The sequence below is a fragment of the Danio aesculapii genome, chromosome 22 (genome assembly GCF_903798145.1).
Source record: "Danio aesculapii chromosome 22, fDanAes4.1, whole genome shotgun sequence".
NCBI classification, from domain to species: Eukaryota; Metazoa; Chordata; class Actinopteri; order Cypriniformes; family Danionidae; genus Danio; species Danio aesculapii.
Window position 1 is genome coordinate 19,383,343 of NC_079456.1, and position 139,389 is coordinate 19,522,731.

Consider the following 139,389-nt stretch of genomic DNA (forward strand, 5'->3'; position numbering starts at 1 on the left):
TGCAACTTGTAAAAAATACAACATAAGAGCTTAAGATTTCCTTCATTCTACTGGTATAAACTTTCTATGTGCATTTAAAAAATAGCACAGATTTTCTCTATTACGTGTGCTCTTATAATTCATTAATTTACCTTCAGCTTAGGTTTTCTTTATTCATCAGTGGTCGCTACAGCGGAATGAACCGCCAACTTATCCAGCATATGTTTTACACAGCGGATGCCCTTCCAGCTGCAACCCAGTACTGGGAAAGCATTCTCTTATTTGCCTTACATTTAGGTCCCTAGATGTGGCTCAGATATCTTCGACATGACATTAATTCACCCATTTTGTCACATGCCAGCTGAAATTCTGAAAAAGAAAAAATGCTCGTTAGCAAGGTAACGCACACCTCTCCCCAAGAAGCCATACAATTTGAGGTATCATTCACGTTCACAAGCACCACTAATAACTGGCGCTTTTTGTGCGGCTCGCAGCCCACTTTCATTAGACGTGACACTTCTTGCACATCTCAGACACTTGTACCCTTCAAGCACAGTGCAAGGGACGGCACCTTCTGCACAATACAGGTCAACCCTGATATCTATTATGCAGATGAAGAAAGCACCAAAGGGAGCTGCTCTTTATGACAGCCGACGGTGCTCTTTTAATCAACACCTGCACGCGTCGCATTTGGAACTTCGTTCTCCCCAGGCCATGGGATCCAGCTGCACAGACAAAGGTTTACGTTACAATTGCAGTCGTTGTGGATTTGCACTTCTCCGCACAAGCGGAGTAGATATGTCTCTTTCGGGTATGCGTGGGTTGGCTGTATTTTCCACTCAGTCAAACCTCAAGGATGTTGAAGTCTCACCGTGAAGCACGAGACAGAAACCACAGGCTTCGTTTTAAGGTAGTTGCACGAGGTCTCCTGGATTTGCACAGTTGGAAAGTCTTTCACAGGGGTGTTCCTGAGGTGTCGGAAAGGGCTCCATGCCAAACTTTAAATGCCAAGTGTCTTTAAATGGCAGATCTAACAAGGTCGCCGGCTGTTCTTCATAAAGTAATGATATCCTGCAAGTTAGGCATCCAAAAGTTGCTCCTAACCAATGATCTGACATTTAACCGGGGGAAGGTTCTTGGAGCCGATGATCTGTAGAGCCTTCAGAACCACCTGTTTGGGACTGAAAGGATGCCTTGGCCTTCCTCGAAGCGTGTAACACAATAAATCATGTCATTTGCAGAGCCTTGAGGAGCAACACGTAACACAATTAGCTTCGAAAGCCCGTAATTAGACCGCAGATCATTTGGCAGGGTTCTGTCTATAGTCGAAAACAGGTTAGGTCATGACCGGTAAATGAGAGGCAGTGATTATTAATTTCTAGGGTAATGTTTATGCTGTTCAGCATGCACACCGAAGCGAGGTGGTTTTGGCCTGCTGAAGCATGTGTCATGACATCAACCTTGTTAAAGGTCACTCGTGAGGGGGCTCGAGAAGCGCTGTACTAGAAAGATGAGGACAGACCACACTTAACGCGTCCCACATAGGTGTGACACCAAAAAAAATGTCCCAGCGCTAATTATACAAACCACATACTGTTCACTTAATGTCATGAGATCTGGGCTAACAACGACAAAGCATGCATGATCAGTGATGAATAGTCGCCATCTGAAATCTCTATTACCGCACTAGAAGGTCTGGTTCCATGCTACAGTTGATTCGCCATGGTGGTGGACCAGGGTCAAAGGTGAACCCTGATGTTGTGAATGGACAGCTGGAAAAGCATGAGAACCATCCAGAACAGCTTGGCGTAGTCCAAAAGCAGAAGAGAGGAACAGAAAGGAAAAACTAGGATGGTATTATTATAGGTCCATTCAGCCTCAACAGCTGCATAAATAAGATGAAATTTTAAACAGAACACCATTCTTCTCTTGCAACGACACAGGAAACTAAGAGACGTGGATGGAGAGCAACAGATTGCCTTTTAAGAAATCACATTAGGGTGTTCACTGTGTACTCACAAAGTAAAACTACAGTAAATATACAGCAATGCATTTTTAGTTTTGTTTTTTCACAAATTAAGTAACAACACGAACATGTATTGTTTGTATGTGCAAAGCATAAACAAAAGAGTACAAAAATTATGTTAAAGGGGTGGTCCAGAGTGTTTTTGTAAGGCTTGGTTGTGTTTATAAGATGGAAAGCAATGTGTGCTCATGCTTCATATGTAGAAAATCATTTCATTTCGTTTAATTTCATACAGCTACTCAGCTAACATGAAAACGACTGTCATATTTCCTAGTTCCTCCGAAAGGCCCACCCTCAAGAGGCGCTGATTGGTCAGCTAACATAATGTGCTGTGAATCGCAGACCTGCTCCACGTTACCAAGAAAAGCGTCACGCCCCTACAAGCACGCTTTGCCTCTGCTGTGTAAATAGTCAGTCTAGCCGCAGCAGTTTGAGCCTGAATCAGACAGAAAATGAAGAGCACACAGCTGAACCTTGTGTTTGATCTCCAAAATAAAACCTGACAAGTGTCTTTCACGTATATTCAGAATAAGCAAGTGTAAGTAATATTAAACGTTCACATATCTTTTGTGTGTTTGTAATTCAAGATGTACAACACACGGAAAGCAGCTGCATGGAGAGACACTGCAAGAGCTGCTGAAAATTGTAGTTGATTACAGCGGTTTGACAGATAAATACGAATTTGTAGCTAAATTGTTAACGGTGCCAAACAGCATTACCCATATTTACATCATTGTTTATGTCCTCGTTACAACATACCATTATCGCTAGAAACTGTGCATTTAATAGATCAATTTTAACAAATTAAAATATTTACCGGTTGTGGCACACAATCCACAGCTTCGTCTATTATGGTTGGAGGAGTTTTTAGCCGAATCCAGCACTGAACTGGCAGGGATTCTGGAAGCTGTCCTTTGTCAAATGCTAGCTATATATTTTTTACAATTTTCTGGACAATAATTAAAATTCAATTGTAAGCACTTCTGTCTTTGTGTTGTGTCCTTTGGAAGTCCAAATACAGAATCAGAACAAGCTCTGTGAAAATAGCAACATTTGGACGCATTTTAACTTTGTCTACTATAGCATTACAGTGCCTCTGGCCATGCCCCTTTGCTGCACAGGCTGTATGTGCGTAACCTGAAATGTTTGTGATCTCACTAGCATGGATGTATTTTTTTCTAGTTCCCAAACTATGTTCGCTGTAGGCTTTGCATTGAACTTCTTGCATACAGAGATATGGTTTATGTTTACACAGCTACATTACACTAGGCATGGAACGAAAACCGTTTTCAAGGTATACCACGGTTTGGAAAATGAAAGGTTTTAAAACCGTCAAATTTTTCTGTTATTCCATTCCTATGGTATGTGTGTGATTTTTTTATTTCTTTTTTTTTAGGACAAAAGTATCTCCAGCAGAATAGATCACCAAAGATGCCTTTTTTCAATTGTAAAAAAAATCTGTTTTTGAATCTAATGAAGAGAGCAGAAGTCAATGATTCATTTAAATTATTTAGTCTGACATGTTTACTGCTCCAAAATATTACAAATGTTTCTCAAAATAAAATACATTGTGTTCAAAGGGAAAAAAACATTTCAAAAAATATATTTTAGAGCAGCAAAGACAGATATTTTTATCCAATGTTATCATACGCTCAGAATCTTATACCGGCCCATGCCTACATTACACAAAAACAAAAATGTAAAATATTGGACCACCCCTTTAAAAGTGGGTAAGAAAAATGTAAAACATGGTAAATTGCTCTTGATTATTAATTATGACACATCTTTTCAAGCAATAGCTACAAAAATGGTTACTTTCATTTTGAGTTGGGACAACATGAAGGTATTAAGTTAATGCATTATTTTTTTACAAATTTAAGTTGATTGAACATAAAACTTTTAAGTTGACCATCCAAAAAAAATCTCAAGAATTGTGTTGTTTCAGCTAATTTTAAATAAGTATTTTGAACAAACAGAAAACGCAATTTTTTACTGTAATCCTACAGGTCTAAAAGTTATTTTTACTCACTTCTTTTAGATTTACACATAAATAAATACAAAATGCTATGCTCATATCACAAAATGCAGGTAAATGCACTCAAAGCACAATTTGTCCCAAAAGTGTCAATGTCACATGACCCTTCTCAGCTGTGCCCAGTCGAACCATGGAAACGTATTCATAACTCAACCTCAAGATCTTCAGTTTGTGGTGCAAGGCCGTGGCCACAGGCTCATCTCTGTTCCTCATTGCTAAGTTTCGTTTTAAATGCGCAACGCTAACATGCACTAACTGCAGTTTTCTTCTCACCAGCTGGGTGTGGAGGCAGATGCAAAGCTAAGGCAGTGCATAAAAGGGTTGTCTGCTTCTGGGAAACTTGTCTGACAGAAGAGTTTTAGCGTTACTGGAAACTTGAAAGGTTAGCCTTCCAGCTTTGCTTGGGCAGCAGTTCTTACTATTATAGAAGTAGGATGTACAAAGTTCCTGTGCTTGCATGCACTTGGTTTTAAAGTTAAGCTTTTGTTTTTGCATGTACTAATAACCGCATTGATGTAATTTTGTAAATATGTTGCATATGTGGAGAAAAGGCAGCATGCTAACGACATGCTAAAAAGGCTGTAAAACCCCCATGCTATGCTAATTGGCTACTGGTTATAGCTATGTCAAGAATTAACTGTGGGATAATTTTCTCTTAATTATTATTATTATTATTATTATTATTATTATTATTAGAAAAGTGCTTTCAGAGTAGATTAACCACTTTAGTTTTGCTAAATGAGGAATTATAAAGTTAAAGATATATTTAAATGAAGCAATGTAGTGAAATGGGACTTGTGGAGCTGTGCATTAATGGATTTTGACTTTCACAAGTGAAAATTAAACCACACTGAACTAAACTGAACATCAACTCTGAAAACTGGACTGACATAGTTTCAATTTACTAGAACTTCTATGTTAAGCTGCTTTGACACAATCAACATTGTAAAGCGCTATAAAAATAAAGATGAATTGAAATGTTAGCTACTAATCAAAAACTGTATTTTAGGAATGGTCTATGAAAGGACTGAATGTATGCTACTGCTACATAAGTTTACTAGTCTACCTGTAAATATCATTACTGGGGGAATATTATATGGAACTTGGCCATAAGGGGAATTGGTGGATTTTCCTTTTTTGCCAAGAAAAACTACACAAGCTTCTTCTGGCAAACCACATTAGTAAATAGCCATAACTCAGTCACAAAGAGTAAGAAAAAAAGATAAACAGACATGTATTCATTTAGCAGATGGGTTGTTGACATGTCAAGCGGTGTATCCTGCAGTGACATTTGCTATACTTCATCTTCATCAAATATATCCCTTAGAAAATTAACCATGGTTTTATGAAAACTTAATCACTGTTGTTAAACCAGATTTTGCCACACCATATTTAAACCAGTATTTGGGTTAAAATTGGTTACAAATGCTAATATTAATAAATATGCCCAAACTATGCCAATGGATTCTACAATTTAACTGTAATAAAACCATGGTTAATTATCATAATCTATCTATCTATCTATCTATCTATCTATCTATCTATCTATCTATCTATCTATCTATCTATCTATCTATCTATCTATCTATCTATCCCTTGTTGACATCAAAATTATTAGCCCCGCTGTTTATTTTATTATTTTCTCAATTTCTGTTTAACGGAGAGAAGATTTTTTTTCAAAACATTTCTAACCTCATTTCTAATAACTGATTTATTTTATCTTTGCCATGATGAAAATAAATAATATTTTACTAGATTTTTTAAGACACTTCTATGCAGCTTAAAGTGACATTTAAAGGCTTAACTAGGGTAATTAGGCAAGTTATTGATAACGATGGTTTGTTCTGTAGACTATGGAAAAAAAAAATATGGCTTAAATGGGCTAATAATTTTGACCTTAAAATGTTTTTTAACAATTTTTTTAAACTGTTTTATTTCAGCTAGAAAAACAGCAAATAAGACTTTCTCCAGAAAAAAAAATACATTATCAGACATACTGAAAATTTCCTTGCTCTGTTAAACATCATTTGGGAAATATTTACAAAAGAAGAAAAAAAATTTAAAGGGGGCCAAATAATTCGGACTTCAACTCTATCTATCATCTATCTATCTATCTATCTATCTATCTATCTATCTATCTATCTATCTATCTATCTATCTATCTATCTATCTATCTATCTATCTGTCTGTCTGTCTGTCTGTCTGTCTGTCTGTCTGTCTATCTATCTATCTATCTGTCTGTCTGTCTGTCTGTCTGTCTGTCTGTCTATCTATCTATCATATAAATAGCACAGTAATCATGGACACACTCAAAGCACAAACTAAAACAGAGGCAAATAAGACACACTTTGGCAGGTACAAATGTAAATACATGCCCATTTTCCTACCTTATTTGAAGATGGCCTACTTCCATTACGACTTCGTTTGCTACGATTTTAAACACACGTTGCCATATAATTTGTGCTTTGTTTACACAAGAAATGTAGGGAATGTTTTCTGACGATGTTTGAATGCGACAACGGTTTGCTTAACTATCGTTACACGCGATCCGTTCAGGTGCAGCTTTTGGTGTACGCGCTAGTCGCCCGCAAGCTAACCAATGAACTCGGAAATGGACAATGACGTCGATTTGTTGCTATGGTGCTCAGACGCGCCAAACTCTTCATGACTGCACTTTGTGAGGGAAGCTACCGTTTGACAATGCAGGTATTTGTAACATTTTAATAATTTCTATGATAAAACTGTTAGCTTCAAATGACATGTAAATGTACAATATTTATATTATTAAATCAGCATTAGATTTATATTTAGAGACTACATTCACGTATTTAGAGGCTCAATGTTTTTTTTTCTCTCACAGCATGACTACTACATCAAGTTATTATGATGAAAAACAAAGGGTGGTGTACATTTAAAATATAGCTGAATGTTTTTATTGACCTTAAATATTGCAAAAGGTATTTCCCAGCATGTTCTAGAATGTAAAACATATGATTGGGTATATGCTAGTGTTGTTCCCATACTGATAAACTACCGGTGAACGGTTAATGTGACTTTTTTCCATTTTATATGGTTCCTTTTAAAGCATCTGTGTTGTAATGTAATTAAAATACAATCAGTTAAATAGACTTTGGCATTCATTTAGTTGCTCAAGCATAAAACGAGACAAAAAGCCATTTACTCGCACGTGCCGGTCACAATTGGCAGGCTAGCGCAGAAGCTCCATTGATTATACTGGGGTAAAATAAATGTTCATATTTTAAAGACATGTCAATGAAAAATGTAATTTAATGCAGTGCTTCTAGTACAATCTGAGACTCATGTTATATTGGATATCACTCAGCCAGTGGAGATTTTTAAAGAAAACAGACGTTAAATGTGCCGATTTTGCTATGGCATACAATTCACCAGAAGCGCTTAACCCAGGTTACTGACAAATTAAAAGTCCTTTAGCATACTTCGGCATATACCCTCTAATAGTAGTACATAAGAGTAGTTGGTGGTTCATTCCACTGATAAATCAGGCACTACGCCTTAATAAAATGAGTGACTGAATGAGTATTGCAAAAGATTGTTGAAAGAATTTATTTTTAATATTTAGGACACAAGTATTAAATCTGTTTTTTAAAATGTTTGATTCAAGGGTGTAGATTTGCTCTTGACATTGGTGGGACCATACATCCTTAGAGCTGCACTAAATAATTATGTTCCGCGCTTTTAAAAATATGAATAAAGTACTTTATAATATAAAATAAACACTTAATAATACAAATAATGATAACGTCCCATGCTGCAAAAGTCAATTTACATGATTTTACTGCAGTCAGGCTTTGAGGATGTATGAAGGGAGAGAAATTTAGAGAGGTGTGTGACGCAATTTAACTGTTTTATCCCGATTATAGTTTCTCATAATCATGGAGGCCAAAATTGAAAGCGAATTTCGATTAATTGCACAGCCTTGGTTAATAGTATTACGGTGAACCCGTAGCGAACTTGACTTTTTACACACGTAGGTTACTAAGGGTTGATGGAACATTATTTTATTATTTTGAAGTCAATTTCAGTAATTGGTGGATATTAGTGGGGACGTGTCCCTTCCATCCATGCCAATTCTACGCACTTGGTTTAATTATATTTTAAGTGTGAATTTTTAAAGAATGTTTAAATGACAATGTTTTTAAAACATATTTCCATACAGATTACATGCTACTTTAAAAAAAATGATCCCAGTTCTCACAGATACATAAAAACAACTGAAATGCTGCATTATACATAATTATATATGCCAGGTTTTGGTATTGTCACTTTAAGTAACACTACATACAGTAGGTGCACACATACATTACATCAAGCCTACATTTGGTTGCCAGTTTTGCGTTTTTTGGAGTTTACACAAAAATGATAACCATTTAAAAAGCTCACTTTACAAAATAAATAAAAATGTAACATTTTTAGTCCCAAAGAATGCCATCATTGTGCAAATTAACAAGCAAAACACATCAAATGTTTTATAGGTGAAGTGTTAACCATATATTTATGGTCACATTGACTACCATTTGTATAACCACAGCTTTACCAAAAATACTATGGTTATTGGTTAAACTATAGCCAGTATAGCAACCGTATTTCTGGTTATCTTAATCTAACAACAAAACTTTTTTTTATTTTAGTTAAACCATGGTTAATTTTCCTAAAAGTAGCTGCATTGGTCCACTTGCATTGTTCAGTTTACTAGCACCAGTGAAAGCAGAGCTAAATCCCCACCTTGAGACTTATAAAAAAAGATGTTTTATAATTGTGTTTAGCATTGCAGATTGAAGGGACCCAGAGGGAAGTCACCCACATACTATTTCCGAGATGACCCTTCTCACTGGCAGGGCTTTTAAATAGAGTAGTTGGAATTAGCGTGTGTGGTGTGTGCTGGTAATCTTCATGATTTGAAAACCAATTTGATCTCCAGTGTTCCTGTCTGTTGTCTTTATTCTCTACAGATGGCTTCCTCTTATGTTCTGAGATATTTTATTCTCAGTTTTTTGGGAGAGAGTGGGAGCTTTGAGCTGAAGACTTCTCCTTAAAACAGCATGTGTCTGCACACCACTTGCCTACTGTATCAGCCAGTCCTGCGCTCACCCTCAATCTGTCATCTCGTCTCAGCTCTCGGGAGAAGGACGGACTGGCTGACAGATGGGGGGAGCATTGGAGTCTCATTCGCCGTCACTTCGCCCGATCCGGCTCTGATCTGGCACCCCTGTGGTTGAGCGAACAGCAGACACAGATAAATCTGTACACTTTAAAGCTAGCTTTCATCATGAAACCTGCGCAGCTGCCCTGAGACTCCATCATACAGTACGTAGATGCAGTACACCACCCTGATTATAAGTAAAACGAAGAACAAAATGAACTATGAGGTTAAAAATTCAACTGTTTTCAAATGTAGGGAGCTACCATTAGCATTTTAGCACATTTAGTAGCATTTTAAGTGAGCGCTCATTTAATTCGTAGTATTTTAGCTACTTAGTTTTTTTCAAATAGTTTTTTTTTGTTGCCAAATTAGCATCTACCCCAAGACAAATGTGTAAATAACTAGCTAAACGGTAATTGAATGAAATCCAAAATGGAGACATTTGTTTATAAATCGTTGTGTATGCTACACATTTAGTTCTTTTTAAAGAGCGAGCCTATCTAGCCTATTTAGCTTAGTAACATGCTTAAATCAAAGCAAAATATATTTATAATGCCTATATTACAAATGAAGTTGGTTTAGCGAACAGTAGACACAGATAAATCCGTACACTTTACGGCTAGCTTTCATCACGAACCTGCGCAGCTGTCCTGAGACTCCATCTTACAGTAGCCTACATAGATGCAGTACACCTCTGTGATTATAAGCTGAAAGGAAGTGTTAATAGTATAACTGAGAAAACAAAGAACTATAAGTTTAATAATTCAACTGTTTTCAAATGTCCCTCCTGAAAAAAACTGCTTAAACCAGCCTAGGCTGGTTAGCTGGTTTTAACTTGTTTTAGCTGGTTTTATAGGGGTTTTGGCCACTTCCAGGCTGGTTTCCAGCCATTTCCAGCCTGGTCTTAGCTGGTCAGGCTGGGAGATGAACAGCTAAAACCAGCTTGACCAGCCTAACCCGGCTGGGAGCCCAGCCAAAACCAGTCAGGTCAAGCTGGTTTTAGCTGGTCATCTTCCAGCCTGACCAACTAAGAGCAGGCTGGAAATGGCTGGAAACCAGCCTGGAAGTGGCCAAAACCCCTCTAAAATCAGCCTGGTTAACCAGCTAAAACCAGCCAACCAGCTTAGGCTGGTTTAAGTTGTTTTTTTCAGTAGGGGTAGCAGCTAACATTAGCATTGTAGCACATTTAGTAGCATTTTAAGTGAGCACTCAAATAATTTGTAGTATTAAAGCTAATTTGTTTCTTCAGATTTGGCCAAATTAGCATGTACCCTAAGTTAAATGTGTAAATAACTAGCTAAATGAAAACTGAATGACATCCAAAATTGAGACATATGACCTTGAGTAGCATATGACCCTGAGCCTTGAGTAGGCTAATGTTGATAATATATAAACTTCATGCAATCCTGAATGCTATTGCTAAAAATGGTTATTGAAAATTGTTAATAAATCTGCTACATGTTTAGTTCTTTTTAAAGAGCGAGCATATCTGACTATTAGCTTAGCAACATGCTAACATCAAAGCAAAATACCCTATGATAATGTCAATATTACAAATCTAAAAGTCTCATTCAATTCAACATTACTTTGCTTGATCCTGCTCTGATCTGAAACCACTGTGGTTCAGCAAACAACAGACAGAAAAATCTGTAAACTTTAAGGCTAGCTTTCAGCACAAACCTACTTAGCCATCCTGATACTCCTTGATACACCCTTATCATAAGCTAAGTGGATGTGCTAAATATAATAATGCTGAAAATTAGTGGAAAGGTTTAAAATTCCTTTCTTCTTAAACCCTACTTCTGAAAAAACAAACAAACAAAAAAAAAAAAACAATAGAAACCATCATAGAATTTGTAATGGTTAATGGACAACTGTGTTATCTTTGTAGGTCTCGATATAAGCTAGCAACTCTTTGCCCTCTGTTGCTGGCATGTTAAAACAAATAAATCCTAATGAAAGATGTCCGAAAATACACTAGAGATCATTCAAATTTACTGTTTTTAATGATAAAAAATTGATGTTTTGTAGTGTTTAATGGTATTGATACTGGAAACCATTAATAATTTTAAAATGTTTTTAAGCAGGGATAGTGGGCTACTATTAGCATTTAACTGACATAGCATTTAAGTGTTCTCTCAATACATAGTTTGTTCCAAAAGAATTTGAGCTATTTTGTTTTGCCAAATTAGCATGTATTCCTTAGACAAAATTATAGCAAAGTTAATGAAAGCTGAATGAAATCCACAATGGCAGCTGATGTATGAGTAGGCTAATGTTGATTATATCAGACTTGCATTTGATTCAGGACTGAAATGTATTGATTTTAAAATAGTTACTGAAAACTGTTTTACCAAACATTTATGTACAGTATGCATTTAGAAAAATATAAATATTTTTACAAATCTGTCAACAGCTCTGGAGGAAAAATGATAGAACTCCAGTTATTTTCAGATCCCCAGATTTGCCATTTATTTAAGTGTTTTGAGGAAAAATTTTAGTTGTTTTTACTACTATGTGTCTACACTTTTTAAATAAGAATATTTTATATATTTTTACACTTGTAAAAAATGGATCCATGTTTTAAGACATTTACATTCATTTTAAAACAGCTCAAAATCAAGTTTTAACTTCAGAATAATTAAGAAATCAATATTTGGTTGAATAAGCCTTAAATATTGTAACATTTTACCATTTGTTTTTAAGTTCTATATGCATGTGTGTGAATATATACAAATACCTATCAAGGGAAAGTATATACATAATATGCTATTTGACCTGAGGTCCGATCTTCGTACGTGGATTACTCGATTAGCTGGATTTGGTTATTGACGATTTGACACGATCCAGGATCGTTTAGTTCTTCAATACTCATCTGAGAGTTGTTGTCATAGCAACAGGTCTGGTAGTTCATACCTGCTCGGGAGCAGGCTTATTTTCATATAAACAGGATTAGATTGGGTCATTTCAACCAAAGGTGATACTGAAAGTGTACCGAATGCTGATATTTTTTACAGTAGTAACCTATAGGTTATATACACTTGGGAAAATAGTAAAATAATAATAAAAATTTATATATATATATATATATATATATATATATATATATATATATATATATATATATATATATATATATATATATAATTTATAATAATTAGTAACATTTAATATTGGATAATAATAATATTTATATACATATAAGTTTAAAAATATATATATATAAATAAAACTTATGCAATCTGCACTCCGAAATAAAAGTACAAAATGGGGTGGTTCTTCCGTAGGGAATCAAAAAACAACATTTTTTAAAATGGACTTTTTAGACACAAATGCCTACTATTTTAAGGTACCAGCTTTACAATTTGTGTATGATAAAGATGTGCACAATGTTTGACTGTTTTTGTTTATTTGCTTTTTAAAGGAATAATAATTTATGCAGTCATACATGTTTTGAAAGCTAATATGACGGTGATTTGATGCTTTGCAGAAGTTGCAGATACCTTTACCGATATCAAAATGCTTTTTTGATGCAAACTTAATTTAAATTTGCTGATTAAGAAACTTGAATATACCTAGGCTACTATAATAAAGAATATTTGCTCTGAATGTAAAACTAAATAAATCGCTAAATATTCTTGGCACATGAAAGTGTAAAGCCTGCAGCTCACAACAAAAGTGGTAAGTTATTGCGCATCATATTTAACAAACCATTTACTGCGAATTTTATTAAATTTTGCTCACATGAATGATTGAATATTAATCAGATGATGTCATTACACTGCTGTGCCATCAGTCAATTGTAGCATTTCTGGTCATGATTTTGAGGATTGATAGATCTGTCCTTCATAACACGCAGCAATCTCAGATCAATTCATCCAGACATTTTAATCTGATTCGTGAACTTGTTTGAAGAACCAAATTAGCCAGAGATCAGTTATCAAGATTAAAAGATCCAGGATCTGTCAAATAATCTTAGATCATTTAAGCAAGGTACGAAGAACGGACCACAGAAGTAAATGAGTCACACAAACGCACACAACAAAATATTTTTTCTTTCAATTTATTACCTAAAAAAAGAAAATGTCCTATCACAAGTCACACTGAAATGTATTGCTTAAGAAAAAAATATATTTAGATATTTTCCTTTTTTTTTTACTTGATTATTTCCATTATATTCCACAAAAACAAAACAGGGTACAGCAACACCCCTTTTTTCCACCTTTCGCCCACTTTAAAAAAAGCACAAAGAAATACATAATTCACAGTTACCATTTTGGTTTCATAAATTAATACAGTCACACATGTGCTACACCGGTCTATAGCTAGAACATTGTAAATTGTTTTTTTTCTCGACTCTTGTAATCAGTTTTCATTGGCTACAAGAAAGAACAGGCAACTTAAATGATGTGATCAGAACTCCAACAAACTATTGAAAATGCCCCCCGTTCCCTCCCTCCACCCTCATCAATTACCCCATCCTAAAACTCAGATCATCTCCTATGCTTTTTTTCAGTTTTAACTTTTTTTTTTTTACCGTTTTACATATAGGTGAGGCACACACAGAGTATATTTCATACATATATAAAAATTAAATAATGATTTTCTTGGGGAAAAAGGGAGAAAGTCCATTGAAGTCCTTAATCTGAGAAAGAAGGGAAGTGCATGTTGTCAACGTGTCCTTAAAGGACGTCTCAATTGAGAGTTTAGGGCACTTTGTTGTTATAGCACTGCAGCTTAAACTTCCATTACTCAATTCAATTTGTAAATTTGTTGCTTCTTTGTAGGACAGGGTTCAAGGGACGTAATTAAACAAACAACAGAACACACTGATGGAACCTGTTTGACCTCCAGGTCACGACTTGTAACAATTAAACCATAAAACAGACAATATTTTACCAGAGCTTCTAGAAATTGATAAAAACCTGCATAAACGCGAATAATTTGTTCAGTTGTTTTTTCCATACACACCGAAGGGGCAAAACTTTAAGGCACTGAAGCCTTGAGATAATAGAGCCTCCACCTCCTAAACACAAAAAACGCCCCCGAAAACGTGATGATTTAACAAAACCACAGGACAAAAAAAAAAAAAAATTTCAACAGAAACATCCCTATGTTGTCCTCCACTCTGCAAGTGTTTTGATAATCAACGTTAAGGCCACTTGAACAGAAAAAAAAGGAAAAGACAATGTTCCCCTTCAGGTAGGTAATCTCATTGCAAACTCAGCGAGTGCAACATCGATGTGGTTTAGGACATTTTCACGTTTACTTCCAAGCAGTCATTAGAGGTGAACGGTGGTTGCTAACATCCCTGTTAGTCCACATCTGAGCAGGTCGATGGAAACGTTGCTCTGAGGATCCCTCGGATGTCAGGAGTAGAAAATGTTCCATTGTTCCTTAGTTAGTCCAGGAATGATCCATGTACAGTAGAATTCCAGTCCCGTTTTGGTTTGCGACTGATATGTAACATCCTGTTCCTAATTCGAAAATCCCAAGTATCTGGGGCAAATGTCTGTATTTTTTAATTCGTTTTTTCAATCTTCTTCTTCACAAATTCATGCTTTTTATATCTTTTCGCTCAGCACCAGTTTCTCAGTATTGTTGTTGATATTATTATTATTCTCTACAAAAAAAAGGATCAGGATAATTCACACGTTTGCATGCAAAGAGAAGTCCCATATAGCAGCAGAACCGTCTGTCTGTGGAACGCCTGATTGAATATGTCAGTGCGTCTACATATGAGGCACTATCGAGAGTGTGAAGGTTGGAGATGTGCTCCGTTCTGGATGTTTACGTGGGAAAGAAGTCTGAACGGACACAATTTAAAAGCGTTAGTGGGAATAACACCCTTTTTTTTTTGAGTCGAATGCATAAATGAGAGATTCCACTTTGGCAGAGCGAGCCATTATAATGCACATTTGTAAACTATTCCTCTGGCACCCCACCACTCTCTCTTATTATACACATTTAGACAGTAACAGGAGAGATACAGTGTGTTTTTAAAAGATTATATAACATCAGATTCATTTCACAGCTTGACTCGAGCCTTGCTGAGCAACTGCTGTTTAACGTTTGGTTGGTTTGTTTGTTTTTGTGGCGTTAAAAAAAGAAAAGCCGTTCATTCTGAGTACTAAAAAACAACCGACTTCACAAGCCTCGTGTCTTCGATCACATCAGCAGATTTTTGAGTCATTTCATGTCTTAGTTTCCTACTTGAACCTCTGACTCTACACAGAGCTGTTGTTGAGAAAGCATTTTTTTTTTTAAATATTCATATATTAAACATGCACTGTGCCATCTCTTGGTTATGATATCATTTTGTATTTCAAATCACAGGTGTGTGTGTGCAAATGAATCCTCCTCATCTACAAGATAAAAAACCTGAATGCTTTGTGGGTAATGCTACATATTTTGTTTCAGAAATCATCATGATTCAAGAAAAACAGGACTTAAAAAACAAAGATAACCCCCTTCAAATGATTCTTGAACTCTGAATGCCCATTTGTAACGCAAAAAAAAAGAGGAAGTAGGATCAGTATCTGAATTTTGTCAGTTCGTCGTGCCTGTATAGATCTTCCCTATGGGAAAGTAAAGAAACCAAAAAAGGAAAGAGAAAAACAAATCCCAACACCGATGACGTCTGCTATGCTCACTTGTGTTTACTTCTTGGATGGTCAGAATCTGTCTATTCATCAGTTCAAATCCATATCCAAACATCATTTGAAAATTCAGTCTATTCCAAGATCGTAGTCTATCAAGGATGTAAGGTAAGTAAAAGTCTGTGAATCTTCCTTTATGTAAAGTCTCTGTGGTCACAGGACAAACGAGGAGTGAAGCCTTGGGAGATTCTGAATGTGCGTCTGTGGACACAGTTCTTCGGAAATTCACCCCTCTAAAGTGTAATCCCCAATCTTCCTCGGTGAAGATGGCGCAACCACCTTCAGGCCATGATGAACTCTGATTTCATGTCAGCTTTGACGTCTGGCTTCCACACAGAGTCCTCAAAGTCCAGGTCCAGGGAGCCTTCGCTCGACATACTGCTATTACTGTTGCTGCGCCCGGCCTTGCGGTTGGGGAGCCAGTGGTACGGGGCACGAGAGTCTCGCCGAGCCTTCCTGCGCAGGCGCTTCTGCTGCATGAGTAGCTGTAGTCGCTCCACCTTGCAGCGTGTGGCTCGGTTCTCAGTCTGACGGAGTCGGTCACCTAAAGTACCAAAAAGAAACGGCAAAATCAGAGTTAAAATTTTTCATATTTCTTAACTTGAGCACAATGATCTATAAAACTGGGTTCGCACCAAGCACAGAATTAACATGTAAAGCAAATAACATGTAAAATCTGATTTATACTTCTGCGTCATGCGTATGGTCCGGCGCAGCCTACGTGCGGTTGCATACCCCTCGCTGTGGTTGATGCAGACGCTGACGCACACCTCTCAAAAAAATCTACTTAGACGTTGCAACGATGCGTAGCGCAAGCTCTTTGATTGGTTGGCTTGGTATCGCTGATGAGTGTAGGCGGGGGTGAGAGCCACATGAACCCATTGGAGCGAGTGTTTACAAGTGTCGAGTCCAATAAAGGTGCTCCATATGGAAACTTTTGTTTTGGGTTTACTTTATGATTAAATTTTCACAATGAGTGAGTTTGAGCTACTTGTACATTAAGGTAGCATTCAGAAAAAAACAACACCAGCAAAGGAACTTGACAAAGATGAAAATAAAAACCTACTGCCAGCTAAGGTTACGCGCAAGGCAGGCACTGTGGGTCACGTCGATCACTCGACGCAGAAGTATACACCAGCCTAATGTGAGATGTGTTTGATCTAAATGCATGGATTTTACTCCAATCTCGTTTACCATGCAAGTTCAAATAATTGAACTCTAAATTTGCATCAGAGAAAAACATCCTGCAAGTAAACTCGAGTTACGTGGTGCTTCATGTGTGAATCCAGCTTCATCGTGCTTCGTCGTGTGAACCCAGCATAACAAAATGCAGGTGTGTTGGTATGGACGGATCATATTCCATCATAACATTCTTTACAATAGAAGAGGACTCAAACAGGTCTGGAGGCCTGTGACAAGTAAAGGGTAAGTGAATGATGACAGAATTTTCATTTTTGGGTAATGTATCCCTTTAAGATGTCTTGGGTGGACACCGTCTGCATTTGAGAATCTATGCTAATTACTAGCATCCAAAATACAACATATGGTGGTAACGATCTATGCTAGTCTCTTCAGCAGGGGGAATTTGTGGTGCAATACACATATTTGGTCTAGGACAGAATGACTCAATGCTTTGGATCCTGACTGCTGATCCTGCTGAATGTTATCAAAGGCTGGGTGCTGGATAAATAAACTCAAGTCTGAGTGGTGACGTTGATGTTCTTTAAAAGGCATGCTGTGATTACCCCTACCCCACTGCTCTCTCTCTCTCACTCTCTTTGAGTCAGTACAGAAATAAGCACTCTTAGCTGCTGTCTCATTTCTGGAGAGAACATCCCAGTATGTGACAACAAGTCCTCGATTCCCTTATCAGAAATGGTTCAAAATGTCCTGGCAGGCGTGCCCTTGAGATACCAAAAAAAGGAGAAGTGCGTTCTTACAAAGGAACTCACACGCCCGCAAGGAGAGCAACACCCACGCGTGCATGCGCACACACATTCCCAAGCGATACTATCTTGACTGTTGTTTCTTTAACAGGAAGCAAATACCTTGCACTTTCTAATCTCACAAACAATCCTAGGGTTTTAGCAGCTAATGCGCCAATTAAGGGAAGAAAAACATGAGGCTTTTTTCCCACTCCAAGACTGAACCCTAAACCATTTATTTATAAATATATTCAAAAGAATGGAAGAGAAAAAAAAACACAATCTATTAGCCAGCTCCATTAGGAACTATCCCAAAATTAAATAATGAAATAGCCTGCTAGAATGTCAATAATCCTGGGCATAGACTATCTTTCATCGCGTGTGCTCCGCCACACATACACACACAACAGCAGCAGCAGTAGCTTTTAACATGGATCGATGGCAAATTAAAAAGACCTATTGATTAAACCTTAGCTCTAGCGCAGCAATCCATCTCCAGGCGAGGACACTGCTATTGGCTTTCAATAGAAAATGCAAGCGAATGGAAATTGTAAGCGAAGTGAGCCGGGCCTTTTTCCCCCTTTCTTTTCCTGGCCTGAGCTCATTGAACGAGTAATCACCCACCCAACCCCCCAATACCAAGACCCCCACCCCCATATGCACGCACAGTTCACCCCTCCTCAATGCCTCTGGAGAGAAAGACAGACAAGGAGGTAGAGAGAGTAAGACATGCTCTGGAATTCCACCCAGCATGCAATAAAAAAAGAAGACCAGATGCATTTTCTCATTCGCTAATCAATTTTATCCAGGCCTCCATATCAAAATGAAATCAGGATTTTGTGTGGGTTCAATTTCCCCCTTTACTTAATACCTTTCCATGGTGGGCGGGTTTGCACAATCTATGAAGGATTTGAGCTATAAATGTAAGTGGTAGTTTTAATCATTTGGATATTCAAAAAGAACAGGCTGTTCAAACGACAACAACAACAAGAGATTTGCCAAACTGTTCCTTCTTAACCTGGTTAGACAAATCAGATTTGAGGCTTGCTCTGGCATTTTAGCATGATTAGAGAGGTTCTGGTCTTATAGGACTTTGTGGGATATGAAGATCTTTGTTCAACTGCAAAAGCTCAAAAGATTACAGTTAAACCGTTAAAAAGGGTTTCTATCTGTACACTCATGCTTTTCTCCTTCATCTGCCCTTTTTAAAGCGTCTCTAGGCTTCGAAACTAGGGCACCCACCTCACCTTGCAGCCTGTCAGCCTCTCTCTGCATACCAACTGGGGCTGGTGAGAGAAAAAAAAAAACTCACAGCATGAGGCTGTGGTGCCCCAAGGGACCAAACTACAAAAAAATCTAAGAGAAAAAAGTAGAGGAGCTCATTAACCGCACTGGGCACGACATGCCCCTGTCAAGGTATTGTATAAAGCTCACAATGCTCTCAAAGACATTAGGGCAGACCCTTAGCTACTAAGCCAATTTCTTTTTTGTTCTTTGTGAGAATCCTAGGCCCCTGCCAATGTCCTTTCCCACACAGATCCAAACAGATCAACAGATGCTGTAAAAAATACATCATCACTAGTTTGGCATGGCTTGGGGACTCTGCTGCAAGGAAAAACGTACTTAACCTGAATGTTTCAAACAACCCCCGCGTCATTATCAGGATGAACGTGACTGCCCGAGGGGAGACTCACTGCACCCGTTTAGAGGGTTATTATTAGGCCATGGCGTGGCTGGCTGGCCTAAAGCCGTCCCAACAGATCCGCCTGGGCTGTCGTGAGTGCAAAAAGAGTGAATGGCTGTGGTGGGGGGCTGGGATATACCAGGAACAAAGGCAGAACAAGCAGTGCAAATGCCCTCCCATGCCTGTCCCTTCATGCTTCTAAGATCCTTCCCTGTGCTAAGGTTTGGACACATACACATATGGGGGGTGGGTGGACAAGAACAGAGAGTTATTTTGCTGCCAGCGATAATTGCAAGTGAACATCATGGACAGAAAAAGCCCCTCCCCCCCATGTTCACCCTCTCTACCCTTCCCATCCTCCCCTCATCCTCATTCGTTCCTACGCCAACGGTGCATTGTCTCAGAGCGAGCCGTTTGTGCTGCAGTGTCCTCACTACGCACTCAACATTCTCAGGCCTGCGGCTCAAATTAAAGGGGGGAGACTGGCAAAAAAAGGCTTGTGACAAGCTGCCCGAGCCTCAAGGGAAAGGAGCAAGGGGGAGGAAAAGACAAAACAACACCGCCCCGCCTCCTGCCACAGAGCTGTTTGGGCCCGCACATGAGATATACACCTGGCCTTCCTTTTCTAACCCCCTCCTTCAGCAGCCGCATCCACCCACGACCCTCCTACTCAATACAACCTCCTGACGGAGACCAAGAGGCAAATGAGAACCAGCCACGGAGGGTGGAGGAGATTACACAAAAAAATAACTCTGGAATCTAAAAAGAAGTGCAGCATGCTGGCAAGCAAAAGCTGGGATGCTTTTTGAAGGAAATGAGTTGATGTATGAGAATGTATCGATCTCTGCACGGAGAGAAAAAGATCCAGACCAAGTGCTGATGGCCACGTGAGGGGAAAATGGAAAGGAGGAGGATTAAGAATGAGGAGAGAGAGAGAGAGAGAGAGAGAGAGGAGAGAGAGAGAAAGAGAGAGAGAGCGCAATGGAAGGAGGATTTTTACTGAATCGATGAGGCTGTTGGCCTGTCTGCAGGTATTAGGTCAGTTGAACAGGGTTTTAGGTAAACATTAAGCCCAACCCAATGTGTCGGCCCACACTACAGTGATCTGGCAGTCTCTGCAAGCTTCCTATTTGCCATTGATCCATTAAAGATCAGCTTAATTAACACTTGTCTTTGACTTGCTTGTTTGTTTGTCTTGATAAGTCCTGTGATCTTTTAGAGTCTGAGTGCTGCAATCACTCTGCATCAAGAGGAGATGATTTGGCTGTGGAGGAGGGAGTCACACAAAAGTATAGCACACTACTTTGGGTATCTAAATAAGCAAAAAAAAAATGCTTATTCATTGATTTTATAAATAAAAAGTTTGAAAATAATGTAACAATCAATTCAATATAATATTTGAAAAACTTTTGCCCACAAAAAATAATGTCACATTGTAACAAAATAAAAACTAAAACTCGAAATGGCCATTGTATTAAACAAAATAATAAAAAGTATTAAAACAATATAAAATCAAAATAGATGCCAAGAGAACATAAAAAGGACATTAAAAAAAGTATATATATATATATATATATATATATATATATATATATATATATATATATATATATATATATATATATATATATATATATATATATATATATATATATATATATATATATATAGGTCACGTTTATGAAGTATTTTCTTTATTATGAACACTCTGATATGTGACCAATCTTTAGCCATTTAGACCACATGCACTCATTAACAGAGAAATCCCTGAAGATGTTAAACCTTTGCATTGCACCGGTTAAGATGTACTCTGAGATCAGTAGGCCCTCCTGTTCAATAAGCCAGCTGTAGCAAACTCCCAAAGAGCTGCGATGGAGGCAGTGTAGTCTCTGGGTTGGGAGGAGCTTGGAGTTGTTGCACAGCACAGGACAGGCATTGTATTCAGCCATCTGCACCCTTACCAAGAACTAAACCAAGGGAGCGGTCAAAGCCTGACATCTCCATTGCTTCACTGATGCAATGGCATCAATGACCCTGCAGGGAGCCGTGGTCTCAAATGACCACAATTTGCATACTAGGTGCAATAAAGGGCATTGGATATGGCTGGCCATAGCCCCCACCTGATGAGAAGCTAAGCATAGTCGGCCTGGGGGTTACTTACATGCTTTTTGGCAGCAAGCAAGGAGGGGGAATAAATAATTTAACCCCCAGTTGAGCTGGGCAGGTCTGAGCAACTTAGTGACATGGTCAAAGCCCCGAGCGATTTGATCAAGCACTCTGTATACAGGCAAAATTCTCTTTTTGGTTAGAAAAATAACTTGGCAGTGTTTAAGCATCAGGGAGTTCAGGACAAAAAGGACTAAGATCTTGACATTTCAAGTCGCTGCAGTATGTACACAGCAGCCAGAGTCATTTGCTTTCAGTCAGATTAAATGAACGAAGGGAGGAATTTGAGCACCCTTCCTTGTTCTTACTCTCTTACACTGCTAAAAAACAGCTCCACCCTGACGCTCCTGCACAGCCCAAACTAAACTAACCTGAGCTGACAGATAGTGCAGAAGATTGAGAGTGAAAGCATTCCTGCTCTATCCTCCCCCTACCCAGTTTGAGACGCATTTCACCCCTCTTCAATTCCTCTTTTCAGAGTTATGGTCAGGCGATACCAAATCTAAAGTCCAGATCCAAGTCTCAAACTTAGCTTCATTCTTAAAGGGTGAGGCTGGTGCATTACTGCCATTCAAAACAAAGGGTTGTCTGCAGTGGGCAAAGGGGGTGAGAGACCCCAGCAAGCACAGGATTTTGAAACAAGAAAGACCAACTCTCTTGGCAACCCAAGGTTTTCATCCCCTTTTTTCCTCAATCTCTACACAGACTAGTGTCAAAACCAAATATCTATAAGACTCCAAGACGAGTGTGCAGAGATGGATGTCTAAACAAGTAGGATGGGGATATCAGGTTCGTTTGGTCTGCAATCACATCAAGAAGACAGTACAGTGAGAATGCCCTGCTAATGATACCTTGTTAAAGTATGTGACATTTCAAAGGGGTCATTCAAGACACTGTGGTGCCTGTCCCATGCAGACAAGTTAGTTACCAGGAGGTCTTAAAGTTCTAAACACAACCATCTAGTGATCTTAACAGTAAGCTTGCACTACACCATGGATTCACAAACATGCAGACAAACAAGGCAGTTTTCTCCAGAAAATAGCCTCAGCGCCCTTCCCTTTTTCTCTCTTGCCCAAGAGGAAGCGCCAACTAATCAGTGGGCAGTCGCTGGCCGGATATAAACAACAATTTTATGAATGGACTCTTGGTATGTTCCCCCACCCCGTCTTACTGACTTTCAAACACAATGAGCATTCTCTTCAAGCTCTTTTTTGCATAAATCTCTATTTAAAGGCTTCTAGGAAAACAACCATCCTTTGACTAGCACTAGCCTCAATTGATAAGATTTTGTAGATGACAGAGTGGAAACAGTAGGATGGCCCATTGACTTTAAATGTGGAAGCATTATAAAAGAGAGAACCAACCCAATGATGAAGTAATATGTAAGCAGAAGAAAAATTAGCACACAGGAAGTGTATAGTCTCACAAAAAAAAGTGTAGGATTCCCTACCCATCGAGTGACCGATGTTGTTCCATCCCAGTAGTTGATGATGTTTTCATATTGTAGACCGTTAGCTTGGTATGCTTTTAATCTAGTCTAGATTGATAACAGGCCTGTGCTTTGAACAGTACTAGGATGATATTTCTTCATTATCTCTGTACTCTCCAACAGTGGTGTTTCATGACAGAGCAGTTCAATTTCCTCCTCAGCACTGAAGCGAGCTGCCCCAGATAATCAGTTTTTACCAGACAGAGCGGGGTACCTGCCACACGTCTGTGAGTGCTATCTTGCTTCGTTATCTCTCTCGCACTGGCTCTCTGCCTCCTTCCTCTTGGTAACAGAGTAGTCCACCCCCATCCTTTGCCTCTCAGAGGAAAGAGGACACCGTCAGCACAGAGACAAAGCCAGACATGCTGTGGCTGCTGAAGCATGACTACCAGGGCCTGAAAGAACAAGCCCAGATCTTCCTCCCCCTCTCTAACATCTTCACTTTTCTTATCCTTACACCCCTGTCTTGGACATTATGAAACCACAAAAACACTGCCTTGGATATGAATTCTGAATCTCTTGGTAACATTCAAAATACTTTAGCAACAGTCAGTGCTTCAGGAAATGCATCACTGCAAGTGCAAAATCTGGCAAATATAATAAAACTTACCCGGAGGTTTGCACATTCTGATCTGGCTCTGGCACTGCACAAGCGGATGAAGAGTTGGTTGGGTCTCCGAGGGCACTGTGGTAGGCAGGCCGGTTAGTCCAGTGGTATGGGGAGGTGAAGGTGGTGGCGATGGTGCTGGTGAGTTGGGGCTGTTGCACTGGGTCTGATAGCGCAGCTGTGTAAGCGATGGGGGCATGCCTTGATAATGCCGGGTGGCACTCAAAAGGTCATTTAAAATTTGAAGGATGGTGCCTATATCTCGTCTGGGACGTCCGGTGCTGTCCTGACAGTTGGGATGCAAAGTGCCTAAAGAAAGAAGTTTAATTATCAATTCACATAGATTATACATGTAGAATAAATAGATATAGATTACATGGAAACATAGTCAATCAACAAATAATCCAACTTGTAAAATTTACCAGAAAACGTCCCAGAGAAGACTCCAGGAGCATGATTCACAAAACTTTCGATGATAGCGCCAGGTTTGCGAGATCGCAAAGGAGTATTACAGTTGCCGGAAGTCTTTGCTGAGCAACTGGCCTGTGAAAAATATAAATGAGTGATCAAACACTAATCTTAGTTTGTACATCTTTCAAATCTAATTAGGAATTTATTATGAAACAAAACATACTGCATCAAATCTTGTAGGACAAACAGTGGCTTACCTCTGGACAGGAAGCTGCAGGGCTGGGGCTGCTTGGAGAGGGGGCACAGGCCGAAGACGGCTGCTGAGAGTGAAGAAAACTTCCAGGGAGTTGAGAGGGTTGTGGTGGAGGGCTACAGTGCCCTGAGGCTGAGGTGGAGTACAAGGGAGGAATGGATGGGACAGAGGGGGAAGGTGGGAAGGCTGCTGGATTAGATGGAAGCGTTGTGTTTGGATGGTGAGGATGTTGGTGTGGGTGATGTGGGTGGGGGTTGTGTGAAACTCTTGCCATCCCAGAGGCAGAGCCTGAAGCTCCATGAGACAGTCCTGTTGTGCCCTCTGAACTCCCACGTGATATGAGATGCCGATGCTGTAACTGTGGGCCGCCTGAGGGCTGTGCTGCCAACTGCAGTTGGACAAACATCATATGATCGCCTACTCGCAGAGCCAGGGTTAAAGGAGACCGGCCAGACAGGAAGTCACTGACCTGTGAACAGGAAATGAAGAGGGGGTGGCTTTAGTAATGCTGCTCTAAACTGGATAAGAATTTGGCAACATGACTGAATGCCTTTTTATGAATAAGCAGAAGTATACAAAAGACACACACACACACACACACACACACACACACACACACACACACACACACACACACACAAAACACTCCATTCAGCACCAGCACACCCACAAAACACTAACTTCTGTCTGGCCCCATGCCTGAAAATTCAGCCATTGAAACAGGATGCAGACCCACTCGCCACACAGTCACATAATAGCTAATTGTTTGCAAGACTGGACCGGAAAGGCTTGCCCATTTTAGGAGTACCCAGAATGTAAGCTGGGCCAAGAGGCTCTCTGACCCCTAGAAAATTAGGTGAGAAATACAGAGAGCTTGTCTTGCTCTAAACAACCTCCTCCTTATTCAAACTCTCAGACTGTCTTTGTGTCTGCCACATTCTGGAGATGTTCTAACATCAGCTATGTGTGACAATTGTGTACAAATGCAGAATGACTAATGCGCAAGGAAAATAGTACAAATGATTCAGAAAAAGACAATGAAAGCCATGAAGATTCTTACAGCAGATCTATTCAGCATCCGAGTGTGCTTATGCTGGCTGACCTATTGTTAAGCTTTTGAATCACTGGGGTATACCCTCCATTTTTTTTTCTCTAGTTGTTTTGCTGGTCCATTTTTTTCCATTGACTAGCCACTCTTGCAGTTGAGTGACCTTTACCACTCTGTGCATTTCACTGACAGACACAGAGACCCTTACTGCAACTGTAGGATGAAGTAAAAAAAAATCTGTTTTGACGGATACGTATGCCTATAAACAAGGAAAAGCGAAGAGAACACGATGAAGAACCATGTCTAAAATGTCAATTATTAAATGAGTAGCTTCCCCTGAGAGAAGGTGGGTCCCAACCCTGACTGACATATGTCTAGAGTGTTGATCATTGCACAAGCTCCAACAAAAGGTCTCTGTAATTTCTTTGATATTAGCATAAAGCGGAGCAGCTCTGTAATAGGATAAAGGCCTTAAATATCTGAAGCAAAGAGGGGACTGACTATAATTAAAAGTATTTGGGCCCGCAAATCATCAAGTAAATCATTCCAGACCCCACATTAGCCTTGCAGATCAGTCATCATCAGGCCCAAGCATCTCACTGAGTCACTCGAAGCACAGACTCATCCCACATAATGAGAGAGTGCGTGAACCCCCACAAACCAGTAAAAGTGCCTCTGAAAGGCGAGGACGTGGTCTGCAAAGACATTCCCCACAGCAGCCGTCAGTTTGAGTCACACGGACCTTTGTCAATACATCAGCCAGCCCACGCGCTTCTGGTGCAATAACCGAATGACCACAAAGACAAAGAAGTGCGTTTACGTATCTGTAGTCTTCACTTACATAATATCTTGAAGTATGTGTGTTCAAGTATACATTATACCAAGCTGCTGATGTGGTTAAATATTCTTGGATATAACTAGAATATGACTAGAAAAACTAAGATATATTAACAAACCATTTTGGAAAGTCTTGGCGCTTGTGGAAGAACGCCCATATTTAGTTACCCTCAGAAATCTGCCCATCTTGAAATGAGCTTCAGACGCCTTGTGGCCTGAAATTCCAGACTTTAGGTAGATCTGTAGCATGGCTATAGATAATATGTCAGTGTATGAAGCCCTAAGTGTCAACATGTAGTCCTAACCCAAGCCTAAAATGAAGGTACTTAAAAGTAAGCTACAAGAGTACGTTTGCACAGGTCTCTTTGTTCTAAAGGCCACTGACTCTCTCTCACTCATCAAGACACACAGATCAAATTCTATGAAAATGCTTTTGAAGCCAGAGGCCTGCCTAGATCCCACTCTGCCTGAAAAAGGAACAAACCTGGGACTTGTTTTAAAGACTACAAATGTAATTTTTAAAGATTGTTTAAGAAATGAAGAATAAATTCTTACTACAAAAACAAGTCTACCACTACAGTGAGGCAAAACACTTTAAATAATAATCAATCCACAATAAATTCAGTGCAATTCTATGCAGTCTTTTTTGCTTTTTTCTTTGCAAAAAAAATGTCTGCAGACACAGGGCTAATTTAAAGGCACCAACAGCCATACATCTATGGCAACAAGTTTTCACACTAAGGAAGTGTATACTTGGACAAACCAACATTGCTTCACCTGTGATAGACTAGCACTACTTTTTCTTTATACTTCGTCCATTTTGAATTGTTGGGGAGGCATTTTGCTCTGCAGTGGGCTGTGGTTGCTATGCAGTGAAGAGCGAGTGAAGGAGAGAGAAAGAAAACATGATAAGGGGAGACAGGGGAGGAGGGCTGGGGGAGAAACCTTGTAGCGAGAGAGAGAGAGAGAGAGAGAGAGAGAGAGAGAGAGAGAGAGGGTGGATGGGTGTGAGGATGCCAGTAGATGCTGATGAAATATTCAGTGAGAGTACGCCTCTGGCTCCTTCCGTTTTTTTTTTCTCCCTCCCAACTCTATAGCTGACAGTTTTATTTATTGGGGTCCCTGCGGTTCAAGGAACTCATTTGCAGGCGGTTTCTTCTGTAGCACAGGAGATGCGGGGCAGAAGCTCTGAACAGAACCAGGCTGACGTTCACCCACAGCCTGAAGACACCCATCAACAAGGGGTCAAATCAGAATACAGGTTCTTTTGATACCAAGCATGACTAAAACAATACTGGTCACCTATCAAAGGCCTCAGTGAACACAGAAAGTTCAATACCAGCTTATTAAACCTCACCATCTACTGGCAGGATTTGATCGCAACAGGGGGCCTTCAATATAGTTCTAAGGAGGAACCAAGGGAGTGGATGCAATAACAAGCTAATTTACAATAATCAATCACTTGCAACTTCAAACTCAGAAGACTAACTTCAGATCTCACTCGAGAGGATTGACCTACTCAAGGTCTACATGTGATTAAAAAAAGCCAGGCTAAATTCAATTGTTCTGAACTTGCTCTTTCCGTTATGTCTGTAGACCATAACCCAACACTTTTGAGGCACAGTCATAAAATATTTACCCAAAAATGAAGATGCTGCCATATTCACCCTTTTGTCATTCTAAATCTACATTCTTACTTATCATTATTATTCTTACTTATTGATGCTCTTTTATGGTGTAATACAAGGGCGCCCATTCCTGTTCCTGGAGATCTACCTTCCAACAAAGTTCAGCTGCAACCTTGATCAAATGCACCTGTCTTTAATTACCAAGTGCACCTTCAGATCCTACTTAGTTGGTTTAGTTGTTTTTGGTCAGGGTTGGAGCTGAACTCTGCAGGAAGGTAGATCTCCAGTAACAGGATTGCTGGGCACCCCTGGAGTAATCAACAAAAAGTTAAGATCCAAAATTAAACATTTGGTACAAAGTAAAAAAACAAAACAAAAAAACAGCAAAACAAATCCCCCAAAGAATAAAGAAAGGTAATAAGGGTTTAGAAAAAAGGTCTCAAACTCAATTCCTGGAGGGCCGTAGCTCTGCATTTGCACCAACCCTAATCAAACCCAGGTGATCCAACTAATCAAGGTGAACAAGAGTACTGGATACTATTAAGCAGGTTTGGGTTGGAGCTACACTGTGCAGAGCTTCAGCCCTCCCAGAATTGAGTTTGAGACCATTGGTTTAGAAGGACATGATGTCATTTAAAATTTTTGCTCATGCCATGTCCACTCTTCCTCATTCTCTGAACTCCGGGTGACCATCAAAGATATGTGCAGTAAAAACGCAACACCTCTTTTCGTTGGATGACTGAACAGATTAGTCTTGGTAGGCGAGAGACTGAGTCAAAACAGACGTGTCACACTTGCAGCCAACAGAATTCAAAATATCCACAATCATGGGACTCAGCATTAATTAATGACTTAAAAAACATGTAGAGAAATGTTAGAATAAAGAAGGACAAATATAAGGAGCAGGGCTAAAAAAAGAACTAATTCAGTACAGAAGAGGAGTTTGACCCTAATTAAAAATCTGGTGGCTTGGTTATCGGCTAATGAGAAGTTCTCAATAGCACCCCCTCCCTCGTCTCTTTTCAGTTCAGTCACGAAACCAAGCACTTCAATCACAAAGGCGGATGGGAAACAAGAACAGTCACGAATCTGAGTGATTGCCCATGTCAACTCAGTCCCTCTTGGATCGGGAGTGCTCTCCATGCAAACACACATAGGCATGGTCCTGATCACTGATCAGAGAAGCGCAAACAATTCTCTGGTCCCATGTGCCAGCTGTTCACACAACATGGTAACACCCGCCTTTTTCCATCTCAAATATTTGCAAAATCAAAAAAAGAAAAAAAAAATCATTGTGGATATGACACAAAAGCCATTGGCATCCTGTGGAGCCTTGCCACTCAGCATGACGTGCAATCCCACCGCTTCTATTTTTGTACTCAATCTATACCTAGGATTCTGACTCATCACTGTCCTTCCTGGCAATCACATACAATCTAGACTCACCTCAAGAGTGACGTCTCTACAGCAATCTCTTATATTCAGTTACTTTCCCTCTGCGAAGGGGGTTGGGTGGGTGGAAATGACAAGGGGTGACTGAGAGGTGACTGGCTGTATATTGTTGGATCCCATTATTTGCATCTGTCCATTTTCAGACACAATGACAGGCACCCCGGCCCCATTCTAAAGCAAGTGGGTGGGTGTCTGGAGGGTGGAGAGTTATGACAAGAAAACATCTCTAGTGTGTGGCACTGAGACCCAGGGAAAGGTTCCTGCTTGTGGAAACAAACCGCTATGTTATCCCCCAAGGACAAACTGAGCGATCTACCTGCCTTTAGAGGCGGGTTAGCACAGAAACCGCTAATTAACGAACTCTGTTGCCGGAAGAATCAGACACCAGTCATTATTTCTTGTTGATGGGCAGAGCTACTTTCAACAAAGTGGCATTCGAATGCAAAAGGGGTGTTTTAATGTTCAAGAGGACAGCTTATTTATCAAGCGGAGTACAGAAACTGGGCTGTATTTTCCCTTGGAGTTCAGCAACTCCTTGATGTCATTCCGTTCTTCCTCTTTAATGGCAAAGAGGGTAAAATTGGAGACTATGGAGAGACACGCGAAACCACAGCAGCTTTAAATTATAGGCCAGAAAAAGCTGTTAGGCCAGAGTTACAAGGGGAAAATGCCATTGCAATAATTGCAAGTCTTCCCTTTCCATAAAACAGTCTGGTTACAAGGAAGTCTGAGATAGATCTTTCCCTGGAAACAAGCAATGTAGCTCTTGGAATTCTGCTATGTATATGTGGTCATCCACTGTAACGACAAATCCAACTATGTCTAGTCCCACATGTCGAGATGGATAGGTTTCGTGCGGATTGCTTTTGCAGTCACTGTGCCTGCATGCTTGTGTCGACTAATTTCAGTTCTGAAAGAGTGATATGTCTCACATTTTGTCAATGTTACTGACTCAGTTCAAGTCTATAACCATGAAGCTACAAAAAGGACACAAGCGATGACTAAAACTGATGAATTCTAAAACAGGGCCGTTTCATAAGCAGCCAGATGACACAGTTTGCTGCCTACAAATATAGAACGTTAGATCAGAGAAAAGCACAGCTAACATTTGCACAAAACTGCAAAAGGTTGTTTGATGAGAAATGCCAAACACAAGCCACATCTAACAGGTTAAAACGCTTTTCTACAGAAACAGGAGGCACTGCAGCTGCTGGGAGAGGGCATATTGAACGATAAGAGCAGTGCACTCCCCTGTCTACCCTTCCCCCTCGTACGCAAACAATCACACTCCTCTGTCGTCATTACAGAACGCTGATTTCCTCTCCTACACAAATGCACACCAATATTGCTCACAGTAACTCAGGACTTCCCAAAATACCAGTAAAAAGGTGCAGTTGAGGCATTGGATGACCAATCTAACCAATAAGCTTCAGTCGTGAGGTTTACCTGTTAGCTAAAAATTGAAATGTACACAGGAAAACACCACAATCTTACTTTGACACATGAAGTTGCAGGGTTTATTTCATGTTAAAGGTGGCATCTCAATGAATTGACCTCTAGGTGGGATTTGACACAGCCCACAGATGTTGCCTGGAAACTGGAAGGTGCTTCTTAAAATATGCGTAGTGAGTGTGTGAAGGTCTTCAAGTTAAAAGCTTAGGAGGGCATCATCTGTATCCCATTACCCTATGTGTCAGTGCAACATCTTGCCAATGCGGAGAGTTCAAAAACATACAAATAATCCTTTTAAAAAATCGTGGATGGTCGTGGCTGCCCTAGCAATTAGGTTAAGTGTACGCACAACTGTCCAATGTAATGGGCCACTGTGTAATTCAAACATCTACTGGGATGACCTTATTAGAGTGAAACATTACCTGTGTTTCTGTCAAACTCTCCAGTGCCTGCATTACTGACTGCTCAGGTCTTGATGCTTGAGACTTTGGAAAGAGAAATTAGACAGGGTTAATACATGTGACATTAAATGGAGCGAAATAAAACCAATGTAAGGCTTCTTGCAATATTTTTACCATTAGGCCTGCTTCAACTGTTGGAACCAGTGTTAACTTGCTCCCATCCGTTATTCCCAAATCTTGAAGTTTTCCTGAACTCAGGCGTCTAGAATGGACAGGGAAATCTTAGACTTAAGATATATCTAGATGCAAAAAACAAACTCCAACCATGTCAATAGGGACCAAGACAATAGTCAAATTCATTCAGCTTTGGAAAGACATAACCATCCCTAGGACATATTCGTTTTGTCTGGACGTGATGTACATCTGTTTTTTAAACCTATACACATTTATACAAGTATAACTTTTAAAAAGATAATAAATTAAAATAAAAAAGTCTGTTTTTATAGCACTGTTAATTATATTTAATCCAAAAACACCACTGCATGAATCCAAATATTTCAAACATGTTGTCGGAATGTATTTTGAACCCACAAGATCCCTTAAAAATATCTGTCCTAGTGACAAAAATATATACACATGTGCTCAGGCTAAATGTCACCACCTCCTGCCGAACAAAGGGACTGAGCACTTGGCCTGGAGGCAGCTAAACCAAACAGAAGAGATTAAGCGACTCTCTTGGTTTTAAAAGGATGATGTAATTTGGTGGTGATTACTTGTGAGGGCTTTTCAACTGGCCCAATTCAAAGCACAAACAATGCAACTGTTAGGGTCATTTGCAAGTGACAAAAGAGCTTCTCACTCACCTCCCAGCTTCACCACCCAAGTGCAATTGTTAGGCAATGTGCAAACTGCACTGAAACTAACATCGCCTCTTTTTCTCTTAACATTCACTCAGAATATTCTAACACAGTGGCGCTAGGAATGCTTTATTCTCTAGCACCCAGTTTAAAATGACAATTACTAAAGCCGTGCACATTATAATCAAGCAAAGACAACCAGTTTAATCAAGAGATTAGGAAAACCTATTTATATGCATGCTCTACTGACAGCTGGGCACACCTCAGGCCCTTTTAGAAGCCATCAAACTGATTCTGCTTGCTTGTTTATTTTGAAATAGTAGTTTAGTTTCAGGTGTAACGCAGGTTTCCACTGCACCTTGCACATGGCCTATATTTAACTGACTTCCACAGCACACTGTCAACAACACAGATCACTTTCATTTCTGCATTCAAAAGGTTGTGGATTGCCACAGCGGAAAATATAGATAGGTAACATGGGCTGCAATGCAAGGACTGCAGGTGTTTATGGCAAGCCATTTAAACGTGTATTCCTTAAAATTAAGTCATATTTTTTCAAGCAGGTGACTGATTTCTTAGTCTACATACTAGTAGTTGTTTCAGTAGTGACTACAATGCATCCAGCTTATTCCTTGCAAACTAGAGATTATTTCATTGGTAGTCAACACCCTAACGGTAAAACACTGGAATTGATAACTATGTCAGTAGTCAAAATGCAAATAGCATCAAATTAAGAGTTGCTAGTGAAACCGGATATCAGCAACTACTAGTCAGAAGTGAACAGCTCTCATTAGAATGGCTATCAGTAACAATAGTTAAAGGGATAATTCATCTAAAATTGATAATGTACTCACCCTCAAGTGGTTTCTGAAGAAAGCTGAAAACCTGTAACCAACCGTTGACTTCCAAAGTAGGAAAAACAATTACTACAGGTTTTCAGCTTTCTTCGAAACATCTTATTCTGTGATCAAACGGAAGAAAGAAAGTCAAACAGGTTTGGAACATGTCAGTAAATAACGACAGAATTTTCAGTCATGAGAGAACTATCCCTTTAAATGGTGTAATGTTTAATAGATAAGAACTAGATACCAGTGAATAAGCACTGCTATCTTGTGAATATTTTCCAGCGAGTTGGAAAGGCAACCTATAACCACTGCTGGAGTAAACAAATCCACACAAAATATACTAGTTGAAATGAATAAATGTTCAAACGGCTTGCCAATAGGCATGGCTAAAAAATCTCCTTTCGGAAACCCAGCCAAAAGCCACCTTATGACCTGCTCATTGTTAAAACAGCTAACCGTGCATTCTAACAGGAACACATCAGACCACTACTCACGTTTCTTTGTGTAGCAGAGCGAGTCTTTCTTTGGGTACTTTCAGTCTTTGAGAGAGTCTTCGCTTTAGCCCTTCCACGGTCTCTTCTGCGGGAAGGGAGAGCTCGAAGCGTGTGCCGGTGGTGGAGTGGATGTACAAATTCATGGGGGGCTCGCCGGAGACGCTCTCGCAGGACGGCGCAGCTCCGCGACTGCTGCAGCTCCGGGCGCTCGGATGCTGGTCCATTCGATAGCCTACGATAGAGGAGACAGGGTCGATGGAAGCGGGCGGATGGGGCTGGATGTCTCAATTGAAAGCTATTGGAAAAATATTCCCAATGATTATTCCCGTTTGGTGATCGATCCTGCGGCGATCCTCCCAATTAATATCTTCGATTACAGCAGTTTTTAATTCTATTTTTCCGATAGTGCATTCAAATGCATATTCTGCAAGTGTAGTCCTTTGTCGTTGACAGTGTACTGCAAAAACCAGCGCGACCCTTCCTTCTTTTCTTTGTATATGCGTATATATTTCTTTATATCTGTTCCTATGTTTTAAAGCGCAGCTCTCACCGCGAAGAGAAACTCCAGTGAAACACGCATAATAATGCCCGTTGTTTCACCGTATCTCACTTCCACTGTGCCGCTATGATTACACCCACAAAAGCTCTGCCCAATCAGAGGAGGGGCCTGTGCTGACGTCTTACAGACAGCCAATGGGAGGACGGCCTGCTCACCCACGTGGAGCGCAAACGCCACCTTCTTTCTCTCCCCCACATCGCTTTCCTCATTGAGGACAAATCCAATCTGAGTGGGCGACGAGCTCCAGTCCTGGAGTTCCAGCCCACTGTTACCAATTCCACACCATTCATGAGGCAAACTGTCAAAGTAACAAAAGTCACCCAATATAACCTTGAATGTTTAAATAGCAACACTGCGCGGTCTATTTTCAAAACACAGCAAAAATACTTTGTGTCACCTTGCGTTTCGTGAGCATTGTTGCATAATTGTTGACATTTGGTGGTCAACATTTTTATGCTGAAGCTAAAGATTTTATGGATTATTGGTATTTATATACAGCAATGGAAACATATTTAAAAAAAACACTTGACAACTGTTTCCTCTGGACTTTGGATTTAGTGATTTGGGGCCCCCAATTCCAGCCACGAGGCCCAAAAGTTCTAAAATGCACCTTTTGTACTTTAATTTACTTTTAATTGATATATTTTGCTGTTTTTTTCTTCTTACATCACCCAGTCACTCCTTTTCTACATTTTGTCTTAATGCAAAATAATACTAACAACATGTAAAGCATCTTGTAAGCATTTTAAATGATTTGTTTTCTTAAAACTAAATGTTTACCTAATTTGACTGCTGAACTTCTCCATGATTGAGGGTGGGGGGTACATTTGTGCAGATGTAATTTTTTAGACACCCATCATACAAAATATGATAGAAAATTATGTTATATATAATTCATACCAATAATTGATACTTCTAGGTATTTATTTGGGGGCCCTTAGATTTCCTGGGGTCCCAAGCAGCCGCTTATCTTGCTTATTGGTTAAATCCACCCCTGTCTGGACTTGTATAGCTATGGCTTTATTGATGTTTATTTTAACAGGCTGTAACTGAAAATCAGGAATACATCACTGAAATATTAATTTATCAAAGAAATGAATGTTAAAACATGTTTATGTTGTTGTTGTCTTAACCCTTTAACTGCCTGGCCAAATTTTGCATTGCATTTCTTAACTCTTAATGGTCGCTAGTTAACACACTCAATGCATTTTTTACAAATTTCTAAAATATCAACCTCTACCATTTGATTGATATGCCGGTTTATGGTAAAGGTACCAGAATTAATAGATATACTATGAAAAATCTGAAAATATGAAGTGTATGACCAATTTATTAAATAAATATATTCAAAATAAAACCTTTTTGAATACTAAATCATCTTTATTTTTTAAAGTCTGCCATCAAATATTTCAGATTCTCAGGTTGTTTTTGTTTTTTTTACATTCATTCATTCATTTTCTTTTCGGCTTAGTCCCTTTATTAATCAGGGGTCACCACAGCGGCATGAACCGCCAACTTATCCAGCATGTTTTTACGCAGCGGATGCCCTTCCAGCTGCAACCCATCTCTGGGAAATGTTTTTTTTTTTTTTTATACAATAAAACCCAAATCAAGTGTAGTAGTGCAACAGGATCATATTTGTTAGTATTTTTTTTTGTAAACCAACAATTCTGCATAATGTAAACCATTATTTAAAACAGTAAAAATATGATCAACCATTTGATAGAGCAGGCAGTTAAAGGATTCAAATTAAAATAGACATGCCTGAAAACATGGCATCATTTTATTCTATACAAATTAAAAATGCATATTTGTAAAATATTTAAGTATAAATCTATATTTTAATTTTATAAAACATTTCTAAAGGACAGCACAGTTCCCTTAATTGAAGAATCATTCATATGCAAAATATCATTATGCACGCATGTCCTAACAGTCTGTAAGATTTCTACTTGTGTAGCTTGCCATTAAAAGCCGGCATTATGATTATCATTATCTCTATTCAAATAGTCCCCTATAAAAGACAGTATGCTCTTAAGGAAACGCTGCGTCCCAGTCATACGGTATAATAAGCATCGCTTGGGGCGATACACAAATTGACACTTACGTCACTCACTATCATGATCTCGTGCCAAATGTGCTGTAAGCTACAGTCTGCAAACGTCTGCAGATGGGAGCTAGCTATCATATAGCACCTTATCTGTACAAGACTGAAACTACTGATAAAAAAGGGGTTTATAGCCGATACGCTTTGCGAAATGATTGTCTCGTGGGGAACAAAATAAAATAAAATAAAAAATCGCTGATATGTTTTTGCCAGACTTTACAACTCCTTCACGGAGAGCACGAAAACCATCACTGACTTCCGAGAACCTGTCTTTATATAAAAAAAACCCTGACCATCCACCCATCTGTGTAGTTTTAGGAAACCAACAAAATACACGAGCGCCCACCAGTGGTGTATAGAGGTATAGCAACACTATTTCCAAGCAAATATGAAGCATATATACATAATTTAACATTTCTTTTTCATTAAGTAACCTTAAAAGCGGGATATTTAAAGGAAATAATTCTCACATTTCACATTTGCTTAACCCTCATATTATTTTAAACACTTTTGAGTGTAAAAATAGATACTTTAATTGCAACGACAACCTTAAACGAATGCAGTTGCAAGGAAGTTACGTCTCTGTTCCTATATATCTTGTTTAACGAGCTATAAAATATAGTGACATTGTGAATTTGAGCAAAATATGATTTTTGGTGAACTATCCTTTTAAAGTCCCAAGTTCAAAACATGTAAGAATTAAAATTCTAGTCTCATAAAGGTTTCGCTTATAAACTTCACCTTCATTATTTAAAATATATATACACACATGTGTATATATACAGCTGACACTTACCAATTATTGTGGCGAACACCTCAAAGTTTCGCGACAATGTCTCAGAATCCTCCACAAGGTTGCCTAGTTTTGGCATGTATAGAGAAAATGTTACTGTACTTCAGCTTTGTCCGCAAAGAATGTCCACTCAGGTGTGGCTACAGCAGCCGGTATGTTGGGGTTAAACGACTCGGTCGTTCCTCTGCAGACACCGGCTTAAATCCCAAAGCTATTCCAGTGCTCCTGCTATCCGAAACTACACCGTGTGACAGCAGTCGAGCGTTGGAGTTGAACACCTCTTTACAAAGCTGCTCACAGAATGGGTGGAGACTTTGCTTCTTGCTATGTCAGCGTGCGATTTAAGGAGGCCCTATATTGTATAAGTTATTCGATTTTTACGGTGTGTTATTTTACGGTGTGTTTTATAAGTTTGTGTCAATTTCTGACAGTAGTTTTGTCCTATCAGATTTAAGAATGTGAATAATGTTCATCTGTTTAGTAAAAACAGCGATTCAGAGACTTTACACGACGCGAGCCACCTTAAAAATGTTAACGCGGAAAAGCCTTTGATTTAGGAGGGACGTAACTATGTCCTGACGTCATAAAGAAGTAACTGGGCAACCAGTCAAGGAAAACACATTGCCTGGATACGAGAGAAGTCTACAGTAAACAACAAAACTTACGTGGAATTCTAATCTCAGGAAGTTTGTGACGCCATCAAAACATGGCAGTAGAAATGATAAAGATTATAAATGATAATAAAACGCTTCTGTGTATAAAGACAGATATGTGAACATGTCATGAAAGCAAATTATTTGGGCATTTTGTAAAAATCATTGCTGAACCTGGGAAGCTCCACCCTAGAGCAAAACTAAACAAATATGAGACGATTGTACTCCACTTTAGATTACAGAGGAACATTTTGTATTTTAATGTAATATTAGGGACATTCTACCTGAAACGTACATTATCTGTCCATGTAATAAAAACAGAAATACAGTGAATAAAAAGTATTTCATCCCAAAAAATCATAAAATGCACCTATGGTTGATTTCTGTAGATTGTTCTGTAAAGGAATGTGTCATTCAGATTTGTTTTCTTTATTAAAAACACTTTACAAATGTACAAACCCTGTCATTGTCCTTATCCTCAGCCAGGGGCGTAGCAGACATTTTAAAAGTGGGCGGGACGGCTGTATGAGATCATATGTTCATATAATTATTAATCACCTGTTTCTAAATGGTCTGTCTCTAAAAGTGAGGGGGACGGATCCCCCCGTCCGCCCCGGTTGCTACGCCCCTGTCCTCAGCCCAACTGAACTCACAGCTTTAATAGTTTTGTTATGCTAAAAAGTTATTTGGAAAAAAAAAACTTCAGAAATAGCAAGTTTAAGTTGTTATCATTCACATCAATTGATTAGAAACACGAAACTATAAATAAATTCTACAAATAAATATATAATACAAATACATTTACAATCGTCCCCATGTTTCAGTCAGTCCTGTCACATTTGCATTAAATGTAACATAAAATACATGTTTAAGACTATGATTCGGAAGTGACATCATTTGACGGAGAAGAAGCTGACAGTGATCAAGGATGCTTTCCATTAGAATGAACATACAAATGTTTTTTATTTCTTTAATCTTGTTATATTGTTGACTAAATCTTTTATACACAAGTGTAAACTTTGTAAGCGTAAACCTTTTTCAGATATTTCTTGAAGATCTAAATCTTTGTGTCTTTGATTTCTGAATCTATTAACAAGAAAGCTGTAAAAACTGTGAATCTGTTTAAAAGATACATTTTTGTTTTGCTCTCTGGTATGTAATATCATATAATGTAATGTAAATGTTTCATTTTGTTATAATAAAAAAATAAATTAAAATTAAGAATGCGTTCTGTCATTGAATTGTATGATTTTATGCTTTTTTGTGAGATTGTTTTGAGGACGACAAGCTTAAGTCAGGCCAAGTCACATTTCATAAGTGAAAATGTACGTTTCTGGTAGAATGTTCCATTAATAAACAGCGGAAACTTGGAATTTGCCTAAAAATAAAAAATTGTCAAATACATAAAATCTTGGATTGACATCCAGCTTATATTATATATATATATATATATATATATATATATATATATATATATATATATATATATATATATATTGTGTGTGTGATATTGTCCTTTAAAATAAAATATTTTACAAATAAAATAATTGTGTAAAGCATATCCCATACACATTCTCTAAATATGTATGAAGTGTAGGTAGTAATATTTTTAAATAATGTTATTTTTTTCTTTTTAAATATTTCCCAAATGATGTTTAACAGAGCAAGGAAATTTTCACAGTATGTCTGATAATATTTTTTCTTCTGGAGAAAGTCTTATTTGTTTTATTTAGGCTAGAATAAAAGCAGCTTTGAATTTTTAAAAAACAATTTTAAGATCAAAATTTAAAGCCTCGTTAAGCTATATATATTTTTTAGTAGTCTACAGAACAAACCATCATTATACAATAACTTGCCTAATTACCCTAACCTGCCTAATTAACCTAATTAACCTAGTTAAGCCTTTAAATGTCACTTTAAGCTGTATAGAAGTGTCTTGAAAAATATCTAGTCAAATATTATGTACTGTCATCATGGCAAAGATAAAATAAATCAGTTATTAGAGATGAGTTATTAAAACTATTATGATTAGAAATGTGTTGAAAAAAATCTTCTCTCCGACAAACAGAAATTGGGAAAAAAATAAACAGGGGGCTAATAATTCATGGGGGCCAATAATTCTGACTTCAACTGTAAATACAATTTAATTATATTTATTATTTATTGGTATCTAGAATTTAAAATAGTTCTGATAAAAATGCCATTTTCTAAGCCTACAAATTATTAACCCCTTAACTGCCATTATCCTATATTCAGGATGTTTTTCAGACTCGCTCAAATCGTTTTTTCAAAAAAACTACTCTTGGCAAACTATGTGTAATATGCATATATCACCTATAATACAAATGTAGGCTTTAAATAATAAAATAAGAACTTAACTAACGATATCTTAAAAAAATAACTCACATAATGTCATTATAAACAGTCATTTTTCACCTTGTGTCTGATCGGTATCATCTAGATCAGTGTTTCTCAACCACGTTTCTGGAGGACTACCAGAACTACATGTTTTGGATGTCTCCTTGGTCTGTCACACCCATTACAGGTCTTCCAGTCTCTGCTAATGAGCTGCTGATCTGAATCAGATGTGTTTTATAAAGGAGACATAGAGAATGTGCAGAGCTGGTGGTCCTCCAGGAACGTGGTTGAGAAACACTGATTTAGATGTCCTTTAATACCAAAATATGTTCTGAATCCTTTCATTAATATTGAGTGTTTTCGTAGAGGTGACGCAGCAAGGTGGAGACTGTAAAGCTGAAACTGGCTGACAAATTCTACATTACTGATGAAGTCCTTATACAGTGTGCCTAATAACCTGACACAATGCATTTTAAGAACATTTATCTGCTTTCCCACCCTAAAGGGAGTTAGGTTAAAGAGATTTTTTAGCTCCTGCCAATTAAACAGCATTCAATGAATCAATTAGCCTTATTCATGCAAGAGCCTCTTTAAATGAACTGGGTGGATGCGAAGGATTTGGAAGAGTCACACACAATGACTATCTTTATGTCTATTCAAATGTGCGAGACATGTGTGGGACACATGTGGGCGTCTGTGCATGTGTGGGTGAGCAGCATTCCAATGCATCAAAGTCACTCGCGCTCCCATTTTCATTTTCAGACATTTGTCAACAGTCCATATCCGTCAGCCTGTTCTGATTGTTGTTTATCCCCATTCCTTTTTGTTGAAAGGAGGGGAAGCATATGAGGACATGCCTGTCTATGCGTTGAGCCGTGGCTCATAGGTCTGTCAACAGGAAGTCGGGGATCATGAGTACTGTGGGAAATTGCACAAGAGTCATTCAAACATCCACCTATAGTTAATGAAGCAAGACGACTTTGCAGGTGTATTTCCTGTCACAGATTGTTGAAGATAATACGCTTTACTGTAAATAAAACTGTCATAGAATTTGTAATGGTTCAAATGGCAATTATATTGGTTTTAATAGAGATTTTATTGGATTTTTGGGTCTCTACTGGTAGACGTTTGTCTTCTATTGGTGGTAAAACTATGAAATAATCACTGAATATTTCAAAATGCACTAGAGACTATTGAATTTAACTGTTTTAATGGTTAAAAGTTGATGCTTTGTAATATGAAAAGGGGAAAAAAATTCCCTATGATCACAAAGCTACATTTTCAGCCTATTGTTTATTAGTCTTAAAAACGTTGATGAATTAACCACAGTTTTAATATAGTAAATTAAATTTAGTTTATTAGCATTTGTATGACCAGTTTGGCTACCAACACCATGGTTAAACTATAGTTGAGGAGACCAGTGTGCGAATTATACATTGACCATCGGGAGGTCAAATTTTTGGTAATGTTTGTTTGTGTAATACATGCTTCAGTGAATCAAATGTATGTGTTTATTTAAATGACATCTAATTTATTCATAAAATGTATTTAAGCTTTCAGTGTTTTTGGGGATAGGCATATTTAGTGTATTCTGACCTAATTAGCCATTTCGGCTTACTTTAGGACAAACTATGTAAACAATGCATCTATTTTGACGTTACTTTTAGGCAATATGTAAAAACAAACACCTATTTTATGAGGAAAACAAGTGGTTTTCTCTACACCATGTGGACTCTTATGGTGTCTATCGGTGTTGTAAATCTGATTGTTGAATGACTTTTTTCTGGACTGATGGGCGTGATTATGCATTTACAATGGTGTGACCTGTTATGGGGTGGTCAAATGGATGTTTAATATTTTAATTATTAACATAATTAAAATGGGCTGACCCCTCCACACACATCTTGTTTTGACATCCTTCAGGGGGATCAAGCCTTACTGTAATTAGGAGGGTCAATCCCCCACCAACCTTATTTTTACTACCAATGTTAAGAGTTGCCGTTTGCTGAGGTGCTGTTTCGTTCTTTACATCCATTTTTTGATCTATTCTTCACATAATATCGCACATATTTATACATTTGTTTGAGTTACTGTATCTTATAACTTAAAGTTAGTACACTCTCAGAAATAAAGGTATGAGAGCTGTCACTGGGGTTGTACCTTTTCAAAAGGTACACATTTGCACTTAAAGGGTCCTTATTGGTACCTCAAAAGTATATATTAGTACCTACAAATTTTAAAAGGAAACACTTTTGTACTTTTTAGGTACCAATATTTACCCTTGATGTATCAAGATGGACCTTTTAGGTACAAATTTGTACCTATTGAAAAGGTACCACCCCAGTGACAGCTCTCGTACCTTTATTTCTGAGAGTGTATGAAACAAGTTAACGTTGTCCTTTGCACCCTTTGTGATGTACATCCGATTGAAAACGTTTTGAAATGCTAAAAAAAATTATGCTCGATATCATAATTTGGGAAATGACTGAATTGTTGGAATTTGCTAACAAAATGGAAAAAATTTGAGGCCAGTTTGTACTCTGCTGTCTGGTGCCGAATGTTTTCAGACGCCTGATGATGATGATGAGAAGCTAAATTTTACAGAAGGATCATATCTTATTCATTCGAACCACTGCCTCCAGTGAAGGCAGAATGAGAACTACACTGATAGCCCCGTCCTAAAGGCATTCCATGTGACCAGAAGTGAAGAAAAGTCATTTAAACGGGGGAGAGTTACGATGATTGGCAAGTGAATTTTTACAAAATAATTTAACAAACCTTTTACAGATACATCATTTATAACAAGCAACCATGAACGGTAACAGATACATGGTTTATAACTACATACATATAAAAAATAAGCCAACATTAAAAATAAAGAGCTGTACAAGACAAAAGTTAAATTAATTTTGAAAATTACATGTGAACTGGAATTTGCTTAGACTTTATTTTGCACTATTTTGATTTACCTCAAAATAAAAGAGAATATTGAGCAAAAAGTGTAGTTAACTAATGGAAAAAGAGGCATGGTTAAGAATTTTGTGGCTGAAGCTGTCGAACTTACGAATAAAAAAATAAACATTGTAAATTTTGACTTTACATGTAAATTTTGGGCTAGCTCTCTGCAGCTCTCACATGGCCGCTCACTGAAGCTAAGCAGGGTTGCGCCTGGTCAGTACTTGGATGGGAGACCACATGAGAAAGCTAGGCTGCTGCCAGAAGTGGTGTTAATTGAGACCAGCAGGAGGCGCTCAACCTGTAGTCTGTGTGGGTCCTAATGCCCCAGTATTGTGCAGGGAACTCTCACTGCTCAGTAAGCGCTGTCTTACTGATGAGACTTTAAACCGAGGTCCTGACTTTCCGTGGTCGTTAAAAATCCCAGGATGTCCTTCGAAAAAGAGTAGGGGTTTAACCCCAGCATCCTGGGCAACTCTGTCCATCATGGCCTCCTAACCATCCCCATATCATAATTGGCTTCATGTCCTCTCCACCAATCAGCTGGTGTGCGGTGTGTGGTCTGGTGCAATATGGCTTCCGTCGCGTCATCCAGGAGGATGCTGCACACTGGTGGTGGATGAGGAGGTTCCCCCCAAAAACGTGTAAAAGCGATTTGAGTATCTAGAAAAGCGCTATATAAACGTACGGAATTCTTCTTTTTCTTATTATCATTATACTTTAAACTCCATCTGGATTCACCAAACTGGGGAAAGTCAAAGAATGTGCCTCATGTTACTTTCCATTAGCACAGGGGTGGGCAAACTCGGTCCTGGAGGGCCGGTGTCCTGCACAGTTTAGCTCCAACTCTAATCAAACACACCTGCTTATAGATTTCTAGTGATCTTGAAGACACTGATTAGCATGTTCAGGTGTGTTTGATTAGTGTTGGAGCTAAACTGTGCAGGACACTGGCCCTCCAGGACCGAGTTTGCCCACCCCTGCATTAGCATAACACTCTACTGCCTGAATGAATTAAAGATTTTCATTATTTTAAGTGGTTAACATTCAGCTAATAATGAGCCCACTGGAAATGTTTGTACTATACACAATATTGCTTCTTTAGTTCCAGGCTTGTAATCTTTGCAGGCATATTGCATTTGTATAATGTTGCATAACAAGTTCCCACCTGCAGAGCTTGACCACATTATAAATGAAACTCAACAGCACTTCCTTAAGGAAACCGAGATCAAGCCCAGCACGCCAGCCAAATTCCAGAACAAATCAAGTGTGTGTCGCTTGTTATTAATCCACATTTCATCTCTCATTATAGCAGACATCACATGATGAATTAAGACAAAACCGAATTACAGGAGGATCTTTTGTCAGCCTCATGTTCTGCAAGGTTTTATTTGTTCTCCGCAAAACCCTCGTTATCCACCACCCACTCAGCAGCCCACACTCGAACACACATTCTCCCATGTACTCTCGATGTCCTGCAGGCTTAATCCTGGGTTGGCTCGGATTAGCAACTTCCCACGTTAGGCTAATTTAATCAGAACACAGCCTCTGGAGAGAAGCAATGCACGGGGGCTGCGTGGCACACTGACATTTCACCTGTATCCGCTGTTCGGCTGCTTGCAGTAAATCTAATCATTGATACAGAAGATTTTCCATCTGTGACGTAGGATGTCCAGTCATTCCGCGTCCAATTGAGCATTAAAATAGAAGCCTAGGATTCACAAGAATGCCATTATTTCCCGGCATTCCCAGAGCCACTGTGACCACAGCTGGCCTTTCTTGCTAATAGCCTTATTGCTTACTTCCTCATTTCCCTGTGCTTTTAGAGTTCACCACAGTGAGTTCAATTGTCTCTGTCCGGTAAAACATTTACATGTGGGCCAGTGATCTTGTTTACTTGACAACTTCCCACATAGTGGAATCATCTTATGACCTCTATGAAGTGTTCTTGGAAAAAGCTGGATTAATCCAAGGCTGAAACATTGCTCGTTCCCCCTTGACACAAGTTAATCCGGCTCCTGAACTAGAATGCTCTGGCAGGAGGAGACTCTAATCTGAAAATGTTCCGTATGCTGCTTAGTTAGAGACTCTAAGAGTCAACGTGATATTAAAAGCGGTTCAAGATTAAGAATCGGTCACAACAGGTAGTTTCTTAAAAACATAAAAGTTCAATTTTCAACCTTCCGGTACTGCTCGATTTCGAAGGAAAGGTGTCTTTGTTTCATGCAAATCAATTCTCTGTGCCTTTCAGTTCCTCATTAGTTGATAGTCAAACAGCTGCAAAGGTATCACAAAGCAAGAATTTTACAATGCAAAGCTGGTTGCACCAAAAACTGATAAAATCAAGAGAGTATAAAACATTAATGGCGTTAAAATATAATTTAAAAGCAGCATATTTGTCAGTTTGCTCAAATTCTTTACATCCACGGCTTATAACACCAAGATTAAGCTATGCGTTTGGATACCCAGTCATCTCAATGGCACTTGCTCGTCTGGTGTGGAACCCCTTATAAGCATGCAATGTGAAATCTGGCGTCTTAGCTCGTGAGCTCTTGTTTTTGCTGCCAGCCATGTGACTAATCACTCAGCTAGATGATGTGGCCAAAGACAAATGTACACACTGTACAACTCCAAATTCACTGGCAATCATCCGAAGTTACGATGTCAAACGCAACAGTAATAGTTATATTTCACGGCACAGCATATCAGAAATTAGGTAATGCAATAGTGTGAATATTTAAAGTGTTTGCAAATATGTAATATTGTTTAAATAAATGTATAAATTTCAATAGCTATGAATGAAATGCAAAGCTTTTACCGCATCTACCAGCATCGGGTGCTATGAAGTTAACCTTTTTTTTTGTATTTTCAAAATGTTTCATGTATTATTAAGACAATATTTGTTCACATGGATCTATGAAAATGACTAACTGCTGTAATTAGTCCATTTTGAATGTTTGTTAACGTTTTCAAACATTTGAATTTTCTGACCTTGCAAAAAGAAGCATAACGTTAAACACTCTTACAAGAAAAATAAGGTTAATTACCTGTTTGAACCAGTCTACGTTGGTCCAATTGCACACCTATTAAAAATGATAATTTACGTCCTAGTTAGATGTCAACATGAAAATTACCTTTTTTTTTTTTTGTCTGTTTAGAACAAACAAAAAGGGTAATTTCAGAGTAACGTGGAATACAATACTTTCTGAACTTACCAAACACACACAGCTGAATCAATGCTGTAGCTCATAGGCTTGGTCAAGGGCTCCTCAGTTGAGGGTCTTGAAAGTGGAAGGGAGTGCTGTCCATTCAATCCTCTCACCTACGACTCCTATCAGTAATGGGAATAAAACTTGCAATCAATGAGTGAGAACTGTTCATTCCCTCCCCACTTCTATGACTCCTGTCAGTAATGGAAATCGAACCTGCATCCTTTGAGAGAGTGCAGTTAATTCCCTCCCTACACCTACGAGTTCTGCCAGTAATGGGAATAGAACACACAACCTTTGAGACAGTGCTGTTCTTCATTCACTCTCCCACTGATGACTCCTGTCAGTAATGGGTATTGCCATTCATTCCCTCCTTCAGTTTCAACCCCTGTCAGTATAATACATAGATCTCAAACTGGATTCCTGGAGGGCCGCAGCTCTGCATAGTTTTGCTCCAACCCTAATCAAACATAGCTAATCCGACCAATCAAGGAGTTCAAGACTAATAGAGACTATTAAGCAGGTATGAGTTGGAGGTGGTTGGAACGAAACTCTGCAGGCTCTCCAGGAATTGAGTTGTTTAAGACCACTGGTGGAACCTACAACATTTGAGAAACTGTTCATGCACAGTTCATTCTCTACCCACACCTACGACTGTCTGTAATGAGAAAAGAACCTACAACCTTTGAAAGAGCGATGTTCATTCTCTCCCCACATCAGCGACTCATTGTCAGTAATGGAAATTAAACCTGAAACATTTGAGAGAGTGCCGTTCATTCTCACCCCCAACTTAAAACTCCTGCTTGTTTGGGAATTGAACCTGCGACCTTTAGATTACAATTACAACTCAAAATTTTTAGTCTGAAGTATATGTTTTGACACATAGGCCACCGTTGGCACACAATCAAACACATAGCCTTCCCAAAAATACTTTATTTGACTTGACTTGATAAACAACTTTCAATACCTATTATGCTGCGTTCACACCAGACTCGGATGAAGCATCAAGCGTGAGTGATTTACATGTTAAGTCAATGCAAAGACGCGAATAGAGGTCCTGAGGTGCGATTGAGGTAGTGCGAATGAAGCGGCCCGAGTTTAGCATTTTGTACGTTTGACTTAATGCGTGAAATGCTCGAGTTGGAAAATCTAAACTTTAGCAGACATTCGCACAGTTTTAACTAATCATGAGCTTGCTCCTGTAGGAGTGTGATAATGAAGTAGTTCCTGTTTTTGGTTTCCCGAGGGGAAATCCACCTGTCGATTCCGGACAACAGCTCATAAAACAGGGTTTGGCTTAGTCTAAAGTACCGCTGAAAGCCTCCATCATCCAGGTATAGTTTCTAGAGAAGTTAATGAACTTACAGAGCTGGGTGCACCTTTAAAGTGTCTAGTGGACATGGCGCCAAACAATTATATGCAGTTTTTCAGCCTTCCGAAAGCACATACTACACAAAAACACAACTATTCTTAATAAAATCGATCTTAGCCATAACAAAGCTAAAGTCACCAGGCAGACAGAAACCCCGCCCATGACGCAAAGCCGTGCGTCATGGCTTTTACTAGGGTGAAGTGAATTTGATGCGCAAATGAAGTGAGTAAATTCAAAATGTTCACGCGTTTATTTCCGCGTGAATAGTGCAATTTATTCGCACCTTCCGCATCTGGTATAAACACAGCATTATATAAACAATCTATATTGCCACTTTATATATAATTACAGCAAAAAAAATTCAATGCACATGTGTGACTTGGGGGCGGCACAGTGAACAGCACCATTGCCTCACAGCAAGAAGGTTGCTGGTTTGAGCCCCGGCTGGGTCAGCTGGCATTTCTGTGTGGAGTCTGCATGTTCTCTTCGTGTTCGCATGGGTTTCTTCCGAGTGCTCCGGTTTCCAAGTCCAAAGACATGTGGTACAGGTGAATTGAATAAACTAAATTGGCCATAGTGTATGTGTGTGAAAGAGTGTGTATGAGTGTTTCCCAGTACTTGGTTGCAGCTGGAAGGGCAGCCGCTGCGTAAAACAGCCGAAGGAAAACGAATGAATGAACAATTACAAGTTGTTCCAAAAATAAGGTGGGGCATGTTCGTACACAACATTATTTTATGACGCAATTCATGTCATGCTGACCCTTATGTACATGTAATAGGTTAAGTACTTTGGGCTCTGAGCCAAATCCTATGAATTGAGACACCTTTCGTTGTACAGCTGTGACTCAATCTGCCTTTGAATGTGGCCTTAGAAGGATGCAGCCCCTGAATTGGGAGGCAGCTCATGTTTAGTCATGTCTGCGTATAGCAGATCAGATTATTTGATACATGCAGCCATTCTAGTGCGTAGCAGGTAATTAGTCGAAGAGGTCTATTTTTGCACTCTTGTTAAAAAATCAGGCGCCAAGCATGAGGATGTGTTTACATGCAGTGCAATGTTAAAGTTATGCTAATGTTTTTCAAGACATTTCAGTTTCTCAGGGTGTATTACATGTGCAGTGCTCACTAGACTCCATGTACACTCATATTGGACACTGCGTGAGGTGCTCCTAAATAACCATGCAAAACCACACCAGCAAACTTCTACTTATTGCATTACATTATTACACTTCCTATAATCTCAAGCCTTGTGAATTCTAGGAGGTGATCTATTTGGGGGTTTGACCTAGCTTGAACCCAGAAGTTTCTGTCAATGTAATACCTTATCAGCATTCTTTAACAACTGTGATAAAACGCATGCCACATTACACCACGGCTAAACAGTTATAGATCTTTTAAGCAGTTTCACAGTAAATCATATGTCATTTCCAAGTGCACAGGGGAACTTTTAGCTTCAAATCACTCTAGTAAGCTAGTCACCATGGAAAATGTGAAAGCTAGCTTTAGCATACACATTAACTTACTGGAATGATGACGAGTCGGGAGTTCCTTGGAGCATTGCCTCAGCATGATCGTCATAGCATAACTTGGTGAAAGGGCAGCAAGGTGGTAAACATAAATATGATCACCGTCAAGGATTCGTTTCAGCATATAAGGCTAGGCTATGGGGTTGGACACTGCAAAACTACCGTCATCATCACTTATCATCACCATAAATGTAAGTGGCCAATCAACATTATTGTTTTCCATTCCTGACCTCGCCTAACCGCCCAACCTTCCCTGCCCCACCACCAGCTGCTAATACTGGGCCAGCTGACAGAATTAGATCGATGTCTGGGCTCATGGTTATGTTTGATCTGCCGTCTGCCAGCGCTGGAAAGCGTCACGCATTTGCATGCGGGCGTGGGGCCTTGTGCCAGAGTTCTGGACTTGCCTGAAACAGCATAAGCGTGTAAATGGAGCTATGTCAACTTGGGTAGTGCTAGATGGAAACTAGCTCGATGGCATATTTTCCTAGAGCTGCAGAACAAAAAGCATGTGATTAGGAAACCAGCACGAGTCACTCTGCGAGGCTCAGGAGGCTACATTTAAATCTAGATTTGATATGGCTTTCAATTTCAAGCAATACTTTTATACATTCATGAAACTTCGTTTTTAGAACAGGAGGCAAAAAAGCAATAGTTAATTCATAAGCTCTTTACAGAGCATTAAAGGTTTAGCTTTTATCAGCACGTGTGTCCGATAACAATCAGACTGAGGCCCCATTTACACGAATACGTTTTAGTTTTAAAATGTACAAGTTTTGCTATGGATACGCCTTCCATCCACACTACCCCAAAGATTTTGAGCGCTGAAAACAGAGGCATGCCTGCCAACACTCCCATTTTTCCCGGGAGTCTCCTGTATTTCCGCATCGCGCACCTCGCAAAATGGATGAGGCTTTTATACTTGCCGCGTTTGCCGTTGTGATATTCTTTAAAACTACTGGGGGCGGTCAAAAGAAACCCACCTCCAACATTCTTGACCATTATCACCAATAAAGCCTAGAAAAACAGGGCATCAGTATATTGTAAACTGACAGGTTCAAATATTCCTTTCCAGTTATCGAAGAAATAATTTGTTCCTTAATTATAGTTTTGTAGCTATTAAATTGTTTTAAATTCTAAATTGTAATATATACATCAGTGTAAAACATATGACTGATGGAGAAATATATTTTTGTAATTGTGTACCTGGGTCTCCACTTTTGCCATGGCCTCTTTTGGTTTTAACAATCTTATCCCTCAGATTTTTCTTTTTTACAAAAGCTTTCCTTTTTTTCCCACAGCTGTTGCAATTTCTAGCCAGGAATTATTGATCATCTGGTTATCTATATGATCACGGATCATAAAGATGTCTGTACAGTTGTACCCGTTTCAGACAAAATCTCTTCAAAGTGGTTTATATTCAACTCTCAAACGTGGAGTGACAAACTAACACCCTAAGCACCCTTGAACTCTCAACTCAACAAATCAAACATGGCGCCGCACTCACTGTTCGCTCGAGTCTCAAAAAAAATCATGCGCTCCAACAGTCGAAATCATGTTGCGCGCATCCAAAGCGAACCTCTGCAAACACAGCGATGACGTCACATTCACTGGGCGCACTCAAGCTAACTAGCAGATGCGTCGAGTATAAACCAGGCTTAACATTCTCGCGCTGCAAACTTTGGCGTAGGATCCGATCGCAGCAGACGCCCAAAACCACAGTACAGTTACTAACCCGGTTCTTAACAGTGTTTTTCAGACACCTCATCCCCGAACACACCCTCCTCCATTATAAAAGTATAACAGACAAGAAGTTTATACAATATAGGAAATAAAGGCAAGCAATCAGTCTAATGTGCAGAATCAGTGTAGGAAGTCGATAATTCTATGTCAGTGTACCATTAGATAGAGACAAGATGATGAATTAAATGTCACGTTTGACAACTACAGTGAGATGAAATTCAGCGGAAGATCCTTGATGAACCGTCCGACCTGTGCTGCTCTCACTCGGGGAGCTGTGCTCAAAGCACCTGCTGACTGCCTGGAGCTCAGACGTCCGCATACGAGTGTGTGTGTGGTCATGTGATGTGCGTTTTCAGCGGTGTAGTGTGGTCGGAGAGCTTTTCAGAAATGCTGGATTGAAACGCCAATGTGGATGTGGATCGTTTAGATTCTAAAACGTCATTTTAAAACTAAAACGCTTTAGTATAAATGGGGCCCGAGTTTGCCAGGGTGATCAGACACCATCGATACCTCTAGCCACCCCCATACCTACACTTGCTTTTGCAGGCATTTCACATTCAAATGTGCAAACTCATTCAGTGTTACTTTCACTTAGAGATACATGCACACAAGTTTACCTTTTTTGGTGACAAAGTAGGTCTATGAGACGACTCTGCTTTCCCCGATTGGTTTTCCATGCAGCGCCGAATGGATGATTACAGAGTGTAATTCATTCTGTGGGGCAATGTCTTGCACTTAAGGGGAAAATGAGAGCTATTTTCCAGCTGGACACCTTATGTGGGGAAAAAGTGATGGGGCTGGAAAGAGTTTCTTGGCTGGTAAATTTGAGACTAGACACTTTAAGGTGACGTAGACGTGTACGCTGGAGACTCTACAGGAAGATTCTGGCAAGTTTAGAGGGGAGGATTTTTGGATTGTCGGTCATTTCTTCTTGATGGCTTGAAGCGTCAAGACATTATTTATACCGTTAAACAACACTATTTAAATATATATGTGCAGTCAAACATAGTTTTAAAGAAACTGTGGTACAGTTGGTGCATAGGACTTGACTCTGAGAGAGACCCTTGTGCCCACGCCTCACCCCAGCTTTCCCAGTCAACTGATTTAACAACCTCACCCTTCTGGAATGTGACACTTTCCTTGGTGGAACGCAAGACTGCCGCAAACATCACTGCTGGCCTGAGGAAGATCCAAAGAGAGTTAGAACATCCTTTCCTTTACTGCAACTGCATTCACAATCAGTAATGAAGTATGCTCTACCCCTCTGCCATGGTATGTAATGGACTAGGTTGGCCCAAAATAAGTAATTCTACTATACTTTCAGGTGGTTAGCCATTAGCATTCAAATCAATCTCCATTGTTTAGTAAGTGCAGAATCTCGGAAATAAATGTCTGGTAAGAGTCTCTCTGTGAAGTTATTATTTGCAGCCAACCAGTTAAAACAAAAGCCTGGGGCAAACTTTTTTGCTATTACACTTAGAACTGAAAATGTTAAACATAAGTAGTCAGTAAAAGCGTTGCATTCTCTTAAAACCTACGTGTAGTTAATAACTTGAGATCACTAGAGCAAAGCTGACAAAGTTCAAGAAGGTTTAGAGGTGTGTTGTGGATTTGCAGGTTTCTCTAGAATGCTTCTATTTGTAGACACCTTTGCATGTGTGGGTGAAAGCTACAAAAAGGATGTGGTGTAGGGTCTACATTGAGAAACAGCTTTAGAAGACTGACCTAAGAGCGGCTGCGTTTCTCGGAACTCCAGCCTTATTTAGTTCCTGTAACTGCAGAACTGGTTGCAGATCTGCGCTGGTCCTTATGTCTGCGTAGGCGTGAGCGTCAGGCCTCCGCGCCCACTCCCAGCCTGCATGCAGTATCTCACAGCCACCCGAGAGTCTGAAGCTGTGCAGACTGCACGCTAAACAAGGTCAGAGCTACAAGCGGCGCTTTATTACAACTGTCCATCTTCCTGCAAGCATCTGAAGAATGAAGACCCCTACAATAGAGGTGTGCAATGCTGCTCCTGGAGGGTCATTACTGCAGAGTGTAGCTCAATCAGTGTCCAGTCATGTTTAGCCAGTTAAACACACTTGAACAGCTGAGTCTACAAGTCTATGAGATCACCAGAAACTTTCAGGGGAGTGTGTTGGAGCTAAACTCTGCAAGATGTTTTACCTGCAGAAGAAGCAAGTAGCAATGGTTTAATAAGACCCCATGTTAAATAAACGTCAGTGTACTAATTAAAGTAGTATACTGCATTAAGTTAGCAGAATTGGATGCTCCATTCCTATCATCACCTTATTTTGAAACATTTCAAAGTGGTCCCTAAGCAAGCCTTCCAACTAGAAGAATAACGCGAGGCTTTAGCGTCAGCGCTTGACAGAGGGCGTGTCTGAAGTTAGGGCTGACGCAATCATCATAGCAGCATCAGCCAATGAAATAAGTCTGCAATCGGCTACTGTCTGACCTGGGGTATTTGCATACAGCGATCTGATTGGCTAACACTTCCGTTGGCGCTTGAAAAGTTGAGAAAGTTCCAACTTTTGCAGCAAGCAACGCCGCTAAAGCAGCGCCGACGGACCCATAATTACGTTCGGCAACACTTGATGTCAACCATTCAAAGTGAATCGGATGCACTGACGCCCCATGTAAATGGGGCGTAACGGTAAAGGCCGTTTTATACTTCTGCGTCGAGTGATCGGCGTGACCCACAGTGCATGCCTTGCGGGTAGTTGTGCATTTATACTTCTGCATGCTGTTTGTGTTGCTCTGCAATAACACTAATGAAACACTAGCTGGCAGCAGGTTTTTATGTTGCTCTGTATCGAGTTTCTTAGCAGGGGTTTTGTTTTTTTCTGAATGATACCTTAAATGTACAAATAGCTAAAACTCGCTCATTCAGAGGCGGGAGCCGGTGGACATGCAACAACTTTATTCATAGTGTAAACACAAAACTAAAGTTTCCATCTGGAGCTTCTTCACGGGACTCGACACATGTAAACTCTCACTCCATCAGGCTCGCAAATTTCAGCACCTCCCACAGCTACCAAGCCGATCAATTACAAAACTTGCGCTATGCGTCGTTGTGATGTGGCTACAATTTTTGAGAGGTGCGCGTCAACCACGGCAAGGGTTATGTGACCGCTGCGCAGGACTATACGTGTGCGATTGACAGTGTCCACCGAAGTGTTTCTTTTTTTTTTTTTTTTACGATACATTAAGATTGCTGTTCTAAAAACGTTCAGCTCAACGTTAAGCAATTCAGCAACTGTCGGATGCATCTTTAATAAAATAAAATATTAAAGCTCTGTGCCTTGCCATGCTGCTGACGTTTTAAAAATGCAGCTCTTCCATTGCAATAACATGAAATAAAGAACAGCGCTTGTGTCTGCAGCGCATAAACACTACAATGGACAAAAATAGCCATGCCTACTTAAACATTAAAAATAATGCTAGATAACGAAAGTGGTTTTCCATTTGGACATTGCAAGCTAATTATATATCAATTTAACATACCACTTCTTCCCAACCCTTTGGTGTACAATACTAAGACATCCAGCATAAGTGAATGCAGAGTTCTGCTAGTGCACCACTTCTGACCTAAAACTGTTCTTTCTCAAGAATGCAAAATGGTAATTAGGACTATCCTTTAGAGGAAGCTTAAGAATAGAGGCTATACTCACACTAGAGAAGCTGAAAATATATGGCAACAAGAGGAACATTGTGTGACATAAATAGAACCCTGTGGTGTCTTAAACCACCTAAAATCGTATGTCTTTGCAACACTGATTTGACACCATTGCTCTGAGAGCAAGTGAAAATTAGCTTGTTGTCAGCACGGTTTTGTTATTTGGGCAACTTTTCATGAGCAAGTCATCGCAAATTTACAGTAAACATTGAAGTTGTACAGTGCAAGTAACAATTTAGAAAAACTAGCACACATGAAACACCTTTTCTTAGAAAAGCACAAGGACTCCTTTCAGCAAGTGTTCCCTGCTAATTCTGTACATGTGCTGCCTGGAGCAAGCTGCAGCATGTTGCCACGACAGACGTCTGACGTTCGTAAAGACGCATGTGGTTTAGTCTCGTAAAACTCCAGTCGACACATGCTTAAAGCTCTAGAGCTGCCATGTAAAATTACCCTGTACTTAAGCAAATTCTAGACTTTTGCAGCACAGTCTGAAAGACGACTCTTCTGACTGCATATACAAGCTGCATTTCTAACCCTAGCTGGCTTGTGAATGTAATAGTAATAGTTTATCCATTTTAGTGATCTAGAAAATGCATATTAAGGCATTATGAGTAGGCTGACAATTAGCATAACGGCTAAGATTGAGGATGTGCATGCATAAAATGCAGTATGGGTAAAAATAGTACATTCTGTGCAAAAATTGTTTCAGTGACTGAATAATAAAGATGAACAGATTCACCAGTCGCTTCTGAGAAATGGCTCGGTAGTTAAAATTTCAACAATGCCATACTGCCCCCTTTCAGTCATGAACAGTACTGCATTTATCAAACTAATTGATAGCACAGCAAATGCAGCTCGGGTTTTTGAAAAACGCAAGGAATGCACAGGACACCATGTGTATTTCAAATAAATTTATTGTTAATTTCATCCACTGTACAAAGCAAGCAGTTAAGTCTTGCCGTTTCTGACTTCACTGGGGTGGGGAACAGAAAAAGCCGGAGACCTTTTCAAACCGACAGAATTTTCTATTGAGAAGACAGAAATTGGTATATATGAATAATAAATTAGTACATTCACATACAGTATTAAAAGGGTAGTTCACCCAAAAATTAGTTCATTTACTCACGGTACGGTATCGATTTTTTTAGCACTGATATCAGAATGAGTACATCCACAATAGTGGATACATCACTGGATATTATTGGATTTGATCAGGAGCCACAGTTCACATGGCAAAAAAAATGCTTTTCTTAGTATTTTTGTCTCGTTTCTAGTCCAAAATAAAAAAAATATTCTAAATCAAGAAGCATTTTGTAGACAAGTAAATAATATTGTTTGGTTTTCAGAAATAAGGAGTTAAAATTGAGACATTTTCCCTAAAACAAGACAGTGGATTAAGTAAAATATTCTTTCTTTTAACCAAAACAAAATTATTTTGCAAAACAAACTTAATTTAGAATTATTTTTGAAAACAAAATCATTTTTACGCTTCTAGATTTTAGAAATGTTATATATTTAGACTATAATCAAGACCAAGTAAATAAGGCATTTTTCACAGATTTGTAGATAGGGCTGGGCGATAGAATCAATATCGGTATTTATTGACCGAACACCATTGTCAATATCGATTAAAAAAGTTTGGTATGTAGTGTAGATATAAAGCGCTATAGTTTTATTAAAACGTGGCTGCTGAGCAAGCGCCTTTGAAAGCAATGCCAAAAAGCTACGGGTGTTAGTTTGTCATTTCCAATGGGGGTGTGCACTTGTACACCTATTTGAAAAACTTTTCCGAATGCCTAGAGCTCTAGAACTGACCAATCTGCTTCACACTTTGTATAGAATATACACACTTGAGTATTAACAGCAGACTAATTACCTCAGACAAACACAAAGCACACACATTCACGCTTGTCACTTAATGTCAGAATTAAAGCAGACACAAAACTGCAGTGCAGTATAGCAGCAGTGGAGAGATTGTAAATAAAAAAAGGATGTCACCAGAGTGGCTTTTTGGTTTCTTTTCTTGTGCATCCCAGCCACTATCTCCTGATCTGAAAGATTTCTTTAGCATAGTGATATACTTGTAATGTTGCAATATGTATTTGAATAATGATGGTTAGTTCCTTTACGTGAAAGCTCAGATCTGATTATCATAATTTGCGTTGTTTAAAGAGTTTAGGTTTACTCTATCATTCTTATTGACACCTTACAGATGTTGATCGACCCTTACCATTGCACACATTTTGTAACATTTTATTTATCAAGTTTAAAAGTCTTTAACACTTGTTTACTTTATTACAAGAGATCAGATATTTTGTTTAAATATTTTTGTTTAGTAATGTTGGTAAATTAAAATAAGGTGGTTAAAAATAAATAAACCCTAATATTCCTAAATGGATTGTTAAAAAATATTCAATAATTATTTATACCGAATGATATGAAACATGATATCGTAATAAGTCGCCCAGCCCTATTTGTAGAGGCACTGCAAAGTTTAATAGAGTGACAGATGTGTTTTAAGGCCTGTGATTATGTACACATTTCAAGTGAGAATAATAGGTTTGAGCTAAAGAAATTATGATGTTTGGAGGTATAACGAACATTGTTCAATTATTAATACAATGAACACTATATAGTGTTTTAGATTTCATTATTGAATTTCTGCACCTGAAATCTGTTAGACTCCAGAATATCATTAAAAGAACTCATTTAAGCCTTCTTGCGAAATTGTATTCAAATAGCAAAATGTAAAGTGTTTTTGTAATGTAGTGTAATGTAAAATAAGGTGGTTAAACTAAAAAAATCCTAATATTCCTAAATGGAGTTAAAATAATATTCAATAATTATCAAAAATCAAAATTTTCTAATATCATGCAGCCCTATTACTTGTCAAAACACAAATATGACTTGAAGAAAGCTGCAAACCTGAAATCACAGTACTTGTGTTTCCTCCTAGGGAAGTCAACAGTTGCAGATTTCCTTTAAATATCTTCTTTCGTAATCAACAGAAGACGCTCAAAGATTCAAGAACACGTGAGGATGAGCAAATAGTGAGTAAATAATTTTTTTTTGGTGAACTATCCCCTTAACTACAATATTTTCACATTGATATACTGCTAAAATGTATACGTACCAACACACAGACCATTTACTCCAGCGCTTTGACGATCGCCTCGTTCGCCTCTATGCTGATCAGAACCTCGGCCCGGGTCGCCTCATCTGAAGCGCCGACTAGTTCTGACTGGGCTTTCTCCAGGTTTGCTTTCGCCGCCTGCAAAAGACAAGGCTCTCTTGACATTTGGTTCACATTCACTGTAATCTTGACAGAGATGTATAGTGTGGCAACTCAATCTATAACGGCTGACATTATAAAAGTCCCATCAATTGGAACGAGTGTCGTATAGATCCCAGAACTTCAATATCTTGGAGCACCTTATAAGTGAGAAAACTCATCTTTGCCTTAAAAATCAATGCTACTGCTACTTGAGCCACATTCTAGGCTAGCATGGCCGTGTGAGCAAATAAACGTGGCCTCTTTCCTGTGAAGGACATTTGTCACAGTGGCGATTACACAGTGTAAAGGCCAAACATTGCTGGGAGTTAAAGGTCTCTCAGTGGGGATTTGACACATCTGCACCACTTCAACGGTGACTGACCTTTCCTTCCTTATTAACCAGCAAGGCCCCAAGCACAGCTATCTCTAGGAAGAATAAAAAAGCGGCCTATTTAGGTGGAATGAACCCAAAAGTGCTCTTTATTCTGTGTCAGAGAAAGGGCATGTCCGAGAACAACCCGTTTGGAGGCAGCTCGTTTTCGATGCGTCATGCTGCACGTTCAAATCGTTCGGAGAAAGAGGTGACTAAGAGAAAATCAAGACCATTGTATTTGCTTCTATTAATGTTGTGTGGACAATAAACAGCATGCATACAATCAATAGGTGGTCTGTTGGGCTTTTAAAAGCTACATTTAAAGGACAATCCTATAAAAGCTGTTTGAACCAGGGGTGTTCCAACTTGTTCCCAGAGAACCATTTTCAACTTCAACCTTAATGGGCTAGATGCAAAAGATGCACCGGTGAGCTTCCGAGACGCAAATGTGTGTGCTTTAACTTCCGGTTGTATAGAACTATGAAGGAAGAGGTGAAGATTTCCCATTTCGTTACCAAAAATAAGCAAGTTTAAAATAAAAAAAATCTAAGTAGTTTATCAGCGACAGGAGAGAACATCCTCACTACATTGCTGCATACCTTAGTGCACTAATTTGCTTTCATTCTTTCCCTGTTGATGATAAAGGTCGTGCTCAGTGGTTCCTCAAATTCCGTCTTGTCTTCCACTAGAAAAATCTGAACTGAAACTTGAAAATAAATAGAGACCTAACATTTGTTGTGATGGGAATCAGAGTATCTTTCGTCCATATGTATTCCATATGTATTTTCAAACAAAAAAAGGAAAACTAAAAAAGAAAGAACTATAGGCATATTATTATAATTTATATTATTATTCAATTATTCATTTTCTTTTCAGCTTAGCCCCTTTATATTATTATTAATAATATTATTGTTATTGTCATATAGGCCTTGCTCAGAAACAGTAGCCGCGTTTCCACTATCGCGCCTAAAGCGAGCGAGCTAGGGCGAGCCAAGGCCAGTCACGTTTCCACTATCACTTCTGGGGCGTAATCGGGCCAAAGCGGGGCTTCCTTGGGGCCAGCGTCTGGCCTTTTTCGGCCCGCCGAATACCTTGGGCCAAGGAGGGCCAACTGGGGCTTCGGGGCGGGGTTACATACAAAGGCGGAGTTTTCCTGTCAGGTAAAGAGGAGACAAGATGCTTTCTTCCCTTACATTTGTTTTGCTATCGCGCTTGATCAACTCACTAAGAAGAAGAAAAAAAGGATATCTGTGTTCGAAGTAAATGCCGCCGAACTCGAATGTCCTTATCCAGGGATCGCTGTCTGGCCTTACACCAACAGACCACAAACAGTAAGAAAGCAATCGCTTCGGTGTTCTCCATCTTCCAGCTCTCGTAGTGATGCCAGGTTGTGATTGTGGTTATAATTTGAGTTTTTTGTTCCCGCTGAAGTGGGTGGGTTGTGCGACGTTTGATTCGGGGGACGTTCTGGGGGCGGTGTTTGCGTGACGCGCTGCGAGCAACTAGCTCGACAGTGGAAACGCGACATGATTTCGGCCTCATTTCTCAACCTCCCGGGCTATTGGCCCGGCCTGGCCCGATTAAAGCCCTGGCTCGCACTGGCCCGATAGTGGAAATGCGGCTAATCATGCAAACCAGGGGTCCGTTCTTCGTACCTCGCTTAAATGATCTAAGATGATTTGGCAGATCCTGGATCTTTTAATCTTGATAACTGATCTCTGGCTAATTTGGTTCTTCAAACAAGTTCACGAACCAGATTAGAATGTCTGGATGAACTGATCTGAGATCGCTGTGTGTGTGTTTTAAAGGACAGATCTAACAATCCTCGAAATAATGATCAGCAATGCAACGATTGGCTGACAGCACAGCAGTGTAATGACATCATCCGATTACTATTTAATTGTTTAAGTTAATTTAGCATCACAAAAGCATTTAGATATTGTTAAAGGTGTCTGCAACTTTTGTGAAGCATCAAATCATCGTCATATTACCTGTCAAAATAGGTTCATGATTGCATATATTAATCCTTTTAAAAAGTCGCATATTGTACATGCCTATTATCATACACAAATTGTACTAAAGCGATTGTACACATTTGTATCTAAACCGTTAATATCAATACATTTTCTTTTTGAACCACCAGGTGGCAGTCTATGTACTTTTATTTCGGAGTGTAGATTGCACAAGTTTTATTAATATATATTTTAAACTTATATATAGTTAAAATATATATATTTATTATTTTCCCAAGTGTATACAACTACTACTGTAAGAAAATATCAGAATTCGGTACAAACTTTCAGTATTATCTTTGCTTGAACTGACCCGATCTAATCCCGTTTATATAAAATGAGCCTGCTTCCTAGCAGGTTTGAGCTACCAGAACTGTTGCTATGACAACAACTCTCGCATGAGTTTTGAAGAACAAGCACCGCCTACATGTGTATAATGAATTTTAAAGTTGTTTTTCCATTTTCCTACCCTAAACCAAAAAACAGTAATAGTGAAAATCTCTTTTTTTTTTTTCTTAAAATTCCTTTTTTTGTTTGAAAACAGATATGGAATGGACGGAATATACCCTGATTGATAAGTATCGTGTATGCTTTGGTCATTGGATTTTTATTTTAACAAAACCGATAACAAAAAAACAAGCTTTTTTTCGACTTTCCTTTTAAAATACAAAAAAACAAAAATTGAAATAAGAGGCGTTTTTCTTTTTATGGTGTAAAATGGATAAGAGTAATTCCAGTGGTTTGGATGTGACATTTGCAGTAAAAACTCAACACATAAATTCACATAGAAAGTATATGTTAACATTATATTGAAACATCCGTTTATATTTTGCAGAACAACTGACCACAGATTTATGGGAGCAGAAGAATATCAATCTGTAAACATGTTTTATACTTTAAATGAAGAAAATAAACATGCATTATGGATGTGACCAAAGAACTCTACGAGTTTGCAGTACACAGTATACTTTGTAGAAATTCTGTAAATAAAACTGCACAAACCAAAAGAAATAATGCTAATTAAAAGGAGAAGAGTTGGCTCACTATAGAACAAACATAACTGATTTTATTTAATATTTTTGCATTTATGCGGAAAAAGTGTCATTATGGATGTGACCGATGTGAAATTGCCACTTGTGTGACTTTGGTAAATTAAATATAATAGTTTGAAAACATTTGACAGATACATTTAATCTGTAAAATACTTGCTTATACAAAAAAAAAAAAAAAAAAAAAAAAAAAAAAACAGTAAACGGTTTCCATATTTTGGTGAAAACCTATTTTTTTTCATGCCAATGTTGCCATTTGTATGGAATTGCTCATAAGCAAAATTTTAAAATGACCTGATTTTCATTTTTTATTTCAAATAACAAAAATAAAATCATCAAAAAAAATCTCATTTTTAATACTCCGAGATCAAATAGACCTACTTATTTACGTTGACGCAATGCTGCCACTCACAGGCTACTATGCTATTATATTTATATTTTTCCACTCCCTTATGTTTTAAAAAGGTATTTTCTTGTGATAACGGGATTTCGTTAAGACATATTTCCTTCATTAAAACGACAGTTGTCGCATAAGGGCCGGTTAAAGGCTATATAATATTTATTTCCTTGTTAGTAGTGTTTCAAATGGAACAACCTTTATTTTGACATTACATGCAACTTTTCGTTGCTTTACTGAACACTTTTCGGAAAAGAAAGTTTTAACAGAGAGAATTTTGAGTTTATTGCCCTTTCAGCTTCTCTTGCTATGACATGGCAAAAAACAGATCAAGTTTACCACGTTTTATAAATAACACTTTTCTATAATTCTAAAAATATTCTAACAGTAAAAAGTCAGCAACAGCAATAAATACACATGGCAGAATACATTAATAATAATAAGATTAAAATCTAAAACAGTTTAAGGTTTTAAAAAAATTTACAATTTTAGAAGTATGCACATTTAAAAATATTTCATTTAAAGTCTCTCTAGATAAAAATTGTTGTCTGATAACATTAAGTACATGTTTAACAGTTTGATTTGTTGCAATGTTGACATTTTAGGGGTTCTTTTCCTTAGAGTAAATGTTCATGTGTGAAAGTTTTAATATTGTCAAATCCATAATACACAGACCTGATACTGATCAAATTCCTGATTAAAAATTTTTAATCAAGATAATTTTTTTTGTCACATTGCCATAGAAGTCAGTCGCAGACATCAAACAACACCCAATCGCAAATGGCACTCTAAACCCTTGTAATGTTTTTCGTAGCCCAAAGTTCCAAAACATGGTTTGTTTTAAAATGTCAGGTGAAAAGCACCCTTCTGAAAGCTAAAATGATGAATGGGACACCCTACAGTTTCATGGACACAACATAGAAATGCTGGCCAATGTAAATCTGGAAGACCACAATGTGCACCATGAAGCATGCCATTTGGTATTGGCATTGGAAACTAAGCAAGTTGGAGCTCTCGAGGATTAGGAATGAACATACCTGGTCTATTTAAGGAATTTAAAAACATAGAATAACTTATTTAGCCTTAATAAAGACCTACAAGCATCCAACATTGTGTTTGTGGTAACTATTATTTATTTATTTTTTGAAATGGCAGCCAATTATTCTTCAATATTGTAACGCATTAAAAATAAATCAGAATTATATAACTGAAATTACATTAGAATGTTTTCTCGAATTATTAAATTTGACTGATCACAGCATATCAGAAACTCACTGCAACATCCAGCGATTCCAGTGGGAAGGCCTCCTCCGCCAGCAGCTGCACTGAAGAGTCTGCATTAACGGTGACTGATCCACTGCTCACTGCAAACACAAACCACATCACATCACATCTCATCTCATCTCATCTCAAGCACAGGAGGACAGGAGTTCACAGAGTGCAATTCACTTGCTTGAAGAGGCTCTAATTTGTAGGACAAGCCTGACCTCTTCTGGATGGATTTGCACATTTATATGCAGTGTGTAATAAATGGATCAGCGTCAGACATCTTGACGGCAGATCATATTCCAATCTGCCTGGTTCACAAAAGAAATTCTCGTCGCACAAATGAATCACCATCTTTGAAGTGTGTAAATGGGCATCAAAATATCATCGTCACATCCATCCAACCTCCCATTGTCATTCTCTTTAAAGTGCTGCTGTGATTAATACATGTTCAAATGCTCAAACTGGTCATCATATTAATAACACTGCTTTCAAATGACATTTAAGGGGTTATGAACTAACTAGGGTCTTTATTTTGTAGCCTTCTGAGATGTAATAATTTTGTACATAACAAAAAATCATAGCATAGAAGGAATATGCTTTTTTTGACCCTCTTCATCAGAACTAGGGATGTACCGATACCATTTTTTTGTAACTGATCCGATATCGATACCAAAATTCTGAGTATCGATTGATACAGATCCGTTCTCGATACTGTGCCGTTTTTTTTCTTCTCTAAGCATACAGTTTCTAAAGCTCTTGTGCTAAACTTAAATAATAGATCTTCTTTGGTAAAAATAACAGACCTTTAGGCTTATTATAGATGACAGACGGCACAATCTAACTAAAAGCCTAATGCTTGCTGTAAACTAGACTACATTATTTGAGCATTCGTTATGACATTGATCTGTTGTGGTCCAGCCTGTTTACTTTTTCATTATTAAGATTTTTCTTTGAAATCTGTAATAGGCTACCACTATTGACCATAATCATTGGTAAAATAATCAGCCTTTTAGCAAAGTCTGATATTTTCCTGCAGGTCTGACGAAGACTAAACTAAACTGTCTGAGGCCAGTTTTACTAAATAATCCCTCGCCAAATCTGCCCGTGAGTGAGATGGAGAAAGTTCACAACAAGGTCCGCTTGCATGCTTCAGCGCCAAAACACAAACTGGTTTGTTAAATAAAATGTTGATATAAATACAATTACAGTGAAAAATTCAGTTTCAGAGTAGCCTATATTAGGCTAAATAATAATTTTGATAATGACAATGCATATTGCGCCGGTCAGTTTCACTTTTATTAAAATCAACCACTTTGACCCCAACAAGCTAAGCTTTACAAACTACTCTCAGCACTTAACTCAAATAAACTCAATAAACTCAGTTGGAAGGATGAGAGAACAGAAACTCATTGTGAGAATAATCTTACACAGCGGCGCACATCACGTCTGTGCAGCCAGTGCGTGCATGAATCGCTTGATGCATCACTGAGACAGCGCACAGCCCTTCAGTATCTGCGGACACTTTCAAAACGGAGCAGCACAAAGGGAAGAAATCAGTGCTTTGATGATCTGTCCAATGTATTATTGATTCTTTTCTAGTAGATAGGCCTACTTTGTGTGTGAAGAGCAGGTAATAACCCTCTCTACTCCAGTATTGCGAATGCAGTCTGCTGATAACAGACACAGCGCAACATGATTTAGAAACAGCAATGAACTCCTTGTTGCAGGTCAAAATTAACCCATTTAACGCAAAACTATTTCCATTTCTCCACAGATTTTTTAAACAAACAGGAACAAATAGTCTTGGAGAAAGTTTTTCGTGTTGTCATGAACTCGACATGCAGTTTGAATTGTGAATGAATGGAGAATGATTAACAGGCGCAGCGGCAGGAAGTGCTGAACCGAACATAAATTTAAGCAAGTGAATATTCACCTGTGCTTTACATTAAACTATACAATGACTTTAGAACATCTGGGATATAGTAGGCACAAATGCCAACTCTCTAGTGCCTTATCATAGGCTACCTTCATACATTAGTCGGCATATAAACACATAATATATCGCACCGCAAGATCGGATTTGGATCGGTACCAGCTGACCGATACCCGATCCAGCAAAAATATGCGGTATTGAAACAATATCTGATCCAACTATCAGAATCAGTGCATCCCTAATCACAATGCCCTGTTTAAAAGAACGTGGCCAATTGTACACTCAGAAAAAAACACCCACTACTATGATTAAGTTTCGCATATTAACAAAAGTTGAATGTACAGTAGAAGTAGTAGGTGTGCGACTTCTGTGGAGGCGAAGCTTATACACCATTACATCATGAATAAGAACATTCCATTTTCTATTATTTTGTCAGACCGCCTTCAATATAAGCTGAATTTAGAGGAAAAACAAAGATGACTTCTAAAATTTAGAGGATGTTTTATAGTAATATTATGACCTCTTATAGGTCAAAAGACCAAGGAAATTTTGATTAGTCAGATCATGATCTTTAATTTAAAATTAATCAAATGGCAGAATTTGGTTAGGAGTCTGGTACTACAAATTCAACCGAATTACAAATGATAAAATAAAGGCAAAATTATAGTTAATTACCCAAAATCTTGACCAATTTCTTAAAAAAAATAAATAATAATAATAATAATTAAAGATTAAATAAAGTAATAAAAAATTAGCAAACAGTAACATTTTATTCTAACTTATTTTGTTACTGAATAATCAAATTATAATTACTTAACTTATTTGAATAGTTTACTAAGTAGGGGTGTAATGTATGGATCACAACCCACATTTCGGAACGCACATGACCCACGGATTAATAACTAACTTGTAGGTTAATCCAACATTTATAACAATTGCAGAGAGATCGCCACCCACGTCATTCAAATCATGTGTATGAAAGCATTTTAGCTTCCCTGTAAAATATAATGACGGAAAAAGTTATGGTGGGACCTACCTAAATGCTTTCTTAGGTTATTAATTAAAGGTGTTTTCCGTCACTGATTGTTTAGCCTGCATTAATGCAGTGTAAAGCTGCACAATTAAACATTAAAAGATTGTGATCTCATTTCAAACCCGTGCAACATGAATGATAAATGATAATTTACTGATGTTTATTCATTCTTCCAAGCGCTGCATTCAAATATGCATTTGATCGAGATTCAGTTTAGACTTTTTCAGTTAGTTACAAACAATTAAATAACACAGTAGTACTGGGAGAACAGTTTATAGTTCAGATATAAACACTGATGTTTAGGGTAAAGATTAAAATCGTTTAATGGAACTTGAATGTTGTAGCAATTACATTGTTTAACCAATAGGTGGCAACAAACAACCATCAAAATGATGTCACTGTATAGGTTTTCAAAAATGATCCACCTATAATGAAACAAGGTTTTACGTGTGAATTTCGGAATCATTAATTGAAAATAAATTTTATGTTGTACAAGATTTTTGTTTAAAAAAATACAAATAAAATATATATTTATTACATATTTATTGCCACATCAGCAACTTATGGCTATTTCGTGGCCAAATGGATATACATTAAACTATTACATGATAAAAACTAATTCGTATTATATAAAAAAAATAAAAAATAAATTACTTAGACAAATATATAAAATATAAATAGATAAAATTTACAAAAAAATGTTTTCAAAGTTAAATATGGTTTTTCAGTTCTATTTTTGATTTAAAAAAAATGTAAAACTCTTCCTGGTGGTACCTTTTTAAAAATGTCCATCAAAGTGCTCTCCTTATAAAAATTTTGTCTAATGGAATTTAAACTTCTACATTCCAACAAAATATGTTTGATGGTAAGAGCAGTCTGGCAGTTATTCGTTATTTAATAAATATGAATGTGTCAACCTAGAATGTCCAATTCAACATCTGGTATAGAGCGTCTGATCATGCCTGGTCTCAATATTATAATTTGCTAAATGCCTTTCATTTATTTTCAGGTTAATTTCATGTAATTTGTTGTTGATGCAGTCGTCCCATTCTCTTTGCCATGTTTCATTTATGTACAAATTGATGGTGGTTTTCAAGTCATCAGGAGGAATTAAACATTCGGTCAAATAAAATAAATAAATGAAAAGCAAATGACGTTTGTTGAAAATGATCCGATCCATGACTCTAGTGTGATCAGAAACCGTGATGTTTGTGATCCGTTATATCACTAATTATAATATCATATTTTGGAATTTTTTTGATGTAATTATGAGATTAATACATTTTTGCTTATTTGTTTATTTTTAAAAAGTCTTTGATATAAATTAAATTAATTTATTCTTTTACATTAAGCTTTTTTTTATCTCTGATTTAATTGAAAAGCAGATTGTCCAAATCAATATCATTCCACAGCATTACTACATTTCATCTCAAATTTGTCTGCTTTGGGGATTTCCTGAAATCTTTATGAGGATAATAAAATGGAACCAGGAAACACTACTCCATTATCAAGCACCTGAACACTGTGGCAAACTGCATACATGCAGTACTGCAGCTAGAACTCACCAAAATACTTCTTAGAGGAACCATCGTCACTGAAGACGGTGACTACACCAGGCCGGAGCACCTGCAGTGTGGGGACGTGGGCTGGGAGGATACCAAAGGCGCCTGTCAGTGTTGGGACATCAATCTGTTTTACACTGGCTTCCTTGAAAAACACCTGCAGAAAGCAAAACAAGCTTCAATGCATCAGATGAAGAAAGTAAAAAAACAACAACCCTGACCTAACATTTACCCAACAAAACAAGTGGTTAAAAACAACAGTGATTACATGTTTAAATATGAATGAATATTCCCACTTTACAGGGAACGTTACAGGTTTTCAGTTATCGGTAACAAATGCTGGATACAAAATACACAATGCTAGCCAATTTTGGTACAATCTGTTAGACAAGATATCACAGTGAGAATACCTCAAATACCATTGTGTAGTTTTTGCATTTACAAAAAGTAAAGAAAAAATTATATAAAGAGAAAAAATGTAAACTACAAGCATTTCATTTAAGTAACATCACATGCTGGGCTTATAGACACAGAAACAGGGTGCATTTGTCAGGTTTGCTTTGTATTGGTCTTTTATAGCATTTACTTAAAGGAATAGTTCACCATAAAATTACAATTATCCTTTACTTACCCTTTTTTCAAACCTCGGTGAGTTTTTCTTCTGTTCAACACAAAAGAAGATATTCTGAAGAATGTTGGAAACCTTTAACCACTGACTTCAATAGTATTTGTTTTTCCTACTATGGAAGTCAGAAGTTTCAGGTTTTCAGCATTCTTCAAAATATCTTTTTTTTTTTTTTCAACAAAAGAAAAGAAACTCTAAGGTGTAGAACCACTTGAGGGAGGGTAAACAGTGAGTTCATTTTAATTTTTTGGGTGAACTATTCTTTTAATATGCACTATTTACATTTCATTTGATGTTATTCTGATTGTTTTGTTTTTGATGTTTTTCCATATTTTATTTATTTTTCTTTTATAATTTATCATTTCAATTTATATGACACTGCAAGATTTTTTATTTAATTTTTATTTTAACACCCACAATGAACAAAGTGACAATTTTACTGATTTTAAGATATTAAACAAATGTAACTTTGTTCTTTCATTTCAGAAGCAACTAACTACGTTAAATGACCAATTACATTTTTGATCTGTCATTTGACTCCAGAAATGTCCTTCATTTTAAAGCTAAATTTATAAGCAAAACCCTGAAAAAAAAACATTTAAGCTAAATTACATTTTCAGCCTTTTAGGGATTAAAAATGAAAATGACGTCATTTACACACCCTTGCTTCTAATCTAGTTGGGTTCCTTTCTTCTTCTGAACACAAAAGATATTTTGAAGAATGGTAGATACCTGAAACCATTAACTCCCACAGTATTTGTTTTCCTACTATGGAAGTCAGCGGTTACAGGTTTTCAGCTTTCTTCAAAATATCTTCTTTTGTGTTCAACAAAAGAAAGAAACTCAAAGGTTTAGAACCACTTGAGAAAGGGTAAACAGTGAGTAAAAAAGTTCATTATTATTTAATATTCATTATTTACATTTTCATTTGATGTTATTCCGATTGTTGTAGGTAGAGCATAAATGCTCAGATTTTTTACAAATTTTTCTTTTATAATGTACCATTTCAAATTATAAGATAGACTGCAAGATCATTTTTATTTTAACACCCACATTGAGCAAAATGGCAACAAAATGGAACAAATTTAACTTTGTTCTTTAATTTCATAAGCAACTGACTATGTTAAATAACCAATTGCATTTTTTGATCTGTCACTTGACTTCATTATGTCCTTAAAGCTAAATTTGAAAGCAAAACCCAGAAAAAAAAACTTTAGCTAACTAACATTTCAGCTTAAGAGATTAGATCTCTCAAAAATGAATGCCATCATTTACTCACCCTTGCTTCAAATCTACCGGAGTTTATTTCTTTTGAACGTCTTGAACACAAAAGAAAATATTCAAAAGAATGTTGAAAACCTGTAACCATTTACTTAAATAGTATGTTTTTTCTACTTCGCAAGTCAATAGGTTACAAGGTTTCAGCTTTCCTCAAAATATCTACTGTGTTCAACAAAAAAAGAAACTCAATGGTTTGAAACCACTGGACAAAGAGTGAATGGTGATTAAATTAAATTTTTGGATGAATTATCCACTTAATGCTGCAAAGACAAAAGCTGTGAAACAATTTCTTGCTCAAGCACTTACATGTCGATACAACAATACTTTAAATGAACAATTCAAACAAAAATGTATCCTAATTTATCAGGTGTAAACATTTTAAAAATACATTTTCATCCTGAAGCGTCTTATATTAAAGTCAAGGTGACAGACGTGCTCCGAGCCGATGCTAACAGTCTGCTAAAGTCATTCAAACGTCTGTGCATGAATTACAAAGCAGAAATCCAAATAATGTCATGTTTGAAACTGAAATTACTATTGTATTATTTCTATACATTAAAAGAAATCTCCAAAATGCAAAAAGGGACAGAAACTTCATCACAACCTCTTCGTTTAGTGACAAGTTTTGCAAATAGTACGCGCAACATGCACGCGCGTAACCAAATCGTACTACAGCTACAACTAACAGCAAACACATGGCAACCTGAATATAAAAAGCATCACGTAGATCATGTAATAAAACAGAAAACATTAGAGCCGGTGTTCATGCTACTATTAGCATGTTAGCCGAGCGTGTAGGCCCGAGTACCTCTGTGGGTGATGCGAAAGTGAAGGACATCTGAGCGGAGGGCGCGTCGGCATAAGAGCGCGCGTGTCTGAGCGCCGGGGCCGCGCGACGGAGCAGAAACCTCGCTGCAAACATTTTCACCACGGAGAAGCAAACCGACCTTTACCGCACTAGAATGCACAAGCCTCGGCTTCCCTGTCCACACAGACTGTCAGTCAGAGAGTGAGCGGCTGATAGGACAAGGGCATAGGCAACCTTTCCCGCCAGGCTTTGCGCGAGCTCCGGGCTGATGGGATATGTAGTTTTTTAACGAATATATGGGAACATAGGCCATGTGACCCTGGATCACAAAACTGGTCATAAGCGGTGTTGGGGAAAGTTACTTTATAAAGTAATGCATTACAATATTGAGTTACTCCTCCAAAAAGTATTCAAAAGAATTAGAATACTTCCATCACAGAAATGTAAGGCTCTCATATACACACACCCTCTATACATAAGCTCACATGATACACCCATACAAATACACACTCCATACATATAGGCACATGATACACCCCATAATACACACTCCATACATATAGGCACATGATACACCCCATACAAATACACACTCTATATACACCATACAAATAGGCACATGAAACATAACATACATAATACACTCCATACATATAGGCACATGATACATGATACACTCCATACATACAGGCATATGACACATTGCATACATTTACACACCCCATACATGATACACTCCTGTCAGGGTCTGGGATAGAACCCAGGTCTCTGGTGTGAGAGGTGAGTCCATGTTACCACTGAGCTACTGGAAGTTGATGAACGCTCTGCATACACAAGCTCACATGATACACTCCATACAAATACACACTCCATACATATAGGCACATGATACACTATATACATAGTATACACCCCACATACATATACACCCCATACAAATACACATTCTATATACACCATACATATAGGCGCATGATACATCACGTACATGATACACTCCATACATATAGGCACATGATACATTGCATACACACTCTATACATACGCACTCCGTACATATAGGCACATGAAACACTCTATACATATATAAACACTCTATACATTGCACACATTTACACACTATACACTCCAAGCATATGCACACCCCCATACATATACACAACACACTCCATACATATAAGCACATGATACATTTACACCCAGAACCCAGGTCTCTGGTGTGAGAGGTGAGTCCTCATTACCAGTCAGCTACTGGAAGTTAATGAACACTCTGCATACATATACACACTATACATATGCGCACACCATAGATATACTCACATGATACACTCTAAACACTCCATTTATATGCACACATGATACACTCCATACATATGCAAACATATACACTCACGATCCACTCCTGTGAGGGTCTGGGACAGAACCCAGGTCTCTGGGGTGAGAGGTGAGTCACAATACCACTGAGCTACTGGAAGTTGATATACACATACACACATGATACACCTGATACAAATACACACTCTATACATATTCACACATTCTATGAATAAGCACACATGATACACTCCATTCATATAGGCACATGATACATTGCATACATATACACCCCATACAAATACAAACTCTATACATACAGTGTCAGTGTGTGAGAGGTGAGTCACAATACATGATACATTCCATATATATGCACACATAATACACTCCATAAGTATACACACATGATACACCCCATGCATAGACACACTCTATACATATGGACACATGATACACACACTCTATACATGTAGACACATGATTCACTCCAGTCCATACGTATGCACACATGAGACAATCTATACATATACACTCCATACATATACACACATGATACACTTCATCCATGTTCACACATGATACACTATACATATTGACATACACTATACATATGGACACACGATACACTTCATACCTTTGCACACATGATACACTCTATACATAAAGACACATACACACACTCTTTAAATAGGGACACATGATACACTCCATACATATGCACACATGTACACCCCATACATATACACACATGATACACTCTATACATATAGACACATGATACACACTCTTTAAATAGGGACACATGATACACCCCATACATATGCACACATGTACACCCCATACATATACACACATGATACACTCTATACATATACACACATGATACACTCTATACATATACACACATGATACACTCTATACATATACACACATGATACACTCCATACATATAGACACATGATACACACACTCTTTAAATAGGGACACATGATACACCCCATACATATGCACACATGATACACTCTATACACATACACACACACAGATGATACACTTTCTACATATGCACACATGACAGTATATGTTAAATTATGTTATATAATATATTAAGGGATGACACAGTGGCTCAATGGTTAGCACTGTTGCCTCAAAGCAAGAAGGTCGTCGGTTCAAGTCCCGGCTGGGTCAGTTGGTATTTCTGTGTGGAGTTTGCATGTTCTCCCCGTGTTTCTCCAGGTGCTCCGGTTTCCCCCACAGTCCAAAGACATTTAGTGTACAGTCTAACTGACATTTAGACAGTTAAACATGTAGTGTATGTGTGTGAAATAATGTGTGTATAGATGTGTTGCAGTACAAGATTGCAGCTGGAAAGGCATCCGCTGTGTAAAACATATGCTTGATAAGTTGGCGGTTCATTCCGCTGTGGTGAACCCTGATGAATAAAGGGACTAAGCTGAAAAGAAAATTAATGAATTAATAATTTATTAAAATATGAATAGAATTAAAATATAATAAATATATTCATGTTCATATATGGTCATCTTTAAACACACATATAACATAACAGCTAATTTATTCAAACATACATGTAAATATTTGCAATTTCAACAGTTATTTAAGCAATCATTTTTGCATTATTTAAACATTTTTTTAATTATATGACATATTTTATATTTGTGAAATCCACATATGAACCTATACGTCACATTTGTCATTTTTATATATTTGTGTCAGATTTCTGGTAGGGGTAAAAATATGTTTAATCTTTGTAAGTAACATTTTTACTTCGTAAGCAATGTTATAGCGTGTGTTTAGTAAAATAAACGTCGATATGGGCCTATCCTTTTTTTTAAAGAAATATATAAAACACTGAGAAATACCTGGGGGTTCATTCCGCTGTGGCGAACCCTGACCCAAGGACTAAGGAAAATGAATGATTGAATAAATGAATGAATGAATGAATGAGAAATACCCACTAACTAAAATAAGGGTGTAATGAGCGTTACAAACAGCAGGGGGCGTTATGTCACTTCAAAATATCCATTGCATGAATTTAATTCATTCTTACAGTCCTTCCAGATCAAAATAAGGGTGAAATTAATAATGATTCACATCAAATAATAAAAAATAGTTCCCTACAATGTATTCTGTTATTATATTTATGTTCAGCATGATCCTCCACAACTGCACTGCGCCCAGGCCGCATGGGGATGCCCGTTTCTGAAGATTTTTCACTGACTCAAATGGGGGATTACCTCATTTCCATAACATCATGAGAGGACGAGGGCGTGATAGACACTTGTGATAAGTAACGCTGTACCTCACTTTTGACGTCACGGTCTGGGCTTCTCACTGGGCGACGGGCGAGTGGGTGTGTTTAACGGGGGACTTCATTCATAAATACAAAAAGATTTTAAAGCCCAAATTCAGGAGAAGACCGGTGGAATCGTTCGCGAGCTTCCCCTTTTTTGTCCCATGGACCACGTGAATTAGAGTTCGGTGAGTTTTGGTTCGCCTGTCTTTCACACAGTTATCGTTTCCTCGATCAGCGTCTTGAATGACATCGCGCTTTATTATTGGAGGTGATGAGAGTCTGAAATGCGGAGAGAGCATCTTCAGGCAACGAGTTTCTGCTGGTCTGAGGGAACACACAACCGATTTACTTAGATAGGTTTTTAACGGTTATCTGTTTAATGTAGATGCTCGAACGCCTTTGTTTTGGGAAGGATATTTAAATCCATCTTGTATTTGGGTTTATCGACCGTCTATTGATGCTCACACAACGCTGTTATGGCAAGCGGTTCGAACATTCATATATTTTGACTAACTGTTGTAGCTTAGTCATAACCAAATACTGACTAGTTTTACTAGTGACAGTGCTTATCTCAATCAATAGCAACTTGCTATTCCAGCTTTGCTACTTTCTAGTTCTAGCCGCTACTAGAAACAATAGCTAAATAATTAACCTACTAGTAAAGCTGGAATAGCAAGTTGCACTTATATTAACAACACTTGTCTAAATAAATAACATATGAGTTACCAATAACATACTATCTATCTCTGTTAAAATAAATGTATAATTTAATCGATAAAAAGCCGTTAAACGTAAGTAGGCTACCGTGAAATACGGAAACTAAATAGGATAAACAGAAGCGACAATACAATTTTGAGTACTCAGTTGTACTCAAATAAGTACAGAATAACAACAACAATAATAATAAGTACCGTATAACAATAATAATTAGCACCGAATAAATATACATATATATTTTGGATTTGTGCAATTTATTACGAGTAACGATGGAATATTTACCAAAAAATTGCTTAATTTCATTAAATTGAAAACCTTTTTGTTGCTAGTAGGCTACCAATTAAGGTTAAAAAAATAGCAGCAACAATTGAAGTACTCTGAATCTGAATAAAGTACACATTTAATTGAGATCTTTGTACGTTATTACTACTTATATTACCACTGAATACTTAATAACCAATGAAATGTAATGATGAAATAGCTACACAAACCTAACACACAATCATTAGTAATGATAATACTTTGTATTATTCAAATAAAATAACTGCTAGTAACACAAACACATGCATTGGTATTAAAAAGTCCAAGAAATGCTTATGAGAAGATTTTTTTTGAACGTGCTACACCTCCGCAGAGTCTGCCAGGCATGACAGCATGGACATATGTTGCATAACATTGGTGATAGTTGGTTGTTAAATAAGACTGTAAAATATGTTTAACAAAAATAGTGCTTTAGATGTCTAATTTAAGCCAAAATATGACTTATTATTATGAGACTATTCTGGTTATTCCAACAAAGTAGATTTAAGCCTTAGATATAGTAAAAACAAGTGCTTTTTTACATAGAAAAATTAAGAAAATGACAAAGTAATCTAATAGAGTAGTCGTAAATGTTTCAAATGGCTTGTAGCAATACCTGTAATATCTAATAGCACATGTGGAAAATATAGCTTCATAATAATTCAACAACTGAGCTTAAATGATCTCAGGAATGCACATTGCTAAAGAGCCGTAGAGGGAGAAAGCGAAAGAGAGAGAAGCTCTGAGAACAGGTAGGTGGGCAGAAGCTGCAGAAGGAGCTCAAGGCTTTGCAGTCCGAACCGTTAAACCCGCTGCTATCTCTGCATCTTATGCACACAAACACACGCTGCCTTCAGAATATGGGGAAAAAGGCAGCGTCGCAGCATTAAAGAAACGCAGACTTCTTGGGAGGTGAGTGTGCATGAGTGTGTGTGTGAGAGAGAGAGAGAGGGGGAGGCTTTTTTTTTGCGGTTTCAGGCAGAAAAGCTGTGGCGTTAATGGTATTAAAGAGAGCATATGCTGCCGGGCCTCAGCCAACAGGATAAACAAGGAAATGAAAAAGGTTGTTGTGGAAGAATAGGGTGGCGTTTTGTCTCAGGATTGCATAAGTATTTGTTTGGACTGATCATAAATATGTTTAGGGTTTGTTGTTTAAGGTTTAAAAGGTATAAGGTGTTTGCTTCTATATTTTTATATGAAAAGAAAACACTGGAAATACATTTAAAGGGATAGTTCGCCCAATAAAAGGAGCATTCTCTCATCATTTACTCAACATTGACTTGTGCCAAACCTGTTTGAGTTTTTTTTAATTATGTTGAACACAAAAGATGATGTATTAAAGAATGTGGGGAAACCTGTAACCACCGACTTCCATTGAAAGAAAAACAAATACTATGGAAGTCAACGGTTTCGGGTGTCCAACATTTTTCAAAACATCTTCTTTTGCTTTAATCAGGACTAAAATACTCTGTTTTGGAACAAGCGAAGGCTGAGTAAATCAAGTCAAGTCGAGCTTTATTGTCATTCCGCTACATGTGTGGACATACAGAGAACGAAATGTCATGTCTCTCAGGACAACGATGGTATATAAATGAATCATAAATACAAACACAACACTGGACATACTTAAGAGCTATTTAAAAAAATGTATACATATGCTAACATATACTATAAGATACTTAACTATACACATAAGACAGGCTATACGAGTATTTTTACACGAGACTGAACAGTAATTTGCAGGATATTGTGCAAGAGAGGTATTAAAGGTGAATATTGTGCAGGACAGGTGTTTAAGGTTTAATATTGTGCAAGAGTTATTTAAGGTTGTGGCAAGCAGTGCAACATAATTGTGGTACATTATTAGTAAACATCCTTTTCATTATGGAGTTCTTGTAAGATTAGATTATGTGTCAGGTGCATAAGAGAGAAGAGTGTTTCTACAGGTGGTTTGTCAAGCCCACTCACCTGAATGAAGCACAGTTTAAAATGCACAATGTTTCCAAGAGACATGGGATGATGACAGAGGGTTCATTTTTGGGTGATGTTTATTTTGTTATTATTTATCTATTTGTGCATGCATTTATATTACAGTGAATTTCTTTATAGGATATGCTTTCTCAAAATTGGTTTCTTAGGGTTTTATTTACAGTTGAAGTCAGAAGTATTAGCCCCCTGTTTATTTTTGCCCAATTTCTGTTTAATGGAGAGATTTTTTCATCACATTTCTAAACACAATAGTTTTAATAACTCATTTCTAATAACTGATTTATTTTATCTTTGTTATGATGACAGTAAATAATATTTAACTAGATATTTTTCAAGACACTTCTATACAGCTTAAAGTGACATTTAAAGGCTTAACTAGGTTAATTAGGCAGGTTAGGGTAATTAGGCAAGTTATTGTATATCGATGGTTTGTTCTGTAGACTATCCAAAAAATTGCTTAAAGGGGCTAATCATTTTGACCTTAAAATGTTTTTTAAAAAATTAAAACTGCTTTTATTCTAGCCAAAAAAAAAAAAGAAATAATACTTTCTCCAGAAGAAAAAATATTATCAGACATACTGAGGAAATTTCCTTGCTCTGTTAAACATCATTTGGAAATTATTTAAAAAAGGAAAAAAAAAATAAATCAAAGGGAAGCGAATAATTCTGACTTCAACTGTATATTTATAGGAAGCTATTCATTCCTGGCTATTGGAAATGTTTTGGTATCTACAGTAGTGAACATCTCAAATCTTTAATATGTGAGTGAAATAAAAGATGCTTACTTTTTTATTTGTATTTTTGCAAATATATGAAAATTATTCAATATTATCCTTGCATGTTTAAAAAAAAAATAAAGCTAATATCAAACGTTTTGCTGTCAGTAACAATAGAATATTTGTTAAATAATACCTAAAAAAGAAATTAATCAACAGGCTTTTTTGCTAGTTGACTACCAACGAAACGTAAAGCTTAAAAAGAAAATAACAGCAGTAATTGATGTACTCTAAAATCTGAAATGAAGAACAGATTTATTTGAGATTTTTGCACCTTATTACCAAAAAATATGAATCAATTTTTTTTTGCTAGTTGGCTACCAACAAAAAATATCTAAAAAAAAGTTAATCTACAGCACCAAGAGCCTAGTGGATAATTGCGGCAACTAATAGCATCAAGGTGCTAAAAGCGTTTGACTTCCAGCTCGAGGTCCTTTGCAGACTGTTCTATCCTTTTTTAGGGGTTAAAACCCCTAAAAAATAATTATATATAAAAAATATTAATCAAAAGCTTTTTTTGCTAGTTGGCTACCAAATGTAAAATTGTGTTTTTAAATTACTTTTGTAAAAAATAAAATGTCAAAATATACATTAGAACATTAATGTAAAGTGAAAGTAAAATACTTGGTATATGTTAAAATACAGAATTTTTTTTGTTTATTAAAAACTTTTTGTCAAATGGACAAAACCTGGTTTGAAGCACAGTGGCCAAAAATATGAAGATTTAAAATTATTAGTATTTTGGCTGCTAATAAAACATAAAATTGTCAGTTTTAAATAACTTTTGTAAAAATAAAATTTTATGTAAAGCGAAAATAAAATACTTGGAATATGTTAGAACACAAACAAAATTGTTTTGTATTTTTTTAAAAAAGATTAAAAACTTTCTGTTAAGTGGGTAAAACCTGATTTGAAGCACAGTGGCCAAATGTGAAGATTTTACTTATGAGTATTAGTATTTTGAGGCTGTGCTGGGAGTTTTTAAGTGAATCTTGTTCTAAATATACATGAAATGTTCTTTTTTTGTATATAAACTATTATAAAACTGAATAAAATTTCAGTATCTTTTGTAAATCATTGTAAAAATGTATAAAAGTGATACATTTTTGCTCAAATCTTTTAAAACAAGACACAGTCTGATGTGTAGGTCAAACTATTAAGCTGTATGAAACTTTTTTGTGCTTGAAAAGCTCTTTTTGTCTTTGATTAACTGAGATTTATCAACTAGAAACCTACTAGCTGATATTTTGACTATTCATTCTTCTTTAACTTGAGTACGTTGTGTTCGTTCATTCAAAAAAAAAAAAAAAACCCAGGGATGCTTTCATTTTATTTTCCTTGTAAAAGTCGAATCCTTCTATAGAGCCATAACCGGCTTCAAAGCAGCTGCCTGACTTCCTGTAATGTCTTCCTCAGGGGGGACACTCTCTCTGGCTTGGACCATGAGCAATGACTCTGCCATATTGACAAACTCAACAGCAGAACCCCCCACCGTAAGTACTTGTGCTTTTTTCCTTCCTGTGCTGGTTACTTTCATTACGTCCATTCCCAGTGCTATCGCCAGACATGCCAATCGAAAAATATCCTGTTCTGCATCCCTCATAATTGGATCCACCGCAACATCTAAGCAAATTAGCCCTTGCGAGAGAACTTTGAGTCAGACCGAATCCATCGCGCCATCAGACGATGTGAAAGAGCATCAGACCCCTGAGTTACTGTCAGGAACTTCAATTACCGGCATAAGCAGCATCATTCGATTAGATTAGAATGGAGACCTTTATTCAGGAACAGCCACTAATTAAAGGACGTTCAGGGATTTTGGATCTTGAATGTAAGGTCAGTGAAAAAGTTCATTCAGAAATTATTTGTTTACATACCTTTATGTTGTTCTAAAGCTTGTTACAAAAAGGAGATAGTCTGAAGAATGTTCTCGCTGCATTCAGAAAAGATTTATAAAAGCATCAAAAATGTCAGTATATTTTACTAGCCTTTAGAAGCGTAATGATTGCTTTGAGAGGAACAGAAATATCATTCTTGATTCAGTTCATTCAGTTCTTGGAAGAAATTGTCAGAGTTTGAGTAAATATTGACAGCAAGCACAAAGAGAAATTTGAAATATGTATTTGGTATAAATAAGTATTGGTAACTAAATTTGGGTAACTGAACTTAATCTGGCGGTTCACTCCGCTGTGGCAACCCCTGATAAATCAGGGACTGAGCCAAAGGAAATTTAAAGAATGTATAGGGATGAAACGATTCACCTGACTCACGATTCGATACGATTTACAAGAATAATTTCACGATTTAGTCACGATTTGTTTGAACAAAATTATTTGAAACAAATTTAAGGTGAAGAGCCCTTTCATTTTTCCTTAAATGCTGCACATTTTTTGCCAAATAATATATTTTCTGCCATAACCAAATTGCTATTTTAAAAACAAACCCCCCCCCCCCCCCCCCCCCCCCCCCTCCCAAAAAAAAATAATACAAACTGAGGAAGAATCATTAATGTAAATAAACTAAAACTGTGACCGTGTTGGGATTTCGCTAAGAATCTCCGTAGCACTCGTTGGATCAAGTGGAGCTGCAAATCATCCGGTCTGCGTGGTTTGGCTTATTAAATATTTTTTTTGTGCGTATAGACATCTTCGACAGTAGATTTTCACTGTGCTGCCGATTTATGAGCATCATGAGCTATGTTTTTATCCAAAAATGCTAATTAACTTTATGCGCAAAACTGAATTATCGCATAAAGGATGTGTGAATAATGCAGCGTTTCCATCCAATGAGTCAAAGCGAACAAAATCGTCACTTCCTGATTAATTAGCGCCAAATATCAACAGTAAAAATGGTACTTTGCTGTGGTAAGAGAAGCTGCGTGCATCTTTTCTTCATTTAATAAATGGCTTGCGCCTCAGAAGGCAATCCTGACATGCAATGAACGCCTGGTGGAGCACAGATGCTTTTGATTCAACATAATTAATAATATAATAACACTAATACTGAGATGGTTAAGGCATTTTAGAATGACCAAAACAACATTTCAGATGTTTTACAGTGTGCTCAGCCTGCTGGTTAGTCCATTCACACACATTTTTATCATCACATGATCTCTTAGAACAAAATCATATGACTTTTTTAATGTGCATACTGGCATTTGTTCGGTAAAAGTGTTTCCATCGCAGTTTATACACATCTTTTCCTATGGAATAAAAAGTTTTCTACTCAGTTATGCGCATATGTTTTTCATGCACATTTTCAAAATGTATGCATATCTTAGCGTTTCCATCAACCGTTTTTTTATGCGCAGAAAAATAAGTGGATGGAAACGTAGCTTTATCCGTTGTTGTGTTAGTGTAAGTAAACGTCTTTTCGCAGTATTTGCACACAGTTTATGTTTTGTCTGGCGCACTTCACTGCTGTCAATTTACTGCGCCGCTCCACCTCTTGCTTGCTGCTAATGTGTAGGTAAAGCGAGTTTGCGTCTGTAAACTTAATTCTGGCTAAAATGACAATCACAATTTATTTTGCTTAAAATCAAGATCTTGATTTTCTCACGATTCTGTAGATGTAAAATAAAAGGTTAATATGAGTAGGCTTTTATTATTTTTATTCTTAAACATGGTAAAACAACAGTAGTAATATTATGCCTTTGTGTAAGGTTTACTGTTGGTTAAAATGCTAAATTTTGTATAGATAGACCTGGAATGGTGGACCAGAACAGACTTGCCCTGGTTGTGAATGCACAGTAGAGTGATGACATCAGAATACAACTATTCATAATTCAGAAGTTGAATTATGTTTGAGACATATGCTTGCAATCTGTCATTGACAACATTATTAGACCATTTTTTCCACTGGTAAAATCAGACATTTCCCCTACATGTATAACACATATGTCCCATATATGCCAGAAACATAGAGTCAGAAATATTAGCCCCCCTGAATTATTAGATTATTAAAACTATTTAAAATAGTTTTTATTCTAGCTGAAATAAAGCAAATAAAACTATCTCCAACAGAGAAAAATATTATCAGACATACTGTGAAAATTTCCTTGCTCTGTTAAACATCATTTGGAAAATAATTAAAAAAGAATAAAAAATTCAAAGGGGGGCTAATAATTCTGACTGTATGTCCACATGCATGCCAGAAACATATATGTCCCCTACATGTATAACACATATATGTCGTATATATGCCAGAAACATATATGTCCCCTACATGTATGACCCATATATGTCCTATATATGCCAGAAACATATATGTCCCCTACATGTATAACACATATATGTCCTATATATGCCAGAAACATATATGTCCCCTACATGTATAACACATATATGTCCTATATATGCCAGTAACATATATGTCCCCTACATGTATAACACATATATGTCCTATATATGCCAGTAACATATATGTCCCCTACATGTATAACACATATATGTCCTATATATGCCAGTAACATATATGTCCCCTACATGTATAACGCATATATGTCGTATATATGCCAGAAACATATATGTCCCCTACATGTATAACACATATATGTCGTATATATGCCAGAAACATATATGTCCCCTACATGTATAACAAATATATGTCGTATATATGCCAGAAACATATATGTCCCCTACATGTATAACAAATATATGTCGTATATATGCCAGTAACATATATGTCCCCTACATGTATAACAAATATATGTCGTATATATGCCAGAAACATATATGTCCCCTACATGTATAACAAATATATGTCGTATATATGCCAGTAACATATATGTCCCATGTATGCATTGGCTGCCATCACTTTGAAGGAAACAAACAAACATATCATAATTCTCGCGTGGCTCTCAAACGATGTGCAGCAAACTGATCTTTATTAACAACGTTATTACCTGCTATTCACAGTCTATGCAGGTTCTGTTCATACATCATTCACGGGCAAGCGACCGACCTCTCAGTAGTAAACAAACAGTGCGTCAGCTCATGTGTCATTCGCGGCCGTGATTACATTAGGACGGAAATACATTTTTGGCTGAATTATACCTTATAAATACAGTATGTGACTCTTTCAACACTATTTGGAGGTGTCCACATTGCTGAGCAATGCATGTAAAACAATGTAAAAACTTGTGTGACCTCCTTTATGCTTCTCCTGAACTTAAAATATAATTGGCTGAATCGTAGAGATGCTGGATTAAGATAATGTGGGGGGGTTGAATCGAGATCAATTAATGGTGCAGCCCTAACTTGAATCACTTTTTGTGATGAAAGTATGTTTTGTTCATATTTCAGAGCTTTATAATCTATTTAACTAATTGATTTTACGGAGTAACTTAAATGCCAATCTTGCAGATTTTGAATATAATGTCTCAATCTCAATACACACTCCACTTTGGCCTGATTGTTTTCAAAATGACATCCAAGAATCAGTTAGTTCTTCGATTTCACTTTAAGTATATTGGGGCCCAAGTTGTAGCAACGTTCTTCAGCAACAAGCTTCTACTGAACAAACGTATTTGCTACAAACATAATTTTTGATGAAGGTAACGTGTGAAGGAAACGGTAAAGGATTATTGTTTTTAAGGATTGTCTTGTCTATTTTGTTAATCTGAGTTCTTATTGAGACCACCATGATGGCACTATCCAATTTCCACGTTCTCAAAGACAGGCTTTCACCCCTTTTGTAGTCATAGGAACTCAGTTATAGGAACTAGCCACAAAATGATTCCCCAAGAACCAAAATTTCCAATTTTCCTGGTTGCATTTTCAGTCACTAGAGTGCAGGAATGACGTAAGCCAGCTGCCTGTGACATCAAGTGCAGAATAACAAGTTGACTAAGAGGCAAAATCTCCTATGACAACCTGTAGTGCTAATCATCAAGGCTTAGAAATGAGCTCAATACCACAGACAATCTTCATTTATTCATTCATTCAATATCCTTTGGCTTAGTCCCTTATTTATCAGGGGTCGCCACAGTGAAATGAACCACCAACTATTCCAACATATCCCTGCAGGTACAGGACGTCAACATGACATCGTATTGATGTTGTATCCAACATACCAAAATTGTGGGGACGTTGGATTTTGATTGAAAATAAAAATCGAGTAGACATCAAAAAGTCAGGCAAATGTCTGACGTAAAATCAACCTAAAATCAACCAAATATCAATGTCTAATCATGTTACACCTTGACGTTGTGTGGATGTTACCACTATGACTATCTATCAGACTTTATATTTTGGTCACTTTTCAACACAACCTAAAATCAACCAAAAATCAACGTAATTTGATGTTGTTATTAGACGTCAAAATAACGTTGTCCTTAGACGCTGACTGGACATTGAATTTTGGTCACCTGACGTCATGACCTACATCTAACCTAATATTAACATCTTATGATGTTGTGTGCCTGCTGGGATGTTTTACACAGTGGATGCCCTTCCCAGTACTGGGAATATTGTGAAACTGCCCCAGTTTTTTTTTTTTGACATGCATATGCCTAATCGACATACACTTAAATCACTATAGTTCCTATTGTTCTTGGTTAGACTTCCCAGAATTAGGAGCTATTTTACTCCCCTTAAAAGTAATTTCTATAACAAAGTTCCTATAGCTCCTGTAAACCAGACCTGGGTAGTTCTGTCAATAGTTTGAGGAACTCCAAAACTGTTCTTCCATTGTAAGTACCTCTATTAAAAAGCGCTATGCAAATGTGGGCTAATGGCCTTCCTAGCTCCTTCATTTGCCAATTTATAGATAAGAGGCTATAAATAAACTTCCCCAATCTTCAACCGAACAATGCCTTCTGGTTAATTAGGATGTTCTTCTCCACCAATTGAAACACGGGAAAAGGTTAGAGCTATTGTAAGAGCTCTTTCAGGCTTTGTTCTTCTGCTCTTAGTTAGCATTCTTTCCATTGCACACCTCTTCGGATGCATGAATGAAGATGGCAATGAAGCAGGTGGCAGGGTGAAAGGTGTTGTATGCCTTTGTGCTTTGATTTCTTTGAAGATGAAACCTTCTGTCTCTATGGTTCTTGTCTCTGTGGCTGTAGGTCTATCTTTGGTATGGTGAAAACTGTACTTAACATCTCAACTCAGACACAAAAGCCCCCACACCTGAAAGTCTTCATCTCCAGATACCGGGCTTTATGTAATGTCATTGTAGGAGCCAATTTTGAAACAAAAGCCTGTTATGCAAAAAAATTCTCTGGTTTATGTCTCTGTCAAGCAAAACTGAGGGTCTGAGGGAAAAATTTGCACAGTGGAATTGGAGAAACCTATGTAATATGAAAATTGAAGTCATGCGGTTTTACTCTGAGTAGGAATGTCCATTGTGACTGGTTGGGTTTTTCTCTGGTGTTTTTTTGCAGAATGGCACGTTGTCGTCAGAGACACAGAATGGCTACGTCCTCCTGCTGGTCCTCTTGTCCATTTTTGTCGGGGGGACACTGGTCCTGCTCTCTGTCCTTCTGATTGTCTGTCGCCGCTGTTGTGAAGGAGACAGACGTCATGCGTGGTAAGACGAATCCATTGTAACTCATACATTGTCTGAATCCTCATACTTACTCCTGGATACAAATTTTCAGCCAATCAGATTTTAGGGTTAGGAACTTGAATAATAATGAACCTGCTTTGCATTCCTGCTTTGTTCTTGGCCGGGAAAATGTTAGGAGGTGGGATATAATACAAGTATAAGCACATATATATACACACACACATATATATATATATATATATATATATATATATATTCACCGGCCACTTTTTTAGGTACACCTAACTTGTACCGGGTTGGACCGCTTTTGCCTTCAGAACTGCTTTAATCCTTTGTGGCATAAATTCAACAAGGTACTGGAAATATTCCTCAGTGATTTTGGTCCATATTGACATGATAGCATTACGCAGTTGCTGCAGATTTGTCAGCTGCACATCCATGATGCGAATCTCCCGTTCCACCACATCTCAAAAGTGCTCTATTGGATTGAGCTCTGGGGACTGTGGAGGCCATTTGAGTACAGTTGAACTCATTGTCAACAAACCAGTCTGAGTCACTTTATGACATGGCGCGCTATCCTGCTGCTAAGACTTGTTTAGCAACAATACTCAGGTAGGCTGTGGCGTTGACACGATGCTCAGTTGGTACTAATGGGCCCAAAGTGTGCCAAGAAAATATCCCCCACACCATTACACCACCACCACTAGCCTAAACCATTGATACAAGGCAGGATGGATCCATGCTTTCATGGTGTTGATGCCAAATTGTGACCCTACCATGCGAATTTCGCAACAGAGATCCAGACTTATCAGACCAGGCAACGTTTTTCCATTCTTCTATAGTCTAATTTTGGTGAACCTGTGCAAATTGTAGCCTCAGTTTCCTGTTCTTAGCTGACAGGAGTGGCACCTGGTGTGGTCATCTGCTGCTGTAGCCCATCTGCATACCTCGGTTGTAACGGTTATTTGAGTTACTGTTGCCTTTCTATCAGCTCGAACCACTCTGGCCATTCTCCTCTGGCATCAACAAGGCATTTGCGCCCACAGAACTGCCGCTCGCTCTTTTTCGGACCATTCTCTGTAAACCCTTGAGATGGTTGTGCGTGAAAATTCCAGTTGATCAGCAGTTTCTGAAATACTCTGACCAGCCCGTTTGGCACCAACAACCATGCTACGTTCAAAGACACTTAAATCACCTTTCTTCCCCATTTTGATGCTCGGTTTGGACTGCAGCAGATCGTATTGACCATGTATACATGCCTAAATGCATTGAGTTGCTGCTATGTGATTGGCTGATTAGAAATATGCGTTAACGAGCAGTTGGACAGGTGTACCTAATAAAGTGGTCGGTGTATGTATATATCTATATATCTATCTATCTATCTATATATATATATATATCTATATATATATATATATATATATATATATATATATATATATATATATATATATATATATATATATAGTAGCAAGGTTAAAGCAAAAACTGCAACTATAAAACTTTTCATTTTTGTTAGCAAAATAAATTAAATAATGCTGACTTATTTAGTCTCATTTTTAAATTGGTTTAATTTTATGTTCAACAATAATTAACAGCAACTACAGCTAAAATTAATTACAACTAAAACTAATGACAATATTCAAACCTTAAAAAGTTACAAAATGACAAAACCCTAAAAATTTAAATATTAAAATAAAGATATATTTTATTTATAAAAACTACAGAAGTATCTTGTCATTATTAAAATAAAACTGGTTATTAGTAGTAGCAGAATTCATATTAGTTATATTATTTATTTAAATGTATAGTATTAAAGACATTAGTTCTATCTAACGTTTAATCTTTTTAATGATCTTTTTTCATTTTAATTTAAAATTAATGTTTCGTTTTATTTTGTGTTTTTGTTATTTTCCTCAGTTTGTTAACTCTGATAGTACAGTCAGTATGCACTTTTGTTTATTTGATAAACACAATATCTTTCATATTTATCTTTTCAGAGTTTTTGAAAGTTTATTTTTAACTCTTTAAACATGCAAAATGAACAGAAAATGTTTGAATAGTTTTTTATATAAATGATAACATTTTGGCATTTGTATTTTTATTTCCATAATAATTTTGCACTGTCAGACAGATGGTCGCACCACATGACTGAAACTGCATGAGGTTTAGATTAGGGCACAATTTTTATGTTTAGATATTTGTGTTTTTAAGCCTTAACTCTAACTGAAATACACCATAAGTATAATAAAACACGTAAAAAAAATAATATCAATGAAATGCAACATTTTTAAATAAAATTTTAATTATTTTGCATATCCACAATTATGACAAATTCCGCACATCCCACTATGAAAGCAACTTAAACCGGAGATGTGCACACACAGAATCAGTTAAAGGGATAAAGGGATAGTTCACCCAAAAATTTTAATTCTCTCATCATTTATTCACCCTTTACTTGTTCCAAACACTTTTGGGTTTCATTTAAACACAAAAGAAGAGATGTTTTGAAGAATGTAACCAATGACTTCCATAGTATTTGTTTTTCCTACTATGGATGTCAATAGATACAGATTTACAACATTCATCAAAAATGTATGTATGTATATATATATATATATATATATATATATATATATATATATATATATATATATATATATATATATATATATACACATACATACATACACACACATACATACATACACATACATACATACATACATATGTATGTGTGTGTGTGTGTGTATAGAACTTTTCACTAACCCTTTAAATCTATGAGCATAAGGTTTACTTCACTTCAGTCACTAGTGGAATTTGAATAGGTATCTTTGGCAAAGGATTCTTGCATCAATTGCTAGTGCGAGACCAGGAGAAAAATGTTTCTCCAAAACAGCTTAAACCTAAACCTAACTTGGATCCGGGTCACGGCACCAATACAGTATATCTTTCCACACTCTGGGAGGGATTAAAACTGCCCCTAACAAAGACACCAAAGACTCTAACATTAGTCATTAGCATAATCTGACTAGCTGTCCTCCGTTACACCCCTCCCCCATCAACATTACTCCTATCCCAGCCATGGCACCAATGTAACCCCTCCAGTTGTACTTGCTCGACTCTGCCTTTAAATCTAAGAGCATGAGGTTTACTTGCACACCTCACCAATGTGAACACTTTGGTCACTAGTTGAATTTAAATAGGTATCTTTGTCAAAGGATCCTAGCATCATTTACTAGCATGTCCTTTTGAGACCAGGAGAAATTTTCACCAAAACAGCCTAAACCTCATTTGCATCCGGGTCACGGCACCAATACAGTATATCACTTTCACACTCTGGGAGAGATGAAAAATGCCCCCTAACAAAGACACCAAAGACTCTAACATCACTCTTTAGCATAATCTTACTAGCTGTCCTCCATTACACTTAACCCGCCACCCTTCTCTCCCCGTCAACATTACTCTTATCCCAGCCATGGCACCAATGTAACCCCTCCAGTTGTACTTGCTCGACTCTGAGAAAGATTCAAACTGGCAGTTTTGGCATTGGGAACCAAGGGCACTAGAAAGGACATCAAGGAACGCAGCTTTTAACATCAGTCGCTAGTATTCCTCATTTAACTTGCACTTTTTACTCAGAATTCAAGCATATTTTTGAGTATGTCAGGCAGGCGAACAGCCTCTAGGGTCAGTCCAGAGACCGTAGCCTCTAGGGTCAGTAGCTAGTGTGTCTCTCAAGGCCAAAGAAATGAGGTTTACCCACATTACTCATATTTACCCTCTTACAAACCTGCCTTCGTCACGTTTGCAGATTGGCACATACCATACAATTCTGACAGATGATGCATATGATTATGTTTCTCACTAAATTATACATCAAATAAAAGCACGACGCAGAGATTCAACTGGAATAACCCGATCCTGCCGTGAAGCCAAGGCCGCTCAGCAGTGAAAATGTTTTCTGTGCTCATTCGTCACAGGCTGGCTGTATTTCTCGGTGGCTGCTGTGAGGTGTAGAGTCTGTCTGCTCTCCAGGCAGCCTGGAGGAGTGCAGGCTCACACAAATGACGAGTATAATGAGATCTCATAGCAGCCATCAGCCACGATAAATCACTCCTGGTGCGGGAGAGAGTGCACTCTAGCCAACACCCACAACTACACACACACACAGACACACTCACAGTGTGCCATCGTGCTCTGTGGTTACAGGACTGGAAACTCATTTCCAATTTCTCATTACCCACAGTGCCTTATGGCGAATGAAAGTGTATATTGTCGTAATAAAGACTGCGCTGTTATTGTCGCTATCATATGGTATTTATTTAGATGTCAACGCAGGTGAATATAATGGAGAGTTATTCACAATTGTGACATTTGCGGAGTAAGTCTTTCCAAAAATCAATGATGTCACAAGATGCTATAAAATCATATTTCATATTGGAAAAGGATGTCTTTGCAGAACGTCTCATTTGGTTTTAATTACATCGCAGACATTAACTGCCAGTTTCCTGATTGCAGATAGCATTACAAAAATCACTCAGACATTGCTACATTTTGCAAATCAGTACAAAGAAACACACTGAATTAAACATGAATGTTGAATGCCGAAAGACTGAAATAGTGTTTTCTTGGTAAATGCACTCCAGTATTCTTTATTTGCTTTGTTTGCCGCTTCAAAAGACATTTTCAATCCATCATTTGAATGGAAAAAAAATGTATTGTGGGGTCATTAATCATAAATATTAAAAGCAAAAATATATATATTTAGGATTTTGTTTTAGTGTATATAATATAATATAATATAATATAATATAATATATGATATAATATAATATATGATATAATATAATATATGATATAATATAATATAATATAATATAATATAATATAATATAATATAATATAATATAATATAATATAATATAATATATGGTATAATATGATATAATATAATATAATATAATATAATATGATATAATATAATATAATATAATATATGGTATAATATGATATAATATAATATAATATGATATAATATAATATAATATAATATAATATAATATAATATAATATAATATAATATAATATAATATAATATAATATAATATAATAGTGGTGGGAGGCGTAGATTGGCACAAGGCTGCAGGCCAAGTGCCTTAGTGTCCCACCAGTGTCGATATACAGCCATATTGCACTGCTACAAGTGTGATATTGCGTTTATACAACAGTTTGACGGTATAATCATGTATATAAAAAAGAAAATCAAACACGGAGAGTATAAAAATCCTTTTGTATGAGGAACTACTTTCTTCCACCATTCATTCACATCTCCAGCTGACATCAGAACAGCAGAAACCGTTGCTACTTCAGTAACATCATTTTAGAGCTAGTATTTGAATGATTCTCTAGCGTAATATCTAACGTGATGACAAAACAGGTGATTTTGCTCACATTTAAAGATTTAATACATTAGAAGGCTGAACAGCATGAAATGCCATCAGTCTACAGACATTTCCCAGTATTTTTCTGTTGCTATCGGGATATCACAATAATTAACCCCAAAAAAAGACAAAGCAGCGCAAACACTACCGAATTACTGTTTTGTTTGCGATAAGACAAATTTGTCTCCTGTTTTCGTTACTGCAGACTAGTTCAGTAAAAAGACAGAAAGAAGAAGAGTGGCTAGCACAAAAGACATACATTCCTGATGTGTGAGTCCCATCTCACACTCAATACACTACAATTACTATGGTATAAATACAGCACTACAACATACAAAAGAGAGAGATCGACTTACCACTTACCAGTTTTATAATGTTTTGATGAGCTGTAGTTTGAAAATATGCTGATGTTTTCTCCTCTAAGGACTTATTATTCAGTCTAAGTCGCCATCTTGTGGATGGACAACATCAACCGTCTTTGCTGTGCTCAGTATGACAGGCTGATGGATGCAGACATGATGTATCTCCAAAATTATTATTAATATTTAAAATAGGCACTATCCTTATAAATAAACAGCATAGTTGCAATCTAAACAACTACATCCTTGCCTAAAAAAGCCTCAAAAGTATATTATGTTGTCCAACAGCTGCAATATTTGTCAAACTGTAGTGAGTTTATTGATCTGCTGTCAGTCTATTTGGGCGGAGTAATACAGAAGGGTGAGGAGGCTGTATGAGTTATGATATTGCAGAATATCGCACGACTTTCAGCCAATTAGATTTGAGAACCAGACAAAACTGCTGTATATAATATAATATAATATAATATAATATAATATAATATAATATAATATAATATAATATAATATAATATAATATAATATAATTTAAAATAATATAATATAATATAATATAATATAATATAATATAATATAATATAATTTAAAATAATATAATATAATATAATATAATATAATATAATATAATATAATATAATATAATATAATATAATTTAAAATAATATAATATAATATAATATAATTTAAAATAATATAATATAATATAATATAATATAATATAATATAATATAATATAATATAATTTTTCAAATTAAAAACAGATGTGCAAAATAGAATAAAAAGTTTTATTAAACATGATATTTACTTACTTCTATATGTTATGATTATATTATTTTATATAAAATGTTAGGCCTCCATTTTCTTTTATATGGGATTATTACCTATTCCAAATGTTGTCACCATTTGGTTTGTCAAAATGTTGCATGTGCTGACTGACTTACCATAAATGCAAATTTGATTTGGTTACGTGTTTGCATTGAAGGTTCATTGTTTGCCTCAGGGCTAGCGATGACACCGAGAAAAGTAACACCACCTATATTGAAGAAGCCCAGCCGGTGCACGGTAAGAACTTTAAACTTTACATCCATAATAATAGTCAAACTCCCAGTTACAATCTGCTTGTTAAGCCTGACACCGCACATAACATTTCCTGGATCCAGACACTCTATCACCGTCCAAAAGTGAAAAAAAGAAATGGAACTAAGATATGCTCACAGGTTGCTGTAATACTTTTGAAAATTACAAGCGTAATGTTTATATCCCTGTCTAAACTCAGATGGTCAGACAGTGATTCATATTTTATGGTTAAAATTTTGGTGTCTGAGATGCTGCACCCACTTCGAATGTTATCACTCGATTGAATGAGCATTATCAGTGGTTATCAGCTGATAGATATGGGCCAATAGGGGCCTTCTGCGCATACTAGTAGGCTCAGAAGGCTGTTGTCATCCATCCACATGGTTAACCAGCTATACTAACAGAGAAGACTCCAGATGCAGATCTATTTTTACATTACTGTGGCGGTTGAGTTTAGGGTTGGGGTAGGAGTAGACGGTGATTTAAATACAATTAATTGGAAATTTAATAAATAATATAAATAATTCTCGTTAACTTCCTGCCACAGCCTTATGTGATTTATAGCTGATTAACCATGTGGATGGATGATAACAGCCTTCTGAGCCTATTAGTAGGCACAGAAGGCCCCTACTGGCGCATATCTATCAGCTGATAACCAAAGATAACACCCACTGGTTAAAAAGGTATTTTTTTAGTTCATATATTGAGTTTTCATTTATGATACTCCCAAAATCATTCCGCATAAATCCACAGATTTTTTTACTAAATTCTCTGCAGAAATAGCCCAAGATGTCCGTAGATTCTGTCTATCTATAGTCATAACTTAACAAGTGGATTATTTGACTAATAGTTGGCGACAGGCAGTTGATTGGTAAAAAAAAAAGATGTATACATAAGGCAGTGATGCTTTTAAACACTGGGTGTGCATTCTTTTTTAATATATCAATGGCCTGTCATCAATTCATACTGTCCTTATCCTGTGGCACCCACATTTGTCAGGTTGTTGTCCTTATATCACTGCTATGTGTTGGACTAGTTTCTTACGCATCTCTTTTTTTATTTGATTTTTGGCTTTAGTAGGCTGTGAGGTTATTTGAATGAACTGATAATGCTCTGTGTAGTGATATAGCACTGTAATGCAGTCAAGAGCTGCCTGGAATTACATTACACTGTAAAAAATGCTGGGTTTTATGCAATTGATTTGTGTTAGGGCAACATGAAGGAATTAAGTTACCTTATTAGTTTTTACAAATCTAAGTGGATTGAACGTAAAAAAAAAGAATTGTGTTGTTTCAGCGCATTTTAAATAAGTAATAATTTGGACAAACAGTAAATGTCATTTTTTTTCTACATAGACTCATTCTGAAAACGTATATATAGATTTCTGGAGATCGTAAATTATGTAGACAGAAGTACGTATGGCTGCATTTTGTTTTTAAAACAAACGCTAGGGGGCGGTATGACACAGTTCCTTTTCACGCTTACCAGCTGACCGCTTACTTTCCCGCTGTTACCAGTTTGTCCAGTTAGCTCTCCATGTAGGTTGGCGAACTTGACATGCAGAGAGGAGTTAACCACAACTATGGGGTTTGAGTCCGGTGAATAATGGTTCTAGAAAGCGGGTAAGACAAAAACAAAATCCAAAAAATAAAATAAACAAGTAGAAATGTGGTAAAATCTGAAAACGTAGTAAAAATCAAGTAAGGGCTTTTCTTTTTCTGGATTGCTTTTTAAAACTGTTGGTTGGGTTTAGGCAAGAGGGTGGACGCTGGTCAATCAGTGCTTTTGAAAACACTATTGGTTGGGTTTAGGGAAGGAGGAGGGTAGGTCAGTCAATCGGTCAGTCAGTTGACAGTAGCCTCTAGTGGATTTACGTGAGAACAGCAGGCACAAATGGCACTTGCAAGAGAAATTTGAGATCTCAAAAAGCATAAACAGCGGCCTTTGGTGGATTCGCAAAAACAAAAACTGTGAAAAAAACTGAAAAAACATAGCTCCTGGGACATATTTGGCGCTCTCCAGAAATGTATATAGAGGTACATGTTCAATAAGCCTGGGTTGATTTTTTGAGTGTAGCTAAGCATTTAGCTGAAAGGAATCGTACTTAGCCAATCAGCATCAAGCATTCAGCAACTCCATAGTACCCAACTTTTTCAGCACATGACTAATGTGTTTCAAATTATGGGTTACACTTCCTGTTTGGAGAATTTCCATTAAAAGAACTGAAACAAATCACTTTAAATGCACTCAAAAAAACAACGTTTGATGTTTGTTCAAACTACTTATTTAAATTGAGCAAAAAACACAATTCTTGAGGGTTTTTTGGGACGACTTAATTGTTTTATGTTCAATCTACTTATATTTCTAAAAACTAACAAGTTAACTTAATTTTTTCATGCTTCCCCAACACAAATGGACAAGTGAAACCCAGCATTTTTTACAGTGTAATAAGGCTTTATTTAGTACCATACATTAGTATCACAAGCATCTCTGTGGCCAAAACTCTTTTGAGTTCCCTGTGTTTTGTTGTTCCTCACTCTCTCTTTCTCTTTGTATTTCATGCAGTAAAGTAATATTCATTATATGTCTGAAAAAATTGGTGCAGAAAGACTTGTTTTGAAATGTTGGGTTCATTCATAATCTGCTGAATGTAAATTTTATTACCTAATACGTTTTTCTTTTAATATTTGATAGATGAAATGTACACATTGTTGTTTGTTCAAACTACTTATTTAAACTGAGCTGAAACAACACAATTATTTGACTGTTTCTTGGGATGACTTGTTTATGTTCAATCCACTTAAATTTCTAAAAAGTTAACTTAATTTTTTTTCGTGTTGCCTCAACATAAAGCAATTGTGTGGATCCCAGCATTTTTTTACAGTGTAAAAAGGCTTTATTTAGATAATCCATATACATAGACAAATCTGAGTGATAGGTATGTTTGACTTTGTGCTTTTGAATATATCCTGAAAATAAAGTTATGCTTGGTATTTCAAAGTGACATTAGTGTCACAAGCAGATCTGTGGCTAAAAATCTTTTGCGTTCACTGTGTTTTGTTATCAATATTCTAATGCGGGTGAAAGAAATGAGGGTGAAACTCGCTTTTACCCTCTTACCTAGCCCTAAACCCTAACCTAACCCTAAAGGGGGTCGCACACCAAAAGTGCCGATCGGTGGCGCGCCGCGTCACACCACACAGCGCCATGCATTTTAGAATCTATCATGGTACACACATCGGCACCGCAAGTCGGCAGCTGTCTGCGGTGCACAGCCATGACTTAGGACACTGTTCATATTTCTGCCGCCCCACAGAGCGGCATCTGAATAGTTTAATTTCAAATATCACGCGAATGTGCACGCCTGGTGTACGATACTTTCAACTGTCATGTGTGCGTCATGTTGCGGTGCCGAGTGGCGCATCCGGTGTGTGACCTGCTTAACCCTAACACTAACCATAACCCTAAACCCTAACCCCAGCACCAACCCCTAAACTGTAACCCTAACCCTAAACCCAACCCGAACCCTAACCCTAAAAAATCCTAGACACAAACCCAATGTAGACACTTCCTCACTATTTCCTCTTTCCTCTTGCAGTACAGTAATATTCATTATACGTCTGTAATATTGATGCAGGAAGATTTGGTTCATTCATGATCTGCTGAATGTAATATTTATATCTAATAAGTTTTCTTTCAATATTTAATAGATTAAATGTACACATTTTACCCATTTCTTTAAAAAAACTTCACAGATTTTTACAGTTTAACATACATTACACCCATAATTCATGCAGAGCATCACAGGGCATAGGGAAATGGCAGATAAGAACAGACATAATGCATTTCTATGCGTATTCACATTCAAGCTCGAGGTAAAGCGTCAAGGTCAAGTTTAGGTGACATTTAGACAGTCAAGCGAGGGCGATAAACAAACGTGTCCTGTGGTCTAATCTGTCTCTCGACACGCAGAGATTACGATTCGCGTGGATGAGTCAGACTGCCTGTCGGCTGCCAGCTCCCACGACATGGAGACGGAGCGTTTCCTCTCGACGGGCACAACCGGCCGCCGGGTCTCCTTCAACGAAGCCGCACTCTTCGATCACAGCAAGAAAACACAAGAGAAAGGGCGAAGGTCAGCCGCCCACTCAGTCACGCCGCCCACAGTCCACACACACAGACAGAGCTCTGTTTGCAGACTGCTGCTTCCAGCACATATTTATGTGTGTGCTGTACATTTACATCTGGGCTTGTCAGACGCTTGAGCTGGTGATGAATAACACTGGGTTTTCGGTTGTTTGTCAACATTAGGATTTTGGGGACAAATTCGGCAGAGCGGAGGCAAAGATTAATCATCTTTTTTCTCTTTTTTTTGTAGTAAGAAAAGTAATTTGAATATTCATCAAATGTTTTTAAGCATAACAAGTGAATACATAAAAAAGCATGAATTTATTAATAGTTTAATTCTTTTGAATTTAACTGTAATCCATTATTTAATTATATTAACAACTTGCTCTCTGTGCAACATTTTTGACTGTTGGAAATATGTAGTTCTTAAAATATTCCTTAAATATTCTTTATGTTATATTTGATTTTATTTGATATGTATTTAACCCTTATGTGCTGTTGGGGATGTTTAATCCACTCTGGGGTGATTTTTTGTCTTAATTTGGCCATAACTTTATCTGTGTTTCGGCTAGCAGAATTATTTTTGGTGACAAAATTGACACATATTTTGAGAAACTGCTCTGAATTAAAAAAAAAAAACTCAACAACACACTCTGGGCAAATTTACTATCCTTTTGTTATGTCAGGGAAGAAAACATCCACTGAATTAAACTGCTGTAAAAATGCATCAGATCAACATTTTTTCATTTTTTTTTCTAGTAATCAACCTCAGTCCTGATCAAAACTACTAAATTGTTTATAAAATTACAGGTTTTTAACCCTTTAATCACCAAATTCATAAATTATGTCACTGATTTGGTGAAAAACAATCACACACAATGACGTATTTTCAATACAAAATATAATTGTGGACTAGATTTTATTTACCTTTTATTACAGTCATGGACATGTGAAACAACATTGCCATTGATATATATTGTTTTTGATTGGTTTTAATGTTTTCTTCCTGATTTACTGTTGGTGGCTGTTTTTGCTCCATTTGACTTCCATTATAACCACATTTTTTGATTACGAAGCCATGACACCATATAATCATTCAATTCTGATTGTTGGTGGTTTTACCTGTTGGAGGTAAGATCTGTAATTTTTACTGTTGATCATCAGTTGGCACCATTAACCCTTTAAGCCTGTGCAAAAGCTTCTGGATTTATATGGAGTATAACAGCAAATTAAAGTGTCTGTGAGAGTGACCCTTACGCACTTACCTTGATTTGAAATAAGCATCTCAGCTCTCAGAACTACATGGAGTAAACAAAAACAGACTGCGGAATTATGCACCATCAAATGTGGTTATAATGGAAGTCAATCAGGCAAAAACAGCCACCAACAGTAAATTAGGCAGAAAAAAAAATGAAAATCTAACAATGCATCAAAGCCAGTGTGTTACTAATCGTTCACATGTCCAAGACTGTGATAAAAGGTGAAAAAAAATCCAGCCCACAATTACTTTATATTGAAACTACACCATTTTGTGTGTGTTTTCACCTAATCATTGACCACATTTGTGAACATGGCAATTAAAGGGTTAAAATCATGTAATCTTCTAAATAATTTAGTAGTTTTGATTAGGACTGAGGTTGATCAACAGATTTATGCAAAAAATGTGAAAAAAAAAAAAAAATCTGATGCATTTTTACATTAGTTTAATTCAGTGGATGTTTTCATCCCGAACATAACAAAATGGTAGTCAATTTGAACAGTGCTCGAGAGTTAATCTAAAAAAGTATTTTACATTTTTAAACATTTGTTTGAAAAGTAATTCATCAATACTTATACTACAAAATACACTATATTTATATATATAGTATAAGTATATACTATAAAAGTATTCATATTTTTATATATATTTTCCTTTTTATGTTTTTGTATTTAAATATTGATGTAGTTATTTATATTACATGAATTGTGCAAAAATTGGTAACATTAAACTCGAAGGTAGTGTTCATAAGACTCTCATGACACCTTTATAATCATGACATAAAACATTTCATGAATATAAATGGATTTTATGCAGGTGTCATTCACTCAGTTATGTCATTTTAAATGCAAAGATGATATTGTTTAAGATGCCTTAGTCATGACAACTTGGCATTAGCATGAAAACATACTTTGTCATAAATCTGTCATAAACATGACTGTCATGTGACCTCTACTACAGTGGTACACATTAAATTTAGTATTAAAATGTCATTAAATATTAATGATTCTTTTGTAAAATTATTTGACAGTATTGACATTTTCTTAACAAATTAATTTTGTTCTATTGAAAAAAGTAATAAGAAAAATATTCATGACACAACTATAATGGCCTCATGACACTCATGTTTATGACAGATTTGTGACAAGTTATGTGTTGGTAAAGTTATGACAAAGACAGGTTGTGATGTACTTGTTTATGACAAGTTGTCATAACAAAGACATCTCAAACAATGTCACCTTTGCATTTAAAATGACATAACTGAGCGAATGACACTGAATGACAGCACATATAATCTCATTTATATTCATGATGTGCCATTTCATGATTATAAAGTCAAATTATGAACACCCACTTCAAGTGAAGTGTTACCCAACAATCTTTAAGGAGTGTGCTTAAACTGCTGATTTTCGAATATCTACCCAACATTTTCAACAAACATTGATTTGATTGTGATGTAAATCTATAATAAGGTGTTGACAGCCTGTGTGTTTTTCACCTCAGGTACACACTTACTGAGGGTGACTTCCACCACCTGAAGAACGCGCGTCTCACACACCTCCACCTCCCTCCACCGGCCCTCCAGATCCTCACGATCCACGAGTGTGAGTCTTCAGAGAACAGCCTCGCCATGATGACGCGTCCCGTCGCCAAATCCAGCCTGTCCATCTTTCAGGTAACAGACGCTTGCTCTGCTAACAGGACAATAAAACAGAGTGTGTGTTTATAGGACAGAGTTCTAGTAGCGTAGATAGTTCACCATTCACTCACCTTCATAAGGTTGCAAACCAATTGGAGTGTCTTTCTTCTGTTGAACACAAAAAACTGGAAAGTAGTATCCATCGGCATCAATAGTGTGACAAAATCTAATCATGCTAGCAACATGACAAATCATGCTAAAAAACATGATAAAGTATTAATTCATGCTAGCAACATGACAAATATTGCTTAAAACAGTATAATGTGCTAATTTATGCTAGCAACATGACAAATCATGCTTAAAACAGTATAATATGCTAATTTATGCTAGCAACATGACAAATCATGCTTAAAACAGAATAACATGCTAATGCATGCTAGCAACATGAGAAATTATTCTACAAACATGATAACATGCTAATTCATGCTATCAACATGACAAATTGTGCTAGAAACATGATAACAACATGCATATTTTTTGTTAGCAACATCACAATTCATAATATAATTGAAATTATTCTAAAAACATGATAATATGCAAATACATGCTAGTAACATGACAAATCATGCTAAAAATATAACATGCTAATTCATGCTAGCAACTTGACAAATCATGCTAAAAACATAACATGCAAATACATGCTAGTAACATGACATATTATGCTAAAAACATGATGACATGCTATTCTTGCTAGCAACATGACAAATCAAGCTAAAACATGATAGCATGCTAATTCATGCAAGCGACATGACAAATTGTGGTAGAAGCATGATAATCACGTGCCCATTTGTGCAAGCAACATCATAATTCATGTTAGAAACAGGCTAGCAACATGACAAATTATGCTAAAACATAACATGCTGAATCCTAATAGCAACATGACACAATCATACTAAAAACATGATAACATGCTAATTCATGCAAACAACATGACGAATCATGCTAAAAACATGATAACACGCTAATTCATGCTAGCAGCATGACAAATTGTGGTAGAAACATGATAACAACATGCTCATTTGCACAAGCAACATTATAATTCATGTTAGAAACAGGCTAGCAACATGACAAATCATGCTAAAACATGATAACATGCTAATTCATGCTAGCAACATGACAAATCATGCTAAAAACTTGATAACATGCTAATTCATGCTAGCAACATGACAAATCATTCAAAAAACATGATAACATGCTAATTTATGCTAGCATCATGACAAGTTGTGTTAGTAACATGAAAACATGCTAGTTTATGCTAGCAATATGACAAATTGTGCTAGAAACAAGATAACAACATGCTAATTTGTATTAGCAACATCATAATTCATGTTAGCAACATGCTAATTCATGTTAAAAACATGGAAGGCAGCCTGCTAATTTTCTCAGTTTGAAGACCCATTAAATGTGTCCTCATAATGCATCCCTCATTTTTCTGGGTAATGAAGGACACAAGTAATGGATACTTCCTTTGCTACAATAAAATTCGACATCAAATATCAAGTATAATTTTACGGCCGTCACAATTAAAAACGTGTAAAATCACATGTAGTTAGGATATACTGATGTGCCACAAATGTCTTTAAATGCTGCTCAGTCTGAATATTTTAATAAACTCTTCTGAGTTTCAATCAAGCTGCCTAATTATGTTTGTTTAGGTTTTGTTTCTCATTACTGGCAAAATATTAAACAGGTTGTGTTTGTCACTAGCCACCAGTATGTTCACTGCCCCAGACTGCCCTGACTAGCCGGACTCTCAGCCCCAGCTCTGCCCTTCCTGGAGACACTCTCAATTCTACTGTGGACACAACATTCTGTGAAAGCATCAAAAAGGGCAGCGCTGAGCCCTCAAGCCCATGTCTGGTGAGTCACGATTACTGAAACTCTGGCATGTGTGGCTTTTTTGTTTTTTTTCATGTGTGATAACACAAAAAGCAGTTTTCACCTGGTATTAACAAGGATTCAAAGGCATCTGTTGTAACCACTTGTGTTCATATTTCATGCAGAGATCCTTCATCACACTCTACATCAAATATTGGAAACTGTTAGCCATCTGCATCAATAGTACGACAAAATAAAACATGCTAATTCGTGCTAGCTACACGACAAACCCTGCTAAAAACATGATAATGTGCTAATTCCTGCAAGCAACATGACAAATTGTACTAGAGACATGATAACAACATGCTAATTTGTGTTTTGATCATGAAGTGAAGACTGGGTGGATGTTTTCGAAGTTAAGGGAAGACCTAGGGGGAGGGGGTATCATGAAGTGAAAAAGGAGGGGGGTGGGGTGGTGGGGTTGTTGGGGGGATGTTGGTGGTTGAATGATCGCGAAGTGAAGACCGGGGGGGGGTGGGGGGGGGGGGGGGGTATAGGGAGGGGGCACATCTTCACTTTGAAATCATGGCAACAGCTGGAGGTTTGTAGTCCACAGCATGTAATTGCAATGTTTACAGTGCTGATCCAATACTTCTGTGTTTCTTCCCACCGCGGCGTTGTTTTCGTTTTTTAAAATGGCGGCCACTTGAAATAAAAAAACTGGAAAATGTAATAAATATAAAAACGCTAACCAACATATACTCACCTGTGAAAGGTTATCTTATTTCTTACGTTATTTAAATGTTGTTTGTTTAACACTTTGAGGTTGTGCCATGTTGTAGGATCTTAGAAAATATACAGTTAGTGATGACAGATTCATTTTCTATGTCTATTAGAGGTCAAATTTGACTAATATACCTTGTTTCATTCAGAGAGGCTTATCCTTATACCCTAATCGCTCCGAAGGGTTTATTCTCCAGATTCGAAGGGTTTAGGGCAGGGGTGCTCAATCATTTTCCTGGAGATCTACCTTCTTGCAGAGTTCAGCTCCAACCCTGATCTAATACAGCTAAACCAACTAAGTAGGATCTGAATGAGCACTTTATAATTAAAGACAGGTGTGTTTGATCAAGATTGCAGCTGAGCTCTGCAGGAAGGTAGATCTCCAGGAACAGGGATGAGCACGCCTGGTTTAGGGCATAGGGATGCCCTTTCAAATGGAACACAGTGTGTGACACCAAACACCTTCCCCCATGCAAAGCAACATAGGAGTGTGAAGTGTCTATCGTTGCGTCCAAAATCGCATACTTCCATATAGGGTTGCGTTGATAAAAGGTGCCATCATCCATCGCCGATGACCGATAGACATCACAATGCTGAACTAGCATCGCGATAGCACCTGCTCTCGAAAATTACACACGGTCCTGTTTACACTAATACATTTCAGTTTTAAAATGGCATTTTAGAACGAAAACGATCCACATCCACACTGGCATTTCACCTAGCATTTCTGAAAAGATCTTTTCGTCCACACTATACTGCTGAAAACGCACATCATGTGACCACACACACACACAAACACACAAACAAACTCTGTCATACGCTGCAGTGTCTGAGCTCCAGGAGTCAGCCCAGAGAGCAGTGCACCTCGGACAGTTTATCAAGGATGTACCGCTGGGTCGCGTCTCACTCTAGTTGTTAAACGTAATATTTAATTAATCTGGTCTCTATCTAACAACTCTTCGGTCTTTTGAATCTGTCAGGTAACATGTCAGAGCTTCAGTACACTGCTTCAATCTTTCGCTTTCATGCTTGTAATTTTAGCGAAAACTTAAGATACTGTTGGTTGGTTGCTGTTGGTTGTGCACCTTTTATACCAACCAAATTTGTCGACGCCATTATAACGACACAGCTCACTCTGCCTATTCATGCCAGAGTCCTGCAGAAAAAGTGATTGAGTGTGTAACTTATCTTTATTTATTCATGATTTGGTTATGGGTAAAACAAAGACCGCAGGTCAGGTAGTTGAAACGGTAGGCTAAAAATAATTAATTCGCTATGAATTAATAAATTATTAATAAATCGTCCATCGCGGTGTTTCACATTAGACATCGTACAATGCCAAATTGGTCGACATCACCCAACCCTACTTGCATACCATATAGTAGGCTAAAACTAGTATGCGAGCCGTGTAGTGTGCCCGACTTCATAGAATTTGAAAAAGTATGCGAGAAGTACCCGGATGACCTACTACTTCCGGTAATATTCTGAAGTGTACTTCCCATGCACGCTGCGCTATCCCATGATGCCCCACGAGAGAATTCATAAACGGGAGTGAAGCGACACAACTTTCACAGGTAGGCCAGGTGATCATGACAAAATGGCGGATGTAGTACGTCCGAGTTCCATTCATACTGCTTACATTCATACTGTATAGAACGGCCGAATAGTACGATTAAATTCAAATGCAGTACCTACTGAGTAGTCAGCCATTTCGGATGCAGCCAATGAGTTATACCCCTTGAAATCCTCCATTCCAAAAGCCCCTTCAAAGTGAGCACTTTGCTTTAAAATGACACTTCAATATGGCGGCTATAATTGTTTTCTCTCTGAAGTGCAAAAACCAATTGATCATGCCAGTCTCTAATAATAATGTATCTTGTGAACAACGCAGTTGGAAGTCAGAGGGGGAGTCAGCAGGGGCGCAGGAATCATGGGTAATGGTAGAGAGGCTGCGTCGGCCTCAGCCACGGCCCTGTCCTCATCCGGCGGGGTCTCACAGGGTCCAATGCTGCAGTTCTTCACCAAGCTCCGCCGTCATGCAAGTCTGGAGGGAGCAAGTCCATACTTCAAGATCAAGAAGTGGAAGTTTGACAGCAGCCAGAGAGCTTCAAGTCTCGACATGAGAGGTCAGTCACACATTCAGGAGCTGCCAGTGCATTAAAGAAAGCATCCGCTGTGAATGCAAGGTGTTAATTTCATCAGGAATGAAAAGACGGTGCTAATTAAAAGCGAATCTTATAGCGATTGTGCTGAATTTGTTGCATAGATCAGTGGGTTTTCTTATAATATAAAGACAACTACATATTTTACAATAATTGCATTATTTATATGTGGTAGAATAAATATGTATAGATTGTTTTTGGAAGTTTATTTTGATGGTCCATTTGAGTATTAGTAGACTGTCTGCTTATCTGTTGATACTGCTCCTTCAACAGACATTTAACTGACTATAAGAAACTTTGCAAGTACATGTCAACTTACACTAACCCTAACCTCAACCCAACAGTCTACTTATAATCTAATGAGAATTAGTTGGCATGTAGATGCAATGTAATTTAAATTCAACAAACAGACCATCAAAATAAAGTGTATAAATTGAAATTGAAAATTTTTTATAGATTGAAGAGAAAGTTTATTGACTGAAATTGGATAATTAAATGTGAAATAATCTTGAATGAACTAGCTGATATTTTTAACTGGTTCTTCAAGAGTTCACACTTAGCTCACGATTTATACATAGCTTGTTTGGCGTGCTGTCCCGGGAGAGAGGCCTGAGCTCAAGGTATCCTCGAGCCCAGGGCTCCCTCCTTTCACAGGGCGAGGGGAGACTGAGCTCAGGTCGATCTGAAACTCCCCCGCTGCTGAGGCCAAGGTGAACTTCCTGAGAGTAAGACATTAGAAAAAAAAGATTTAGGCTGATTTTATCTATAATATAGAGCACATTTGGATGGTGGGAGGAAACCGGGAACCCGGGGGAAACCCATGCGGACATGGGGAGAACATGCAAACTCCACACAGGAACACCAGATGGCCCAGTGAAGACCCAATGCCATTGGTATTCTTGCTGTGAGGTAACAGTGCTAGTCACTGGGCCACCATGCTGCCCATTCTGGATAAAGGTGGAAGAAGGGGAGGAGGGGGGTTTCTTCCAGACGAATATAGAGAGGAAATGAGGATACATATAGTGACTTGGGATCCTTTGATTGGAGGATCATGATTAGCTAATGTGGACCAGCTGGGTCAATCATGAGCACATGCTCCTCTCGAAATTAGTTTAAAATTTAAACTTCACTTATCCTATTTTACTTCTTGTATTATGATTGTTTGTTAGACTCAATGAACTTACAAAATAAGCTGATTTATTTCAGAAAAGTAATAATGAAAAGGTATGAAATGTCGACTTATGATGTGCATCTGAAACAACGCACAAATGGAGCTAAATATCACAGAAAAAACCCTGAAAAAGATCCAGAACATATTTAAACGTTTGATATTCACTTAAAAAGAACTTAAGAAACAAAATGCCACCAAAAACTGTTTAATCAGGACATAATCCAAAGCCATCTGTAATGATACCGCCTCATGGGGATAGCTCGGAGCTAGCCAACAACAACCAAACTGAGGCGAAGTACGACGCTAAAGTGGCTTCAAATGATGATATTCTCGGTGCAGTTCAATCTTGGAGATCTGAATTCTCAAAACAATTGGCTGACATGATAGAAGCTGTGAATGGCATTACTGTCACAATTGCAAAGAATCGGTGAGGCAGAAGGAAGGTATGAAATGTTATAAATACATTACTAAAATCCTTAGGCATGATTATTAATTTATTTGAGTAGTATATTATGTTCACAAATGGTGGATTTAATTCAACAAAACACAATTATTCTAAATGATGCCATGAATTATAAGAGTGTAAGACCATTTTATTATTTAATTTATTTCCTGTGGTGTAGGGATGGGCGATACCACAATTTCTTAATGCAACTTGATACCGATACTTTTTATGAAGCTTTTTACAATGCCAATACCACTTATTATTTAAAATGTTTTTCAAAATAAGGTTAATAAAAAAAAAGATCATTACATGCAAAGACACACACAAACTTTTAAATTTATTTTTATTCACTTAATGGTATAGAGAGAGCTGATTTATTATTCTGATTTATTTAATTTAATTTTTATTTTATTATTATTATTATTATTATTATTATTATTATTGTTATCATTATTATACTATATATTATAATACTATCCTACTATATATTTATTTTTACATTATAATACTATACTACGTCACGTTTCGCCGCAAATTGATAGGTGTAACGTCTTATATACAAAAGCGTCACTGACAATCCTGTACACAGCGCTAAAACATTTAATCATGCAGAAATGATAAAAATATAGTTAAAATATTGATACTTAAAAAAAAATATCGATACCGAATTAACAGCTTCTGTGTATCGATATCGATACTTGAGCATCAATGTGCACATCCCTACTGTGATTTTCCAGCCTGATCTTACGAGAAAACGTAAGTATTTTACGTTTTGACAGTTTAGTGGCTAATTCCTACGAATTCGAACGAGTTAGTCACCTAACCCCACCCCTAAACCCAACCGTCATTAGCGGATGAGCAAATCGTACTAAATTGTATGAATTAGATCGTACGAATTCGTACGAATTAGCCACTAAATCAAAAAGTTACGAATTGCCGTGAGATTGTGTTGGATTTTCAGCATCATTGTCATATGATCACTTAGAAATATTTCCAATATGTTAATTAGATGCTTAAAACAAATTTCTTATTATTCTTATCAATGTTGGCAGAAATGCTGATTATATTTTAGTGTAAATGTTGATGAATTTATTTTTAAGCATAAATATAAAGTTCAAAAAGCATTTAATTCAAACTAAAATCATTAGGTGCACATTTACTGTAACTTTTTAAAGTATTCTTGCGTCCATGGACAATATATATGAAGAGTTCAGATGCAAAAACCTCTAAGTGCCATCTGAAATTTCAGTCGAAAATGAACATTTTTTTCAGCCTCCTTTGTTTATGTCGATTTATTTTACTTTAAAGACCTTGGAAATAACATATTTTTTGCCATAAAAGTAAAATTACTGAACCTATACATAGGAGCCTGATAAAAATGCAGATTTTAAAAGAACATTTCAGATGGCATTTAGAGGTTCTTGCATCTGAACTCTTCATATCTTTTTTCACATTGCTGTCATAGTTTAGTGCTTGGCAAATGTGCTTCAACATACTGAGGCACTGCGAATTTGGCAGATCATTTTCTGTCATCAACATGGCAAAAAAAAGCTTTCTTTTAGATTAAGTATGATATTATTCTGCCTCATAATATAAATGTGTGAGAAGTGCATAATGATGGGACTTAATGAATTTATAAACATGAATAAAGAGATTAACTATGTGATTATGTAAGTTACTGTAAATATCTTTTGATTTATCTCTTAGGTCTGTTAGTGTGAAGCGAGATAACGCTGCTGTGGAAAGTACAGACAGTGTTATGAACCTGTGAAGCGATCACTTTCCTTGCCTTAGGGGATGCAAAGCAATATTGAATGTTTCTTTGCTTTTCATTTAGCCCCTGTTTGTGTATTACCTTAGAAAATGATTGAAGACCTTAATAGAGGTTTAGTGCCTTCATGTAGTAGAGTCAGAAACAGTTTGGCTTTTGTGTGAGTGCGTGTGTGTGTGTGTGTTTAGCAGACTATAGAATATATTCTCTCAGCCAAGACGGAGCTGCTGTATTTCTGTGCCAAGACTCGCTCTCAAACAGATGGCTGGTTGATGCAGGACTGTTATATTCCAATTTTTTGAAATGAGAGACAGCCAAAAAGAGCGTCCTAAAAACTCTGTGTGTTTTATTTTGTGAAACAATGTGGTCATGATGAAAGCCACACTCTCCATCTAATGGTTTTCCATTGTTTGTAGTGCATATTAACTAATGAGAAACGTATTGTATTGTTAATATGTTAATTATGTATGAATGAATTAAAACCTAACGCACTTGGTATATACCAAAGTGGAGATAGGCAAAATGGGGTTTGCTAAAACATTGATAAATGCAATACAATATTCAGATGCACTGAAGTATTTAAACTTTTGTGCAGAAAAGTGAAAATTAACTAAGTATTTGCAATAATTAGACAACTTTTAATTTTACCACTTATTTTTGGTGTTTTATTATGACAGGACAGTACCAGCAAATGTGTGTTTAATAGATGTCTAATAGACATCTAAATGTAGACAGCTTGGCTAAAACAAGGTTAAACTTGGGCTGTCGGTGAAAATCTAATAGACATCTAAATGTTGACAGCTTGGCTAAAACATGGCTAAACTTGGGCTGTCTGTGAAAATCTAATAGACATCTAAGAATAGCCCAAATCTAGACTAGTGGTCAAATAGACAGATTAGACAGACTTTATATGTGTAGTCACTGATTTCTGTTTATATGATGACTAGTCTAGTTTTGGCCTATTCTTAGATGTCTTAAATTTTCACTAACAGCTTGAATTTAGCCAAGATGACTATTTTAGACATCTATTAGACATCTTTCAAAAACAAAAAATGCTTGCTGGTTATCTTGAAAGGAAGCAAAGTTGGAGAGACAGCAGGTCCACCTGCCAGGATTTGAACTTGGGACGCTCAAAGCACAGTGAAGCTATATTGTATGTCGGCGTATTGCCTACTAGGCTAGAAGTACAGACTTAATTAGCCACCTTTGAAAACCTATTTTTTAAATGTATTGGGAGTGATATTAGTGGAAAAGTAATTTAAGAGGAAAAGGCAGTTCCACATTCTAGAAAATTGTGAGCATAATTGGGTAATAGAAACAATTTTCAAACCAGTTTCCAACAAGTTTGTTGAAACAGTGGTTTTGGTTTTGTAGCCCTATATAGGTTTCTGGAGATCGTAAATTATGTAGCCAGAGCTACGTATGGCTGCATTTCATCTTTTAAACAAATGCACCAGGGTGGTATGATGCCGTTCCTTTTCTCACTTACCAGCTGACTGCTTAACTCCGCTTACCTTTTCCGCTGTTACCACTTTGTCTGTTAGCTCGCACGTATTTCAACGGACTTGAGATGCAGAGTGGAGTTGACTGCGATGACAGGGTTCGAGTCCGGTGAAGAATGGTTCCAGAAAGACAAAAACAATAACAGAGAAGCAGAAAGAAGAAAAATAAACAAGTAAATAACAGAGTGAGAATGTGGTAAAGTCTGAAAACATCTGAAAGCAGGTGGGCGGGTCAATCGGTGCTTTTTAAAATACTATTGGTTGGGTTTAGGACAGGGGGAGGGTGGTGGTATCAGTCGGTTGGTCAGTCAGTCAGCCAGTCGACAAAGGCCTCTGATGGATTTATGTGAGAAGAGTGTAAAGAAAATTGAGATCTCGAAAATTGTACACAGCGGACTCTGGCGGATTCATGAAAACAAAAACTGCAAGAAAACGTAGCTCCTGGGACATATTTTGCTCTCTCCAGAAATGTATATAGGGGTACGTAATCAGAATGAGCCTGGGTGGTTGTTAGTACCGTATGTAGTTGGCTAATAACAAAATGAAGCCATGCTTCAAACCACAGGTTATTGGCTGTAGGTTCAATCACATAACTTTGTGTTGTTGTTTGTTAATGTACTTGTGTGCTGTAGTTAGCTATTACCAACAAGAAACACAACACTTCAAACCACCGGTAGGTCACGCTTGATGATTTACCATGGTGTTTACAAATGTTCATTGGAACTATGATTTCCAGACTGTTGGTAAAAATGAAACTTGTGACGATTATTGGCTTTAACCAGCAAGAAATTATTGATATACCAGCAAGAAAGAAATCCTAAACAGTGACCATGGTTGGCTAATACTAACAAGAAGTTATGCAGTTTATCCCACTATTTCTTGATTATAAACATGTAATGTGTTAATTTTGATTTTATATTACCATTTTTAATTGCTTTGGGGGGTGGCATGGTGGCTCGGTGGTTGGCACTGTCGCCTCACAAGAAGAAGGTCGCTCGTACTAGTCCCGGCTGGACCAGTTGGCATTTCTGTGTAAAGTTTGCATGGTCTTCCTGTGTTCGCGTCGGTTTCCTCCGGGTGCTCCGGTTGGCTGGAAGGGCATCCGCTGCAAAAACATGTGCTGAAATAGTTGTTCTGCTGTGATGACCTCTGATAAATCAGAAACTAAGCTGAAGGAATATAAATGAAAATTGCTTTATGAGGCTATTGATGCAAAACTGATGTTGTCCCTACAGGCTCTCCCAAACGGAGGCAGTTCCAGCGGCAGCGTGCAGCCAGCGAGAGTATGGACCAGGAAGAGCATGATGCCCATCACATTGACCTCATCCAGTACATCGCTCGCACTAAGGATATTACATACTGCTCGGCCCGAGCCAGTCCACGTCTTCTATCCCCCCCTTCCACACCCCCACCCCCCCTCGGCAGGTATCTTTAATTGCCTCACCCATGCATTTGCTATTGCAGCCATCTGCCTCACCATGCCTCATACAGCAGACCCCATTCCATGCTGGACTGACCTCAATGTGCTGATTGCATTGCCTTATCATGGCATCATCAGGTTACAGTGCAAATAGCTTTGCTTCAGAATATGAAAGTTTCTTCCCTGAATGTCTGGAAAACCATAGGCACACCTTTTAGTATTTGTAACAGTTTAGTTGCATTAGTTTTGTAAAATGATCCAGGAAGGTCAATACATGTTTTTGAATATTAGAATATTTGTTTATATTTGCTTACTTATTACAGCTGGCTTTCCTGTATCTGTAACTGTGTAGTGGTCTCCTCAAATTAACCATCACAGAGTGAGTCACAACCATCTGTGCAGCCATGGAGGCATCTGTTTGAACATCTCTGAATCTGGGCCCAAAGATTTACTAGAAAGGAAGAAATTAACAAACATAAAATAATTGACATGCTCTGCTATTCAAATGTAGTGAACTCTATAGAATAAATATTGCATGAATGTTCTGCCACTTCTAACTTCTAGTATGCCAGTTAGGTTGTGTAGTTCACTTTAGTTTCTGAGATATTTAGAATTGTAGATATTTTTGTTAGTGATACTATAATGATCATGCTTTTTGTTAGATGCTTGAGGTTTTGCATTTTTGAGAAAATTGCATTTTAGTTAGGATTGTAAAAAAGAGTTTCTAATGTTGTCTAAAATACATTAAACTTAAGCTTTAACGGACATGAAAAGTTATTTATTTGATAAACCCACACTGACATAAAACATAACGTTATGCTACATTGTGGCTAAAGAAATGCTGAATTTATTTAGGAATACTAGCTTGTCTAATTTCATATGTGTGCTGTTCTTCAGGTTAGAGGTGGAGGTGATGGTGGAGCCCAGTTGCAGCAGAGCATTGGGTCCTGGGGTGATCGGCCTTACCTCCGAGCCCCCAGATGAAAGTCTTGGAATGGGTTATCATCAGGAAAGCTTAGAACCTCAGACCTTATACCGTGATATATGGACTCTTCGCGCCTCTCTTGAGCGTTATGTCTCATCCGACCAGAGCAGCAACAATGACAGAGACTCAGTCCGTAGTGACGCAGAGAGCGTGTGCTCTCTTGGGGGTAAGAACGAGATGGGAGGGCTTCCTAGGTACCCTTCTCAGGATATTGGTGATGAGATGGAGGGAGATGCAGACTTGCCTTTAGAAGAGGGTTCTGAGAAAGGTCGTAAACAGGATAGTGTGGATTCTGAAAGAGGAAGTGATGGGGAGCCAGGAAATCGAAAGCTTCTACAAATGGACAGTGGTTATGCCTCAATTGAAGCACCTTCACGTGCTCCCGAAGAGCTGAGACTGTTTGGAAGCAGCAGCAGCAGCAGCAAGGATGGCTCCGCCATGGAGCGCAGGCACTTCTTCAGTTCTGGTCATAAAGGTACTGTGTGTGAGAGCTTCGACACAGACATCTTAGATGAAGAACTTGAAGAGGAGCCCGCAGGTGCCAGTGGTGGAGTGGATGGAGTGGAAACAAGCGAGAGCACTATGCTTTGGTCCCCTTATGGCCAAATGTTCACTCAACGTGATGCTCAACCTCATCCCCCAGTTCTTTCCCGCCGTGACTACAGCATTGATGAGAAAACTGAAGCACTTTTCCATGAGTTCTTAAGGCACGACCCACAGTTTGATCAGCAGGAGTCTCCACTACGCTCCAAGCATCGTTCTCGTGTGCACCTGCGTAAGCAGTGGCAGCGTTCCAAGCAGTACAGTGACCCCGGCCAGCGCTTCCAAACCTCTTTTGACCGGTACCGCACTCCACTTCGACGTGGTGAAACTGTCAACTATCCTCTAGAAACTAGCTACCAGAGCACACTCCCACGAATTATTAGTGCACCAGATGAAGAGAGCAGCGAAGGTGCAACTAGTAATCCAGAGATTCCCAAGGTAGACCAGGATGCCACTACTGATGTGGATCCAGACAAGACAAGAATATCTTCCAGCACTGAAAGCAGCGGAACCATCAATGAGAAAGAAGTCTTTGAGGCATCAAAGCCCCTACCAATGACTGACATTGCTGGAGAGCAATCAGTGGGTCGGGAGAACTCTAGGCAAGTGTTGCCACCTCCTGAGCCTCCCGATGAACCTACCCCCGAATGCACAAGCTACGGACCACAGACAATCACAGAAGAGCTTAGCGACAAGCTTGCAGCTACTCTTGAAGAGCGCCTGTACTCGGATCTTCGCAGGACCAGGGAAACACCTGAGTGTAGTACAGTGACTATGACTTACACATCGCCAGATCACAGTCCAGTGTAGCATGTGGCTCCCTTCATCTCCTCGTACTTCACGGCAACTACAGCTATGATCTGGAACAGGTTTGCTCTGGTCATTTAAAAGACGTTGAAATATTTGTTTTTATGTCCTATACCAGTGGTGTAGAGACGTTTCTTCCATGCCCAGTGTTAAATAAATGGCAATTAAGGCTCATACCTCACATTGTTTGACGCACTAAGTCTTTAATGAAATGTCAAAGTCTGTTATTAAAGCTCTCCATTTAGCTACGTGTTGACTTTAAAAGCCAATATTTTCTCTGCACTAGGTAATCCACTGTGAAATTGGGTGCTATTAGATTAAAGATTGATTATATTTGTAAGTGCATCAATTATAACGCAGTGCTGCCTATTGGGGTGTTTGTTGATGATCTAAATTAATATAACTTTCTTCTACCTATTTTTAAAACCTACAAGTTCCGCTCTCTGTTCAGTTGCTGTGTTTTACTTTGTTTTTCTTCTGGAAGTTGTGATGGAACAAAATACTATTTATTAAAGCATCTGGGGTTTTGTTGTATAGCTAAATTTGCTATCAGATTTAGAATTTCAGGATAAAATAATTGGGAAAATTGGTAGATAATTCTTTGTTTGTGTAGACATTTCACAACCTATACTTCAAAAACAACATCGTTAACACTAAATGTCTTGAATTATCTAAAACTCCACAATAACAGTTAGGTTCCATGTCAAACCTTTGACATTTTAACTTCGCAGTGTTTGTAATTTGGGTTAAACAACATGAGATTAGTTGCACTAAAACACTAGATGTGTTAGCTTGTTCCCCATCGACATCTTCACAATACATTATTAAGTGTCCTTGTCATTTAATGGTGTTGTTTTATCATTGAAGTACTGAATGGCTAAAACTGCCTCTTTGTGAGATGCTGTCATTTTTTGACCATTGAAATATTATCATAGTTATTGTGCTTTTCATCTTTTGCCTTTATCATCTGTTCTGTATCGTTGACCATATTGGTAATATTGAAAAGGATAGTGAACAATTTACAAGAATACAGTGCCAAATTTATGTGAGGTAATACCAAGCAGTTGGGAAAAAACTGGGAATGAAAAACAGACCTGCAAAATAATGATCGCAGCTATGCCTCTCTAAGGGTTTGAATCAAGCTTGAGACATTTATATATTTCATAGTCAGAAGGGCATACGCTTTTCTTGCATATGTTTTCTACAAAATGAGCTCCATGTGATCATTGGCATAAGTTTAAATGGCCAAGATGAAAATCCCCATAGATGGACAACTGCCTTTGAACAGAAGTCACATCAAGTCATTTAGAGTAAATCCTTCTTCCTAACATTAGCCATTATTGTATTTTTACAGTGGCCAAGAGAGCTTAACATGTTGCAAATTGGCATCGTAACCACCTGGTCGACCTTTTTTTTTATTCATAGGCAATCATTATTATTTTAGTTGCTTATTACTATTTATCAGAGTTGTGTAAGTATATTATTCAATGCAAGCGTGGGCCAAAAAAATTTTTTTCAAGGAGTGAACCTTAAAGGGTTAAGAAAACACGTGCAATTACAAAAGACGCCAGCAAATTGAGAAAAGATCTTCATCACTTTGACAGCACACATGTTGCAAATCGTCACAACGCAAACACATTTTAAAAAAAAATGCGCTGCATTTTCACACAATGCATACAATTAATAAAACACGATGCATTTTCTCACAATGAAAAAAATATATGAAAACGTGCTGCATTTTCTCACAACGCAAACAATTAATAAAATGCGCTAGATTTTCTCAAAGCAAACAATTTACGAAAACGTGCTGCATTTTCTCACAATGCAAGAAAAATAGGTAAATGCGCTGCATTTTCACAAAATGCAAACGATTAATAAAACGCGATGCATTTTCTTACAATGCAAACAATTTATGAAAACGTGCTGCATTTTCTCACAACGCAAACAATTAATAAAATGCACTGCCTTTTGTCACAATGCAAACAATTTACAAAAATACGCTGCATTTTCACAAAACGCAAACAATTAATAAAATGCACTGCATTTTCTCACAATGCAAAAATTTTATAAAACACGCTGCCTTTTCTCACAATGCAAACAATTTACAAAAATACGCTGCATTTTCGCACAACACACAAAAAAAAAAAAAACAGAACACAACGGAAATGTTTCAAGGAGACCCAAAAACATAATGGACACTGCTGTGCCGTTATTATTGCTCAATGAAGTTGTAGATGATTTTTGAAAGGTGAGATTTTGTTTGTTTATTTTAATATCTCGATTCCTGTGTCTTTAATATTTATTAGCCTTAGTAACCATAACTTAAATAGCCGGGTCATCACGTTTTAGGGTCTCCTTGAAACATTTCCGTTGTGTTGTGAGAAATTGCAGTGAGTTTTATTAATTGTTTGCACTGAGAAAAAATGCAGCGAGTTTTATTAACTGTTTGCGTTGTAAGAAAATGCAGAGCGTTTTATTAAATGTTTGTGTTGTGAGTAAATGCAGCGTGTTTTCATAGATTGTTTTCAGTGAAAAAATGCAGTGCGTTTTATTAATTGTTTGTGTTGTGAGTAAATTCAGTGTGTATTCATAAATTGTTTGCGTTGTGAGAAAATGCAGTGCGTTTTATTAAATGTTTGTGTTGTGAGAAAATGCAGTGCGTTTTATTAATTGTTTGTGTTGTGAGTAAATTCAGTGCGTATTCATAAATTGTCTGTGTTGTGAGTAAATTCAGTGCGTATTCATAAATTGTTTGCATTGTGAGAAAATGCAGTGCGTTTTATTAATTGTTTGTGTTGTGAGAAAATGCAGTGTGTTTTTAAAAATGTGTTTGCGTTGTGACGATGTGACTGATGAAGATCTTTTCTCAATTTGCTGGCGTTTGTTGTATTTGCATGTGTTTTCTTAAATTGCAGTGTGTTAAACTCTCTCGGTCACCGTATATTTTGGTACAAATGCCACCTTAATTTTTATGAATCCAAAATACCCACTAAAACTGAATAACATTATTATTACTAACAACGACTCCTGATGATCTCACAACAGGAGTTGTGCTCAGTGTTGATCACTCTGGCTTTGCGTAAGCATGCAAAAAAAACAAAAAAAAAAACGGATATTCAGTTGTTATGTGTTAGAAAGTCTATCATTGCAAAATGTGAGAGAAAAGGCCATTGGTGACATATAGAGGCCCTTGATTTAATGAAGCTTGTAGCATCCGTAGGCTTTGTCTATGATTGTTTGAGCTGCTGAGTACTACGCTAAAGGCTACATTTCCTATTTAGTCTGCAGCTGAAGTGCTCTGTCCAGAAATAAAAGGCGTTCATTATCTAGGGGAACAATAAGTGATGTGCATGGAGTAATTAACAATGGCAGAGAAAACAGAGCTTCAGACTAGCTGATACTGTTGATTGATTGGCTCTAGCTAAATGAAACCTACTGGCTATCTCACGTGATTAATGCTCTGCCTTTCTGTGTGTTTAACATTTAAAGGGATAGTTCACCTGTGAAAAATCAGTACAAAGAAAGTCAATGTTTTTTTATTTAGTATAATTAAAATAATATTATAGTTTTATTTATTAATACCCACTTTTTATTATTAAAAGAATGTGACCTTATTTAAAGAAACGACTTTCACACATTATAACAAAAAATATTTGTAACAATTTGGTAGGATCACATATTATTTTATATATTTAGAAAAATTCATTATGGTCAGGTCATTCTGCTTAAATTTTTATGTGACACACTGAGTGACGAAATACAATGACTACGTTTACATGGACATCAAATTATTTGCCCTAATCTGAATAAGACAATAATATGATTAAGGTGTTTACATGAGTCGTTTTTTGAATGTTTCGTTCATGACGCCGTTTTACATGTTATAGCACATAATCCGATTAACGTCATTGCGTCACTACGCTATCTACATTTCCTCCGGAGTTTCATGTAAATTCAGGTGTTTCTTTTTTAATTTGTTGATTTTAACTGCAGTTAGTACTTTAACTTTCATTTGGGAACATTTCAAGCATGCCCCCCGTGGGAAATGAGATATTGGATGCAACTATGAACTGCTGGAAGAGTGTTGGTAGTTGCAGAGAATAGTGTCAAACAGCCGTGTGTGTATGGACTATCCTCTCGCAAAACGCGGCAAAAATCCTCCATGACGGTAATAGTTTAAGGTGTTTACATGTCTGTACTGCACTTCAATGATGCGACTAATATCGGCATACTCCACATGTCGTAGAGCGTTTTCACACCTGCCTTATTTAGTTCGATTGAATCGCACTAGAGTTCGTTTTCCCTATTGGTGCAGTTGGTTTGGGCAGGTGTGAATGTAGCAATCGTAGTCGAGTGCGCACCAAAAGTGGACCAAAATGCATTAAAACATTGTTTTCCAGCCACAGCCGCACTTCAGTCTGAAAATGTATAGTTTGTCTAAAGTGATGTATGCAAACTATATAGTATACTATGACCAGGGGATACAATCAGCCAGCGCAGTCGTCCCTTCATAGGACAAAGCGACATTTTGTGTCTGCCGATTTGCTTACTTGCGGGAGTTCCATTGGCATTTTCCCACACATTAATTCTGACTAATCGAAAAGCAGTTTAGCACATACGTTCAGTAACATCTGGGCAATGAGTGATTTGTATTTTGTCAGATTTGGTTCGGACCAAAGCAATCAGTCTCATGTGAAAAGGACCCAAAGACGGCAGAAAAACGCTACAATGTATCCTTTGTTGCCCTTGGTCCGGACCAAATGAAACCAAACCACCCTAAATCTGATTTCTGTTTAGTTCAATTATGACCTTAATCGGATTAAATTAATTAAAAAAAAATCAGTGTTTACATAGACGCTTAATCAGAGTATTGTCTTAATCATATTAAAATTGTATTAATGGTTTCCATGTAAACGTACTCACTAAGAATTCCTACAGATTTGGGATGACATAATGTAAATGATGCCAATAAAGTCAATTATGCCAAAATTTTCATCTTGTTATTGTGAGATCTAATACAAACTCATGGTAATTTGTAAATATTATACATTTTGGAAATGTAGTGTTTAACTCATATGCATTATTCAAACATTTTCGTACAATCTGTTCTTGCCCCTGTAAAATGGGTCCTTTTGTTTTTAAAAATCATAGATTTTCATTCAAAAGCGACTGAATTTAATAAATTATTTATCATTTCACCAAAATGTAAAACAGTTACTAAAACTGTGTTGAGTGTTTTTTTTTTTTTTTTTTAGAGCACTTATTTCGTAAAACTCAGTTTGATCATACATAACTGAATAGCCAAAATGACCTTACAGAACTTCTAAATCAAATGGGCTATATGCACAGCTATTATTTTTCAGCCAATGATGAACTTCCGGTGAGAGCTTTATGTGACTATTTTCAATTTCATAAGGTTCCTTTTACAGCATCGATGTTGTAATGTAATTAAAATACAATCAGTGAAATAGACTTACGCATCCATTTGGTTGTTAAAGCGTAATTAGAGATGAAAGAGCACCGTCAATAGCCGCAGTCTAACGCAGAAATTCCATTGAAAATTCAAGGGTAACATTTTTTTTTCTATATTTCAAACACATGGCAGGGAAAAATAGAATTTAATGCAGTGCTTCTTGTTTGGTTTGAGGCACACTTAGTGAAGTTTATTTATAAACTAATTTCGACAGGATCACCTGCTTATGATTGCTTGCGGCTGGCCCCGCATTATCCAATTTATGATTCGCCAATCAGACGATCCCTAAGCCACTATAAATACCCTAGGTTCCATACCACAGTCATCTTCGTTTTAAAGAATCCCCCTTCCACCCCTCCTCCTTTCCTAAATGGGTGGCACGGTGGCCCAGTGCTTAGCACTGTTGCCTCACAGCAAGAATGTCTCTGGTTCTAGTCCTTACCAAGCCAGCCGATGTTTCTTTGTAGAGTTTACACGTTCTCCCTGTGCTCATGTGGGTTTCCCCTGGGTTCCCCGGTTTCCTCCCACTGTCCAAAAACATGCAACTTAAGTTAATTGACTAATCCAAATCAGCACCATAGACATGCTCCTAATAACTAGTTATTTCTTAAGAGCAATCACTCAACCATTAGCAACTACAGCAGGTGAGTTCTCGATTTCTACCTGAGCTCAAACTCCCCTCTCGCTTTGAAACGGGAGGGATCCCCAGGCTCAAGGATCTTATGAGCTCAGGGCTCTCTCCCGGGACAGCATGCCAAACAAGCTTATAATCAATCATCAGCTAAATGTGATCTCTTGAAATACCATATCTCAGCCAGGCTGTTTAAAGAAATCTCATATTAAACGCAGCAATTTTGTATGGGATGACAATTGACCAGAAGCCCAGGCGCTGGCTGTCTGACTGAAATTAAAAGTCTCTGTGCTTATATCCCATTCAAGAAACATTATTACATTTCGTAAATAGACGTCTGAAATGTGGTGCATTTACATGGCATTATCAAACACATGTACAACACAAGGGTTACCAGTTGCATATTTTGTCTTAGATTTGATTAACCGTAATCCATAACATGTCAGGGACAGCTAAACCTGTACAAAGGATAAAATAGATTTGTATATGTATATAAGCACAATAATGTCCCATTGCAGGCACTAGAATAGTCTGTCTTTGATTTGACATAAATCTAGTTGGGACCTTTTGGGTGATATGTGCACAATCAAATAGCCTGTAGGTTGATGGATTACTGTGTATAGATTTGCATGTGATGACAAATTATTGTTTTGCAGATCCAAAACAAAGCACTAATTGACCGATATTTTTTGTGTGAATCAGAGAATGAAGAGAAATAGACTTGGTACTAAAATATCTAATATATTGTAAAGTATTTTGAAGGAGTCTGTTATTTTAGAAGTTCTGCTTTGCATATTTCATGGACTAAAAGTATCGTTTCTACTGCTGGGTATATTTCGATGAAAGAGAAAATATATTTATGTGCAAATTTCCAAGTACAAATCAAAATCTGTAAAAAATTGCTTGACTAACTACTCAGTTAGAGGGAGAGAAAGAGGGAAGCTTTCTGAATGTGTTTGTTTACCTGGATCTCTTTGTTCTAGATCTACTGAGCCTTGAGGGACCAACCAATCTAAACATTTATTTTCATGTTATGTTTTTCCAACTAGTCAATAAAGAATGATGCATTATGACTATGCCTGAGTTTGTTTTGTTCGTTTTTTTTCATCTCAAGATCGCGAGATTTTCAGCAAACTGCTATCAGCAGCTGTCTATGCTCCATCCCACCGTTCTCCATCTTAGGTGCTGAAATATCCCTTTGGGAACATCAAATATTCATATCAGCCAAGCTAATAAATTAAAGATGGCTGTACAGTCATTATGATTCTAAATCAATAGCAACCCCGGGTAACCAGGGAGAATGGGAAAGGGCCTTTACTCTTGTGATAGTTGCTATCAATCATTTGCATGACGGCGCAAACAAAGACACCACTGACACATCCTATTTATTCATGTCCCTGTGCTGTACTCAGTGTTCCCCATCCGAATTCAAGATGACCCATCCTATGGATGTCATAGGCTTTAGAGATTCATCTTCCAATTGGGAACCAAATTATTATTATTGTTTTTTTGGTATCAGATCACTTGAACATGACCCATAATTTCGACTTTAGAAATAGGACATTTCTGAAAGCAACAATAATATCCAACAACATTTAGTCACAAAACATATACCACACTGTAAAACCCAAAAAGTTAAGGTAGCTCAAACCATTTGAGGAATACGATTGCAACAAACAATTTAAGTAAAAAAATATTCCTAATAAGTACTGTGAACTTAATATATTTGAGTAAACAAAGCAATCTGAGCACAGTGAAACCCAATAAATGAAGAGAATTCGAACCAACTGAGTACTGTAAAACCTAATAAGTTAAGGCAACTCAAACCGTTTGAGGAAATCTATTGCGGCAAACCATTTAAAGTTAAAAGAGTACTGTGAACTTACTACATTTAAGTTGAAGAAATTAGGTTTTTAATAAACGCATTACCTTCAACACTGAGCTCAAAGGTGCTTTCACATCTATAGTTCGCATCATTTGGTCCGGACCAAGGGCAATAAATGATACATTGTAGCATTTTCTTCCGTCTTTGGGTCGTTTTCACACCACATTGTTGGCTTTGGTCCGAACCAGATGAAAAGAACCAAAATGCAGTCATCTGACAAAATACACATCACTCATTGGCCAGATGTTGTTAAACATATTTCCTAAACTGCTTTTTGATTGGTCAGAATTAACGTGTGGGAAAATGCCAATGGAACTCCGCAAGTAAACAAAGTGGCAGACACAAAATGTCGCTTTTTATTATGAAGCTATGACTGCGCTGACTCATTGTATCCCTGCTCATAGTATACTATATAGTTTGTATACATCACTTTAGACAAACTATACATTTTGAGAATGAAGCGCGGTTGTGGCTGGAAAACAATGTTTTAATGCATCGCACGTCACTTCAGGAAGTGGCGTTAATTATCTTTGCTCTGCGACATGGTCATCTTGCGGAAATATTACCAACGATCCATCAGGTAATGTTTTTCCCTTTCTCTCTCTCTGTTGGTAAAGCGCTGTCAACAAATATTTTTCCTCCACGGCCCATAATGCACAGCGCATCAGCCTACGCGAGCTGGATTAGTCCAAAAGGCGCAGTGCTTTTTGCGGTTGAGTCGGTTTTAGTTCAGATCATATTCTCACCACAAACAAACCGCTCCAGGGTTCGTTTGAAAGCGTACTAAGACTATCGCTTCGAGGAGGTCTCGGTATGCTTTTTTGGTCCGCTTTTGGTGCGCACTCGAGTACGATTGCTGCATTCACACCCAAACGAAATGCACCTAGAGGGAAAACGAACTCTAGTGCGATTCTGCCGAAATAAGGCAGGTGTGAAAGCACCCCAAAACTCTTTTCAAATGAGTAGAATTAACTTTCAGACAATTTTGAGTTAACTACACTCATTTCATTTGATTAAGTTGACTGTTGGGTTTTACAGTGCATGATTTGCTACTTGTTAGTTGCAATTGTTAATACGAAGAGTAAGTCACGATTTTGCCCAGTACAATGCGATCCTGGTTTAACATCTATGTTAATCCTGGAACATAATTTTTGTTCGAAAATAATCCATACCTATTCCCAACTCCTAAACCCAACCAAAACTGTAAATTACTCCCAAAATCAGAGGGAAATAATAGTTGGATAACAATCACGTAGAAGTGTGGAAACCTAACCATAAGCTCAAACTTAACTTAACATAAACGATAAACATATCCCTTAATTCTGATTGGCTGGTTGGAATGTTGCTCCAGGATCAACATAGATGTAAATCCAGGAACATGTCCTACACTGTAAAAAGTCATTCTGTGGCCTTGTAAATTACATTAAAAGTGACTACAGAGGTTTAGTAAATTCACTTCATTATGAACCTCATTATCAAACCAAAACGAAAATTATATTGTCTAACACTATTTACTAATTAGAGTTTATTGTATAGTGTCAAAGAGGCAGAGGAGACACATCAACCAGCAAGTGTGTATCAGGAAAATGACTGACTATGAATGGATGACTGTCTAGGTTGCAAGCAGGATATACATGTTACAGTTAAGTATTTCAGCTACAACATACTGTTAAATCACAGTAAGTTAACCATCTTGCCAGTACTTGTAACTTCACAGTAAAATATAGTTATTTCTACAAGAGAATATGGTGAAATCACAGACATGGGCCTTACTATCTACCTTGAAGTCACATATGGCTGTAATTTCACAGTAATTTAGTGTAAAATAAATCATACTTGAAAGTAATACAATTATTAGTCAGTAACTTACTGTTAATTTAGGGTCAAATATTGTAGTGTCAACGTTTTTTTTTTTTCTGTCATTCAGTTTTTTAAGGTGAGCGCTGAATTTGAGAGAGAAGCCACTGTGCACTGTGGATCTTTACAGCTGCTGAGGAGCTCTTGGAGTAAGACAGAGAACTGAGACTAAAGTAGAGTTTCTGACATTTCTCTTGTTTACAGTTTCTGACTGTATATCACAACATTATAACAGATTGTTAACATTTTCTCTTTTATTCATTTTCTTTCTTACTGTTACTCAATGGTGTTGGACAATGAAGAACCGACAGGAACTGAATGGCTTGTGATGGCAGTAATGTTGACCTGAACAGGGGCCTTCTACAAGTGACTGCCTAAAGACACTGGCATCATCATCAAAGGTGTTAAAGTTCTTATAGACCTTATCTATACCAGACTCAGCAGGCAAACTCTGCTTTCACTCAGCCCAAAGCCCCAGCTGGACTGTTTTGGCCCAAGGTATCCGATTAGGCCCAGGAAGTGACTGTAGAAATGCAACTGGCCCTGGCTCGCATTGGCATGATAACTTAAGGCGCGAGAGTGGAAACACGGCTCTTGACTACATTCCTAGAGCTTGTGTCCTTCTGGGTTTGACCTATGCATTTTAACTGTGACAAAGAATGGTGTTTTTACAAGTGACTGTCCAACACAATCTCACGGCAATTCGTAACTTTTTGATTTAGTGGCTAATTCGTACGATCTAATTCGTACAATTTAGTACGATTTTCTCATCTGCCAATGACGGTTGGATTTAGGGGTGGGGTTTGGTGCCACGCCTCCTTTTTAAAATCGTACAATTTTACAGGCTGGACTGTCTGGTGAACACTGGAAGATATTAGAGGGTAGTATTCCCATGAACTGCAGTGTCGTCTTTGGTTCTATGAATCCACATTATTCTGGCAAATAATACCTTTCATGTATTAAATCACACACATTTCACTTTAAGTGTATGTTTCAAACAATATTGTTTAATGTCTCGTTGTTTAAAACTATGCTGTTTGAAAAACATTATCAAAGTCCTTGTTAAGATTATCAAATTGTTTAAATGTACATGTTTTGTATTTGTACATGTATTGTCTATTGTGAGATTGTTGTTCATCTGTTTAGTGGCTCCACCACTGCTGAACAGGCTCCACTAATTTGAGTTAAATTTAATTAAATTTTACCCAGTCCATACTTTTTGAATTTAATTAATAATATTGCTTGTAATCTGTTACCTCAATTTTATTGTGTAGACATAAAGTATTATTTTACAGGCTCCACACATTTTATGCTAAATCAAAATAAAAACATTGAGTAGTTTTCATTAACATTATGTTGGTTTTTCTGTTCAATTAAATTAATATTTTTGTATAAACTTATTTAATTTCTTTAAGTACTGTTTGTGGTTACTCAATTTAAATTACTTGTTACTCAATCCATATATGTTGAATTTAATTAATAATATTGCTTGTAATCTGTTACCTCAAATTTATTGAGTAGATGTGGGGTATTATATTTTACAGTGTACTTGGTGAAATCAGGTAGGCGAATATGGAGTGGGTGGCATTCTAATTCTAAAGAGCATCTGATTGGACAAAAAATAGTATCCAAAATCGCATACTACTATATAGTATGTGAGCAGATTATTTCTCTGAATTCCATAATGTCCCTAAACCATGATTTGCTACTTGTTAGTTGCAAGTGTTAGTAGCAAGTGGGGCATCGTAATTCTAGATAGCATTTGATTGGACAAAAAACAATGAACAGTGGTCCCTCGCTATAACGCAGTTCCCCTTTCGCGGCCTCGCAGTTTCACCGATTTTTTTTTTTGTGCAATTTGACATGCTTTTTTTTGCAGCTAATTGTGTTCTGTGTCCTTATTGGCTGTAGACCATTGTTAATCAATCTTCTCCGTGTCTCCTGTACAGTACAGATGTATTCAGCTTGCCAAATTAACATAAATCTACGATTGCTAGCAGTGTGAGTTCCAACAAGGATGCAAAAAGGGTTGTAACTGTCCACAGCAAGACTATCATAAATGGGGTCGCACACCAGATGTGCCGCACCACGCACTGCCTTGCATTTTAAAATTGTAAACATAGGTTTATGAGCCCTGCTACGACTCAGAACACTGTTCGTATTGCTTCCATGCCACAGAGCGCCATCTGAATAATTTCATTTTTAAGTAAAGTTTATTTATAAACTAATTTCGAGAGGATCAAGTTCTTTGAGAGGATCAATTCATGTTTCACCAATCAGACGATTCCAAGTCACCATAAATAACCTAAGTTCCATACCACAGTCATCTTTGTTTTGAAGAATCCCCCCTTCCACCCCTACTCCTCCTTTCCTAAATGGGTGGCACTGTGGCCCGGTGGTTAGCATTGCTGCCTCCCAGCAAGAACCTCACTGGTTCTAGTCCTTACCAAGCCAGTCGACGTTTCTGTGTGAAGTTTACGCGTTTTCCCCGTGCTCACGTTGGTTTCCTGCATCTTAAGTTAATTGACTAATCTAAATCGCCACCATAGATGTGCTCCTAGTAAGTAGTTATCTGTTTATAGTAATCCCTATCTGTTCATTAGCTACTACAGCAGGGGAGTTTCGAAATCTACCTGAGCTCAAACTCCCCTCTCGCCCTGCAACAGGAAGGAGCCCTGGGCTCGAGGATCTTATGAGCTCAGGGCTTTCTCCCAGGACAGCATGCCAAACACGCTTTATAATCAATCATCAGCTAAGCATGAACTCTTGAGCTAACATGCGAATATGCGCCTTCAGTGTGCGTTACTTTCAACTGTCATGTGGATGTCTGGATTTATTTTTTCTACAAAAGTTTGAACTTTGAGAGCGTTTAAACAAGCAAGAAAAATGTTTGCCTTAAAACATCTAGAATAATTGTAGAAAATAAAGCTGACTACTTAGCGGATTTCGTCTATTGCGGGTATTTTTAGAACGTAACTACCATGATTAACGAAGGATCACTGTAGTGCAGGATGACATCACAACATTCTATACATCTTTTGGTCCATTTTCTTGAAGGAGAAGGACTGAACAGTATAACTTGCTATTAACTTGCTTAGAGTCCATTTTAACATATTAATATGCTAGCATGGCCCAGGACTAACAGCACTCTTTAAATCTTATTTGAGTAGAATAGTTTCTGCATGGTCACACATATAATTTATTGCATTAAGACTAACTGAAAGCTCATTTAGTACTTGGAAATAAAAGCTAAGAGAAGAAAAAAGCCTCTGCTTGCTCTTCGAAGCTTGGCACTCATTAGGACGACTGTACTCTGCGAAGCGTGCTTGGAGTACATATGCACCGCTCGAGGCAACAGAATATGATGTGCTTCTCATCATCGTAGTGACAGCACATATGGTTTCTGTGGAAGGCGCCTTCTAACACTATCATTTCATAGTGGCCTACTAAGAGCAAACGGTCTCTTTCAGCGAACTAAAGACAAGGGCATTGGTTGCCCAGACTTGCACACAGTTCAAAAATTTCCTAAAATGGAAGTGTCAACTGAGCCTAAAACCGAAGTAGTAGGAACAAATGGTGTCTGAAATATCTCTGCTTCGTGAAACACGATATCCTGTGCAATCCATTAAGCAGAGATGGTCAGTGAGTCACCAGCAATGCACAAATTAATGGAGATGAAATGTAACTCGCTCCCCACCCCATCCCATCAACAGACAAAATGGTACTCTGTGAGAGCTCAGCATCAACATTTCAATCGCCCCACTCCCTTCTACGAGGGAAAGAGAGCGAGAGAGATAAAATGCGTGGGAGACACCAGTGACTCAGACAGGATAAGACACACTTTTATCAGAAGGTCATTCAGGCTCTCCTCTCCAATTAAGCGGTGATGAAAATGTTAAAAACTGGTTAGCGGTCTTTTCGATGTACCAGACTTCAGAGGTAAAAGAATGTAAATGACAAGTATTATCCGGTTCTCACTGGAAATATTAATCCTAACTGAGATCTCTTTTATATCTCATTTACTTCTTTGATATTCGATGGATCTCTTTAGCTAAATAACATCTTTTCATTCAATTCATGTACAACCAACCATGAATTTAAATATAAAATAAAAATATACACTCACCGGCCACTTTATTTGGTACACCTTACTAGTACCGGGTTGGACCCCTTTCGCCTTCAGAACTGCATAGATCCTTCATGGCATAGATTCAACAAGGTACTGGAAATACTCCTCAGAGATTTTGGTCTATATTGACATGATAGCATCAAGCAGTTTCTGCAGATTTGTAAGCAAATTTGTAATGCAAATCTCCAGTTCCACATCCGACAGATGCTCTATTTGATTGAGATCTGGTGACTATGGAGGCCATTTGAGTACAGTGAACCCATTGTCATGTTCAAGAAATGAGTCTGAGATGATTCACACTTTTTGACATGGCGCGTTATCCTGCTGGAAGTAGCCATCAGAAGATGGGTACACTGTGGTCATAAAGGGATGGACATGGTCAGCAACAATACTCTTTAGGTAGGCTCTGGCGTTGACATGATGCTCAATTGTTACTAATGGGCCCAAAGTGTGCAAAAAAATCTCCCATACCATTACACCACCACCACCAGCCTAAATCGTTGATACTTATGTTGTTGATGCCAAATTCTGGCCCTACCATCCGAATGTTGCAGCAGAAATCGAGACTCGAGATTTTCCCATCATCTATTGTCCAATTTTGGTGAGCCTGTGTGAACTGTAGCCTCAGTTTCCTGTTCTTAACTGACAGAAGTGGTACCTCGTGTGGTCCTCTGCTGCTGTAGCCTATCGGCCACAAGGTTCGATGTTCAGAGATGCTCTTCTGCATACCTCTGTTGTAAAGAGTGGCTATTTGAGTTACTATTGCCTTTCTATCAGCTCGAACCAGTCTGACCATTCTCCTCTGACCTCTGGCATCAACAAGGCATTTCGGGCCATTCTCTGTAAACTCTAAAGATCGTTGTGCATAAAAACCCCAGCAGTTTCTGAAATACTCAGACCAGCCCGTGTAGCACCAACAACCATGCCACTTTCAAAGTCACTTAAATGCCATTTCTTCCCCATTCTGATGCTCGGTCTGAACTGCAGCAGATCGTCTTGACCATGTATACATGCCTCAATGCACTGAGTTGCTGCCATGTGATTGGCTGATTTGAAATTTGCGTTAACGAGCAGTTGGACAGGTGTACCTAATAGAGTGGCGAGTGAGTGTATGTACAGAAATGCCTCCTGGCCTAGCTGAGATCGAGCGACCTTGCTGTGATGTGACAATGCTAAACACCAAGCCTCCATGTCGCCCCCTATATATATGTCTTATATGCCTATATGTTATATGTTTCCATCTACCTATTTTTATGCATTCTGGAATATCACATAAAAATTGTCAGTCCAGTTTTATATAATATTCCAGTTTTGTGCATACGTTTAATTCACATCTTTGAATGGAAACCTAGTTATTGATGGACATTCACAGAAGTCTGTAACTTTAAAAGCTTACCAAAGGTTTGTGCTTTTCCCCAGATGCAGGATGCTAATGTTTCCTGCCATGTTATCCTCAACCCTCTTTTACATTGACCATGATGAATGGTAATGGGTGCACAGGGAGCATGAAACGAGGTGATTTTAGCAGTCGCTTTCCTAAGGGGCTGGGTAGGCAGAGAAAAGTGGGAACTTGTTAAGAGATTGAGCCAGTGCTTATGAATGAGTCATAGGGAGTGGAGCCCACATGAATGGGCAGGTGCCACTGCGATGGAGAAATAAAAAGAGACAAAAAAGAAAGAGAGGGTGAGACAGAGAGTTATAGCAAGAGAGACAAAGATGGAGTTAGTGATCCCTGGAAAGCTGATTAGGATCCAGCTCATGCCCACACATCCACCCACACACTCTCCCTCCTCCGCTTTTCTTCCTCCTCTTATGAAGATGATGAGCGTAGGATTCCTCTTGTCTGCGTCCACCTCCATAATAGCCCAATTGCGTCATTCTTCTGTGATAGTCTTTCTTTCTTTTGTGGTAAAAAATATACTTGAATGGTGTTAATCTAAAGAAAGCTTATCTACATAAATGTTTAACCAGGGATGAATGATTCACATGAAAAGAATTTGAGTTGTTCTTCATCACTTAGAGTTACTGTATAGCTAGATATTTTTTATTTAAATATCCCACTGACCAAACTGGCAGCATTATAGGGCTTTATTTCACAGATGAAAAGGTTCACGGTGTACTTTCAAAGGAGTAGAATTGCATTAAGTACAATTAATGCAGCAACTTTGCATAATTTGAACCTGCTGCAGTGCAGGAATCGCATGAATGTCTCTTTCAGTTCTACTCAAGCCAGTGTCACTGGTACTCTCTCTGCTATCCGGGTCACGGTACTAATGTAACCTCTCCAGTTCTACTCAAGCCAGTGTCACTGGTACTCTCTCTGCTATCCGGGTCACGGCACTAATGTAACCTCTCCAGTTCTTTTCAAACAGCGACAAGTGGTATCTGTTGCATGGGAGGCAGGTACACTAACAAGAACTGCAACCTCTACCATCAGACACGAGTGCACCTCTTGAGAAAGCTTTACTCTTGCAGCCCTTACTGGCTGGCCTCCATTACCCCCACCCCTTAACTCCTGGTCACAGAACCAATCCCTCATGTTAAACTCAAAACCAAACATGGGATTCAAATTAGTGACTCTTACACCGTCTTAGCCATCTGCGTCATGGCACCATTGTAACCCCTCCGGATCTACTCACACTACTAGAAGCAGGAATCATAGTGGTGTCTCTGGCATTAAAAAGAATGCTAAAGACTGCATCCTCTAGTGTCAATATGTAACACACCTCTTAAGGCCTCAAGAGAAAGGTTTTAATCTCACTGCTCTTGTTAGCTATCCCTCATTACCCCTGTCCCTAAACCTCACTCCCATCTGGGTCATGGCACCAATGTATGATTCTACTTGCAAGCCATAAACGTGATTAAAGCTGTCCTCTCTGGGATAGGATGTAGGCATGCCAATTGCTAATAAGGACACTAAAGACTGCACCCTAGACAGTCAGTAGTTAGTATGCCAGGGGAGTGAGGTTTACCCACAGGAAAATTTAAACAGCAAAAATGCGCAGAACAGTGTTATATTTGACTCTATCTTAAGTCATTTGCTGCAAACCAATGTTGGAATGTCCAGGAAAAACCAGGGAGAGATTTTAGAGTTGAGCTGCATCCAATCCTTTTTAATGTGCTCACTTAACCCCACCTCTAACCCTACCCACCATAGTGATGTCACTAGCTCCATTGACAGCATTGTGTCTGACATTGCATCACTGAGATATGCAGTCTCAGCTTGCATCATCAAGGCTACATCCAGATACCATTGAAAGCCGGACACATTCATTCATTCATTTTCTTTTCAGCTTAGTCCCTTTATTAATCAGGGGTCACCACAGCGGAATGAACCGCCAACTTATCCAGCATATGTTTTATGCAGCGGATAGTCTTCCAGCTGCAACCCATCACTGGGAAACATCCATACACACTCATTCACACACATACACTATGGACGTCTATACCACATGTCTTTGGACTTGTGGGGGAAACCGGAGCACCTGGAGGAAACCCACATGAACACGGGGAGAACATACAAGCTCCACACAGAAATGCTGACCTAGCCGAGGCTCAAACCAGCAACCTTCTTGCTGTGAGGCGACATCGCTACCCACTGCGCCACCGCGTCACCACCAGGACCCATTTTAAGTAAAATGATATGCCTTTACAATCAATTCTGATTAACGCATCAAAAATCAATGCCCTTGCATTTTATATTACCACACAAAAATCACAAAATATTTTTATTCTGATTATTTGTACAGCTTTGTAAGGTAAGCAATGCTAACACAAATCAACCATTCAAAACACGGAATGGATCTCAGTAGTGCCATGATCATAGCAGAGCATTTCCATTCAGACAAAACAGAGTGAATCCTCACATATGTAATCAATTGACCAAATCAAGCAACAGCAATTAAACAACTGTAAACGAATGAGATAATAGCAGCACTAGAGTTCTAGTGTTTGGGTGTAACTAAGCAACACTACAGCTCTTCATTATTTAGACTCAAAAAATTGTATACATTTTGCCAAACAAGAAGTAATGAATAAAATTCTGGGGAGTAGCTTGATTATGCTAGCCATGAGATATTAGCCTGTCTAGCACAAACACCAGCACTCATTTCTGCCACATTCATTGTGTCCATGTAAATGCAACTGACCACTGCACCTGTGGTTTATGCAAAGTCATCTCACCATGCCTGACACCAGAAAGCACAAAAGAATGCAGAAATGTGGCCTTGTTGAGAGAAAGACACAAAGGGGAGCAGATTGTATTGTAGAAGTGTGACTATTCCGCTTGCCGCAGAATGACTCACAGTTGCTATGGCAACTTTACCACTCACCACTTTCTAATCGGCTATTTCAACAGCCCGACAGAGAGAGACAGGGCTGAGTAAAATGCTACATGCCGGAAATAATCAACATACAGCGCTGGACAAAAATGACGCTGAGGGGGAAAAGTCTAACAAACTACACTTTTTGACAGGTTTTCATCATATATGGAAAAGGAATGATGACATCACAGTGGAAACAGGAACAAAATGATCTTATTGTAGTCTTAAGGCTCTATAAAGATAACTATATGTTGCATTTACACCAACAGATGATAGTTTGTTTAATAGCAGATGGAATTTTGTCAAAATTCCTAGAATTATTGACAGAAGTGGCCTACCTGCTTTTAGTGTGTTCAAACTGCAGGAACTGGCAATCATTTTAATTCCTAATATGCCATTTTGGGGAACTAAATTGGAGTAATAATTCCTACTCCAGAGCAGTGTCTAACCCAGGGGTGCCCAACCCTGTTCTTCGAGATCTAGGCCTAATCCCAATTCTATGTTTGTACCCCTTGCCCTTGACCCTTGATACAGTGTGAAGGGGAAGGGCATCAAAATGTACCTCTAATAAATGGGACAGCACTACAACACCTGCACACGTCATCATATGTCAGCACAATCTCTTGCTTCATATGCGATCGATGAATGCGACTGCTGTAGTTATTCCAGTTGCGTTATTTTTTGGTATTTATCTTCAGGAAATTACTGAAGGCAATGATATCATGTTATCATAACGATATAATGTGGCAATAAGATCGTAACTACTGTGCATTTACATCATGGCCATATTCATCTATGTAAACACACGAAAACAACTTTAACATTATAGCAGACACTGTAAAAAGGTCATTCTCAGCCACTAGACTTTTCTGACAGGGGATTCGAGTGTCATCAAGTGACAGAATGTTGTGGGACTACTATACAGGAGTTATTATTATGGATAGATATTTACATTAGATGTCACCTACCCTGTTGTTGTCTATTGCAAGGAATGTGTCAATAGAGCCGCCATTTTAGTACAGGGTAGTGCTCCTTTGAAATGACTGCAGGACCAAGGTGCAGTGGAGGACTGGCCATCCAGAACCAGAGAAATACACATATATGCATATATCTATGATCAGGAGTTTTCCTGGTGGTCAGTATGCATATATATTTTTTTAATTACGAAAATTATAATTTTACATCACGTTTCTACATTGATGGATGAGTGAACGCACGGGCATTCCTGACAAAGAGCATGTGTTTGTGTGCATGGAAATATATTATCCTCCCTCCCTGTTAAATTTGATCTAATCTGTGTCCTGAAACACACCCCCTCTCCTGCTTTTACTTCTCATTCTAACAGAGGGAGGGATTCGTTTGTGAATGAATCTCCGTTATGAATGACTCATTCAATTAGAAGGCAATAATACAAGTTTCTGGCACCACAGCGTTGTGTTGTCATATTTTTTTTACGTTTTTTGCTTATTTTATTCAACAAAACTAGCATAAGCCTAGCATTTAGTGCGAGTTGTTGCTACTTTGCCTTATGGCGAATGCAGTAAGTGAATTTATTATTATCAATAATGTTACTTGTTTAGCACAAAAGTTCATAGCATACAAAAACGTAATGACATCTTACCTATGAAATGTTCTGCCTTTGTGCTTTGTTTTCTTTGATTGCTCGTTACTACACCCGTACGCAGCGCTAAAGTCCAGCATCTTCAGATTGGCTTTAGTCTTGACTAGTGCGGTTGAATGATATTTGTCCTGGGAGCACTTAACAAATGTGGCGGCACTATTGACACTTGCTCAGGGTCCGTATGTGATATCTAGTGTATATATCTATGATTATTATGGATTATATAAAGTGGAATTTAGCGGTTTTTCTTTTATAGTTTTTTTTTTAAGCATGATGGCACGAACGTGGTTATGAATGTATTAAATGATATGCTTGTTTGTTGTAAAAAAAAATAATAATGACAAAAAATACTAATTTGTGCATCTCCTGACTTCTGGATGTAACAATGTTGTCATTGTAGATAGTCTATTCTAGGAAATTTTGGTACCCCTTGGTTTCGAGTGTGGTCCTAAAAAATCTTTATTTTGATGGCTATCTAGCCCTTCCCCTTAGCCCTACGCCTTCAAACTAAAGAGAATTGGAATACCCCTACCCCTTCCCGTGAACGCGCAAAACGAAGGGTAGGGGTAAGGGGAAGGTCCAAGGATCAGGGTCTAACGAAACACAATAGGAACTACAGTGATGTAATATCACCTTTACAGGTTAAATGCATGCAATTCAAAACACTGGCACAGTATTAAAGACATTACAAGACATTTTTAAACAGAAATTCGCTTACATTCTGTAAGCCTTTATCAGCAGCATTTGCTAAGTTCATTTCTTAGCCTCGATTTAATGGAGCACTACAAGTTGTCAGGTGATTTAGTCCTATTTTGTCACTGTAAAAACTGGATTCTGACAGCAGCCTTTTTATGCTGGCTTTATCTCTGTACTCTCATAAAAACCACATATCTGACAAGACTTTAAAACAGAGATGCCGAAAGTAGGGTCCACGGGCCAAAGTTGGCCCATTGTAACCTTTTATTTGGCCCACCGTCCATCTGAAAAGAGAGGGAGAATGATGGGGAGGTGTTTGGGGCGAATGCCTTTGACAGTGATCGTCATTTCGAATTTAACATAACCTTTTGTTTCTGAAACTAAATGATTCAATTAAATGTTGAAAATGAATCAGACTTTTGTAAAATTGTAAGAACAGTCACTTGACAGATAGAGAACAATGAACAAGTCACCTGCGAGCAAATCAAGGTAAAGGCAGGAGCAGCTCGACTAGTGTATTCAGTATTGAGCTCTATTGTGTTATAAATGGGATTGTTTATGTTTGTACAGCAATAAGATCATTCTAAAATGTTATAAATGACACTGGGTTAGTTAATATGATTTAAATGATTATTAAATATGATTTAATATGATTTATTTATTAATTATTATTATTATTATTATTATTATTATTATTATTAAATAAATTAGCAAATTTCCCCTTGGCATATTTATTGTAATATGGTTTGCTATATATTCGACCTACAGCCCTAAATCAGGTTTTTGGCCCTTTATAGGTAAAACTTTGGTCACCCCTGCTTTAAAAGGTATGTAGATGTTTAGTTTGTTGTTGAGGTAGGTCAGTGTATGCTCCATTCAGCTGTGTGCATTTCTGTCAGATTTGCAATTAAAGAATCAATAAACTATTAAAGGCTCAGTACATTCTTTGTGTCTAATTTATATGTTTTGTGGCAAATAACTGGAGGATAAAGTACATTCATGTTTTTGTAGAATAAAGCCCTTGCTTTTTGTTGGACTATACCAAGAAGCCTGTCAGGTCTAATTCTCTTAATTAATTCAGGCTTAGTTCACAACCGCCTTGATGTACTTTATCCCTTACTTAACATACCTTGGTGTGGTCGATAATACAGTTATAATTTTTGATGTTTGAAACAGCTGCTATTGTAATGTTTTAGTCAAAGTGAATGGTTACATAACAGACATCATGTTAGTCGTCATTCAGTATGAAAAACTAGAGCCAGACATAAGACCTAGTTTTGGGTCAAGCAATTGAATGTGTAAAAGCTCACTTAAACATCAGTTATGCAACATAAACCACTTAGACCACCAAAAGCAGAACATGATTATGCAAAATTACGCACTGTGACTCAAACCCAGGGCGAATTTTTAATTAATCAAAACAGGATATCGAGAAACGAACAAGTTTACAAAAATAAAATGTGCTTTTAGGTGTCTCGTTAGCATTTTGTATCGAGGAAGAAATGAATCACTCAAGCCTACTTGCAGTTCAGATGGAAATGGCACTCTTCAAAACCTGCAACCTGATTTGTAAAGAAAATCAAGCTTAGATTAGGAGCCGAGTGCACATAATGAAATGTCTAATGGGTTGGCCCATTCTGACCTCGAAAGCCATCATTTTATATTACCAACTGAGAATAACAAATACACTGCCAAAATTAACATAGATATTTTTTACATTTTGAAAGGATGAACTATTGGAGAGGTCTCCATTTACCACATTGAGGTTTATTAGGCAAGACTGCTTACAAATAACCTTGAATTCATTATTTTAATTTATTCATATTCTATAATTAATAAATAAGCAGACTTAGAAAGATTATCTATTAAGAAAATAATATTTTTGGTCAAAGACATAACTTTTTGTTCAGATCAGTGTAGTTATTGATAACTAAACAGTTTTGTTAATTAAATAAAAAATATCTATATTCACCTTATTCTCCGAGTACGAGTGGGCGCAGCCATTTGAATTATTTTGGCGCGAGACTTCCCGTCTCATTCACTTCCATTCATTTTTAAACGTTAAAAACAGCTCGTTTTGCTGCTTGGTGTTGCAAACTGATATTTTCTTATTATATTATTCTACTTTGTCTGTATTGTCATGAACACACTTGTTTGTAGAGTAAGTAGTTTGACCGTTTTCTGCCGTTTATTATTCCTAGTCATTATTCCTAGTCATTTCTCCCATTGGCAGCTGAATCGGAAGTTCTGAAACAATCGCAAAAACACACGCACTTCCGCATTAAAGAATAAGGTCAATAAATTTATGATAAAATTAATAATGTGAAAAATTGCATACATTTTAGAAATGTTTTGAAACACTTAATCTAAAATATGATTATTAGAAAGGGTGAGAAACTAACTGAACTAAAACAATTCAGAACACTAGCAAAAATCATATTAGTGTAGAATTAATACCAAAAAACTCTGATAAATGATATTCAAGTCAAGTCAAGTTGAGCTTTATTGTCTTTCCGCTACATGTGTGGACCTAAAGTGGAACGAAATGCTGTGTCTCGCATGACCACAGTAGTGGGTGGACGGTGGTCAATCAGTGCTTTTACACAGTGGTGGATTCGGGAAAACAAAAACTGCTAAAAATTTACCTCCTAGGATGTATTTTGCTTTCTCCAGATATGTATATAGGGGTACGTAATCACAATGAGCCTGGGTTGGCTTTAGGGAAGATGCTGTTAGGTAGTCTAGCAGAGCGAACTCTAATACTCTGAAACCTTCTTCCTGATGGCAAGAGTTGGAAGAGACTGTGGAAGAGATGGGTGTAGAATTTAAAAGATACTGGTAGCTTTGCTGGACCATTGTGAAAGAAAAATGTCCAAAAACAAATTCATATGTGTAATATCTTAAATAACATCTTCTCTTGATGCATGCTTTTATTTCTTTAATTATGAATCATTTGAGTCTTTAAGTAAGTCAGAAATGCAACTGTCCTTGTATCATGATGAAAAAAAGATTCTGAAGGACTCTTACTCATTTAATTTCACAGTGAAATAACACACTGCTGTCTGACACACTCCCTGTTGCCTAATTCTTTTTTGCCGTGAGGTAAATATTAGGCACTGAATCCCATATACTATTGCATAAAAACAGTCCGAAGTCAGTCAGTCTATGTTTTATCAAATGTGAAAACCTGCCAGGCTGCAGTTGAAATCAACCTGCGGATAAAAGTAAGACTCTGCTGGCGTTCTTAAATTAGAAAGCTTCATTTTAATATACACAGTATGTCCAGCTTCACCTTGAGAGTTTAAAATTGATACCTTTTTAGTCACAGCAGCAGATGCTGGCGATTCGTGCGTCATGACCTCAAAGAAAAAGTCTTCTGTCCAGCCCTCTCCATTATACAAACTATGACTAATGTTGCTTTTACCTCGTCGCCGGTGAATAAAGCTCAAAGTGTCGTCCAATCAGATGCTACGTGTTAAATAATGGAATAATGTCTGTCTGAAATGGTGTGTGCTTTGGTTCAAACCTTAATAAGCAAATGGATACAAGAAAGTCAAAGATCGCTAAAAAAACCTTTTCAGATATCTCACCAAGGACAAATCTATCAAACCGTATTTTTGACAAAGAGCAGAGTGAAAGAGAGCCAGAGAGAAAACATCTATCAGGCAAATAATTTCATTTAAAAGAACATGTAGTACAGCTGTACAATTATACGGTAAAAGATTGCAATCTTGATTCAAACACCCACGCAAACTCTTCCTAAATGACAATGGTTTGGTTGTGTCTATTAACCCTTTGACAAGTAAAATCACAGCAGATCTGCATTTGCGCTGCTGCTAAAACAAAGAGGGCAGATGGAATGAAGTATTGTTATTTTGGTGTTGATTCAGACTACACTTATCTTATGTTGCAGTCTTTGACGACATTCATGATGCCATCAGAAATTTGTATCTGGAAAATGACTACCAGAAAACAAAACAATAGTGGCTTTCGCACTAGGAGGCTCGGTTCCCAGGGACAACCCAGGCTCATTATTGATACATACCCCTTTATACATTCCTGAAGATCCCAAAATACATCCAATGAGGTAAGTTTTTTGCAGTTCTTGTTTTCGCAAATCCATCAGATGCCGCTGTGTCTTTTTAAGATCTAAAATTTCTCTCTCAAGTGCCATTCGCACCTGCTGTTCATATGTAAGTCCACCAGGGGCCACTGTTGAGTAACAGACAGACCAACCGAAAATGTTCTTACTATGTTATTTACTTGTTTATTTTATAGTTTTTGCTTTTTGTTTTTGTTTCGCCTGCTTTCTGGAACCGTGCTTTGCCAGAATCGAACCCATGGCCTAATTTGTGCCTGAACAAGCCGAATCCGGATCCGGCACCTCTGAAATCAGATCCGGCACCTCATTCTATACCCTCACTCGCATCCCCGCCCCTTCCCCGCTCTTCACTTTATTCTGAGACTCCCCAACCCTCTTCAATTTCTTCTGCGACTCGCCCACCCTCTTCACTTTCGTCTGCGACACAACCACCCTGCCCCGCTCTTCAACTTCGTCCGCGACACCAACCCCCACTCCTTACTTTCGTCCATGACTTTTGCAAAAATACCTCAGCATTATAGCCCCAGCCTTGTGCTGTGTTCCCATCATTTTTCTGACGAGTGCTTCAGCAATCGACATGCTTACAACGGGGGATTCGTCAGCTGTTTGTTAAAGGAAGGATCAGAAAAGACTATTGATGTATGGGACTTTTTCAGAGCTTTAGAGGAACTTTACAGTACACAGTTCCTGGATCAGTTTCTTCCTCCACTTCACAAGTGTAAGTAAGAATTCAAAAAGAGCTTTAGTAATCAGAAAGAGCTTTATTGCCAGGTATGTTCACACATACGAGAAATTTGTTTTCGTGACAGAGCTTCTACAGTGCAACAGGATGACAGAGACAGGACAAAAAACAGATAATAAATATATTTTAAAAAAATACAAGTAAGTAGTGAATGCAAATATACAAATTGACAAGTGTATGTACAGGTATATTACTATATACAACGTAACTCTCTTATCACGTATTCTTATTGTATTCTCTTATCACGTCTAAAACAACGTTGAACACGTAACGCGTGCCGCTTTGTTTACGGATTTAAATGCGTTTGTGAGCTCGCGATCTACTGCCATTTGTCGTTGCTATGGTCACCAACAGCTGTTCCTACACATGTGCTGTGGTCAAGTTTCAAAATAGTTCATCTTTTGCTACTGTGTGGATTTATACTGAATGTGTTTCACTGTTTTTACTTATGATTAAGAATAGAGCAATATGCTGGTGTTAAACTCCATTGCTTCAATGCACTCCTGCATTGGGCTCACACATACACTCTGTACTCTGACTACTTGTTGATAAGCCAAGCTGGGCATTTCTCTCTGTCTCACGCTGGACGCAGTCGACCAATCACAACAGACTGGGTCGTTGGACCAATCAGCGCAGATTAGCATCGTGCTAAGGAGGGGTTTGGGAACAAATGAATCACTGAACAAATCATTTGGGAGTCGTTGGGATAATTAGGTAAAAATACATGCATATTATAAGACAATGAAAGTGTTTTTTGACCTTGCATGCATATCAGCCTGTTGTTGGAGACCCCCCAAAACCAAAATATGACCTTTTATAATCCATAATCGGGGTTCTTTAAACCCTTTGGGATAGTGTAAGTACATAAGTCAGCAAATAACACTATTCCAGTGGTTTCTAGATATTGTTTTTGAAAAAAAAAAGGTAAAAGAATCTAGGTAAAAGCACAGGAAAATCCTTAATTTGTTTGTTTGCAGAGATCTCTTTATTAGTATTATTCACTTATTTTATGATTTGCTTCAAAGTGCATTTAGTTTCATTTTCCAAAGAAAACACAGCATGTCATTAAACATTTACTAAACAAGAAAATTGTGATTCTGAGTTCATCCAGAATCCTGCAGCTCTACAGCATATGCTATTTTAGTTTAAACCTACAAGCTGCAGTGTTTTCTCAGTTAAACTGAACTAATTGCTAGAGCAGATGACCTCCTACCAAAAGTCATTAACTTCTGAGGGTGATTCGTTTGAAAGGACAAGCTAATCACGAAAATGTTCTAAAGTCCGAGGAGAACAGATTAGCATATTTAACATGAAAATAAACAGAAAAGAGTCACATTTTAAAATATTATCATGCCGAGGAACAATTCCGCCCTTACTTTCAATCGGCCAAGGAAGGTAATGAGTTATTTCTGACCATATGGTCTTTAACGTCAGCAACAAAATGACACAAGTGTGTGCACAGAATGTGTATATATGTTTATGTTCCCTAACCATTACCTTGCAACAATAACAGCGAGAACTTTGCCAGTTTCACAGTGAGTCATCAGACCCGCTCAGTCCCAAAAGGATGCAAATATGGTGTAAGGTCAAAGTTTCTTGATGAGGAATTCAGATAACAGCTGATTCATTCAGACATC

General features: G+C 37.6%; 3 protein-coding genes across 4 annotated transcripts; 1 reads left to right on the top strand and 2 right to left on the bottom strand.

Moving 5' to 3' along the window:
- Positions 1-13,269: 13,269 nt before the first annotated feature.
- midn (midnolin) lies at positions 13,270-37,159 on the bottom strand. Its single transcript, XM_056448435.1, has 8 exons — positions 36,893-37,159; positions 33,431-33,662; positions 31,409-31,496; positions 31,256-31,318; positions 24,421-24,885; positions 24,175-24,295; positions 23,756-24,061; positions 13,270-16,425 (listed from the first exon to the last, which is right to left on the bottom strand). Exons 1-8 carry the CDS (start codon positions 36,966-36,968, stop codon positions 16,163-16,165), a joined length of 1,614 nt encoding a protein of 537 aa, XP_056304410.1. The 5' UTR covers positions 36,969-37,159; the 3' UTR covers positions 13,270-16,162.
- An 18,124-nt stretch (positions 37,160-55,283) lies between these two features.
- On the bottom strand, positions 55,284-70,265 carry atp5f1d (ATP synthase F1 subunit delta). The gene is made up of 5 exons (XM_056448356.1): positions 70,004-70,265; positions 67,293-67,446; positions 62,768-62,856; positions 57,521-57,658; positions 55,284-55,412 (listed from the first exon to the last, which is right to left on the bottom strand). Exons 1-4 carry the CDS (start codon positions 70,115-70,117, stop codon positions 57,536-57,538), a joined length of 480 nt encoding a protein of 159 aa, XP_056304331.1. The 5' UTR covers positions 70,118-70,265; the 3' UTR covers positions 55,284-55,412; positions 57,521-57,535.
- A 3,453-nt stretch (positions 70,266-73,718) lies between these two features.
- cbarpb (CACN subunit beta associated regulatory protein b) lies at positions 73,719-113,908 on the top strand. Of its 2 annotated transcripts, none has more exons than XM_056448433.1 (10): positions 73,719-73,816; positions 78,830-78,906; positions 84,798-84,943; positions 91,708-91,787; positions 95,775-95,937; positions 98,692-98,863; positions 100,595-100,747; positions 103,380-103,614; positions 109,775-109,964; positions 110,857-113,908. In XM_056448433.1, the coding sequence occupies exons 2-10, from the start codon at positions 78,856-78,858 to the stop codon at positions 112,295-112,297; spliced, it is 2,631 nt and encodes an 876-aa protein (XP_056304408.1). In that variant the 5' UTR covers positions 73,719-73,816; positions 78,830-78,855; the 3' UTR covers positions 112,298-113,908. The 2 variants fall into 2 exon arrangements, with proteins under 2 accessions (XP_056304408.1, XP_056304409.1); XM_056448434.1 differs by having other exon boundaries at positions 91,726-91,787.
- The last annotated feature ends 25,481 nt before the right edge of the window (positions 113,909-139,389 follow it).

What these genes read in the sequence shown, in the direction of transcription:
- midn (XM_056448435.1), bottom strand. Translation starts at nt 36,968, where the DNA reads ATGCCAAAACTAGGCAACCTTGTGGAGGATTCTGAGACATTGTCGCGA. An exon ending in GGTGTTCGCCACAATAATTG is followed by an intron (nt 33,663 to 36,892) that starts GTAAGTGTCAGC and finishes CCTCTATCGTAG; the next exon opens with GCTATCGAATGGACCAGCAT. An exon ending in CAGAATGTGCAAACCTCCGG is followed by an intron (nt 16,426 to 23,755) that starts GTAAGTTTTATT and finishes TTGGTACTTTAG; the next exon opens with GTGACCGACTCCGTCAGACT.
- atp5f1d (XM_056448356.1), bottom strand. Translation starts at nt 70,117, where the DNA reads ATGTTTGCAGCGAGGTTTCTGCTCCGTCGCGCGGCCCCGGCGCTCAGA. An exon ending in CTTTCGCATCACCCACAGAG is followed by an intron (nt 67,447 to 70,003) that starts GTACTCGGGCCT and finishes TGCTTTCTGCAG; the next exon opens with GTGTTTTTCAAGGAAGCCAG. An exon ending in TTCCTCTAAGAAGTATTTTG is followed by an intron (nt 62,857 to 67,292) that starts GTGAGTTCTAGC and finishes TTGTGTTTGCAG; the next exon opens with TGAGCAGTGGATCAGTCACC.
- cbarpb (XM_056448433.1), top strand. Translation starts at nt 78,856, where the DNA reads ATGAGCAATGACTCTGCCATATTGACAAACTCAACAGCAGAACCCCCC. An exon ending in CCAGCCTGTCCATCTTTCAG is followed by an intron (nt 98,864 to 100,594) that starts GTAACAGACGCT and finishes GTTTGTCACTAG; the next exon opens with CCACCAGTATGTTCACTGCC. An exon ending in AGCCCTCAAGCCCATGTCTG is followed by an intron (nt 100,748 to 103,379) that starts GTGAGTCACGAT and finishes TGAACAACGCAG; the next exon opens with TTGGAAGTCAGAGGGGGAGT.